This window comes from Manis javanica, chromosome 1 (genome assembly GCF_040802235.1).
Source record: "Manis javanica isolate MJ-LG chromosome 1, MJ_LKY, whole genome shotgun sequence".
Taxonomy (NCBI): Eukaryota; Metazoa; Chordata; class Mammalia; order Pholidota; family Manidae; genus Manis; species Manis javanica.
In genome coordinates, this window is record NC_133156.1 from 85,949,658 (window position 1) to 86,079,937 (window position 130,280).

At 38.1% G+C, this 130,280-nt stretch overlaps 1 protein-coding gene across 3 annotated transcripts; it reads left to right on the plus strand.

Annotated features, from left to right (window-relative positions):
• The first annotated feature begins 18,826 nt into the window (after positions 1 to 18,826).
• Positions 18,827 to 80,936, plus strand: HAPLN1 (hyaluronan and proteoglycan link protein 1). Of its 3 annotated transcripts, none has more exons than XM_017675796.3 (5): positions 18,827 to 19,635; positions 54,245 to 54,370; positions 71,022 to 71,393; positions 76,829 to 77,131; positions 79,130 to 80,936. In XM_017675796.3, exons 2-5 carry the CDS (start codon positions 54,271 to 54,273, stop codon positions 79,417 to 79,419), a joined length of 1,065 nt encoding a protein of 354 aa, XP_017531285.1. In that variant the 5' UTR covers positions 18,827 to 19,635; positions 54,245 to 54,270; the 3' UTR covers positions 79,420 to 80,936. The 3 variants fall into 3 exon arrangements, with proteins under 3 accessions (XP_017531285.1, XP_017531284.1, XP_073090520.1); XM_017675795.3 differs by lacking the exon at positions 18,827 to 19,635 and adding an exon at positions 53,469 to 53,665; XM_073234419.1 differs by lacking the exon at positions 18,827 to 19,635 and having other exon boundaries at positions 54,140 to 54,370.
• The last annotated feature ends 49,344 nt before the right edge of the window (positions 80,937 to 130,280 follow it).

Sequence of the window (130,280 nt, forward strand, 5' to 3'; positions counted from 1 at the left end):
AGAGACAACACCTGAGAAGGAGACAGACCTAACTAGTCCTCCTGAAAAAGAATTCAAAATAAAAATCATGAACATGCTGACAGAGATGCAGAAAAAAATGCAAGAGCAATGGGATGAGATGCAGAGAAAAATGCAAGAGCAGTGGGATGAGATGCAGAGAAAAATGCAAGAGCAGTGGGATGAAGTCCGGAAGGAGATCACAGATGTCAGGAAAGAGATCACAGAAGTGAAACAATCCCTGGAAGGATTTATAAGCAGAATGGATAAGATGCAAGAGGCCATTGAAGGAATAGAAGCCAGAGAACAGGAACGTATAGAAGCTGACATAGAGAGAGATAAAAGGATCTCCAGGAATGAAACAACACTAAGAGAAATATGTGACCAATACAAAAGGAAAAACATTCGTATTATAGGGATACCAGAAGAGGAAGAAAGAGGAAAAGGGATAGAAAGGGTCTTTGAAGAAATAATTGCTGAAAACTTCCCCAAACTGGGGGAGGAAATAATCGAACAGACCATGGAATTATACAGAACCCCCAACAGAAAGGATCCAAGGAGGACAACACCAAGACACATAATAATTAAAATGGCAAGGATCAAGGACAAGGAAAGAGTTTTAAAGGCAGCTAGAGAGAAAAAGGTCACCTATAAAGGAAAACCAATCAGGCTAACATCAGACTTCTCAACAGAAACCCTACAGGCCAGAAGAGAATGGCATGATATACTTAATGCAATGAAACAGAAGGGCCTTGAACCAAGGATACTGTATCCAGCACGACTATCATTTAAATATGATGGTGGGATCAAACAATTCCCAGACAAGCAAAAGCTGAGGGAATTTGCTTCCCACAAACCACCTCTACAGGGCATCCTACAGGGACTGCTCTAGATGGGAGCACCCCTAAAAAGAGCACAGAACAAAACACACAACATATGAAGAAGGGAGGGGGAGGAATAAGAAGGGAGAGAAGAAAAGACTCTCCAGACAGTGTATATAACAGCTCAATAAGCGAGCTAAGTTAGGCAGTAAGATACTAAAGAAGCTAACCTTGAACCTTTGGTAACCACGAATCTAAAGCCTGCAATGGCAATAAGTACATATCTTTCAATAGTCACCCTAAATGTAAATGGACTTAATGCACCAATCAAAAGACATAGAGTAATAGAATGGATAAAAAAGCAAGACCCATCTATATGCTGCTTACAAGAAACTCACCTTAAACCCAAAGATAAGCATAGACTAAAAGTCAAGGGATGGAAAAACATATTTCAGGCAAACAACAGTGAGAAGAAAGCAGGGGTTGCAGTACTAATATCAGACAAAATAGACTTCAAAACAAAGAAAGTAACAAGAGATAAAGAAGGCCACTACATAATGATAAAGGGCTTAGTCCAACAAGAGGATATAACCATTCTAAATATATATGCACCCAATACAGGAGCACCAGCATATGTGAAGCAAATACTAACAGAACTAAAGAGGGAAATAGACTGCAATGCATTCATTGTAGGAGACTTCAACACACCACTCACCCCAAAGGATAGATCCACCGGGCAGAAAATAAGTAAAGACACACAGGCACTGAACAACACACTAGAACAGATGGACCTAATAGACATCTATAGAACTTTACATCCAAAAGCAACAGGATATACATTCTTCTCAAGTGCACATGGAACATTCTCTAGAATAGACCACATACTAGCTCACAAAAAGAGCCTCAGTAAATTCCACAATATTGAAATTCTACCAACCAATTTTTCAGACCACAAAGGTATGAAAGTAGAAATAAATTCTACAAAGAAAACAAAAAGGCTCACAAACACATGGAGGCTTAACAACATGCTACTAAATAATCAATGGATCAATGAACAAATCAAAATAGAGATCAAGGAATATATAGAAACAAATGACAACAACAACACTAAGCCCCAACTTCTGTGGGATGCAGCGAAAGCAGTCTTAAGAGGAAAGTATATAGCAATCCAGGCACACTTGAAGAAGGAAGAACAATCCCAAATGAATAGTCTAACATCACAATTATTAAAACTGGAAAAAGAAGAACAAATGAGGCCTAAAGTCAGCAGAAGGAGGGACATAATAAAGATCAGAGAAGAAATAAACAAAATTGAGAAGAATAAAACAATAGCAAAAATCAACGAAACCAAGAGCTGGTTCTTTGAGAAAATAAACAAAATAGATAAGCCTCTAGCCCAACTTATTAAGAGAAAAAGAGAGTCAACACAAATCAACATAATCAGAAATGAGAATGGAAAAATCACGACAGACTCCACAGAAATACAAAGAATTATTAAAGACTACTATGAAAACCTATATGCCAACAAGCTGGAAAACCTAGAAGAAATGGACAACTTCCTAGAAAAATACAACCTCCCAAGACTGACCAAGGAAGAAACACAAAAGTTAAACAAACCAATTACAAGCAAAGAAATTGAAACAGTAATCAAAAAACTACCCAAGAACAAAACCCCGGGGCCGGACGGATTTACCTCGGAATTTTATCAGACACACAGAGAAGACATAATACCCATTCTCCTTAAAGTGTTCCACAAAATAGAAGAAGAGGGAATACTCCCAAACTCATTCTATGAAGCCAACATCACCCTAATACCAAAACCAGGCAAAGACCCCACCAAAAAAGAAAAATACAGACCAATATCCCTGATGAACGTAGATGCAAAAATACTCAATAAAATATTAGCAAACAGAATTCAACAGTATATCAAAAGGATCATACACCATGACCAAGTGGGGTTCATCCCAGGGATGCAAGGATGGTACAACATTCGAAAATCCATCAACATCATCCACCACATCAACAAAAAGAAAGACAAAAACCACATGATCATCTCCATAGATGCTGAAAAAGCATTTGACAAAATTCAACATCCATTCATGATAAAAACTCTCAGCAAAATGGGAATAGAGGGCAAGTACCTCAACATAATAAAGGCCATATATGATAAACCCACAGCCAGCATTATACTGAACAGCGAGAAGCTGAAAGCATTTCCACTGAGATCGGGAACCAGACAGGGATGCCCACTCTCCCCACTGTTATTTAACATAGTACTGGAGGTCCTAGCCACGGCAATCAGACAAAACAAAGAAATACAAGGAATCCAGATTGGTAAAGAAGAAGTTAAACTGTCACTATTTGCAGATGATATGATACTGTACATAAAAAACCCTAAAGACTCCACTCCAAAACTACTAGAACTGATATCGGAATACAGCAAAGTTGCAGGATACAAAATCAACACACAGAAATCTGTAGCTTTCCTATACACTAACAACGAATCAATAGAAAGAGAAATCAGGAAAACAATTCCATTCACCATTGCATCAAAAAGAATAAAATACCTAGGAATAAACCTAACCAAGGAAGTGAAAGACTTATACTCTGAAAACTACAAGTCACTCTTAAGAGAAATTAAAGGGGACACTAATAAATGGAAACTCATCCCATGCTCATGGCTAGGAAGAATTAATATCGTCAAAATGGCCATCCTGCCAAAAGCAATATACAAATTTGATGCAATCCCTCTCAAATTACCAGCAACATTCTTCAATGAATTGGAACAAATAATTCAAAAATTCATATGGAAACACCAAAGACCCCGAATAGCCAAAGCAATCCTGAAAAAGAAGAATAAAGTAGGGGGGATCTCACTCCCCAACTTCAAGCTCTACTACAAAGCCATAGTAATCAAGACAATTTGGTACTGGCACAAGAACAGAGCCACAGACCAGTGGAACAGATTAGAGACCCCAGAAATTAACCCAAACATATATGGTCAATTAATATTTGATAAAGGAGCCATGGACATACAATGGCAAAATGACAGTCTCTTCAACAGATGGTGCTGGCAAAACTGGACAGCTACATGTAGGAGAATGAAACTGGACCATTGTCTAACCCCATATACAAAGGTAAACTCAAAATGGATCAAAGACCTGAATGTAAGTCACGAAACCATTAAACTCTTGGAAAAAAACATAGGCAAAAACCTCTTAGACATAAACATGAGTGATCTCTTCTTGAACATATCTCCCCGGGCAAGGAAAACAACAGCAAAAATGAGCAAGTGGGACTACATTAAGCTGAAAAGCTTCTGTACAGCGAAAGACACCATCAATAGAACAAAAAGGAACCCTACAGTATGGGAGAATATATTTGAAAATGACAGATCTGATAAAGGCTTGACGTCCAGAATATATAAAGAGCTCACACGCCTCAACAAACAAAAAACAAATAACCCAATTAAAAAATGGGCAGAGGAACTGAACAGACAGTTCTCCAAAAAAGAAATACAGATGGCCAAGAGACACATGAAAAGATGCTCCACATCGCTAATTATCAGAGAAATGCAAATTAAAACTACAATGAGGTATCACCTCACACCAGTAAGGATAGCTGCCATCCAAAAGACAAACAACAACAAATGTTGGCGAGGCTGTGGAGAAAGGGGAACCCTCCTACACTGCTGGTGGGAATGTAAATTAGTTCAACCATTGTGGAAAGCAGTATGGAGGTGCATCAAAATGCTCAAAACAGACCTACCATTTGACCCAGGAATTCCACTCCTAGGAATTTACCCTAAGAACGCAGCAATCAAGTTTGAGAAAGACAGATGCACTCCTATGTTTATCGCAGCACTATTTACAATAGCCAAGAATTGGAAGCAACCTAAATGTCCATCTGTAGATGAATGGATAAAGAAGATGTGGTACATATACACAATGGAATACTACTCAGCCATAAGAAGTGGAAAAATCCAACCATTTGCAGCAACATGGATGGAGCTGGAGAGTATTATGCTCAGTGAAATAAGCCAAGCGGAGAAAGAGAAATACCAAATGATTTCACTCATCTGAGGAGTATAGGAACAAAGGAAAAACTGAAGGAACAAAACAGCAGCAGAATTACAGAACCCAAAAATGGACTAACAGGTACCAAAGGGAAAGGAACTGGGGAGGATGGGGGGGCAGGGAGGGATAAGGGGGGGGAAGAAGAAGGGGGGTATTAAGATTAGCATGCATGGGGGGGAGGGAGAAGGGGGAGGGTGGGCTGCACAACACAGAGAGGACAAGTAGTGACTCTACAACATTTTGCTAAGCTGATGGACAGTAACCGTAATGTGGTTGTTAGGGGGGACCTGATATAGGGGAGAGCATAGTAAACATAGTATTCTTCAGGTAAGTGTAGATTAAAAATTTAAAAAAAAAAAAAAAAAAGAAAGAAAGAAAGAAAAGGGGGATTACTCCTTAACAGGATAAAACTATTGGTAAATCAAAGATCAACGCATGCTTTAAATATCCTTAATGTTGATCACTTAAAGGGTGTCAGATGATCAGCTATGGAGGTACTCTTTTCTGATAATATTCCTTTCTCTTAATTAAAAAAAAAAAAAAAAAAAGCAGTTACTGTGTGCTGACCTCCAATGAGTTCTGCACAGTGGTATAGAGGGCATGTCAAAGTGTGGGCAAAGGGTCTGTTTGTTTCTACGCAGAAGATCAAGGCCTAGCTTGGATACCCAGAAAATGAACTAAGATACGATATGAGGAGGAGCTTCCGGCATCAGCACTCTCTGGAGGACTCGTGCCGGGGGATGATCATCAAAAAGCCTCCACAGGGATCCGGACGATGCTGCGGTTGTGGCTGCATCCAGCCCACCATCTCCTGGACTTGCCATGAGAAGGAGGAGGGAGATGTCTAGGCTGGCATGTGCATACAGTGAGACAACGAATTTGACTGGATCTGTACTGTTGGAACTCAACCAGGAGTTGGGAGGGGTGCAAGTTGTAGCACCCCAAAATCTCATGACTATAGACTATCTATGGTTAAAAGAACATATGGGATGTGAACAGATCCCAGAAATGGGCTGCTTTAATTTGTCTGATGGTTCAAGTACAGTTGGAAAATATCCATCATATCATAGATAAATTTTCACAAATGCCTAGGGTGCCTAAATGGTTTTCTTGGCTTCACTGGAGATGGTTGGTAATTATAGATTTGCTTTGTTTATGTCACCATATTCCTATTATGTCAATATGTGTGTGCAAATTAGTTAGTAGTTTAAAACCTATACATACTTAAGGTACTATACAAGAAGATATGTCAAAGAAATAATCAATCCTCCCAAGTTTCCTTCATATGCTACATCTATAGCTTTTCTTCTTCCTTCCTAATTACAAACTTTAAATAGAATTCGTGCCTCATATCGAATTTACCGAGTATCATAATTCCTCCAGGTGGTAAAGATACCTCGAGACAAGTGCTGGGCATAGAAGCCACAGGGCATAAATCTGCAAAGAAGTAAAAAGCTAACCTTTGCAAACAATATGGCTTCTCTCTCACTTACCAACTTTACATTTCCCTGTATGGCCCCGGAAGATGACTGGTTAGCCAGAGACGGGTAAGATTCCTCAAGGGAGGAACAACCTAAGACAGGCACAGTCGCAGGGGGGCCATCAGGTGAGAATTTGGGGATCAACAGAGGTGAGGCTCAGAACCTCACCCCCCCTGCTTTGAGAGAAATCTTCTGCATCCGTGGATGTTTTGCTGCCCTTGTCTAGCCTGGATTAATACTTAGTCCATAGGCACACACCTGATCATCTGATCATCTACATTTGCCTTCTTACAGCACTAAACTATGTTTTCTACCTTTATCTTGCATCTACCTACCACTTCAGCATTTTATTAAAAATAAAAATAATAATAATAATAGGAGAAATGTGGGATCAACATATAAATCAAGTACAAAAATCAAATGAATATTCATATTTGACCTGATGGTTTATAGGTCATATTGCATGATCAAAACCGAAAGTTTCTGTGATGACTGCCCTTGTACTGTTCACCATGTAAGAATTTATTCACTCTGTAAGAATTCGTTCACCATGTAAGAACTTGTTCGTTATGCTTCAGAAGATTGGAGACTGACGAGAATTAGGCTTGAGATGGATTAATGATTGTACATTGAGCATTGACCCCCCTATACTGAATTTTATTGTTGTTAACAACCATTTGATCAATAAATATGAGAGATGCCCTCTCAAAAAAAAAAAAAAAAAAAAAAAAAAAAAAAAAAAAAAAAAAAATGTCTAGGTCATCTTTAACTTGAAGGTCATTCCAGCCTGATCAGGCTTTGTGGGGTCTGTTCTCCTGAGGAAAAGCAGGGGACGTTTATCGAGCACTTTGTGAGCACAGCTTGGGTGTGCGCTCTTCACCCTTTAGCTCCTTTAACCCTCACATGACGCAGCAGTCAGAAGCCATTTTTTATCTTCGTTTTCTAGCAGATGAAATTTTGGTTTACAAAGGTTAATGTACTTAAATACAGTCACAGTCTATATCCCATGACAGGTTAATCCTTTGGCTTCTCCTCCACATATACAGCATTCATTTACTCAGAGGAGGAAAAGCTGGTTAAAAAAAACAAGTAGAAATTGACTCAAATTCTTAATAATTCAGGAGCTGAGCATTTATTATGGGAATAACTCATGTATTACTTTCCTTTCGTCTTTCCTGAGTTTGCCCTCTGGCCACTGCTGAACACGTCACCACCTGTACCAAAGAGGAGGAAGAAAATGGAAAAGGTAAACTCAGAGCAAGAACATCAGCAAACAGGAATAACTCAGTTCAGTCTCCCAGGGGAAGGTGGAGAAAACCCAGTCCTTCCTCCTGTGTTTCTCTTTTTACTCTCACATTATTTCCACACCCACACAGAACACTTCACTCCTGGTTACTAAATATGAGGAGGTTTTTCCCACACCAACAAACAGCTCCCAATGCCAAAATGTGTGTGGGCGGGATGAGGTTTGCCCCATAGCACTATGCAGTGCTGAGGACATCAACTGGGTGTCCTACAGTTTAACTGAATTCAACTTAGTTCTGACACTGTCTACCCAGAAAGAGCATCAGATTCCACAGGTTAAGGGTTCAGTCTTACAAGCTATCCCTCCTTGCCCCTACTTCTGATGCAAGTCACAAGCCCAGGCTGTTACCTGTGCTTCTGACCAACTGATTATAAATCAGAGGTTCTCATAACCCCCTCCCTGGTTTTTATTAATTTGCTAGAGTGGCTCACAGAACTCAGAGAAATGTTTTACTTACTAGATTATGGGTTTATTATGAAAGGATATCAGGAACAGCCACATGGAAGAGATGGATAAGACAAGGTACGGGAAAGGGCATGGAGCTACCATGCCCTCTCCAGGCTCACGTCACTCTGTTTATCTCCATGTGTTCACCAACCTGGAAACAACCCACCCTCTCTCCTGTTCAGTTTTTACAGAGGCTTCATTACATAATCATGACTGATTCAACTTCCAGCCTCCCTCCTCCCCCAGGAGGTCAGTAGGGGAGACTGAAAATTCTAACTTTCTAAATGACATGGTTGGTACTCCAGGCAAACAGCCCCCATCCTTAGCTGTGGTCCAAAAAATCACCGCATTAACATAGCCAAAGACACCTCTTAGGAAATTCCAGGTTTTAGGAGCTCTGTGCCAGAAATGAGGACAAGGACCAAATAGTTATTTCATATTATAAATCACAACATCAGTCAGTCTTAAGTAAAATAGGTAAAATTTGCACGACTCCCAACCCCACCTCTCTGCTTCCTCACTTAGATGAGTGAGCGATGGTGATTCCGTAAGCCAGCATGTCTCTTCTGACAAGGTCTTATAGCTTTGATGGCCTCTAAATTGTTAGGGAACTTCCCTTTTTCATCTCCATGTCTATCCCACCCATCGCTGCTCATCAGACTGGCCCTGTCATCTTACACATTCCAAAATTCAAATGCATAAATAATACATTGAACTTCTATGTTCCACAAGTTCTTCCATGATTTGGGAATATTTTATTTTTCTTAAATTTTGCACAAATAATCTTATAGCTGATAATGTTTAATTTCTTACTTGCTTATCCTCCTTAAAGGAGTACTTTCTATTTCTTAGTAGGTTTCTTTTTCTTTTCCTCTTTCTTAAATTTTTAGGTGGAAAATCTCTGTCTAGTCAACAAAATGATAGCATCTCATATGTTATTTTGCTGATCAAAAGGTTACCTTTCACATAGTAACTCCTAATTCCAAGCCTGCTCCATAAACACGGTAATATGTCATTTTGTTTGTTTAACAATCAGAATAAATAAGTTTAAAATGGGCCTCCCAGAGACACCTTAACAACAGCAAAACAATTCCAGCGATGGGGATTCCAAATACCGTGGAATACTGGCAGCCAGGTGGGAACTATTTTTGAGTAGACAGTCCTCTTGCTGCCCCTCAAATTATACCACTGACGTGGCCACTCACTGTTTATAAGTAGAATCACCCCAACTCAAATAAATTCAATACCATTTCTTATTAATAGATCTGGAAGACAGTTTGTGAGGAGGAATGTAAACTAGGGTAAGAAAGCATTTTTCCCTCAAGTGTCAATGTCATTCAAAAATTCAATTGAGGATACTCTGAACATGAAATCTAATTTTAGTTATGGAGTTTTTGCTTTTTTTATTTTTATTTTTCAAAATAAACCATTTTTCAAACATTTGTCAAATATTTTCAGTAACTACATGCCAGTCACTGAAGATAAAGCAGTAAACAAAATGCATTTAGTTGCTGCCTTAGGGTAGCTAAAAAGTCACAAAAATACAATGTGAAGAGGTTCAGTGTGAGAAGGAAGTATACAAGGAAACTGAAGCTATAATAATAGGAAAAGTTTAGGTTCCATTTACTTCTAAACCTATTTTTGTGTCCATAGTGTGTCATTCCTCATGTGAAATACACCCTAAAAAATAAATGAGCAAAAGAGTACTTAAATGACACCCTTTTCTGATTGTTGTTCATATATAACCGTTCATTTCTAAGAATGGTTAGCACTTGGTAAGTAGTAATCTTGTATATTATAGCTATAATAGCTTAACCCAGTTTAAAGTATAATTTTGTAGAAATTAAAATTCAAAGAGCAGAATCAGAACTAGAAGTCTTCCAGTATCTTGACAGATCAAGTGGGTGGTTTTCCCCAAAAACTATTCCTCCTGCTGTACAAACAAAATAGAAATGATCACAGTCCCTTTTACCAATAAGCTGGTAAACACTTCTTAGGAAGAGAAAATCATGTGATGTCTCTGAAGAAAAAACAAGAGAAATTTATCTGGCAAGGCAATTAGAGTTCTAAAATTATTTCCCTATTGTAACTTTTCCAGGCATCAGAGATTCACAGGTATAAGCCTCTTGTTAACAGAAAATGTGTTCTGTTGATTGAGAGAATGCAAAGACCTCTATATAGAAGTCCATCTAATCATGTGGTCTCAAAACTATATAGAAGTACTGTAATACATTCTTATCCAGTTTCTAATATATATATATGTGTGTGTGTGTGTGTGTGCTTTTAGTCTATGAATTATTATTTCCATTGTCTGCATTACAAGTGAATAATGAAAATAGCCTCAGTAATTGCTAGTGAATATTTTTATATAAGAATACAGAGTAGAGGACTCAAAACATTAAAAACAAAATATTGTTATTTTATTTCATTGATTAGTCAATCTATCATTGTGGGTGCTCAAGCCATGGTTCGAGGTAAAATTTGCTGCTGTGTTAGAGTGAAAACACCACAAATTTTAACTAAAATAATCATGGAGTCAAAACAATAAAGATGGATTACATCTAATTAATTTTGTTCTAGAGGTCAAGCAAAGAACAGAAATTACAGCCATGGGTTTATTATGTTTCTTATTCTTTGATAATATCAGCATACAGAAAGATTACAAGTATTAAAATTAAGTATTTTATTATTTAAGTCATTTTTTTCTTTAAGCCCTGAAGGAAAATGCTATCTTTTGACAGCCAGAACTTTGAAGAATCAGTGAGACAAAATATGCTTCAAGTTTAATTATGTTTAAAAAGTGGTAGAAAGATGTCATTTTAATAGTAAACTTTTAAAAGGGTAGTTACAAAATGACATACGTATTTTACATTGAAATGAAAATAATGCTATGAACCTTAATTCCACCTTAAATTATATAGTTGATTAAAAACTAATTTGTGATTTTTAATGGCAAAATTATAAAATAGAAAATAATAGCAACATTAATAAAGATTCAAAGGTTAATTATTAAAAATCAGTAGTAGTGAAACAGCATGCATGATAGTCCAATAGGCAGAAATCAAGCTTTACTCTTATTAAAGGGCCATGAATATATTCCCAATGCACTAATTTTATCTTAAAACTTTCATTTACCCCCTTCTGTATTGAAGCTAGACAATATTAGAACATATTCTGAAATAAACAGCAGGTATTTTAAGCTCCCAAATTTGTGCTTCTTTGTGTTTTCTAAGTGATTTCCAGGACTGTAAATTTTCATTCAGGATGGGATCTCACAGAAGCTCATCATTAGCTTCTTAAATTATCGAAAGTCAGTGTTTGCTAGAGGTCAAGTGGAAGGAGGGATGAATAAGTGGTGAACAGAGGATTTTTAGGGCAGTAAAATTATTTTATTTGACATTAAAATGGTGAATATATATCATTGTACATTTGTCCAAGCCCATAGAATGTATATCCACAGAGTGACTAGGGACTTTGAGTGATAAGGGTGTGTCAATGAAGGTTCATCATTTGTGGTAAATGTAACACTTTAGTGGGGATGCTAATAATGGGGGAGGGTATGCAGTGTACAGGGGGGACAGTATTTGGGAAATTTCTATACCTTCCTCTCAATTTTCCTCTGAACCTAAAACAGCTCTAAAAAATTAAGAATTTTCATCAAAATATAAATTCAGTAAGGCAATACACACAGTTTGTTTTGTTTTGCTTTTGTTTTGCTTTTGTTTTTATAGATATTCCAGTTGAGGGAGGGAGTTTCTGAACTCTCTGCACACTACTTTAATAGTAAAATTCAAATAAAAAGTAATACTCAAATAACACAAAGACTAGTACCCACAAGAAAATCCACAAAGTGATTAAACCACAGTACAAAATGATCAAGTATATTTTTTGCTCCACAAATATTTGTCAATTATTTTGTGTCTAGATACACAGAAATGGAGCATAGTGACTGTGTGATTGGAGTACAAAATTCCACTCAGCAGAGACCTGTTTGTTTGAGGAAGGTTCATGCATAGTAATTTAAGTAATCAAAAAATATATTTTAGGAGTTTGCCAGAGTCCAAGGAACAACTATATTCACTCAGCTTGATTCAACGAGAGTTTCTACTGTCTCCAAACAACTTAATTAACTCAAAGAGTAAAGAATGCCACACTCAGCCCAAGGATAGGAAAGCAATGTAGATTTTAACATCTAGGTCACAAAACAAATACACATCTCAGGTTTTTAGAGCTTAGCTATCCAGCAAGCCTTGTCCAAAAAGTTTTTGCTGAAGGAAGTGCAATGTTCAGAGCTACAATGCAAGGAAATAGTATTATGGGCATGTAGAAATGGAACCCTGTGAAGGAGATACCTGGAAGGCAATCAGGATGCTACTACTAAAGAGTGGGGTTCCCACAAGAAAAGGATATTCAAAATGGAAAAGATGTGGTTGGTGTAAGAAGCACTTCAGACTTCCTTCTAGAGTCTGCCATGGTCATTTCCAGCTTACAGGAAAGATCGGTCATTTACATGGAAAAGGCATTAAGATACTGAAGGGAAGAACTCAGAGGAAAAAGGAAAGGACCAAAGCCATAAAATTAGTCAAGTTGGGTCCCAGTCAAAATGTATTTCTATTTTTTTAATAAAAGATAAACCTGAAATGTGCAACTAGAAATCACTTTTCAATGTTTTCCTACTTACCTACTTCCTTTATGGTTTTGATGTGATTCAATTCAGGAAAATTTTCTCTACCCCTGTGTGTAGAAGGCGCTGTGCTTGTGGTGGGGAAAGAGGCAGCACTGGAAGATTTTAGACATGAACAAGCAATGTGCTCATTAGTATAATGAGAGAGAGGTTTATAGCCGACTAAGGAGTTGAACTGTGCAAAGTTCTATAATAGAGAGATAAGGCAATAAACAAGAACATATAATTAATTCCTAGCTATGACCCTGATGAAATGCATTAATTACCACCGCATCCTTAGGACTTGGATTTACAGATCTGGGTGGCTGGGAAATTTCCCAGGATACCAGCATGACTTTGGGACCATTCTTTAATCTCAGGAGACTCAGTCTACTTATCCAGAAAGTAAAGGATTGAGTAAGATCATTCTAGGGTACATCTATTCTAAGAACTTTCTACTTCTGTTTACGTGTTACTGGAAGGGGGTAAAGAGAGCTTAGAGTAGAGAACATTAATAGGAAAAAACTGCCTAAAGATCACCAGATTCTGAAGTACTGGTAATTCTTTCTGTACAAACTGAGACAGTCACTTCAACTTTGCAATTTACAAGTTTAACGTTCCCAAATTACCTACCTTTAAGCTCACAAGAGATCCACCACCAGGTATTTGCCCTCGCAAGCATTCTGTAGTTGACATTTAGGAGGACAGGATTACTGAAGAATTATGGTGCGTTCAGCAACAAGGCTTAGTAGCAATTAGACACAAAATAGAGAAATACTTCCTTTTTCTTTTCTCCATTTACCATAGTCCTCCTTTCAGTTTAACCTTTCATGCTTTAATTTAGCCAAATGTTGGAACAACTGGATTGTGGCCAAGGAAGAAGTGCAGATTTCCTATTTACAGTAGAATCAATTTACTGAGCTAGTCTTTGAAAGGAAGTATTCAAGATAAACGCATGTAAAGTTATTTCCACATCACAGTTCAAAGGCTCTTTCCAAAATTCTTTTACTTCCTCAGTGCTTAAAATAAACTACAAGTGAGATTTCTAATGACCTCAGTGCAAAAATAAAAGGTATATGTGTATTTATGTATATATAGATATAGATAGATACCTTATCTAATCTTTTAAATACTACCTAGTGCCTACCTAAACCTTAGCTGTATGAAGAGAATTAATTCTGAATTTCTGGTGATATTAGGGAAAAATTAGATTTTACCTACCAAGTTTAGCATAGACTTATGTATAAAATTTCAGGAACATCCAGATTTTCATTCCAAACCACGTAAATCAAAGTTTATCAGAGGAATATTGTTCTAAGCATTTATAGTAGTACTCTCTTCTAGCCTTCTATTAGAACTGTCCCTAAGCTTGATACTTGACTAATCTCTCCCTTTCGAAATTCTTCATAGGCTTCTGATATACTTATGTCTTTCTTCCATCCTTCTGACAACTCTAGACTGTTCTCCTTCACTTCCAAATAACCAAAGCCCTACACTTCAGTCTCTCTTGAGTACGTTGCCCTATGCCAACATTTATGCATTAGCTAATTCACCTGTTTTACCCTAAGAAGGATTATACATAAATCACTCTAGCCCAATTAAACTTGACATACTTTTCTCTGAAGGTCATAAGAAAAAAGGGCAAGAAGAAAATATAATAAGGACTACATTTACTGATAGCAATCACTGCTTTAAATTGAAAGTGACTATATAAATACAAGAGAAAAAATCAATATTCAAACAGTTAATATTGTAATTCTAAGATAAAAACCGTATTTTGTCACTAAACCTACTTTCACAAGAGTAAAATATTTTATCTTTGTTGATTATAATTTATACAATCACTTATCAGCCAAGCATGGATGAAGAATACGCATTATGTTTCTTTTAATTCTATGAGATCAATAACAATGATACAAATTATTAATCAATCTTTGATGATTTATTATTATGCCATTGGCTATTAGATGCAAAATACTTTGAACTGGTTTGTTCGATAACTAGCTTTCCTCATTTGTATTTATTTTCTCCCCCGAATATAAAGAATTCCATTATCTTCAACAGAAGCAATAAATATTTCTTGATCAGCTGCTATTAGCAAGGCATATGCTAGAATCTGAAGATACAGAAATACAATATCATCCTTCAGAAAGTTTATGGTACAGCTGATAAAAAAAACTAAATACATGAAATTACAAATATAATCCAAGTAAGTATAATAGTAGCAAGTGGGTGGTTTTAACAGTAATATGGGATCATGAGGGAGGAAGACATTTCCTAATATTGGGATAGTGAGAAGGAACACAACAAAGCAGATGGGATGCACTCTGGGTCTCACTGTAATGAGTAGAATATGGTTAATAATGAAATAGATATCAATTTACTGAAAAAACAAAGAAAGACTTCGGGCATTCTGGACAAAAGAAACACACTGAGAGAACAGTGGATGACAAAAAGGTGTTGTGAGGCGAAACCCAGTCCAACAGGTAAGTAAGAGCTCCTGCAGGCGCCTGTCTCAGGAGCTGCGGATATTCATCACTTGGTATGATATTCATATGGCCTCACTAGCTTCTGGAACAGCTCTGCTCTTAACATTTGAACAATTTATTGCCTAATTATTTCATTTGCCCTTTTGAAGAGTGTCTCTGCAGGACACGTTCTGGGAGAGAGAGTACAAAAAGTAAGCCCTTGGAAAGTCACCCCACCATTTGCATTAAAATCAAAATAACCTTTTAGCAAATGCTTTGTGACCATTTAGAATATTGAATTTGTATTTTAATCTTGGAGTTCATCAGGAATATAGCCAGTGGGAAGGACTTAATTACAAATGATGTCTTTCCCGTGGTTATGCCCACAGTCCTAAGGGATGCTTTAATGAAGTTCTGAGCCCTCAGACAAGGAAAGGTTAAACGGCTTTCCTTCCCCCAGGGTACCTCAAAGTGCATCTAGCTGCACCTTTATCCTAGCAGATGTTCAACCAGGTATACTATTAGCCTGAGGGGAAAATTCCAGGAAACACAAACTCACCAGGGGAAGAGTTCTCTGGAATTCAGGGGCTAATAAGAGCAGCCTCTTTCAGAGTTTGAAGAGATGAATTTAGATAATCTCTATTTGAATACAAATGTGTATTTCATTAGAAGTGTAATATGCTAGGAGGAATACCATTCTACTTGTAAATTCGTTATGTGTTAAATATTTATGATATTTTAGATCGATATTTTTTAAATGTTGGGAATGTTCCTGCTGTGTTTATACCGTTCACATGATTAAGTTTGTATTAGGTCAAGCCGGATGAAATTGCCTTTTTTTGGTAACTCAAAATGGTTGAATATTTCATTTTATCTGTTTGAACCCAATTACTCAAATTGTCTTAAAATCAGCAAAAGACTGCAAAGTTACACTTTGTAACATCATCCCAATATGATTTTCATTCTTAAAAAAATACTTTTGCATTATGCTAAACAAAATCTTTTCAAAATGTGCTGAGATCTCACTCTATAGACAGATATAGATATCTCTCAACAGATAGTTCTCTATTATCTCTAAATGCGTGTTTGTTTTTCTAGAACTGGCCTTGATTTTCAACTTTGATTTTTAGGTTTTGTATCTCTAGCAGTAGTCAGGGAATTTCAAAATGGAACCAGACCCAAATTTTAAGAACTTAACGTTATTTTTAAAATTAATATTGAAGAAAATACTTGTTTTTCTAAAAACTTAAAAAAGCTGGTCTCTCTGCCTTCTTCAAAACAAACCCGAAACTGAAACACCTCAATATGTATGTAATGAAAGACACAAGTTTCCACATGAATTACTAATGTTAATAATTGAGGGACTCTTCATATATGGAATACTCTTTTGATAAGGTTTACTTTTGAAAAGATATTTGGGTCTTCTGATGTTTTTTACAACTTACAGCTTTGTAAAATCATTTAGTCATTAAACTAGATTTCATATTTACTTACTCATTTGATTTTTTTTAACCAAAGCTGTGCCCTAATCCATAATTGAATGACTGATAAAAGTAATGGATACCTCTAAAAAACACTATTAAGCTGAATGTTAATTAACTCAACATAAAAGTCTTTTTAAAAGACTCATAAACTAATTCCAATGTACTTTTTAAATAACTAGTAAACCATGTGAACCCAAAAATTAGTGGAAATGTATATAAGGTCAATTCAAATAAGTCCGAGTAACATTGAAAACACACACTACTGACAGATTTGTGGTTAAAAATACTGTACATCTTTTAACAAAGACTAGTAACTAGGCAACTGGGAAGGGGAGGTAGGAAATAGGCAAGGGAAGGATTGACAAGATAACTCTTGTGAGGAACAGCAGAGGTAAGTAGCTGTCATTATTTCTGGAAGCCTAGCTCAACTGGTGGGGTTATACCTGAAACTGAAAAAATAAAATTCTAGTGTAACTAACTGTGGCCTGACCAAATTGCAAAACAGATGGTCTTGTGCGGCTGATCAATGCACAGCATTCTCTTAAGACTCTTCTGGAATTAGAGAATCAAAGTAGGTAAACAAATGCCATCCATGGGCCAGCAGATCTGATTTACACCCCCAGGCAACGCCCAGAAATTAAGTTTTTAAGCTGAGGGAACAGGATCAGTATTTAAACTATCTTTATATGATTTCACAGCCACACACCACCTTATGGAGCTTTAATGCAAAAATTGTCGAATATTTATTTTTAAATCTAATTATGTTTCTGAAAATACACCATCCTGAACATTTATAAGGAATAGCATAAAAACTCTTTTCATACTTGAAAAGCAGGGATGTATCTTATTTTTACTGGCAGTTGACGTGGGGCCAAACAGTATAACAGCTGTCTCAATCGCCACGAAATTACCGACATAAAATGGCAAGACCTTTAGCAGCCTGTTCCCTGTGGGAAATGAAAATAGGCGTCTTGTCCAGGTTCTGGAATTATTGTACAAGAAAGGTGTTGAATTAACTATCGGAGGACTCAGTTTCAATTATCTCATTTCAAATATAACTGTCTTTATTTAGTGAGGGTTTTGTAGGTGTTTGTTTTTGGAATAAAATCTTTACAAGAAACACGTGTTAATTTACCAAAAGCCCGAATGGCAAGGGCGATCCTGAGGGCGAGAACCAGTGAAATACGTCAGGGAAAAGCTGGGAGGAAGGTTTTTATTTTTTTTTTAAAGATCTTTTCCCGCGTCCCCAAAGAGGAAGCGGCCGCCGCGGTTCAGGCTTTATCTCTAGGACAATAGCGCCGCTCGCCGCCTTCCGCGCAGCCCAGGCCGCGTGCCCGGCCGTACCCGCGCCCCGGAGTCACCGGCTCAGCTGCCCCGCGGGCCGCCCGCCCCACCAGCGTCCCTGCCTCGCCGGCCCCCGGCGTCGCCTGCGTCCGCGCCCCACTGCCGCCCCCGCCCGCCCACCGGCCCCCTGCCCCCGGCGCCCCAGGAGGGCCGCGGCGGCGGTGAGCAGCCCGCAGTCCGGCCTGCGCTGCCTGCAGGCCGGCGGACGACAGCCGGGGGCGCGGCCGCGAAGCCCGGACGCCCACGGCCCGCGCCCCGGGGCCCTGCACCCTCGCCCCCCGGCGGGCCGGCCTGCGTCTCGCCTCCTCCCTGGCTCGGGGCCCCTCCAGCCTGTTTGCTCGTCCTCAGCCCCGGGCCAGCCCCGCTCCCTCCTCCGGCTGCTTCACAGCCGTTAGCTTCCTGCGGTGTGTTTCTTTTTTCCCCCTCCTAGGATCCATCAAAGGTGGCTCTGTTATTGAAATATGAAGCCATTTCCTCTCCAAAACCCTTGGTTACTCAAGGCGGGAATCAATGGACCTATATACTCTCCCAGGAGTTATAAATAAATGTCTATTTGTTCAGGAGGCGTTTTCCCGCGTGTCCCAGCATCTTCCCCAGTGGTTATTTCAGGGACGGGAGTGTGTGCGCGCGCGCGTATTCGCGCGCGGCCGTGCCCATCTGGTTCCAATCCCGGGTAGGGATCCGTAAACCAACCCCACCCATCCCGTCTACCCCTTGCATTCCTCACTCTATAAATAAATCCAGGTTCTCTGAGCTGTTATCCAAAAGCGATTGTTTGTTAACGGAGATTCAAACCCAGTATCGAAACTGAGTCCATTAAACCAGGAAATACACTTCTGGCAATTTGGGCGGACGGGAACCTCCGCTCTAGGAAGCCTATCTGCTGTTGTCATGACACCTCTTTACGTAGTTACCTTGGATCTACTTTGGAGAGAGGGAGGCGGAAAACCAGGACCTCTCCTAACCCTTGAGTTTTCCTTTTAGTTAAGCAGAGGCTAAAAATTAAGCAACAGTTCACAGTAGTGGCGTGTCTGCTCAACACCACGGCCCCTTGACCGTCCCCGCTAGAGACCCAGGAGTGGAGAGGGTGCAGGAGAGGCGGTGGGAGTGGGGGCTTGTGGGCGCAGTTGCCGCTTTCCCTGAACCCCGAGCGGAATGCTCAGAGATCCGAGTAGAGGGGAAAGTCCTCTAAGAAGCTGCTGTTTCACGAGGTCTGGGCACAGAGCTGCCCCTCCCTCCCTCCCTGAAGTTTGCATGAAGTGCACGTTAGGCTGTAATTAGGGGATCTGGGAGGAGACCTTTCCTGGTGACGCTTTGCTTTTCCTCTGCTCTTGGTGAGAAAGTGCCTCCTTCTTCTCAGGACCAGGACCTCTGCCATCCAGCGCCACAAAGAGACATTCTGCACACACACAATTTCACACACATGCACACACACACTTGCCCAGAGACAAACTTAAGGTGAGAGGGAAGAGCCCTAGCTTCACTTGATCTCCAGACTCCGACTTCATCAAGACTTGAAGCATCTCAACTTGTGGATTTCAGGACAAGGTAAAAGTTCCCTAAGTTTCTTACTCTTTTACTCCAACCTTGGTGCTTTAAAGATCTCAGAGAGCAATACATATCATGATATATGTATACATTAAAACGAGTTTTCTTTAATTTTTTTCTACTTTAACATGACATCTCAACTTTTTTTAAGTTTCATATTGTCAGATGAAATACTGTATTGCAATAAACAAGCTCAATCTAGACTCAGGGCAAAGATGATCTAGTATCCTGGCTTTTGCTAGTGCTGCTATAAATCTGGTAGGTGCATGGTTTCCAAGCGGTGGCTTTTCCGTTTGTATTTCAACAGTTTTATAGCACCTGAGATGGAAAGAGGATAGTCTAGGCTGAAGGAAATGCTGAGGAATGGGAATGTCCGTTCCAGATTTATAAGTTTGTTTTAGAGAGTATATAGCTTTACGTGAAAAAGAAAGTTCCTGTAACCATAAGTAATACCTATTAGATTGAGAATCTTTGAGATGTTACCAATTTTGGCTCAGCCTTCTTCAGTCAATTGTAAAATTAAGATCATATATAGAATGATGTTGATGGGTTTCATATATAAAATGTTGATGGATAATTTTAATGCGCTGAAAAATTTTAAAGGCATAGGTGTTAAGATTACTTATTAGAGTTGCATAAAGGAATTATTTATGCGTTGAGACTGCTCACCAAATCTGAATTAAGCAAATCTGAACCCGTTTGGTCTTAAATGAAGATGTTTTCTTCTATTGAATATGACCGTTATGTTCAAAATAAAATGGCTCATTATTTTCAAAATAACTTATTTTATTTTCATTTATCACTGGAAAAATACACAAAGTGGCCAGGACATTTGGGAATTTTTATGGTGGAAAGTGTTCCTGTACATGTTCCAGTGTGATGTCATAAAATCAAACAAACTGGCTGGCTTCTTGGAAGCTAATGGTTCTTAAGAAATAAAGCTTGTGAATTAATTTCTAAGTGAAATGTAATATTTATTTATTACAAATGTAGTTTCTGGTAACCATTTCTATTTGATTATTGCAGTGTACTGAATTTGCAGTAATTTTATACAAATTTCAGTGACCAATATTTTAATGGAATCATAAAGTGGGAATATTATTCTGTCAAAGATATATCATAGTAGTTCTCTTTGGATAACTTTTAGTGTGATATTTCTTAATCCTTACATCAGTTTTTAACTTCAGTTCTAGTTATTTCTACTAATAAAGAATTTTTCCTTTTATGCAGTAAAACAGAATGTATGCCAAAGGCTTATTGGCACTTAAGCTTTAGTCTTTAGTTTCTTTGGGGATGTTTTTTAATAATTTAATTGTTTAAGCTAAGAGAATGAGTTTACATTTTCTGCTAACATCTTCACAAGATTGGAAACAGCCTGAAAGTAGGAAAACTAGATAAGGAGAAGTAATTTTACTTAAACTTAATTCAGGGAACAAGAGAAAACCAACAGCCTCAGGAGACCACTGGCCCCAGGGAAAATGTACCCAGAAGCCAGTATTCAAAACAGGAGTGTCCAGTGGTCCTAGGCTTTCTGTGAGAAACAGAAAAAGAGGGGACATCATGTTCTTATAAAGTGAGCCATTTATTTTAACTAAGTCCCTGTCTCTCAGAGGAATGACTGACACTGTAGTTTAGAAGCACTGAGGAGACTTTCACAGAGAAGAATCAATTCATTATGTCCCTAGTGGTTTCACTTCCTTTGGGAGCAAGTAACACATCCAGTGTAAATACATCGGAGTATGCAGGAGGAGACCTCAGAAGTACACAGTCGACTAAAGAGTCCTGCTTCTTAACGTCTTGGATGTGGAATATTGATATTTTCTGAATCATTGAAGCCTTTGAATCTTAAGGTTGCACTGCATTTTGCCTTTGTAACGATGAACATGAGTCATATTCAGAAAATAACTCCCTTTTCCAGAAAATAACTCGTACTAGTTTTCATTTCCTTTAGCCCTGGTGCATGTTTTATTTTCCAGATTACATTTTTAAGATAATCGTACTCCCCCAATTAAAATTCCAGTGAAATACAAAGCAAATTTGCAAATAACTTTTACATTATAATCTTCTGTTGCCTTTAGTTAATATTCCCACATCCTGGATTCATTATTAGTAACTACAGTACTTAGTTCGTGTTATTTAAATGTACTTAGTCTCTAATTTAAAGGTAGCAAAATGCTGTTGGGGGAAAATGGGGAGGGATGGAAACCTGAATATATTTGAGATTTTAATCAATAGTGTTTAAGGAAGATTAGAGGAAACAACTGGTTAAACAAATATTAACCGTAGAGCTGACTCGGTATAAATTAATAATGCTGCTCTTTATTTACACTGTGAAAGTAGGGTCTGTGATGATTCGATGTTTGAAGCACGGTCCCTGGGTGCCACCTAGTGGGAGAGTCAAAGAAGGCTTTCTCACCAGCCTCTTAATAAAAATTTCTGGAACTTCGTTCTGGTGACTTTGAACACTAAATACACAACAGGCTTTGGGGTAGGTGCTCAGTGTAGAAAATACAGCAAGTCAATTTTATTTAAATTAAAAATGAAGGCACTATTTAACAGTTGATTAAATTGCATTTAAAATCAGTTTACACTTTAGTGGGTAATTTACCATCAACTTTCTGTCTCCATGGTTAATAACCGTAACTCGCTTCTAATACAAGATTTGTTTTTTATAGAGATGTCCTGACTTAGGTCAAGAAAGGGTGGGAAGAGTTTGAATCCTGAATCACTGCTTATCAAACAGAAATAAATTTCTGTAGTAGTTATTGTTATTGCGCTTCAATGAGTAAGTAAATACTAGCTTAAAAGGTTAGCACACACATTCTTGCACAGATTGTTACATACTCTTTATTTTTCCAATAAATGTAAAGGATAGTCAAAATTATTTTGGGAGAGTGAGGCATATTTTACAAAATATTGCTGTCAAATGCTAATAATTAGTGTGAAGAACCTCTTCTTCTATACCTGTTGCTTTTATGCAGTTTTGAAGAAGGACCATTACTTTCATTCAATTGACATAATAGAAAAAAATCCCAGACAAGAACAATTACAAGGAAAGGCACTGTTTGAAAGAAGCATCAGAATATCATAAAAGCATCAGAATATTGCACTGAGAATCTGGAAAAAAATGTTTCAAGGAAATTAATGAATTATTACTCCAATTGGCTCTTTGCAAGATATATTACTGAATGGCAGTAGTGTTCAGCACATGAACATTAATCAAGACAGAGTATGAAATTCAGATTGGAAGGTAAAATGCCTCAGTAGAAAAAAAAACATTTGTTTGTTACTTGCTGAACTCTAGAGGTCTAAGCCACAAATGGAGTTAGACCTGCTGGTGTGGATGGTGTGGAATGGAAGTTTCCTACTGTGAGGGGACTTTGGTTTTGTGAATAGCAGTGAGACCTCCACAGTAAAGTAAGTGAGGGGGTGGACTACCCATTAAATCCTTTTCATTAATACCACAAAATTATGGCCTGGATTGATGAAAGGTAATGGCTGGAAACACTATCAATCATATGAAATAAACTATATTATCTTAATTTTGATTTCTCAGAAGTCATTATCCACCAGAAAGAAACCATTCTGCTAATTTCAGCTGACCGTCCCTAAGATTTAGAATGAATCACATACTCATTCTAGTGGGTGCTAGTGTGAGATTGCCTGTAAGAAAAAGACTTTTTTCTGAAAGTAGAAATTTTAGTCATGGATTAGAAAGCTGCAACAAGACATTTTATGATTTCAGATGATTTAATGATACTAGACAAGAAGAAACTTTACAAGAGACAACCAGTCAAGCTCCCTCAAATGGTCTGATGCTGCTGTTTCTGATTATATTTTGGTAGTTCCACATGATGGCTTTGCCTGCCAGTGATAGTGACCTGTGTCAGGAGGGGCGGGGGGCTAGGGGGAGGGGCTTGCTGGTATTCCAGAATTCCTGGCTTTGTTCAGATAAAGCCAGGATTTGTTTAAAATACCAAATGTTGCTGGGCTATTTTTAGTTTCTACTCATTGTTTTATAGCTTAATAGGTGCCATTGTGGGGGGAGGATACCCTAGATGAAGGTGTTGCTAGAAGGCAGGAGGCTATTTGCTAAACGAAGCAAACCTAAAATGCTACAAGTGTTGCAAGATCCTGAGGTACACTTTGTATAGCAGAAATCACCCCCAAATTCTCACCTCATAGTCTTCATATTAAGAGAATTTGAGCCTAAGTCTTTAGAACCATTTTCCTTGTTTGCCACATCCTAGCTGAGTGGGTAAGAGCTCTTCCTTGGTTGTGTGAGCACAAATGGGCTTGGGAGGGCAGCTCTGACACTCCAGAACCCTGAACGGCTGGGGTTCCCTGTCTACTTGGATGGACAGGAAAGCAAAAATTCATCTGCACACAGGTGCTGTCCTCCAGTTTGCAACTAAAATTCAAATTGAGCACAAAATGATTGAATGCTAACCATTTGCACTGGGCACCATGCTAGGTGTTACAGAGTGATTGGCTCAAGGAGTTCACAAGCTAGGGGGGAAGACAGATGGATGCACATCATGAATCACTAGTAAAATTTGCCAAGTAAGTGAGGTTTGCCTTCCTAGTCTCCTGGTTTCTTTCTTTTGCACTTTCTCCGCCCCCCTCTACCTCGTAAACTGAGACCTCTGCTCTCCACCCCTAACCCCCTAGAGGGTCTAATACTTCTCTGGTTTGTTGAGTTCTTGACTGATTACACTTAAGTGTGAATGAGTTTCCCTCATGTATTTACATTTCAAGCCTTTTATCTCTCTTAAGTAAATGTTTTGCTTTCTATAAAAAGAATTTCAACCATCTGGAGTCCTTCTCATCCTTACACCAAAAGGTGTAATTAAGTTGATTTAGGCTTCATGGTCTTCAGTCTCTGTTATCTCCACTCCATGTGTGCAGCCAGAGGCATTCCCTCAAGGCCTGTTTCCAGAAACTTTAAGGACCTTCGGTCCTGTTACCCATCAACTCCTTTAGTTGAGCCTGATCAACCTGTCTGTCCACTGCTCCCCCTCTCTGCCCCTCCCACACCCCAAGGGATATCCAAAGCCCATCACTTTCAAGACTCTTGTTAACTGTGCCAAACCTGTGCTGAGGTCCTCCCAGCCCTTCGTTACACACTTAGGTTGCTGCCCCTGCACAGGTAGAACACTTAGAAAGCTTCTTATGTTCTACTGTGGGAATCCTTATGCCACCCCACATTTCCAGGTCTAGAGGGAGAGACCATCTAAGGATGACTTTAAATCAAGAGGTTGAAGGAAGAAGACAGGATATGCATAGAGCAAGCACAGGAATTAGCCATCGTGTTGAAAATCTGGATCAAAGACCACACTTAAAAAAATAGGTGCTCAGGTATTTAATACAATTGGTTACAGAGAAATTTCAACATCTATGCTGATGACAGATTCTGGAACACTAACGCTGAGAGCAGGGAACAGGGCTGGTAAGGGAGATGTTAAAATTTGCAGTGGCTTTATATGAGTAACACTAATCAGAGTCATTGGTTTAAATTCCTTCCTATTTTTATGTTTAACTAACATACGGCATGGTAGTCTTGCTTTATTAATTATTTCAGATTTATTTATGTTCTCTTTGATTGTACTCCTTTGATTACATCACTATAGTTGGATGCTCTTGGAAGATACTGATTTTTTCTTGTAAAGATGTGCTCCCCACTTTCTGAATTGCTAGGACTGACAACCCAGACTTAAAGAATTGGTTTCATTCTGTTTCTGTCCTGCAGCCCAGAGGAGAGGGATCATCGGCCTAGGTGCATTGCTCACCTAGCTTGGAGATACGAATAGGGGATGTTCAGTAGGTGACCTGCAAATGCTGTCTGCTGTTGTCAGTGCCCAGGACAGTGCTGAATGTGGGGTTTCAGGGAGCTCACAGCTTCTAACCCAAGCACCTGTATTTCAGAGTCTGAACACCTCTCAAACCCAGGCTGTTCCCTGGCTCCATCTGTTTCCTTACCAGTCTTCTTCCTATCTTACAGTGTTGTTAAATTCATAAACTCTTCTCAGATTTAAATAATAATTAGTATAAAATTAATAACTAAATAGAATATATTGATAATTCAATAAACCTCTACTTTTAAGGAAGTTCGGACTGGAATCAAGAAATGAGTTTAGCAAGGCCCTGGAGCAGTATAGGCATGATCTAGTAACAGGAGAGAAGTCGAGGATAGTGTGACTGGCCCAAGGGCAGGGGATAACGTGAAGAGGAATGCAGTTGACTAATATTGAAAATAAAGGGAGAATGAAAGTTTCTGAAAAAAATAGAGAATCTAATTTTGGAAGTATGCATGGGAAAGCTAGAAGCCCGTACAAGTTGAATGTACATGTTTTAAGCAAAGGAGAGAAGTCCTGGTTGGAAATGGAAATTTGAAAGTCTTTGGTATTAAAATGATTGAAAATTGTTTTGGAAGAGGGAAGGAGATCATCCCAGGGAAGAACAAAGGGAAAACCGGTTGACTAAGAACTGAAACACAGGAAAGAATTGGTAAGAATGAGTTTGGCCATTATTTATGCATGATTTTAACTTTTATTTTATCAACTATCAGTGTCCACCAATTGGATAATATCAGAGTTTTATTAATCGTACATCTCACAGTCTTAGTCAGTCCTCTGTATGTAGAAGGTACCAGACACATTTGTGGGATTAAATGACATTAAAATGGCATTTCAGAACCTTGATACTCTATTATAACAACCTTTCATAATGATAGCTCTAAACCTGGTTCAGACCCTAAAATGTCTGAATTGCACCTATCTACTCAATTTTGTTCAATACTGAGCTAGCTTTAAATATATGTTCTTGGATTTTGTTAAATCAGTAATCAATTGTGGTGTAGATGGTAATTTGTACTTGATTAACCTTAGCCCTTGTTGTTTGACTTAACATATAAATGAGTTGACCACAGAATGCAGCCTATTTCAAGTACATTTATATTCTTTTCCTAGTTCCTTGATCTTGAAAACCTCTGAATCTTAGGTCAGATTTGGAGCCCAGAATCCTGGATTTCTTTGGTTTTCCCAACAACTTGTTTTTTTTTTTTTTCCCTAGTTCTTCTCCCTCTTCTCCCCAAGCCTACCCCCATTAGAGTTGCCACACAAAATACAATAAATAATTGAATAATTTTAGTATAAGCATGTCCAAAATATTGCATAGTACACATTTAGACTAAAGAGATTATTTGTTGTTTATCTGAAGTTCAAATTTAAGTGGGTATTCTCTATTTTCGGTGACCAAATCTGACAACCTTACCCTGTACTTAAAGTTAGTGTAACTAGAATATGGCAGACAAGCATTTCTCCATGAGACTCCTGAATACTCTGCTTCCAAAGGTCAACAAATGAAGCTACTAGATTTATTTTCACTAATGAGAAAAATGTATTAAAAGATACTGTAAAAATTATCTAGCTACAATATACCAATCAAGATTTAAATTTCTAAAACATTTATAACTACCTATTATATACCATTATATACCCTATATACTAATAGCTACCTTAAGGATGCCATAAATGTATACCAGTGATCGTGGGTTTTAGCCTAACATGTTTTAAAATAATGTACATAAAAAATTAAACCTTTTAATTTTCACTTTTTCACATTGGCAATGATGACAAAATAAGTAATTGTTTCAATGAAAGAATGTACTTTCAGAAAATATATATAATGTCCAATAGGTATAAACTCTCAGATGTTTGAACTGCGAGTATCTGAAAGGGATCTTTTCCCATGTTAGTTATGTCATATTGTAGCTGTGCTGCCACCTTGTGATGTTTTGATGTATAACCCAGTTTAACTCAGTCCGTGAAGATGCTGTACCAGATTGATAATTTGGGCAATATTAAAATTATTCCTTGCATGATTAAATCAATATGTTTTCATTTTACCCAGAATTGCCATATATTTTAATCCTAAAAAAGGGAGGTCAAGTATTTAATGCAAATACTTTCTAGTTCAATGTATTGTTAGCAAATTAGTTCATCATTCTTGAGGTAATTACTTAATCATAAGTCACTTAGTACTATACTAATTTCTGTTTTATGTGTGAATTTAGATGTTCAGTTTACTTGACCTTTCAACCTGAATTTCCCATAAACAACCCATACTTAACATGTCTGAAATTGAAGTAGTTATCTTCCTTCTACCAAGCCTGGTCCACATCATCTCTATAGGTATCAAGACCATGTAATTTATTATCCAAGTCAGAACACTTTTGGAAGTGGAATGGGGTGCCTTACTAATTATTCCAGCAAAACGGGTATAAACCAAGACTGTCTCAAGCAAACTGGTCTCCTCAATGGAAGTTAAAAATCATCATAATCCCAATCACACAAACTAGAACATTTGGAGTTATAGACTCTTGGTTCACTGAATTGATCTGGAATCTCCACCCCAAACTTCCTATGTTCCTTCTACTTATTTGCTCCCTTTCATCTTCATTTTCTTCTCCGTTGCCCATCATGCTTATCAGCATTATTATGTCCTTGTCCTATTGACTGCAGAGGAATCTGCCAGCCAAAAATACTTTTCAGGATAAATTTAACTTTCTGCTTCCTTCACACTTGCTCCAAACTGGTGGGAACTGTTAGGAAAAGTTTGTATCACTCTGCCGGATGGGGCCACTGTACAGCTTCATGGTATCTGACTTCAGCTGGATCTCTAATGTTGGGTGGCAGTTCTACCATATTTCTTAAAATTTTTTTGCTACTCAAACTCTCTTTAGCAGATATCTAAGCTCCCCTAACTCATAGAAAATAAAGGCCATCTGTAAAGAACTCTCACGCTGACCTGCCTCCCATACTAGTCCCTGACTACAGGCACCTTACATGTAGTCTCTCTTCTTTCCCTCCTATTAAGAAGAAGTTATCCTTTACCTCTCATTGTCCACAGCAGACATTGCAACCTGAGCTCTAGATTCCATTTCCTCTAGTCTTCCAGAGGCATTCTATATTAATCAGGCTTTTCCTCTCTGTGTATTCAACCTCTACCTCTCCGGTTATTTCCTCTTTTGGCATTTAATCATGGTCAAATCCTTTTGTCTTAAAAATATAAAATTTTCCCTAATCTCATATTCATTCTATCTACCAATGATTCTACTCCCCAAAAGACCCAAACTTCATGAACTTCCTATGCTCTCTCTTCATGCCATCCCCTCCTAAACTCACCGCAGTGTGCTTTCTCCCTCAACTAGCCCCCTAAAAGGTGCCTCACTGGGTCACTGATGATTTCCTTTCAGTTGTTTTCTTAGTGACATTTAGTGCTGCTGACCGTGTTACCTTCACAACCACCTCTACTCTCCTAGTTTCCCATAGACAACTTTGATTACTGCATCTCAGCCTCCCATTCCAGGCCTCTAAGGGAAGCCTGCTGCCCTGGGCAGTCTGCCCTGGTCTCACTCTGTGCATTCTCCCTGGGCCCTTGCTGCAGCCACTTGCATCACATCCCTCTAACTCGTGTGCAGGTGATTCCCAGGCCCATATATCTGTCCCAGAGATTTCTCCTGAGCGTCCAAACCGCAGGCATCTCATAACTAGGAGGTCTCACAAACGTCTCAAACTGCACAGGTCCCAAATGAACAACTTTTGTTTCTCCTGAATTTGAATTTCCCCAATTGGATTAGGCACCATTTGTAAATGGCACCATTTTCTTTCAGCTCAGTTTCCAGAAACAGAAAGATGGGAGTCTTCATGTTGATTCTATCCCCTAAGTATCTGTTGAATATATACACCCTTTTCTATCCCCATTGGCATAAACCTTACCTTTCATCATCACCCTGTCTTGTCTGAGTCCCTGCAAACCTTGCCCACAGTCTCCAGTCTTCTTGCTTCCTAATGCATTCTCCCACACTGAAGCTGAAATGCTCTTTCCAAGTGTAAATCTGAAAATGTTTGCCTGCTTAAGCCCTTCAGTGCCTTTTTATAGCTGTGAAAATTAAGTCCAAATTATTTAATAACATTTGCATGGTTCTCAGTGACCAGCTCTAGCTTACCTTTCCAGCTCACCTCTCATCTAATTGCCCAGCCTATCAGTGGACAGGATCAAATGACAGAAAAACCAAGATAATAAAGCAAAAAGTAGAAACAGATCAAGAAGAGATTTAAATGTTAGAGTTATCAGATACAGATTTTATGTGAGTAGTATGTTTAAGAAATTAGATTTCAAGAGAATTTTACCAAACAACTGGAAATTACCAAAAAAAAAGGATTCAGATGAATATTCTATAACTGAGAAAATAGCATAATTAAAATTAAGAACTCAATACATGAATTTATGAAAAATTTAGAAAATTGAGGAGGTGATTCATAAGCTGGAAAAGGGTCTGAAAAGAAAACAAAACAAAACAAAACCCAGACTGAAACCTGAAAGAAAAGTAAGAGGGATACTGGGTGGGGAGAGGTGGGGATGAAAGACACATGGATATGACACTGGCCTCCCAGGAGAAACAACAAAGGGGCAGGAACCCTCTTTTAGAAATCATACTGTGACCATCCACGTCACAGATTCAAGAAGCACTGCAAGCACCAACAGGCAAAATACCCCAACACAAAAAGTAAAAAGTCCATGCCCAGTCATGGCATAGAAAAACTACTGACAGAAACATATCATGAGGCTATTAAAAGCTTCTAGGAACAATAGTCTAACAAGCAGCAAAATTAACAAGTTTAAATTTTGCTTTTCTTTCTACTGTAGGAAATGCCAAAATCAGCAGGTTGGCTTGGCTATGTTCTGGGTGGATCTCATCTGCTTGGCCCACTTTCTCTGAGAAAGCCAAGTCTTCCAGCCCAGATGGATTATCTGTGTGCCCCGTTCCCTGAAGAAGCTGGACTGAGATAAATTTTAGTAGCAGCTCAGTTCCTGCAATCTGTTTTCAGTTGTCGTGCCTTCTCTTTGCTATCTAAGAAAAATTCTGGAAGCCGTTTTGGAGGGTCATATCCATTTTTATCACTATGTTATTTATTTATTTATTATTAGCTGGGAGACCTCATTTTTCAAAAAGTGGAAAACGCAAGTGCCTATTACCCAAAAAAAAGTTCTAAAAAGGATCATTCAAAGATGGGACTAAATAAGTAAAGTAATGCTGAAAGTATAAAATGCCACATGCCTTTTACAGTTATTTGAACTGAAGCAGGGACCCAATGATCTTGCGAGCAGGCTTAAACTAAGTATATGACTTACTCTTTCTTTTCTTTGCGAGGAAAGAATCTTCCTAGCTTTGTGACTTCATCACTATCTAATGTTACTTTAAATTACAAAGAAGAAAGAAATAGAACGTTTGAGAAGTCTTTGGCTTATACTGGGTATTTTATAATTTTATGACTATTTGTTTAAGGCATAAAAAGCAGGTCTTAGAAGCTAAAGTAAATACAATTTGATCAGAGAGATTTTGATAATTAAAATCTCCAGAATATCTACTATCTCTTCCCAAACATCTGTGCAGTTCTTCTCTAACTCTTTGCACATGTACCACTTTATCTCTCCCAAGTGAAATATGCTGGAATCATCAATATAACACTTTTCCTCTAGGCAACATTACATTGTGCCACTAGCTGCAATTAGTCACTTTTCTCTCAATTCTTTCTTAATATTTGATTTGTATCATCATTACTTTATTTACCAAGCTTTTCGGTATATTTATACTGTAAATAATTGTTGAAATGTCTTTCTTTCATTAATTTATAGCATTCTTGTTAATAGATTTTTTTATTCATCTGATGTCCTTCAGAGTTCTGACCTGAAAGGTTGGATTTGAAATTAGAGTTCAAAGGACCTAATCTGTTCCAGAGTCCCACCCACTATAGGAATCCCTTGTGTAATATAATTTACAGATGTTTGTTGACATACCTCAACACCTGGAGTGACAGAAAGTACTATGTTTTTTGCAAAGCAATTCATTTCACTTTTAGAGGACTTGCCAGAAAGTTCTTCCTGACATTGTGCAAATGTGGCTTCTTTAACTTCCATCCATTTGTTCTAGTTTTGCCTTGTGACGCTACACTGTTTATTATCTTCCTTAGCTCATATTTGGGCAATGTATTCCTAAATGAAAAATATCATGTTTTGTTCTGTAAAATTTTGTTATTTTGGTCACATTATTCCAAACTCTGCAGATCATTTTATTTCTTCCAGCTTCTAAGCCACTCTGCAATTACTCTTAGTATTAGCTTTATGGCCTATGTACAAGCTTTGAGTCTTGAAACTAAGACTAAAAGGAAAAACAAATTTCACTTATATTAACATAACTTGAAAGCACACCTCATGATTGATAGTGCTCACATAATTATAGAAATGAATAAGTTACTGTCCTTGTCACTGGAAAGGTCTCCTTTTATTAAAGAAATAGCTGGTGCACCAAAGGAATGAAGATAAATTGCTGCAGAGTTGAAAAAACTTTATTTTGGAAAAAGAAGGCATTGATCATCTGTACTCTTACTGTGACTTTATTTCATTACATATGTTACTATTTCAAATTAATTCCCACACAGTGGAACGAAAAGAGCATTGTATCATCTTAAATATCTGCAGCCTTAAACTACTAGGTCATACCAAAAATTGAAACCTACCTTGTCTAATAGTTATTTTTATTGGTAATGCATTAATTGCCCAAAGGTAAAACAATAGTTTGAAGAATTTGAGATCTGAACACTAAAGGGAAAGTATCAATTTACTATAATTGGTTGCGTTACTATACAGTCTTTGAAAAAAATGCACCCTCGCTGCCCTCCCTGCCTCCTTGCCTGTACCAGCAGGACAATATCCATGCTAAGGATGAGAGGTTGAGCAATCTGGGACTCCCGAATAACAAATTATTCTAAATGCTGAATAGTATATGCTGTAGGTTGGTAACTGCCACTTCATAGTGATGGGAGGGAAAAGGGACATTCATGGATAAGGTATCTGCAATGCCTGGAGTGCCAGGCGTCCTGCTTTTTAGAAATCTTGGTTTCTATGCAGTATAGCAGTAGGTAAGTGTAATTTTAAATAAAGCATGTGTTTCAACCTACATAGAAGTATTTCCAGTCTTCTGTTCTTAATGTAGCTTGAATTATGCTCCTGTTACTACCAACATTTTAATTGATTGTTAATTAAGCCTATTATCCTAAACTCTGAAATAGGGTTGCTTTATTATTAAATATACCAGGAATTACTTCTTTGTTTATATATTTCATTTATGTAATATAATGTTCCTATGAATTGCAAATCTGAATTTTTGGTGCATGGGTGAACAATACAGAAAACTTAAGTTTGAATGGACTAAAAAAACATTTCCCTTCATCTGTGCCCTGATGTACAATTGAAAATTATCTAGGCATATACAAAATGCCTTACAGTGTATTCACTGCCTGTGAAGTTGAGATTTGATATAATTGCATTGTAATTATGTTACTTTAATTACTGTGTAATACTTATGATCCTCTGATTAAAGAATTTTGCTCAGGAGGAGAGCAACTCTTAACACAGCCCACAGGATTTCTTCTAGAAGTAAAACAAAGGCACCAATAGCCTTGAAATTTACAATGTGAATTGGAGATTAGCTCCTTAAGAACAACTAGAGAAGTTTCATTCAACATGAGCAGACTCTATGTAACTTACACCAATAATAGTAGTTACCATATAAAGTCACCAAAAAAATTATGGACACACTAGGTAATAAATAATCTCCTTCAAAGTTATCTGTCTTTGACAGTTTACTAACTGGTTAAAGAGCCAACTGAAATGTGGTAAGAGATAAAAACAAACTAGGCAGTCTTTACATTTGCATGCAAAAAGCCTTTGTTGTAGACTGACATACAAATTGTAAACAGAGATTGGAAACTTCTTCAAGGAAGAGTATGGAAGGACATGGAGGACAGAAGGAACATATTCCCTCAAAAAGAAAAAAAACTCTTTCAATAGTTTATTGGTGGTAAGCTACATTGCACTGAATATTTTACATTTGTTTGGTTTCATTAATTCATGGGTTCCAAAACCTCAACTTTATACTCTTAACAAAGTTCACTTTTTACTGACTTAACATTCTCTATTTTTTATCATTGGTTCATATTTACACATACCAGTGAATTTGATTTTTTCATACCTAGTACTTTACATGGGGATTGAAAATTTATTTAACATGCTTTAAAAATTTTGAAACAGCATATTCTATACTAAAAATCTTATATTTCCACTTAATCAAGAGATGCTAACCCTTAAATTGAATTGAGTATCATGTATAAAGTACTGTGTAAGAAAAGTTTGGGGGAAACTTTTTGTATCCATACTGATGAAATTCAAATTTAAGTTATTTCAATTATTTCGGAGCTTGCCCTGTGGAGTCAGGTGGGCCTGGATTTAAATCCCATTTCAGATTTTACTGTGTACCAGCTATGTATCTTGTGCAAATTACTTGAGCCTTAAGTTTCATTATCCATTTTAATATAGAATGATTGATACTATTTGCCTCATAGTGTTTGTTGTTCTGAGAATCTACCACTATAGTATATATAAAGCATCATTTAAAATAATGAAAAATTGGTATTTATTTTATCTTCATAAAATATTACTAGAGGAAAATATTGGTGAATAATAATAGCCCAAGAAATTGAGGAAAATACTAATATATTTAGTTACATAAATGTTCATAATTTCTATACATAAAAAACACTATAAATCAAAATATTGGGAAAATGTCTTCAACATACACTGAAGATAAAGAAACAGGATCCTTAGGAGTAAATAAACTATTTTCAACAATTGATGCAGGGACATCTAGAAAGCTATATAAAAAAGAACTAAGTTGTACTGACTACCCCAATTATTAATTCAGACACAAAAATTAATTCAGTATAGGTCAAAGACCAAATGTAAGGACTGAAACTATTAAAACCCTTAGAAGAAAAACATAGGTGTCAATATTCATAACCTTGGATTAGGCAGTGGTTTCGTAGATATGACACCAAAAGCAAAAGCAACCAAAGAAACAAATTGATGAATTGGACTTCATCAAAATGAAAACCTCTTGTGTTTTGAAGAACAATATTAATAAAATTAAATGACAACACAATATTTATCTAGACCTTAAGAATCTGGAATCTAGAATATATAAAGAACTCTTACAACTCAACAATAAAAATGTAACCCAATTTAAGAATAGGCAAAGGATTTGAATAAACATTTCTTCCAAGAAGATATACAAATGACCAAAAAGCACATGAAAATATGCTCAACAGCATTAGTCATTAGGGAAATGAAAATAAAAACCAAAATGAGATACCATTTCATACCTTCCAGCAAAACTAGAATTAAAAAGATAGACAATAACAAGTGCTGGTCAAAACATGGAGATTTGAACCCTCATGCATTTTAATCTTTTCATCTACAATATCTATCATCTGTATCTATTAATTCTATCATCAGTATAATATCTGAATTAGTCTATTGAATGATTTTTCTCTTCATTGTTTTTATTCCTGCTTATTTCACGCCTGCTAGCTTTTTATTGGATGCCATACATTTGAGTTTTGTCTTATTTAGTGCTGAATGTTTTTACTAACACAAATATTGTACTTTGTGGATGTGGTTAAGGTACTTAGAAACAGTTTAATTCTTTCAGATCATTCTTTTAAGCTTTTTTATGTGGTACCAGAGCTGCATTAGTTTAGTGTTCTTTTCCCCCACTACTGAACAGAGATGTTTTTTAAGACTCCAAACCAGTGCCCTATAAATTATGAGGTTTTCCATTCTAGCTGTTGGAAGCAAGTACTATTGCCAGTACTACACGAATGCTAACTCTTTGGGATGATTCTTTCCCTGGACTCAAGATTCGTCTTGAGTCCTGATCAGTCCTCAACTAATGTATCAGGAGCAAATTCTGTAAATCTCTGAAGTTCTCTCTTTGTGATACGCTCTCCTCCCCTCTGGATTATTCTGCCCTGTAACGTCTATCTCCCTTGGATTTCCAGAATACTCCAGGCTGGTCCTGTCAACTCACATTTTCCATCAGGCTTTGCAGTGGATCCATGTTCCTGCACTGCAGCCTGTAAACTTTCTTTAGGCAATAAGGTGAGACAATCATATGGCTCACCTCTCATTTCCTGGTTAGTCAGCAGTTACTCTCTTTCTTTGCTTGGTGTCCAGTTTCTTGAGTACTGTTTTTATATATTTTGTCCATTTGAGGGGGTGGTTATTTTAGACAGGAAGGTAAATCCCACCCCTCTTACTTTATCTTGATCAGAAGCAGAAGTTCTAGATAGTTTTATTTTCATATTTTTACTTTTATTTATTTTTATACTTTCTTTAAAATAGCACATACATCCAATACTAAACTTGTGATAATAAAAATATGTGAATTATTTTAATAAAATAAGCTGGATAGCATTAAAGGATTTATTTGTTGATTGATAGTATTAACATGCCTGAATATCTAATAAATAGTTATATGAATAGTTTTCAACTTCGTTCTGAACACCCAAATTATATCAGATATTTTTTCCCTAAGAGGAGAAAATCAAAGGCCCACAAATAACCTAATTTAGGGGAGAAAAATTAATTCAGGGATAGGTCAAAGACCTAAATCTTTGAAAATAAAAACATGTTAACTTTTTAGACATATAAAATGCATAGTAATAAACCCTAAAATGTTACAAGGGTACCTATGAAAATAGCATTACCTTGGCTCTAATTATAAATTACCCAACATTGTTCCTATTGTAGGTTGTAGTGTATTCCCCAAGTATTTTTTCATAAAACATTTTAGTCTCCATTTACAGATGTTTCTCCCATGATGGAATAGCTAATGAGAATTCCATGGCCTACATGCTCTACTTTGAATAACATATTACACTTTCCCCAAACTCACAAATTCATCACACTACTAAAAACCTGTTTCTGCATCTGTGGCTTTGGCTCTTATGATCTCCTTGGGTGGTTCATTTTTTCATGGTGTTGCTAAAACTCACATTATGAAACAATCTCTCTGAAGAAGGTATTGGAGATTCATAACTATTTTCTTCGGGTGTTTTAGGGGCAAAAGGAAAAGACTAAGTTATTTTCAAAATTTAAGATTTGTCCTTTGGCCCAAATAGATATGACAGAGTACTGGTGCCAGGAATGTGTCCTATGCAGCCTTTCTTTTAAGCTGGAGATTGCTTCCTCAATTAGTTGAAACTTCTGGGTGGTCTTTTAAAAAAATAGTTCTTTGAAGAAAGTAGTGAACTAATAATATTGTAAATGTAAAACAACTTTAGTCCTTTAACTTTGAAGCTGAGAAAGAATGAATAGCAATTCAGTGTTTTTTGTTTATTCATATAGAATTCTCTATCTCTGACTTTTAAGAGGGAAAAATTCTATGTAACTAGATGCCTACACACATACTACAGTCTATAGTAAAATTAGTGTATAATAAATTTAAAATATCTGGCCATATGTAGTAAAGAACTCCCAGTATTTCTGGAACAATTGGTCATTACCTAGCCTTAGTCTGCATATTTGGTTCCACTTTCAGGTCTGAAGTCCCCTCTTTGTGCTCTGTCAGGACTGTCCCCAGCATTACAGCTTGCCTTAGGCAAAATACTAAAGTAGCTGAAGTTGTTTTTGTGACTGACCACTCTGTTATTTTGCAAAGATTCCCTTTTCCTTTTTCCTCTTCATGGCCAGTCAGGGGGAAAAAACCATGTCTATTGTGAGGCCCTTTATTGCCCTGAAAAATATCCATTTAGGAGCTATCCCCTCCAGAGAAACACTGAACAGGCTGCCTATAGTAGTAATCTTCCCTACTCAAATGACCATAACTGCAATTTTCATTACATACTGGCTGTACCTACTAAATGGTTTGACAGTTAAAACCCTCACCATTAGGTGCCCAGAATGTTCAGTTTTCTTTGTGGTTAAATCCAGTGACTCCAAACTCTCCTGACCCACCCACCCATACCGAATAAGAAGGATGGTAAAATCAGTTCTGTCAAAAGAAAAGAAAACCTTCTACAGACAAGTGCCTAATAATTGGCGTGGTTGGCTAGTGGGCTGAGCATATTTAAAGAAAGTCTTCAGTATGCCTGTGGTGGACTTTGAGAATCTGCCAGGCAGGCTCATTCTAAATGGCATGTTTGGCTGTGTAAATATAATGTCTGTTCTGACAATTGTACGTAAGCCCGGACACAGAAAATTGAATTTAAGCTCCCCGTGATGCTTCTGAGCTTCATCAGCTATTGGCCAAGTGAGCACTGGCTGGCGAGTGAATGTTTTCATGGCCTTCAGCTTAGATTTTTTGGCTTAGGGATCTTGGTGGGTTATCAGTAGCTGTTTCTCACTGTACATAAGGAGAAGGTGATAGACGTTTTCTGCTTCTGCCCACCATTACCCTGAATGCATCATTTTCTAGTGTTATTGTCTCCTCAATCTATAGTAATGTCTTCCGTTCAAAAAAGCTTTCCTCAAATACCCATTATTCAAAGTAAAAAAAAAAGAAAGAAAGAAAAAAGACTCAAAGCTGCATTTGGCAAATACTGTCCCAGGAAATTATCCAAAATCATGGGTGCCCACAAAAGAGGTCAACAACCATTTGCTTTTCATGTGCATTTTATTATTGGAGAAAGTTTGATTTGCCAGTTATGCTAGCAGTTTGAAGCAGCTTCATTTTACAAATGAGCATGAGTACTTAAAGTGAAGACTGTGCCAGTGAACTCATGCCAGATCCATTGTGCTTATTGAAAAGTTTAACTTGTGAAGAGAACCAAATAAAGAATGGCAGGAACCATGCTGCTCTATGGAGATGAATTCAGCGTCTGCCTCAGAACAGCCTGCCGAGAGGGTTGGTGTGAATCACTGGGCCTTGGGATGACTTCTTGGGCAAAATATTTCTCCCATTGCCTCAAATGTTCACCTTAGAAGATAAACTTCTGACTCAAAAGCATTAGTAGAGGAGCAAAAGAGTATCAGAAGACTAAGACCAAGGAAGTGTTGGTTTCAAGGTAAGAAAAGGTCGATAGCAGGTCTGCGGGAGGAGCCTGGAAATGCAGATCCAGGAGCAGCTGAGATGCCCCAGATGCCAGGGTGCGCTAAAGAGAAAAGGAAGGAAGAATGGCAACAAAGGAAGGAATGGAGGGATATGAGAGAAAATGTGCTTTGTCCCATTTGGCCAATTCTGTGACTTAGAAATTCCTATTTAGTCAATGCTTGTACCTTAAAAACAAACAAGGGAGTAAAAACAGCCTTTTGCTGTTTCAATTGAAGAGCAGTAACTGGGAGTATTCTACATAAATACATTTCCAGAATTTAGATATTCTAACCCCAAAGAGCACAAATAAAAAGTTAATCAATCTTCCCAATGCTTTCTCTCTTGTTTACTTTCCATGATGTAGATTAAAGAATTGCATGTTACAAAACATTAAAGGACTAATAACATAATGTGGACATTGCTCTGATCAAGGTGACTGCATTCTAGTTCAGAAACTTGAGTGTCTAACACATTAGTATGACACCAAATGTAATCCAGTGGGATTTAAAGAGGTCATTCCTGGCTTAGATTATATAATAGTGAGAGATAATTGGAGATATGGATAATATTTTGTATACTTGCCTCTAAAATATTGTTCAGTAAATTCCTTGAATATGGTGCCAGTAAGCAGCTATTTTTTCTGCCTATGCATATGACTAAACAGATATTTATGCTTCTGCTGAAAGGGCTATTTTGCAAAGACCTTTCTAAACTATCACTATAAATGGTGGTCAAGGGTTTTCTAACTGAGGACTGTGCTATTCTTCTCAATGGAAGAAACAGAAGATGCATCCTTACAGCATATGTTACATACTGAGAGAATATTTGCCAGCCGTATAGTTGTTAAAAATTGATTTTGACTGAACCAAATCACTGAAGTTGATTCAATAAGATCATTGTCTTTCCTCTGTTCCTCTTTTTTTTTCTTTTTAATAACCAGTTGCCCTTTTTATACCAGTTTTGTTGTACACATTTCACTATTTTAAGTACATGTCCTCTTTTTTATATTCCAAATACCTGTCACCTTAACTACCTAACTTTCAAACAGCCAACTTATCCTATTAATTTCTTCTTTCGGCAATAGCTTCTTTACAGTGTGAAATTCTCTTGAAATTCAGGAATGAAAAAAAACAACACACCCTTCCAGATGTGGGGAAAGTCAACCTTATGCTGCTCCTGAACTTCTTGAAATTTAAATGACCTTCTTTTGTTTTGCTTCATTTTGCACCCCACCTGCTTTACTATCTTCTCCTGCCCAACCTATCTGACTATGTTTACATCTATATTTTTGTTTTAAGTTTGCCATTGATAGTAGAGTAATTTCAAATAATCTCCAGAGTATCAAGCTGAAGAAACAAAATAATAAAGTAGGAAATGCTGATGAAAAATCAACCCCATTCACATTAAACCTTCAGAGGCTTGAACTCTATTCTCCATCAGTGTGAGCATATCTTATGAATAAGATTGGCAATGGAGGTAGAAGGGGTGGACAGCTAGCAATGAGAGCCCATGTAAATGCCTTAAAAGCTTGTATGCTTTATGTTCTACAAATGGACTTCAAGAACTCATGTGCACATTCTTGCAGGAAGGTATAGAGAGTCTTATGCTCTTGCTAAAAATGGTCGTTTTATGTCAGAATAGATTATGCTTTTCAAATGAGGAGCAAACCTGAAAGGTTTACCTATGACAGGTTGAGTTTGAAGCAAGCCATAAAATGGTCATAGCAGTCAACACAAAAATGGAATAACTGACTTTAGTAACTACTTTAGTTAACTCTAGTTCACCTTCATTTCAGCTGTGTTTAGAACTACAGAAATGCTAGTCATCTTTATTTATTCAGTGAACACTCACTGAAAACTCCCTAAATGCCAGAGGTATAAAGACTAATAAAATATGGCTTTTGTCCTCAGGGGATTTAAAGGTTTGTAACATTAGCATGGAATCAAACACTTTTAGGCACTTCATTACTTGTTGGAAAACTCTATGATTGTTTTCCACATTTGTATGAAATGTAATCATTTGTTCTGTAGGTAAGTAATTAACCTGCATGCACAGTCTGTTTAATGTCTAGAGGGCTACAGGAAATGGTTGTGTAAGTTGTGTATGACACAGTAATGGGGCTGCCCTTCATCCTGCAGTGCACAGTACAAAATGAGCTCCACTGAACTCCTACTGTGTGCCATAGAGGAGTTTTTACCCTCTTGGAACTTGTATTCCAGCACAGGCATACCTCATTTCATTGTGCTCTGTTTTATTGCACTTCACAGATTTTGCATCTTGTACAAATTGAAGGTTTGTACCAACCCTGCCTCAAGCAATATGTCGGTGCCATTTTTCCAGAAACATTTGCTCACTTCATGTCTGTGTCACATTTTGGTAATTCTCACAATAGTTCAAACTTTTTCCATTATTATATTTGTTATGGTGATCTGTGATCAGTGATCTTTGATGTTACTATTATAATTGTTTTGGAATGCCACAAACTGCACCCATTTAAGGTGGTGAACTTAATCGATAAATGTTGTATGTGCTCTGACTGCTCCACCAGAGGATCATTCCATCTTTCTTCCTCTTCTCAGGCCTCTCTATTTCCTGAGAAACAACAATTATGAAATTAAGCCAATTAATAACCTCACAACGGCTTCTGAGTGTTCCAGGGAAAGGAAGAGTTGCACATCTCCTGCTTTGAATCAAAAGCTGGGCATGATTAAGCTCAGTGAGGAAGGTGTGGCCCAAGTCAGGACAGGTGAAGGCTAGGACCCTTGTACCAAATAGTTGGCCAAGCATTAATGCAAAGACAAGTTCTTGAAGGAAATGAAAAGTGCTACTCCAGCGAACACATTAATGATAAGAAAGTGAACAGCCTTATTACTGGAGAAAGTTTTAGGGATCTGGTTAGAAGATCACATCAGCCACAACATTCCCTTAAAACAAAGCCTAACGCAGAGCAAAGAAGGCCCTGCCCTGACACTCTTCAATTGTAAGAATTGTTGGTGAGGAAACTGCAGAAGACAAATTTGAAGTTAACAGATGTTGGTTCATGAGGTTTAAGGAAAGAAGCTGTCTCCGTAGTACAAAATAGCAAAATAAAGCAACAAGTGCTGATGGAGACGCTACAGTGAGCTATCCAGAAAATCTAGCAAAGATAATTAATGAAGGTGAGATTTTCAGTGTAGACAGAACAGCTTTGTATTGGAAGAAGATGCCCTCTAGGACTTTCCCTGCCAGAGGAGAGAAGTCAATGCTGGCTTCAAAGCCTCAAGAGACAGACTGACTCTCTTGTTAGGGGCTAATGCAGTTGGTGACTTTAAGTGGAAGCCAGTATTCATTGTCCATTCCAAAAATCCTAGAGCCCTTCAGAATTATGCTAAGTCTACTCTGCTTATGCTCTATGAATGAATGACAAAGCCTGGATGACAACACATCTGTTTACAACATGGTTTACTGAATATTTTAAGTCCACTGTTGAGACCTACTGTTCAGAAAAATTATTCTTGTCAAATATGACTGCTCAATGACAATGCACCTGGTCATCCAAGAGCTCTGAGGGAGATGGACAAGAGGATCAATGTGTCCTCCATACCTGCTAATACAATAGCCATTCTGAAGCCCATGGATCAAGGAGAAATTTCAACTTTCAAGTCTTACTATTTAAAAAATAAGTTCATAGCACTAGAGCTGCCATAGATAGTGATTCCTCTGATGTATCTGTAAAAAGTAAATGGAAACCATCTGGAAAGTGTTCACCATTCTATAAACCATCAAGGACATTCATGATTCATGGGAGGAGGTCAAAAAATCAACATTAATAGGAGTTTGAAAGAAGTTGATTCCAACTGTCATGGGTGACTGAGAGGGGTTCAAGATTTCAGTGGAGGAAGTCATGGCAGAAGTGGGAATAACAAGAGAACTAGAATCAGAAGTGGAGCCTGGAGGTGTGACTGAACTGCTGCAATCTCACAACAAAACAGATGGATGAGGGGCTGCTGCTTATGGATGCAAAAAGAACATGGTTTCTTAAGGTGGAATATACTCCTGGTGAAGATGCTGTCAAGACTGTTGACATGACAAAGGATTTAGAATATTCCATAAACCTAGTTGATAAAGCTGTGGCAGGGTGAGAGAGGATTGACTCCATTTTGAAGGATGTCCTACTGTGAGTAAAATGCTATCAAACGGCATCACATGTTACAGAGAAACTGTGAAAGAGTCAACTGATGTGACAAAGTTCATTGGTGTCTTAATTTAAGAAATTGCCACCACCACCCCAACCTTGAGCAGCCACCACACTGATCATTTAGCATCAGCATAGAAGCAAGACCCTCCACCAGCAAAAAGGATTATGACTCACTGGAAGCTTGGATGACGGTTAGCATTTTTCAGCAATCAAGTATTTTTAAATTAAGGCATGTACATTATTGGTTTAGATGTAACTGCTATTGCACACTTAATGGATCACAGTGGAGTATCAACATAACTTTTATATACACTGGGAAACCAAAAAAAAATTCATTTGACTCACTTTATTGCAATATTTGCTTTAGTTTGGTGGTCTGGAACTGAACTTGCAATATCCGTGAGGTATGCCTGTAGTCATGTATCCACACAATGGCCTAGATGCTGCTCTCGAATCCCATAAAATATTCCTAGAACCACTGGCTTAACAGTGTTTTGATCGACTCCAATATGAAAATAAATTATACAAATTTTTGATGCATTCCATGATTATACTGATCTTTGAATTTATAGTAATATCTATGTTAATCTGGCCTTCTTGAAAATTGAATGAGAATCCAATACTTTAAGTTAACCTGTTACATTTTGAAATTTTTACATTGTACTTTGTAGAAAAAATGGGAAACCATTTTAAAGTGTGTTATGCATTGCATCTTCCTTAGTAAACAAGTATACGTGGCATGGTTAAGACAATCCCTTTTTGCAGTGTGTTCTAACACACTTATATTTTTAAGGTATTATCAGATATGTAGTGATAAGGTAAATAACTCACTATGGTGATGGTACCTGGGTTAGTAGAAATGTAGAAAAATGCAAACAAGTGTGATGTGTGTTGTCCCTGGCCCTGCCTGCCTGTCTGGCCTTATCTCCAGCTTATCCTGATATCATACTGATTATCCTACCCTCCAGTCACATGGAACTGCATGTGGTCATATGAATAGCCTAGGGGTCATTTCCTTCACTCTTGTTTTTCTAATAAAGAGCAATATCCTTCCCTACTTCTCTATCTCCTTCTTGTCCAGCAGATCCATCTGAACAATTGCCTTCCTTGTGAAGCCATTTCTATCACCTCCCCTCCCGGCAGGGCTGGGTGCCTGCCAACGCAGCTGCATTGCACAGCTCCAGGGGGCGTCGTTCCCCTCAAATACTGGGGAGCCCATCCTTCTCCAGTAGTGTCTTGAGTATGCCTCTGTGCATTTAGCATCCTAAGTGCTACTGTTCACAGGCTCCCCAAAGGGTGACTGCTTTGGGATCTGAAACTGAGCCTTCTTTCTACTTGCCTGGCATAAAGTGGTGCACAGGGATAACTACTTGAATTGTAGTTACATAATTGGCACAGTACATACTTTAGGTGCCTTCGAGATATGTAAGGCTGGGCTTTCCCTCCCTGGTTCTGCTCATTTTGATCACTTAGCCTATCTGGTGGCCTTTCTGTGCTGTGGTATCTGTCTTTCAAGTCATGTCCCATTTCTAGTGGCTGTGCTGCTAACTGCCTTTTCAGGTGTCCGTCAGCTCCTCTTCCCCACTGCTGCACTGTTCTTCTCCTTCCTCTTCTCCCTCCTCCTTTCCCTCCTCCTCCTTCTGCTCCTCCTTCTTCTCCCTGCCTTTCCCCCCACCCCCGAATTCTCTCTTCCCTCTGGCCGCTCCTCCTCCTTGTTCTCTCGCCCTTCTCTCCTGCTTGCTTCTCAGTAGAGGGGGCTTTTGCCTTCTGACCAATCGTCAACAAAAGCACACCTCTTAAGAAGCCAGTCTCTGAATCCGCCAATGACATTCTCTTTCCCCTGAACCATCTTTAGGGCTTCCTCAGGATTTGCAGTATAGTGTACCCTAAAAAATCAATTCAGGCGTGCAGTTACTCCCAGCATCTGAGCGTGATGACTGACAGCTCTGTAGGTGACGGTTTTCTACAGCTTTTGAACTGCAGTTCCTTTTTCAGAGTTGGACAATATGACAATTTATCTTGCTTTCTAGCTAGTGTATTCTCAGGACTACATTTATCATCCAAATATTAACATATCTGAATACCTGCTAAAGTTAACAAGGTGAAAGAGATTATTCAAAGGTCATTAACACACAACAAATCCTCAGCTGTCATTTGCCCAGCATTGGTGAAAATTTAGGTCTTTTATGTAGTTGTTTATGGAAAAACCATTGCATTTTATGAAAATTTTGAAGAGAGAAGCTTAGTTTTTGTGCTTGCTCCTGTCCTTGTAACTTTGACAGTACCCACCCAGAACGCTATCACCTCTACACTGCTTTCGCCAGCTGGGACTTGAGACTGTCCATAATATTTTACAAAACCATGGTCTAGTTTGAAATGGAAAATACTTTGGGGAACTTTATATTGATAAGTCTAATGGCAATTAGGAACCAGGTTGAAAGGGAGAGTCTGCGAGGGGTGGGGTGATATTTTATGGTATTTAGAACATTGACAAATCTCTGAGATTTAGGTCTCCCTACTTTCCCTACTTCTCATGATGATACTTGCCTATATTTTTGTGTATTATCCTACAGATGATTATTTAGTTCTGAGCTAATGGCAGGCCAAATACTTCTATAACACAAAAAAACTTTTAAATTACATTGTTCTTTATAAAAGAAAGCTACAAACTATGTAGATGCTTTTTGGACTCTAGAGTAGTCAGTTCTGACTGACTGACTGAGCTTCCCTTCCATGCCTACAAGGAAGGTAGGTTAAGCAATTTTAGTTGTTTTCAGAATGAGCAATTTCCTCAGCTAAAGAAGATGTAAATGAGCATTATTTAGTTTTAAAAGCTTAAAAGACACTTTCAAAGATTAGTATAACTTAAAAACCTATTAAGATGAATTCTTGGGCTAGACCTTGCATCACAAAATCAGTTTGGAAACTCAATTTAGTATTTGTCAACTTAATTTGAGAATATTGTGTTCTCCCTTATCGTGCTGTGTAGACAGCCTTTGGGCTGGAACAGACTTTGTTACTCATAAGCCAATGAACTGAATTCTGATGAGATCATGCTTAGATGTAGGATGTCGACCAATAGCAAACCTGCTTCAGGGGCTTGGATGGTATCCTAAAAGTGATAGCCAAAAGAGGTGGGATGGCATCAAGCAGAGAGGAGAGAGAAGTTTCTGCTGCTAAAGATTATTAATGGAATTATTTTTGTTTTAATCCTGACTTAGTAAAATCAGATACCTCAGTAAATCATTGATCATTAAACTCTGCTGTATTTAGTAAAAAATCGGAATTGATGTATTTAAAAATCTTTCTACATCTTCTCAGAATCTGATCACCATTTAAAATATATGTGAGTTGCTGGATTCTTGTTGTTTGTTAATCAGTTTAGAATTACCTGTGGTGTGCTGTGGTGAAATTAGAGTTGGATTTTGCTTTATGGAGAAAACTGGTTACTGTCACATCTGTAATTCCTCCAAAACTGTCTTGTAGATAGCTAATTTGTAGTTATATTTTTAGATCCAGTGTTAATACAATGTTTAACTGACAGCTGTTGGAATTTCGAACTTTTATAAGAAATGAAAGAATTTTAAATGAAAGGGAGTCTTAAAATACTGTTTCACTAACTCAATTAGAAATACTTTAGCAAGTAATTTAATTGAAGGTGATGTGATGATCAGTTTTCTATCCATATAATCCTTACCCAGAAATATTTTATTTTAAAAACTTGTTTCAAATTATAAGGCCTGTAACTAAGGTTTGTATTCACTTATTTATATGCAATGAGATTCTAAGCTCATTTTAATGTAACCTACAGTCAAAAGCATTCATCAATGCTTGTCAAAATTTTATTCAGATTGCACATTAAAATATAAAGCCGAAAGGTATTTTCAATGGTTTTAAAATAATGTCAATGCTTGTCAAAATTTTATTCAGATTGCACATTAAAATATAAAGCCGAAAGGTATTTTCAATGGTTTTAAAATAATGTAAAAGAGTAATAAAAAATAGAAGTTATTTTATTTTAATTGCATTTGTGCTTTGGATTTGTTATTTGTTAGGAAACATTAAGATAGTGATCTAAGCTCTTAATGTTCTTTTATAATGTTTCATAAAAAAATTGTTCACTACACATTTTTGGTTAAAAGGGACCTTCCAATCTTTAAAATGCCTGTGTTTGATTTCTATTTGAATTGCAGTTCACTAGGGAATATGTCTACCTTTATAGAATTATTAATTTAGTGCCAAATTCCTTATCAGTGTTAAAAAATCATTTACTATTACTGATAATGAAAATCAGTCATTGTTTATTCTATACACTATGAAAAAATATTTTTAAAGTCTAATTTTATATTGTTCAATATCATGCTTTGCTATTGATGCTACTGAGATTTTTGATTATGGAATCAAGAATGAATTTCCTGTACATGTCTGCTTGTCAACTACACTCTACACTATGCTATTCACTCTTCAGGGAAAACTTTTCATTTTTCAGAACAATGTTAACATATGTACATGCTTTATTGTTTATTTTTTTAGGGAATTATTCTAGGCCAGAAGCAAAGAAAATTTTAGTAAATTTTTCACTTTAACCAAAAGTACCTCTAGCATGTGGACTCATTATTTGCATGATTTGACCATTTTTATAATGCCAATACATTTATGGCAACATTTAGCATATTACCCTATAAGGAAATTATGAGATAGCCTGAAAAGTGACAGCATTGCCTTTTATATTATGACAGAGTTAATCATCTTTTAAGAACTTTTCACAAGATGATTTGATTTTTGGTGATTTTTAATGATAGAAAAAGCATGTTTTCTTCTGCAGTCCATGAAGGATGCATTTTTAATAGAGTGGCAGTGGAATACGCATATCGGTTAGAGTCTAATTTTTAATGTTCATGGTAAGCATATGGTCTTCAGAGCAATGAAAGCAGGGTAAGTTCCCCAAAACTAAATAGAAGGGAAGAAAAGAGGTTTGTTTTCTTTTAACATCACTAACATCAAATTGTGTTGCTTAACATGTATTGACTGACTTACTCACAACTCTCTGGTTAAGAAACAGCCTATTGATCACAGAAAGCATGTTCCCTCTTATGGAACTGAAGATAGTTTGAGGGGACAGAACACCTGCGTGTGACATAGAAGCAGAGCCCTTGAAACATGCTGAAGCTACTGTAGTGATTCCTACCACACTCTAGGGCTCTGAGCCAATAAGTCTCCTTGTCCATCCATCACACCATGTTTCCTTCAACAAATTGCGGATTATTTACCAAAGTTAGAACTAGAATATTGAAATACATTGACAGCAAGTCTGGAATTTCCTCTTCATGTCCTGGGAAGAGAGTCTTATTGACTGCCTGTGTAAATGCTTAAGGAAAAAGATGTTTTTAAATAGGTAATGTCAGAACAAATTGGTGTTTCTGTGTACACATGCCATCCTACCTGTATAATGCAGTTACATGTGCAAGGCAGAAGGAACCCACCATAACAAGAAAGCCCATTTTTACTGTAGTTAACAATTTACATTCTGTCCTTCCTTTCATCTGAGCAGATTTTGACAACTACCTGTCCACTGGTATTATCCCATTTGAAGAGATTCCTGACTGAAAAGTACCTATCACAAGATTGGAGACTCTTTTCATAGTAGAAGATTGAGTCCAAGAAGATGTAAAATAAATATGCAGTACTACTTTTTTATATTTGTTAATCCATCCCCAATATCCATGTGAACTGGGATAGAGAACACAATTCAAATTGAGGGTATTGCATGCAAATAAATTTTGAATGAAATGTCTACAACTTTCAAGCATCACTTTCAGGTTAGGGTTTCTCATAAGGTTAGGGTTTACAACTTACAAGTGTCAAATGCTGCTATATGTACTTTATTCATGTATTTGTTCAGCAATGCCAGACTATTAGCCCAAAACTAGAAAAGTCCAAGTCCCTGTACTTATTGGGTACAGTACATGGACTGCTTTACCCCACACAGCCAAGGTATTTAATAAATGCATTTAATATTGAGCATTATAAATACCAAATACAATTTGAGTTTTTATTCATATATGCCTTTTATGTTTATTTTAGAAAACCTATAAACAAATAAACAAAACCACAGTAGAATCTTCTCATAAATCTTTCCATAAAGGTTTAGGGGAAAGGTCTAACCTCATGCATGCGCTGTATCAGGCTCAGATGAGGAGCCCGAGGAAATGCACTTCAGTTCAGTGAAGGTTCGTGGAGTTTGTCCCCAACTCTGTCAATACTCTCTGAGAGAGAGAGCTGGCCGTGAATAAACAGCCAAAAGCAGTAAGTGAATTGAATTCTACCTAAACAAGCATTGTTGATATCATCCCTTTAAAAATCCTTAATTTGTTTGCTGAAGATAACAGTCCTAAAATTCAATGAGTAGGATAGAGGTCTTGATATCACCAATAAGAAAAAATTAAATAACAACTAATGTGTGTAAGTCTTTGACATTTATCATCAATTATTCCAATTGCCAGATAAAAAACTTGACCCCTGAAGCAACTGAATGACTTCTCTCAGGATCACACAAGAAAATCGCAGAGCAAGGAATGAAACTAAATTCTGCCTTTCCTCCATTACATTCATACCAAATCTCCCCATCTCCCTAGGACAGACCCCATTTCCATGCTACTGTTTTCCCATATAGCTAGAGATAATTCTCCTTTCACTTTGTACCCTGGTTTGGATGACAAATCATATGATCATGTCAAATATCAAAAATGTCATAAATGTACTAAAATACAGAAAAAAAGGAGAAAAAATGAGTAGATGGATAAGGTTTATAGGCTATGAATCAAATAGAAGTATAAAAAAACAAATGATAAAATGATGATGGAAAATGTAGGGAAAGAAATGGAAAGAAAGGTGATTTCAAAATAGAGAGGAGAAAAAAAAGGAAACGACTCATAAATTTTTAAATGCATATATTTCTGAGAGCCATAAGGACCCCAGGAAGCAGCAGACTGACCATGGGCAGATCAGAAAGCCACCAAGACGAGACGGTCTGTGGCCAGATGTCTAACTCAGGGTGTCAAAAGTGCTCTGTCGTGCTTCAGTAGTTTACGCTTTCATAAAACAGTTCAAGACGCCAGGGAATGCCGTGTTCACTGGAAGTTTATACAGACTCATTTTTGAGGGGAGTTATTGTACAGTTGAACAAAGATTTTTTTCAGTCTTGGCTTCTCCCTTGAGCGTTGGTGTATTTCAAATGCTTCTGTATTCTGCCCCGTTGAGTGCACTAAATCCTGGAGCTTAGGTGAAGACTTAGCCATCCTGCACACACTGAACAATCCAAGGGCATGATTAGTCTGGGTTCCTTAGCCATGTCTTGGGTCTGGGGTCTGACAGCTGGATTTTAGGTACCTGGAACTCAAAACAGAAAACAGAGCCAATCAACAACAATAAAACACTTGAGAGGCCTGCATAAGGTTGCCATTACAAAAAGTAGCTAGGTATAAAAAAAAAATCTACAACTTAAAGTCTAAAATTTATAATTCCATGAAATCAATGTCATTCTAACAGCAAAAAAACAAGAAAAGTTACTTCAAAAAAGAACAATTTTTTCAATTGAATTAATTTAACCTAATGAAAAAGTACACTTTTGCAGTCCCCCCTTTTCTTTTTCTTTTTTTCATTTCCCTGTACCACTGACCAACTTCTAAGAAACTTTAATGGTGGATGACCCTTTTCTGCCTGTAACTAGAGCTGACTTACAAGATACTAAGGAGAAGGCTATTTCAAAGTAATTCTGTCAAATGAGATTCTATGGTGTCTTTGCTCATTCAATATTTAGCGATCTTTGTCTTAATTCTCATAATTTTTAAACTGGATTTCAAGTGCTAAATTGAAATCTGGTTCACTTCATTAGTCCTCAGTGGAGGAGCAGTCACCTCTCATGCTCCATCTCATGACATATGTAGCTCTTTAATCAGTGCTCAACTCCCCTAGGTCTGGGCTCTTTAGTCCTTCCAACTGTTTCTCCCAGGTCCAATTCTTCATTCATTCTTCCTCTGGGCACACAGGACACTTCTGGGTGCTAGGCACACAGGAAAGCTTTCAGACTTTGAATTCAAGTGTGTCTTTGCAAACAATGCTGTAATAAATAAGATCTATGCTTACAGTGTGGTGCAAGAGGGTCGAGGAGAAGCATTCCAGTTCGTGTGAAGCTTTGAAAGTGTAGTGAGAGCTGGCCAGGAGAGCTGGGGGCATTCCCCAGGCACACTAGGCACCAGGAATGGTGGTGGAGAGTGCAGGCTCTGAGGGCACCCTGCCCAGATCCCCAGCTCTGGGGATCTTACTTTACCTGCTGGGACTTCACCATTCTGATTCCACTTCCAGAAGGGTAAAATGTGTATACTCATGTACGCATAATTCAATGGAGTTTTCTCTGAGAAATAACAGTTAAGTGGGTGAAGCTTCAAGGACAGTGCTTAGCATGGAATAGTAGTTTAGGAAATATGTGAATCTGTGAATATTCTCAAAGCACAGAAAATAGCATGCATGCCTTCCACATTAACTAATACAAAAATTTTAACATAGTAGGAGTTCAAGAATCACAATTGACCACTTTGGTATTAGACTGTTTGTATTAGTATATATTTCTGTCTATCAAACTATTAGACTTTTATGTTGGGTAGAGTGTCCTGCTTCAATTATCACCAAAGTAGAACCATAAAATTAGGGGCAAATTATGGCTTTGACTATGAACATGGACATTTCGATTCAAACTCACCTTGGAGCTGGCTGTGGCATCATGCTGCAAGGCGTGGGAGGCTGTATAGTCCTTCCGTGAGAGTTGCAGGTGAACTAAGAGTGCCGATGGCTGATAGCTAGTTGTATAAAAGCCCCCTGAATTTCCTCATTTGTACTCATATCAAAAACCAATAAAGTTTACCTAACACACCTAGATACTCAGAGCAGACATCCTTACAAAATGCAAATAAACAGGATGAAGATTCTCTCACTCACATGTCCACCTACTATATCAGACACGTTCTTCTCCACTGAGGACCAAGGGTACAGACTACTGGCACAGCTCTTGTCCTCAAGGCCCCCAGTCTAGTATGCAGGATCTCATGCTCAGCTTACAGTTTGCTCAAACACCTGGAGATCACACCCTTAAAGTTTGCTTTTTCAGTGTCACATCTTTTGGTGAGCGAGTTGTTAGGCTGCCAGGCTAACAGGTAATTTCCACTCTCTTCTCCCTCGACTGCATTAATGTCAGTGTGGGGGTACCTCTGTTCTGGGCACAAATCGCTGAAAATGTGTGACATCTTTGACTTTTTAAAACTGAAGATGGTGTGTGCATGAGTGCCCGTGCACCTGCACACATGGGCCACCAAGGCAGTGTTCATGGAACCAGGGTGGTGGTCTAAACGAGACAGGGCACAGTCACGCTAGAAAAGTGCTCTCTCACTTCTCATGTGAAATTCTTGGGAAAAAAGTTGATATTCACATAATACAGAAGTCAGTTTTAAGCTTATAGTAGGTTCGAGTTAAAGAGCCTAAGTAAAAAAGTCAACATAACAAATTAAGTTTCTCTTTCAGAAAGATAAGTGCAACTCAGCATAGGGAGGGGTTTTGCTTTTGCTTGGAAGCAAATACAAATGATGTCACTTACTAGATGTGTCACCTTCAATAAGGTAACTGTCTGTGTCAGGAAAAATGGAAATATTTGCCTCATGGTATGTTTAGCATAGCACTTGCTTTGACTTTCAATGAACTTAAACCATTATTATTATTTATCCCTGCCAGGATGTTTGCAGTTTAAGATCTGGTTGCTTGAAAGTTAATACCTTAACTCAATGGAATAAGCATTCAGTGGTATAATTTTTAATACTGTTAAGTGGGATTAAAGAAGGTATATAAATATACGTAATATATTTAGGAAAAAATCAATAAAAAGCAGGGTGCAGTGGAAGGATGCACACCTCTGACCTTGTGGGAGGGGTACATGGCTCCCTATAAATTACACTGTGGATGGCCACACTGATGTGGAAATCAATGTAGCAAATTGTCTACCACCATCTTCTTTCTGTGACCTGATAAAAAAAAAAGAAAGGGGTTAAACTAACCATGAACGACTGAAGTCTTAGCCTGGCGACTCTGACGGGTTTTAGAGAGAGAGTGCAGGGAGGGGCTCGGTCCCTAGAGAGACTTGAGGACTTCTGTGAACAGCGCACAAGCTCTGGAATACAGGCTGGCCTGCAAGGACCTCCAGGAACAGACTCAGAGCGCTTTAATAAGTATTCCAGGGAGTTAGGCTTTCCTGGAAAAAACAAATTAGTGTGAGAAGCCAGTACTGTGCAATTTCAGTTTTAAAAATAGCCAAGTGTTGTTAGGCTGCTGTGCGCATGAGAGAAAAAGTCCTTGTTAATATTTGCCTTAGCTTCCACATTAAAACAGAGGAGCTACACTGAAATTTTTGCTTGGCAAATAATGCAAAGGTCATAAGGTTTGTATCACTTGCAATCACGGTTTGGTTCTTCCAATGACAAAGTTTGGGAGGAATGTGTCCTCTTTTATCAAACAGTCTCGCAATAAAGGACAGCCAAGTTGGCGGTTCTGCCTCTTTCACTAAGGACCAGAGCTACGCCTGCTCTTTCAGCTCTTCATTCGCCTAATTGCCCTGTGAGGCTGGCAGGGACATTCCCTGCAGCCGTGGCTCTGCTGACTGCAGAGACCCTACCTGGCACTCTAACTTGGTGCGTCAGCATTTCAGGTAGAAATGAATGAAAAATCAATCAGGATGACTGCAGTGATAGTGTGCCCAACTCTAACTTAGTTTGTCCATAATTCTCCACCATTCTCCATAGACCCAGGCAGTGTTTAAGATGGTAAGTGAATTTGTAACAAATGTGCTGCTTCTGCTTAATTGGGCTTTTTTTTTGGTCCTCTTTTCTATTTAGAACAGGCAAATCTAACCTGCTCAGGAAGCTACATGTAAAATGAATGATATCAAGTTGCATGCAAATATTCTTTATTTGCCATGGTTCAGTTCCTTATTAGACTGGGTGATAACTGTTCATTTACAGATACATGAAATTGTTGTTTTATAACTTATGCTTCAAATTCAGAGGTTTAAACATGTTTTTAAAAGTCTATATCCTTGTCCCATCTCTCTAACTTGCTATAACTCTCTATATTGAAACTATGCTTCTTTAGATTTCTAGATTTACAATTCTGCAAAGATAGAGTTAAATACTGATTGGACTCTGGCTACATAAGGGAAACTGGAGTTCTTCAAAGCTGCAGTCTTCAGCTCCCAAAGACAGCTACAGTAACTTTCTGAACAGATTGGGTTAAAAATTTTTACAGACCCATTCTGTGATGATAAGGCGGTAGTAAGTTGTGCAGTGCAACACTCCAAAGGGTTCCAAATCTCACAAGCCTCTTTGTATGTGATGCTCTCACAGTGAAGAAGATTCTTTGGGATATAAAGATGAAGAGTCTACTTCTTCTGGTGCTGATTTCAGTCTGCTGGGCTGATCATCGTTCAGACAACTATACTCTAGATCATGACAGAGTTATTCACATACAAGGTAAGAAAACACAGGTTCTCTTGTGAAAGTCAAGTTAATTTCAAGTTACTCAGAGTTGAGGTTAGTGTTTCTTAATCTCAGTTCTGCTGCATTAACTTTTCTTTCCTTTCTGCTAATTGGTGAACATGCTTTCTGACTTTTGAATGTTATTGCATCAGAGTAGAGTTAGGAATTGGGGACAATTAAAGTGGAATGGCTTAAGAATTTCCAACTGCAGGGAGTTAATGTAATTGTTCAAGGCTTTTTTAGTATAGTTGTCATCTTCTAAGTAGAATAGAGGGCATAAAGTTTATTTAAATGCAAGGTGAAAGAAGGAAGAAATAAGAAGCAAAACTAACAATGATGTAAGGTCATTCTGTTAGAGTAATCATTAAGAAAACCAATGTGAAAATGAAAGTCAGACAAGCTAAGGTTCTGGAAAAAATAACTTACCCTATTAACCATCTCCTTCAGTAAAGCTTTAATTCTCATAGACTGTATATTGCCCCTGCATATTTCTTTTCAACTCAGCTGAATCCCAAGCCTGAGAGCTGTAGCAAGATTGGAGGCTGCAGTACAATGCAGCTATTTCCTGAGTCCCAGCTTCAGATGAGGGACATTCTTCTTTAAGAAAGCTAAGAGGCTTAATGCAGTGAGAAAAAGATAGTTCTAAAAGAGCTGTAGCTTCTCTCTTTGCCCTTGTATGCTGAATAATTAAAATAAGAATTATAGAGCTTAACAGTTTAAACATATGATGATATAAATTTTAGATGACCTCAGTTTGGGGACCAGAGGCATTTATAAGTGTGCTAAGAGACATAAAACATCAATTTGTATCTTCAAGGTCAAAAGTATAGTCTCAGAAAATTGCATCCACTGTTGAAAAGTATGACTTGTGAAGGTCAAATGATAGTGTAAGTCTGGCTAGAAGTATTTTTTCTGTAGGTATTATGACTATCCAAATAGAATTCTGAATTGACAATGTCGAGCTATTTTAAACATATCTCTTTCAATTTTCTTTGCTTACAACAGCTTTATATTTTTCACTGTTGAACCGTGAAAAGGAATTATATAATCATAAATATTACTATGCAAGCTGCTGACTCGGCTGTTTCCTTTAACGTGTATAGTAGAATCAAAGCTGTTTTCCAAAAACTATACACATAGAGATTTACTGATGACGAATAACATCTTTTTAATGTCTAGTCACAGAATTCAGTTCAGCCAGAATAGTAATACCTTGTCATTATTAAAAATAACAGTTTTAAATATGATGTAAAATGAACTTTAGTTGTGGTTTCAAGCTATTATTAGACAGATTCCTGTTATATTATTAACCATGTATAAACTACTTTGTCTAAATTGTACCCCAAGAATGAAAATATTATTTTAAAAGTGTATTAACATTTTAAAAATTACTTGTGGGGAGCTTGTAAGAAAGTAAGACTCAAGTTTTCTCAGCAAGGAAAACTTTTGTAGCTCCAGCCCTTCCATGACCACATGCTCTGCCGAAATTTAGTGCACAGAAATTTCTGACATGAGGTACCAGATTTTTTTCAGACACTATCCAGTTGTTTTAAAAAATGCCTTGATAGTCCACTTCATTTTAATTGTAAATTCATATTCTTAGAAAGTTACTCAAAGCTTTCAAGTAATAAAACTCCAAGGCCTACATTTTGCTTGTGGATGTTAATACTGAAATGTGATTTGGGTCAGTATTATAATGCTATGTCCACAAATCAGAATTTATTTTAAAATTGCTCCAAATATCTGTTCTTGTTACTTTTTAATCCAATAAAAGTTTTCTTTTTCCTTTATGATAGCATTCAGATTAAAATTTCATATTCTTCAGTGCTTCAGACAAACACTTCCCAACTGCCTGCCATAATTTCAGTTGTCTTTTACAAAGCAAAAATAAACCATGTAACATAATAGATATCATTTAAATAGATAACTTCATTACTTAGAAATACTGAATTATTTTCTCATATTTAAAACTTTTATTTATCAAACATGGCCTAGAAGGAATTTCAGGATGTGGAAACCTTCATGACATTTTAAAATAATTTTGCAGTCAGACAATTAAATTAGTAGTCTGTATTTCAGGTTCCTGAATAGTACTGATAAGCAACAGGAGCAATGATAGAGAATTGCTTAAAATTCACGTTACTAAAAAAAAAAAACATTTTTTCTATCTTCCATTTTTCACCAAGTTCCTATTTTTGTACTCAAAGGTCCAAATAATATTGGGGGAATAACGCATATCATTCTTAAATTGTCTCTGCCTTGATAAAGATGTTCAACACTTTGATAATATGTTCTTGGGTCTCACGCATAAGAGTTAACATATTTTTTTTCTGAATGCTTCCTCCCAATTTTGTTACGGGGGATTCTGTAGAGATAATAGGCACAAAGAAATGTAATCTGGCGTTAAAAGAAATAAAGGAAAGAAAGAAAGAAAATGGCAAGTGTAGACTGTGTTTCTAGTGAAAAGCATATTTTTGGTTATAAAAAAGGAAATTTTCCCAGCTTCCAATGGAGAAAGACATAGCCTTTGATAAAATTGCACATGTTCTAATTCATTCCCTTTAATTTTTTTATTGAATCAATTTTGTTACACAAGAAAGCAAACCTCACTTGTCCAGAGCCTGATAAAAATGTGCCAATGAGATCCTAGTTTGTATGTCATATACTGTCCTCTATGCAGGGGATAGTAATTTCCTCAAATACGTACAAAGACATAGCTGCTGTGAAAACCTTCTCTGAAACACTCTCATCTACTGGGTTACATTCCTCATTTCCTGATGTGCCTAGTCAAGCAACTTGCAAGTTCATTGAAACCTGAGACTTTTATATGGAGTTTCCAGAATTCTGGAAAGAATTTTAGATGAAGTACCAAATCACACAAAAGCACAGATTTCAAAATACATGGATCAAGTCCAAAAAGTATTTGTGTAGACTTGCAATTACCAGTAGAAGTTCAAAGATGATGAATATTTAAGTTTTTAAAATACAATTTTTAAAAAGACTTATATAAACAGCAGAGAAACTTTCTGACCATTTATCCATTAACCAATGTAAAAAGCAAAAGAGTTATACTGAATTCATAGCTGCTTGACCTCATCAGGTCGGAGAGCCAGTGCTCCTGTCTCTGGTGTTCAAGTGCAGGTTTTCTTGGGAACAAGTTCAAAAGTTTTTCTCTCCATGCCACTTACTGGCTTAGACCTTGGACAATTTACTTAATATCTTCAGGTATCAGTTACCTAATCTATAACAGTGGGCATAATCACTGTTTATTTCATAGAGCTTTGTGAGAAATTAGATAATAAATCAAGTAATATGGAAAAGGGCTTAGTACTGAGCCTGACACACAGTAAACTCCCAGTAGATGGTAGTTGTTCTTGTCATGTTTTATTACTCGCTGTCATGGAAGACATGATTTTTAAATAAAAAAGGGAGCACAAATGGTGGCAAAGCTCATGCTTCTCAAGTTCCTTTGCTAGCAGAACCATATTTACCTTAGTTCTAATGAACTAATTAATAACTTGCCAGTAACAGTTAAGAAGTTTTCTCCTTTGCCCTCTTTAATTTTACAATCTAAAATTTCCTACATCGTATTAAATGTTATCTGATCACTTTCACTTTCCTTGTAGAAACCTAAGCTTTCCAAACTTTAGAAAAATTTTTCTTAATATACTTACTGGGTGAACACAGATAATCAACTTTAATTTTTTTAAAAGAATGATCAAAGGAAACCTCAGAATTGAAAACTGTTCCCTTCTATTTAATAAGTAAAATTTATTGTCACCTTTTTCAAAAGATAAAACAATTAGATTGGTTTATAAGAACAATATTCATTATGATAGTGCTAATTTGGAAGTTTCTCATTACACTCATTCATTTATTCGACAAACATATATCAAGCATCAACTCTGGGTCAGGCACTACTCTACAGCTGTAGTGTTACAAAGCTGACAAATAAGAATTGTCAGTTCTCTATGGGTAGAAAAAACAATGTGTATCTATAACCCCTGGAGAATTGGACACTCCCCACTTACTATGGTTGGTTCCTCTTCCCTTTTGCATCCCAAACGACTCCTCTGACTCACCTTAACATGCCTCCCTTTCCTTATCAGACAGCTATAGAGTAGTGTCTGGCACATTGTAGGTGTTTGATGTACGTTTGTTGAAAAAGTGAATAAGTATAATGAAATACTTCCAAATTAGCACTATCATAATGAGTATTTCTTAAATCCTGTGGCACTCATGATGCTTAGCAACTCGTGGCACATTGTGTGGGCTTGATGAACATTATCTGCTTTCATTCCTAATGTTTACATAAGCCACATCAAAGTTTACAGAATTTAAGACCTTGGAAGGATCCTAGTATAAATCATCTAGATCAATATCCCATGGTACAAGTGAGGAAATGAAGACCGTTATGTTGCTTGTCTCAGGTTGCATGGCTGATGAGGAACAGTATCTCTTGGCTAATCTCCCCTTTTCCAAATCTGGGCTCATGTCTCACCTTAGTGAGCTCACCCTGACTGCTGCACTGCCCCTTCTCTAGCACTTGATCTCTCTCCTATCTTCTTTCCCTTGTCTCTGTAGCACTGGTTATACCCTTATGCATTTTTACATGCACTGTTTGGTCCATTTCTGCCACAAGAACTTAAGAAGACTCCACACAGGCAGGGATCTGTGATGTATCTAATACCTAAACCAGTACCCAACACATAGTAGGTAATCAATACATGTTTGTTGAATAAATCCAGGACCCAAATACAGGTACTTTTCCTAATCAAGTCCTAGTCATCTTTTCAAATCTCAGGGAAATTTTTTCAGTTCATGGAATGAAAGGCAGGAGACGAGGAAGAGGATTACAAGTTTGGATAGCAAACATGCTTAGTTCCCACACTGCGCACAGCATCTTAGACTTGGTGAGAGTCCCTCAGAGGCAGGATGCAGCAGTCTTCCTAATGCGTGCATGCAGCTTTGAGGAGTATTCAGTTTACACTTGGTCACTGCAATGCTATCCTGCTCCTTATGTAAGATCTGCAGAGTCGGGATATGCTGGTGCAGAGTGGATCAGAAGGAGCGGAGTGAGTTTAATAATGTATGATCACAAACCATCTACAGAGCCAAAGTGTGATGGAGAATTAGATAAGTGTTATTCCAGCTTAATTTTCTCTCTTCCATTTAAAACTCATCTGGATTCTATTAATCTGTTATGAAAGTTAAATTAATTCATCTTTGTCTTTTTAAGGCCGAGGATGCAATTTGCAGCTACTAATGCAAACTCCACAAATATCAAGTACATTTTCCAAATTGCGTTCAGATAAATGTACACTGTTGGTAATTCTAACTAGAAAATATTGGCTATAAAGTATCAGAGAATTTCATCATGAGATTATAAAAATTAGCCACATCATGAGTTTTAGATGACCAATTCTAAAATATCTTATTACTTTACCATAGAACACAAAGCCAAATATAATAGGTACCTACTAAATTAGACAAACGCTTATCATTTAATCAACTAAGAATATCACCAAATGAATATAATAAATAAACCCCAAAGAGAAAGAAATATATATAAGAAAATATATACATATGTAAAAACTCATGCACTGCATACATACATGTATACACTTTCTTGGGCTGCTGAAACAGAATACTATAGACTGGATGGCATACAGACAACAGAATTTATTTCTTTCCATTTTGGAAGCTGGGAAAATCCAAGGTCATCGCATTGGTAGCCTCAGTGTCTGGCGAGAGCTGGCTTCCTAGTTCATTGATGGCTGTCTTTTCCCTGTGTTGCATATGGCAGAAGGAGATCAGAGACCTCTCCTGGGTTTATTTTATTTTATAAGGGCACTAAACTGTTCATGGGGCTCCACCCACTGACCTAACCACTCCCTATATATCACCATACTGGGATCAGGTTTCAACATATGAATTTTGAGGGGACTGAAACAGTCAGTCTACAGCATGCACTTACTGTAAGCAGGTGTTGGGGATAGAATGTGGAGCAAAACATCAGGTCTTTGTCTTAACCAAGCTTACAGTCTAGTGAGATACTAGAATTACTATGTGAGTAATGAACACACATTAGTATGTGTGTATCTCTAGTGAGATACATAGACATTACTATGAATATCAAACTATTAACTATTTTAACTGCTATGATTGAAAATTATGGAATGTTACAGAAAAAAGATAGCATTATGTGTTGCTAATTTTATGTATTCAAACAGAAACATTAAAAAATCAGTTTCTTTAAATTATAGGTGTAAGACAAACATGGCAAAATCTTTCTTCAACTCAATAGTTGCTCCACTAGATACACACTCACACACATAGTTACATATATATATGCATACATACACAATGGTTATAAAGAGAAAAGGCAAGGAATAAAATGATTATAGAATGGTATACAATTTCGATAAATGTCTTAATCTGTATTCAGAAATATAATTATTTCATACCAACTTTGCATCTGATAGCCCACGACCTAGGTGTCTTTGCATTTGTGTCCTTTTGAGAAAACCTGCTCATTCAGGCATGTGTTGAACATTGGTCTCTTTCATTCAAAACACTGGGTTATTCTCCAAGGGAGGACAGACCATCTCCTCAGTGAGCTTACTCACAATAGTATCAGAGGCACAAAGGTGACAAGAAAGAATAAAGTATGTGCTTAGCAGAGATGGAAGTATGGAGAAAAATGGAACTAGTTACCAAACAAAACGATCTTAGTATTTAGAACTTTGTATCCATAATCACTAAAGTTTTTATCTCTTAGATTAAAACCTACCAAATACATCTTAGGAACATTCTAAATTTGTTATTGAGTAACTCAGGATGCTGAAGTATATGTTATTTTATAAAGAATCTATTACAACAATAAATTTCAGATTGTTTCCAAGTATAAATCCTTTACTTAATCTGGTCAGGTAGCAACAACTTCACAAAAACAAGAGAAAGTCATTGCTTTCTCTGTCTCTCTTGGGTGTTTAAATCCGCAAATTTTGCAGAAAGCCAACGATCACTTGGAAACTTTCCCAAATAACCAGAAAAATTATCTAAATAGAGAAGACTTTCCCTCTGGTTGCAGCTTTGCAGGAACCAATGTTGACTCAGCTTTCAGCTGACCTATAGCTTAATGGCTTAATGTTAAAGTAATTTCAACATGCTATGTTTCTCTGATTTTATAAGAGATCACGAAAGAATAGCTTTCAATTTCCTTTTTGCTTTGGCTCTTTGTTTTTAAATGAAAAGTGGAAAATTACTGTTTTAGGAGAATCTTTTGGAATACAAAAAATCTACCAAAATGATAAGAAGCTAAAATATTGAAGTAAGAGGTATCAAATTGATAACATCCAGAAGAAGGAAATTTTTGTATAGAAATATTTTTATTTCAAAATAAAGAGTTGACATCACTAAGATATCTAAAAGTTCTCTAAAATTACTTAAAAAATATTTTACATATTTTGTAGTGTCATAATACAGTAGCACTAAGCATGGGTGCCCTCAAAGATGATTATCAAGTAGTCGGTACAAATAGTAACCATTTGTCTTGTTTTAATTAAACATATTGATCACTTGACTTGAGTGCTTACTCAGAGACTAAATACCACACACATAAGCTCTGAGTAGTGTGTTACTTGCTCAGATTATGCTCCAAGTGTATTGAGCAACGTAAGTTAAAGAATTCTTCCTACCTTTTCTAAACAGTGTCCACTCAAAAGTGACCAGGAATCTTAAGGATAAGAACACAGAAAGGCCATAGTCTGTCACATATACAATCACAAAACATGTTAGAACAGGGAGCATTGACTACTGTTGAGTGTGTCAATTCAGTGAAGGAGGTGGGAAAAAAGGAGAGTCCTGCTTCTAAGAATTGCTTGCAATTTTAAAATAAAAACACCACTGAAAACATATTCTAAAAGTGAGGAGATTTCCACCTTCAGATTATTCTGTTTGCAAATGGTACTTGCTTTGCTTTGTTCCTGGAGAGCACTAGAAATGACCTCTGACTGTTTGGCTCAGAGTTCCTGATGATAACACAGGTGAAATGAAAGACATGGAAGTCAAATCCAGACAGGTTTCTTAACAAATTGCAATATGCATTACATAAATTTCTTATTTTCTTCATTACATGACTTGGTTATATTTTCTTAGTTGTATGACTACATATTTTCTGTGTGACTGTAATGTTGCTAGAATAATGAACACTTTCACACAAGGCTGCCCCCCACCATTTTTTTCTTTTTTTCTCTTTTAAGAATAAAGAAATAAATTTTAAAGTTTTTCTCCATTAATATATTGTGAGTCATGAACAGTTACTAATTTCTCATATGTTGTATGTCATAAATTAGTGCTGGCAGGTTCTAAATCTCCAAAATCTGCATATGATCATTTTTGCTTTGTCTTTGTCATACAATCATTAACAAGGGGTCCTAATTAGCTTAAGATACTGAATGATGATTAGATGTTTAAAACTTCATTAAGATGTTTCCATGTGAACAGAATAACTTATTTTAAAAGATGAATAAAGGAACAATTTTTTATAGACTGCCCACAATATATTAAAATGAAAGTATGCTCCAGAACCAAGCTTCATGAACTCCAACCTCTTTTCTTATAACTATTTATTTGGCCTACATACAAAATTGAATAAACTTAGAAATGAGCATATGAAAAATAAAAAGTGTAAAAACACTTTTTAAAGGAAAAAATGTGAGAGAACCCCCAGGAGCCATGGGGTGAACCCCATTATTAGAGAGTCAGGGAGGGGTCTGCAAGCTGAGATCTGAATAGTGAGCAGGCGCATCAGCAACCAGGGCAGGGCATTCCAGGTAGGAAGCGTGGGAAGTGCCTATTCTCTGAGATGGGAATAAACACGGATTCAAACCAGGAAGAAGCCAGAGGAGATGCAGCCCAGCAGTGCAGAGGGTGTGGTCTAAAATGAGATTGGAAGGGTAGACAGGAGTGAGGCTGTAGAACTTTATCTTTGGCTCACATTTTATTCTAAAAGTACCTGAAAATGGTTAAAAGGTTTTGAATAAGGGGGTGACATAATATAAATTACAAAAGATCACAAGAATAGTGGATTATGGTGGGCCACGAGTAAAGGAGAGGAGAATTTAGGAGGATCTTGAGGTAGGTTAGGTGAGCAATTGTGGTGGTGCCAACAAGGATGGTAGTAGTGGAGATGGATGGAGATGAACCAGTTTGGAAAAGAAATGATGGAGGTAGAAATGGCAGCACTGGCTGATAGAGTGTATGTAGAGATTAAAGGAAAGGGGCACATCAAATACATCACCTAGAGTGTGGCTTGACAAATAGATGGATGATGGGGAGGCACAAACTAAATTGAGGGCGACTTGGAGAAGAAAAGGTTTGGGCAGGGGGTGGGGAAATTAGGCCATGTCTGGAGTTTCATGTATGACCAGCAGGTAGTTGGATGCTAAGGAAAAGAGTCCACTGCTGGAAAGTTGTGGAATCATCATTTCATTAGTGGTATTTATAGCCAGACTAGACACAATCTCTTGGGGAAGGAGGAAATACAGAGGCCAGGAGATGGTGCTGATGTGAGCTTTGGAAACTCCAATCTAGCAGGTGGGGTGAAGGAGGATGCAAAGTCACATATTTGCTTCCCAGAGCCCAAATCCTGATGTGCAGTAAATTTTTTCTCATATTATTTCCTAAAAATCCAAATTAATTGCAAACATTTAAAAACAGGACATAGTTACATAAAATCTGCATTCGTAGCATCACTTGAAAAATCCAGAGACTTGATGCTCTTCAGCCTGCACTCCCGTTGGAGAACATCAGTGGGCTCCTGCTCCGCTTCAGAATGGAGCATGTGTGCGTAGCAATGGGACGGTCCTTTCCACTCCCTGCTGTTCCCAGAACCATGGTGCTCCCTTCTCCTGCCTCAGCTTCACCCACTGGGCATTTGTGCTCAGTTTACCTTTCATTTTGTTTCAGCACTAACCTTAATACTTGACACAGTATAGGCATCAACTCATGATTGTTAATTAAGTAAAGAATCAAAAGATCCCTTTTTCCTCAAAGATTAACTCTGTAACAGTATTATCTTGATGTCTCCTACTTTAAGGGCAGACATTAACCATATCAGTGTGTAAAAACCAGTAGTGTCCTTTCTGAAAATTATGGATAACTTGACTTAACATTCACCACAAAATGGAAATGATCTGAGCAGAGACAAGTAGTTTTGAGCTCTACCCTTTTACCACATAAAGACATATTCCTAATTAAGGAGTGTGTGATTAATTACAGCCTAATGAAGAAAAATGACTCATACTAATGTTTCAGTTTCCCCATGCCCTTTGAAAGAAGCCTGCATTACAGTTAAAATCCTGGAAAATATGTTTAAATTAAGCATGTCATTCACCATGTTAATGACATGTTCAAATTTTACTTTCCATTTTACTTTCCTTAATCTCTCTATGACTCTGGCACCCCCATTTATTTTTCTGTAAGTCTAAAATAATAGGACAGGTGGTGTTCTTTATCCATAAATCTTTGATAATGTGGACCAACCAAAATTCTGAAGGTTATTAGCCAGAGCAGACAACTCTGAGTTGACAAAGATACTAAGATTTTCTCTGGTTCTGGGAGCAGTTATATTGGACTTTCTGATGGCAATAATATTATGAATTAATATTAACATTTAAAACCACTCCTATGTGCGATGCACAATAGGGCATGCATTACCTGGGCCATCGCATTCAGTCCTCACCACGACACTGTATACAAAGGTGGTGATCCTCACTGGAGCTGAGAGAGCTCCAGAAGCTTGCCTTGCTCTTACGGTTATTAAGTGGTAAAGCTGAGATTCAAGCTCAGGCAGGCTGATTCTTATGCCCCTAAACCCCACAGCCTCCTAAGCCTTTTCTTGAAAGCTTCTGAGTGAAGTAGTGGTTTAAAAAGGCCCCTGTTTTATTCCATTCAACTGATACAACTATGTGCCGGAAGAAAGCAAATCACAATGAAAAAAGAGTTTGGTCATGAGCTCTGGACACACTTTTCCTAGAGTTTTGGATGATGATTCTTAAAAAGAGTTAGAAGAGCAAGCAGGGGAGGCAGTTGCAAATGAATGCATTCTACTCCTCCCCCCCAGATGAGGAATGTATGGAATTCCCAAGAAAATTGAGGAGGGCACAGGAAGAAATTGGATTATAAAGATAATACCTTTTTTTTTTTGAAGGCTTTAATAAGGTAGAGTCTTGAAAAGCACCTCTGTTAAGAACCAGTAGATTAGAAGAATCATCATCAGAAGTTGACGAGATGTGAATTTCTCAGGAACCAATACTTTCTAGGAACTGTTTTCTGAAAGAGCACAGGAAAGAAGACAATGTAGATGATAGAAGCTGGTTTGCATACATAGCACACTTTGGACACTCAGTAAATGCTTGTTACGAAGAGCCAACATTTACTGGCCACTCAAGGTATGCAGACACAAGGCTGAATTCTCAACAGATCACCTCATTTAAACCTCACAAGAACCCTGGGAAGAAAGTAGCTTAACTTCATTTTACTTATGAGGAAATGAGGTACAGAAGGTTAGGTGACATCGAGTGTAAGAACAGTCCATATGCTCAACCATAAATAGTAACTGTTGTGAAGATAGATTAAATAATAATGAATTTGGAAAAACAAAAGTTCACAAAGAACTTAGCAGAACAGAGCTAAACATCCTCATCACACTTTACTTCTTCCTGGTGAAAAGAGATGGAGAAAAGGAAATAAGAAAAGGCAGAATATTTTCAGGATATTAACACAGTTGCAGGTTTATTTCTCAGAATAGTGATTTTTAACACTGTTCAATGGACCCTCTCGAGATACTTGGGGGTTCTTATTGCCCATTTCAAGTAGAAAAACTCACCTTTTATCAGGTTTATGTGACAAAGTTTTGTCTAAGACATCCTCTGTGGAAAAACAGCTCCACTGTCCCTAAAAAAAAAAATTAATATTCCCATAGATCAACATATAGGCTCTAAAATAGTGATAGTATTTACCCTTATTTTTTACCCTGAGACTTGGATATGGCAATAACATTCATGATCAATGTCACCAATGTGTTTTGGTGTTGGGTGGTTTCTGATTACAGAATCGATTTAGCTCTAAGGCAAAGAAGGAAGATAAATATGGTAAACACCTATAAGAATGCTCCATAACATGTCACATCAGATAATGCAGGTCTCGATGCAGAAAGGACACATGCCATTTAAGGAAATTGTGAAAATACAATTCTAAGCAATTTGTTTCAGCTGTAAATTGATAGGAAATAGCAAGAGACAAAGATTGTACAATGGTTAGAGAGAAGGTAGGCCCTGGCAGTGGGCTGGGGCAGGTGTGGGAAATGCTACGTTCTTGTAGCTTCTGCGACCAAAAGGCAGGGTCACACATAGTGAGAAACAACAGCAATCGCTTCACAGGAAAGAGCCTTACACATCCAAGCCCACCAAAGTGACAACAAATGTCAGAACACTAAGGAGCCATTTTTAAAACCTTGGGCAGTGTTTTCAGATGCTTTGACCTGGAGTTGACAATTGACCCTGCCTAGCAGTTAGGAATGTCAGGGCAGAATCGGCTTTCTGTTTGGAGGGATAAAAAACTTTGGAAAATAGATGCTGGTGGCTACACAACACTGAAAAGTCATTAATGCCACTGGTTAAAATGGCAAGTCTTATGTATATTGTACCACATTAAAAAAAAAAACTTCAAATGGTGGTAGTTTTTTTCTTAGGAGGAGATTGGTTTTTTTTAATGGCCTTATTTAGCACCTTCTTTAGTCATCTTAAATATACCCCAATTTTGTTTTGTTTTGCGTTTTTAACATTTTATTGGTCATTTTGCATCATCCACAATTTTAAAAAGTCATACTTTGATCCATAGCACCGTCTCCTTTTCCCTGTGATCTATATTTCTTTAGCAATGAACTGCCAAACAGAAGAAAAGATTACACTTTTAAAAGAACTCAGAACAATAGGTAATAATACTTCTGAATTGTTTTTCTGCAATAAAGTGGTTTTGTCCCATTGTTTAAAATACTTCATCTGAATTACAGAGCAATAAGGTCAGTCGTTCAGTCATACCATTGCTTTCATAATTTGGTGAAATTGAGTGATGTCCTCTGGATTTCACAGCAGAATTTGTAAAATAATAATGAGGCCTGCTGTTTTCCCTGGAGAAAACTGTGGTCTTTGAAGGGCATCAAATCTTTCAAGTCACTGTCATTGACACTCACTAGTAGACATGTGAAATTCCTATAACTTACAAATTGAGCTTTTGAAAAATACAGTCCTGCCAAAATGAACACATGTATGCCACGCAGTTTGATTTATTCTTTCATATTTCTTTTAAAAAGAGGAAAATAAGCAATACTCTCTGATAATCAAGGCTTATTTTTATCTTTTGCATTTTATTTGTTTTGCAATGGCCTATTGATCAGTTTTTATTTAAACATTCATTTCATACTGATCCAAGTTTTTCATCCAATGATCAGATTCAAGACATATTCTAGGCAAGATGGTGCAAAGTGTGTCACCAGCACTTTTGAAGATTCCCTTTTTGCTTTTTGTCCCTGACCTCTCTGCTCTCCAGCTTAGTGTGTTTCCTGGCTGACTGCTGTCATGACCAGCAGCCATTGCAGGCCTGACCAGAATCCTAAACTCCATGTTCTCATGGGGTAGACCTGTCAATCAAAAACCCAGAGCTCGTGGTTCACTGGCCAGGGCTCCTTCCTATGTCTTACTTGTTCTGCAACAGGCTGCTCCCACCAGCAATGCTCAATACTATATAATCTGCAGGGTCAACTTGTAAAAACAAGCAATCTAACAAAAAACATTGTTCTCAAGGCATGTTGGGGTTTAGGGTAATGGACATTAACAGCTCTCTGTCATGCAGTATGTTTGTTACACATCATACACCTTTCTTAAGGTTCTCTGAATTTTACTCAGGGACTTCCATGATCAATTACCTCAATGCTGCAGCTCCCCACCCCAAAAGAAACAACAATGGTAGAATTTTATACTTTCCTGCAGGCTTGTTAGAAAAACTATTTTGTGGGAAGCCAGTGAAGTTTTGGTGTCTGTTCAATTCTCATTATTATACTATCTAAATCATCATCCACTCACAGTGCTACAGTATAAGTAAATAAGACCTAAAAGAATCAGAATCCTATAGTTCTAAAATACTACAAGATGATAGTTAACCACAGTAAGTAGTTAGAAGTCTTAGTCCCCTGTACACAAGTTTTAATCTGTGCTTTAACTCTTTAATTGATAAAAACACTCAGACCTTGTACTCACTCTGGAACACCTTATGGTTATGCTAGACCACACAGTGGTTTCCAAGTCTCCTGTATAATACAGGTGGCATTTTATGTATTTTTCACCCCACATGATTGAAAACTTTCTAAGTAAGTGAAACCATGGAGAGTTACCCTATGCCAAAATAATACTCAATATCAGGTGATGTCATTTGAGAAATACTTTTGAAAATCTCTGCCATAAGAATAGCTAGCAGTGAGTGCACACTTACTTGTGATCAGACATTCTTCTAAGTGCTTTACATGTCTATTAGTCAGCTATGTATGGCTGATATTGTTATCCTGAATACACATAAAAGGAAAATGGAGCTTAGAGGCTGCACAACTTGCTCAAGGCCGCAGAGCTAGTAAATTGAGGAGGGGAAATGAGAACAAGGTCTCTATCACGTTAAAGCCCTAACTACTATGCCTATGCCAGGGCATTTGGGCATTAGTTTTAACTCTACAAAACTTGAAAGAATCATGAAACTTGAGCCTCTTGTAGTTCTGTGTCGTGTCTAAATTTAAACCCCAGCATGGGAAGGCCCAGCTCACTGGTGTCCCCCACCCCCAGGTACTGGGTGGGGCATGTTCCCTAGTACCCTAAAGCTTTATTGAGCAAACTTAATCATCAGCACCTTCTCTTCCTCCCACAAAGAAGACATTGGATGTAATCACTGGGGAGATATAAGGGGAAAGTTATATATTAGGTAGAGTTGGAGAGATTTACTTTTCATTTCTTACAATTCTGTGATTCTAAATAAGAAGATAAAGAATAGAATCTGAAGGAAATGCTAAATAAGCTAGGTTTTTGATTCATTTCAATTAAGCTGTTATCCCCTCATTTTATTATCATTGCAAGTGGGGGTACTAATGCTTTGCTAAACTTTTCCATTTCTGAGGATTGGGGCTAACTTATAAATGAAAGACATTCATTTTAAAATATTAATTTGTATTGGTCTATGACAAAAATAGAACCACTGTGTCTTTTTTTTTTTTGGACACTTTTTTGTTTTAAAATCTGAATCTTGTATATGCCATTAAGTGACTAAATTATGAAATCTGTCTTGAGGTGAGTGACTACTCTTCCTGGTTACTTGGGGTTCTTAAATGATTCACAGCCAAGGTTTCTTCAGTGCCCACTGGCTGAGGGCAGGACGGGCTGCAGAGCTCCATGACAGGCAGCTCTGGCAGTCTTTGAAAGCTGTGCACGGACGAGAAGGTGAGTTAGTCAAGGAGTTCTTATATTGCTTTCTCATTTTTAAAACTTGCACATCCTCAAGAGCCCTTGTCAAGGTCAAAAGCACAATGAGCTAACCAGGGAAACCCCAGAGAAAGCCAAGATCTGAAAATAACAGCGGGCTCTCTAGAGAGCGGCAGGCCTGCCGACTTGGCAGGCTTGGAACATCGCAGTGCTCTCTAGAAGGCAATGAAGGCCTGGGGGTAGGGAGAAGGCAAGCAAGAGGGCAAGGAGAGGAAAGGTGGAAGCGATCAGGTAACTGTAGAACAAAGACATAGCAGAAAGCAAAGAGTGAGGAGAGGAGATTCAAGGGAACAAGGAAACAGATAATTACTTGGTTAATCAGAAAATAAATATACCTTTGGATATACTTTTGACATTCAAGTTTTGAGGGGTATATTTCAAAATCTGGAACTCTTGTAAAAGCGTTTGCTAAAAACACCTTTCTGATAGCTACCCATTGTGCAAAAGTAAATTACATACATGTTGCTTGAAAATGCTCCAGAATTACATATCACAGGTGTAAATTTGAATAGAAGCCATAAATGTGTGGGATATTCTAAGTCCTTTGGCAAGAACCATACAATGAAAGTTCATCATTACTTTTCTTGTAATACAGACTCATTGTATTTGAAGGCTGAGCTTGAAAGAGATAAATTTACCTACCATGAATTATTTTCGGTTTATATTGATGAAATTAGTCATGGAACTCTGTCACTTCTCTTGGTCTTAGTTGTACATTTTTTATATTTAAGTGTAAAAGAAAAAAAGTAGAATTTATTATGAAATCATCACATTTGAGATGACTGGAGTCTTATATCTAATACTTCTCAATGATTATAATACACATCCTTTCTTCTTTCAGTGGTTTAAAAGACATGACTGCCTTGCAGAGATCCCCTGGGGGTTAGCAGTACACCTCCAGTGTAGTTCAAAGGAGATGACTATTCAACAGTACAGAGAAGCTCATCACTGTGGGCTACTCTTTGTCAGATACCCTGTATAGGTAGCAAACTTCATTTTATAAAACAGTCTAAAAACATATTAATGGTTCTTCTCTTTTTTTTTTCCTTTTTTAATTATAGCAGAAAATGGCCCCCGTCTACTTGTGGAAGCAGAACAAGCCAAGGTGTTCTCACACAGAGGTGGCAATGTTACACTGCCATGTAAATTTTTTCGAGACCCTACAGCATTTGGCTCAGGAACCCACAAAATCCGCATCAAGTGGACCAAGCTAACTTCAGATTACCTCAAGGAAGTGGATGTTTTTGTTTCCATGGGATACCACAAGAAAGCCTACGGACGCTACCAGGAGAGAGTGTTTCTCAAGGGAGGCAGTGAGAATGATGCTTCCCTGGTGATCACAGACCTCACCCTGGAGGATTATGGGAGATATAAGTGTGAGGTGATTGAAGGATTAGAAGATGATACCACTGTGGTAGCGTTAGATTTACAAGGTGGGTATCTATAAATCATATGAGACTTAGAAATGATAACTAATCATTGCTTTTTTTCATTCCGAGTAATGTCTAGTAGTTACCATAGTGGTGATGTGAGAAATCAAAAATCCATGCATACCATGTTTTTCTGGTCTTTTGTATTTTGAAGTCTTTCTTTGATTCCAGCTTTCATATTTGAAATGTACACACAATGGTTATATGCAAAATTGAAGCTGTTTTCAACTAGGAGAAACGTGCAGTGGAACTGAATTAACAACATTCAGAAACTGCCTTACCCTGTTCACCATTTAAATCTCACTGTATGGGTATTGAGAAATTCAGAGTGGATGCTTTTTTATTGTGCTTCTAAAATTATCTCAGTTTCAAAATAAAGCCAAGTTTTGTGAAGGACATCTGTTAACTAGAATACATGTAATTGTATGCTGTGAAGTAACTGGAACACTTTAACAAAAAATTAACCTCCAGATATATTTAAATATTCTTGTAAAGTAGTACATTTTTTAATGACCCAGAGTCTCTTAGATATTGAATATTAAATGGTCAAGGCATTTTGGGAGGAATTTTATTTATTAAATGTATAATATATTCAGTAGGCTCAAAAACCAAAATGTGTAGGAAACTAAACAATAAAAAATGTCCTTGCTGTCCTGTTTCCCCTCTGCCCAAAATTCTGTCTGACCCACATATAAAGAAATTCTTCTCCTTGGTTTCTCATGTACCTCAAAACATCTTACATTCATGAGTTTCAGTGTTTTTTTACACTGAAGGATGAATTTTGGCTGCATTGATAGAATTCATCCTTCCTTATGCACATGAACTGTAAGTATGTGCTTACTGGAAGCTCCTTTCACTTCCTAAGACAGACTTGTGCCTTTGGAAAAATATCTGTTGGTTAGCTCATCACTGAATATTTTACCTTCTAAATCCCATAGAATTCCATCATATGTATGGAGATTTCTTAGCTTTATGTACCTAATAAATTGCATGATGTCTTAAAGTGCATTTTTGTGACCTCTTGTCTCTCTTAGTTGTAGTTGTCAGCTCCTGATTGCATGCACCTGGTGCTTTCAGTTTTTATTGATTCATATTAATATCCATGAACATTGGCATTATTCAGGATGAGAGAAATAGCTGATTAGAGAAGACAGTCATTAGATATTACTTGAAAACCAGTTTCCTTTATCAAAAGGGCATCAGGCAATGGACAGAGCCTTGAGCTAATAGTATCAAGTGCTTAGGTTAGTCCCCGCTCTGGCAGTGTAAATTTTGTAACTGGGGCAAGTTACTTACCTTTATTGTACCATAGCTTCCTCATCAGTAAGTAACAGGTTGAAGTATATTATCTGTTCAGTTACTTTTTCTTCTAAGATTTTATGTTTATATGCCAAAATACTTCCTAAACTTTAATATTTCATATGCCTTATTTACTGTCTCCCTATATTTATTTTAAAATAATTTGTGGTTATCATTTATTAGCTCTAACTTCAGGTTCCAATGTTTTTCATTATCAATTACATTCTTACATGTGACCATCTACCATCAGGCCAGTTTCACTTAAGCTCCTGTCAATCTTCTAATGTGTGTAAGTAAACCAGGGAAGTGTATCATTTTAAATATCATGATTAAGTTCCATTTCCAATGGTAATTGCACAGTGTGTTTAATTATATTGCTCCTTTAATACAGATTAAGTACTGTGTTCTCCAGAAGAATTTTCCACGTAGAAAAATATCATTCTTCAGAATGCCCAAATTATATGGTTTTATATTTATATTACAAGATTTTATTCTGTCTTAGATTCAGATTTTTATATATATGGTGTATACATAAAGTCATAAACTCTTCACAGAAATAGGCTACACTTCAAACCTGTTGTTTCCTAGAGAACTGAGCACAGTGCCTTGCTCTTAGTTGTGACTTAAGAACTGTTTATTGACTCATACTAATAAAAAAAAATGCGTAAATCCTTTTGGAAGAGTGACCTACATGTGAGTTGGAAGTAGCTGTAGAATACAATTTTTTTGCACATAGATTCTTGGAATAGGGCCGTATGATTAGTACCTATTGCCCACACTGCTAGAAATAGCACCTAACCAGAGGCAAGCCTTGTACGAATGTAACAAGAGTATCACTAGAAATTCATGAGCAGCTTAGACTACATAATTCATCTCAGCAATCAACTAATATATAAATAATGATATGAAAAACGTGATATTTGTGCTTCCAGTCTTCCATTGTATTAGTGTTCCATTGGTGAAAATGAGGCCAAATACACAAAATATAGTCCAAAAACTTTCTGAAACAGAACAATAATTTCAGATATGTACCAGCACTGATAGGCACTGTAAAAGGCACTGGGAAGGTAAAATTATGCTGATAGTCTCTGCCTTTTTTTTTTTTTTTTTTACTAAAAACATTTACTTTATGGAGTTATTGAAATTTACTTTTAGCTGTTCAGCTATGGTCTAGGATGAACTAGACCATACAATTATAAATCACAGAATGTGTTTTTGAAACATATTTTGACTGACTAAACTACTCACATCATTTGGTATTATTCTTTTTCATATAATGTATCATCCTTATTAATCCCCTTTGTAGTGATGCATACCAACCTTTCATGGAAAAATAAAGAACTTTTGATTATACTTTGACCATATAAATAAAATAATTATACACTCTTTTTTCTCTCCCATGAAAGTTTAACTTTTCTTAGGTTTTTATAATGCTGAATGAAAGCAATCACTATTTACTCCGTAATTCAGTTGTAGGAATTTTGTTTTCTCCACAGAGCCAAGGCTTCTGCATTTATAGTCCTAGATGTTGAAAGTTTAACATCTTAGCTGAAAGTAAAGTAAGTAAATAAATAAAATAATAACAAACATGTAGTTCCAGAAATGTCTGTTTGTAAGAAACCTCTGATTGTTGAAAACATCTGAGTGTAAGAAACAACTGATTGTTGTACCAAATGTGCATAATACAATGAAACTTTTAAACCCTGACTAAGACATAGATACTGACTTGGATGTACTTGGAATGTGTTCTTTCCAGAATCACCAAAGATTAATGAAACTTTAAGTAAATCTTTTGAGTTAATAGAACAATAAATTAAATATTTACTTTTACAATAGAAAAACAGTGAAATGTTAATGTAGGGACTTGCTTTGACTTCAAGAAATTGTTGCCTGAAATTATGTTAAATTAGAAAGGAACTCAAGTAAAAAATCTATTGCACTGGATTTGGAATTGAATCAACAATGTTTCAGCAAAACTCAATGGCTTATTAAGGGCAAATTACTAGAGAAAAATTTCTCCTAATGCCCATGAGAGTCCATTAAATATACTACAGTGAATTTAAACATGGAAGGTTGCCTGGGTCTTTGAAATTGTTATAAATTATAATATCCTACGTTCTCCACGATTACCATCTTGAGCCATTTGGGAACAAGAATCCAACCCAAATGGTTTCTTTCTCTCTCCAGACTGAAATATTTTGAGATTTTCTCTCACTTGAGGTCGAGCTGCCAAGAAAATCTCTGCTGGATAAATTAAACATATTCCTTTTCATTGGCATTCCTGGGCTGCTGAGGAAAGAGGATGAGGGCCCGAGGGGACAGGGAGTGCACAGCACTTCCTCCGCAGCACAGGCTGGGACCTTAGCTGGGGGCCTGGACCATCTTGGACAGAGCCATCTCCAGCCCCACCTCCCCCATCGCTGCCGGGGGCAGTGGCAACCAAGAGAGTCTTTTCCTCCTTTCTTTGGCTCTGATTCAGCTTACAGATCCCTCAGCCAAAAACCTGAGAAGGCAGGATGAGATCAGGAAGCCTTCCTGGACCGCTGCCTCCAGGGGACAATGCCAGCTGGACTGCTCTGGAGGGACAAACGTGTCCTGCTGGGGCCTTCAGTAGACACAACTTGATTGAGGCCATTGAAAGTTCTTGCAGAGTCTTCAAGGACAACTTCTAAAACATTTCCTATCTATTGGTTACACTATTAGTGAATTATACATTCACCTTGAATAAATCTGCAGGCTCATAAAATAGCAACATGTATTATAATCGGCCGAATTACTGTGTCATTGGGACAATTTTTAATATTCCACATGCTAAAATATTAATTATTTTTAATTATGTTCATGTTCCACAAGTTCAAGGCAAGGCATTGAACAATCACCCCAAATTAATTGTCTTTTAGCAACTATGGAGGAGATGCTTGCTGCAGTAGTCTTTCAAGTCCAGCAAACGATATAACTTCGCTTTCTCATGATGTAATCCTTATCCAAAGAAACTGAGAAAGTTGTGAGACAGCTCAATCACTTCCCATGATTATTTGACTGAACTGAATGCATTTGGAAAGCCATAGTATCTGCCTAGGCAAAGTCAAGTGTCAAGTCATACTGACTACAAAACTAAGTGTTTTGCTCTCTAAAATATTTAAACTTACTTTTTTGCCATTAACTTAATGAACAGAGGTCTATTCTGAACCTTCCTTGCAAGACAAGCTTCAAGAAGATTTTTTTTCTACTTGCAATAAAAATGTTTTTAAAGGTTTAGTTTCAGTTTGCAATATATGAATATGGAAGCTAAAAAAATAGTAATGGAAATGTTTTGAAATGAAGGCTTACTTTGGTTGCACTGTTCAATGACAGAAAAAAAATAAGGGCTTCACTAAAAGTTGAAATAAGTATGAAACCCATGATTCTTTTTATGGGGATATGCCTCACTGTAAGGAAGTGTCTTATTAATATGAAATAAGACTGCTTAATTAGGTTTTTATTGCATATGCAAAGGAACACTTTCGAGTTTCTAATAAAAAAGCCCCATAAGTGAAAGTTACTTATCTGCAAGTACAGGATAAGTTTTAGGAGCACATGTGAAAAGAAGTGTATGTCTACATTTGTATCTATTTTTAACGTTTGTTTATACATTTAAAAGACTATATAAAACTAATTACTAATTATATAAAACTAGTGCCAAGAAAAAACATTGTGTATTTTGATAAATACTTCCTGAGCATTATTTCTGTGTCCCTTCCCACTCATAGTATTCAATGGTGAATTTTTCCAAGGTGAAAAGAACCCAGTAGTAAGACCCCACATTAGGGTCAGTAACTAGGGACAGAAGGTACATTCTCAAGGTGGGCTATTTAGAAAATAGAATCTGCAGATGGATCAATTTAGAAAGGAGAATTGTAAGGCTCTTAGCAAAAGAGTTAAACCACTGAGATGATCAGACCACATAGCTAATTTTGAGATGCTCACAGCTGACAGGCTGTTTCAAGGGGAACAGGACCCTGAGAAATTGTTATGAGGTGACTGAAAAGTTGGGCTTCGTCTGATGGAGATTCTATGATGTTTTTCACCTGTCAAGTGGATTTGCTCCTACTAGGTGCTTTTTGTGCCACAAATGATCCTTTGACTTCTCCTTTGGACAGGTGTGGTATTCCCTTATTTTCCACGACTGGGGCGCTACAATCTCAATTTCCATGAGGCCCAGCAGGCTTGTCTGGACCAGGATGCTGTGATTGCCTCCTTCGACCAGCTGTACGATGCCTGGCGGGGCGGGCTGGACTGGTGCAATGCCGGCTGGCTCAGCGATGGGTCTGTGCAGTACCCCATCACGAAGCCCAGAGAGCCCTGTGGAGGCCAGAACACAGTGCCTGGTGTCAGGAATTACGGGTTTTGGGATAAAGATAAAAGCAGATATGATGTTTTCTGTTTTACATCCAACTTCAATGGTAAGATATTAACAGTATTTCTTTCCTATTCCAGAAACTAATACATACTACAAACACTACACTTGACTTTTAATCTCACCTACTTTAAAAAAAAATAGGAAAAGAAGAAAGCTTTGATGTATTTCTTCAGTTTGAAAAGATGTAAAATTCATTAATATCATACTTGAAAAAAAAATCCAAATAAGCAAAGTGCATATTTCCACTATTCCTAGGTTTTATTACATCCAATCATTATTACAAAATAGTTTAAACTGTGATATTGTATGGGTTCTGTTTCTTATCACTGAAGATAATATGGCCCCTACATGGCATAGATATGTGTGCCCTGGGATGTAGGTCTCTCAGTTGAAGTACGGGTAGCTTCTGTGCCAGGCTCTCCACTAAATTACAGTGTCAGTATATCCATAGATGGAGAACAGAACTCAGGCTAAAGAGTAAACTTTATTTCTCTGGTAAAGAGAAAGCTCAGGGTAAAGAGAGCTTTGCTAGAAAAATAAGTAGCAATAACATAGGAGGTGAAAGCGAAGAGACCCAGGTTGCCTCAGTGTTCATGACTGATGTGGTGCATTCAATGTCGCTCCCAACCCTGTCTCACTCCATTGAGGGCAATTAAATAATTGTCCAATTATTAAGAATTTTAAGATGGTGACAGCAAAGCATTAAATCAAGCATCGGGCCCTGTGTAACTACCCAGGTTGCATACCCAAGAAGCAAACCTTGGCCCCATCATTTTATATCTTAGTTCCGTGGAGGCATGCTTTGGGGAAAAATAGCAATGGATCAGATATCAGCAAACTTCGTGTAAAGGGCCAGATAGTAAATACTTCTGGCTTTGTAGGCCACAGGGTCTCTGCTGCAGGTACTCAATGTAGCTTTGTATACTGTTAACACAGAAGCAGCCACAGACAGTATTTAACAGATGGTGTGGCTGTGCTCTAATAAAAGGCCATTTGACTCATGCCCTATAGCTTGCCAACTGCTGGTAGAGATGATAGAACTAACCCTCTAGCCAGTGATCCACTGGCCTCTACCCTTCTTCCAGATTACATCATCTTAGTATAGAAAGAACTGGCAAGCATTAATTTATACTTCAAAGATCAAAAATCTATGTCTAATGAGGGGCAGAGGGACATCACATTATATAATATATAATCAGATAAAAGTCTGACTCTGTTCTACCTGAAACTAATCTGAGAAAATCTTCTATCAGTGTGTATCACTTCACTCAGTTGCTGTTATATTTTATACACTTCATGCATATTTAATACATGTTGAAGGGATTCTAGTAATCAGCACCATTTGATAAGTGGTTGAGCCTAACTTGCTCTTTCATATGAAATCAAGAAACGGTTAGGTGTCAGGCTCCCACCGAAGGACACTGAAAAACATTCATCTTCTTTTCTGTGAGTGAACAGACTGAGTTCACATTCTGAGCCCGTATTATTTATGGCAAGTGACTTCCTGTATTTTTTGCATTTTCATACTGTAGTCTTTGAACAAGAATAATGTCTTATTGATACCTGTAATGAAAAGGACTTGAGGGCTTTTGATTTTTTTAAATGGACTTTTATGTCAGGAATGGTTTTTGATCCTTTCACATTCAAATTTGCCTCTCCAGAAACTTGTTCTGGGGTTCAGTCTTGCTTCAGCTAGAATTTAAATAGCTCTTGCTTTTAACGTGGAATTCCGTCTCCGCTAGCGCTACAGAGGGGCCCTTTTAGTCACTAATTAGCTAACAGAAACTGCATCTGTCATTTTCCTTTCTTTTATGAAGCCAGCAAAAGGCATGTCTGAACACATATTAAGGGGCAAGGAAAAAAACTAGTGGAGCACGACCTAGGGACACTACGTTTAATTGACAATCCTGTTCCCAAAGCTTGACTGACATCGCCGTATATCCCCCTTCATGAACTGAGAAGCTCTTCCGTTCGGGGCTCTTTCCCTCTCCGTTGCTCAGCGGCAGACAGGCACAGTAACTCTCTCTCTTTCTCTCCATAGGCCGTTTTTACTACCTGATCCACCCCACCAAGCTAACATATGACGAAGCGGTGCAGGCTTGTCTCAATGATGGTGCTCAGATTGCGAAAGTGGGCCAGATATTCGCTGCCTGGCAACTTCTGGGATATGACCGCTGCGACGCAGGCTGGTTGGCCGACGGCAGCGTCCGCTACCCTATCTCTAGGCCAAGAAGGCGCTGCAGTCCCACTGAGGCCGCAGTGCGCTTCGTGGGTTTCCCAGATAAAAAGCATAAGCTGTATGGTGTTTACTGCTTCAGAGCATACAACTGAGTGCGCCCCAAGAGCACATCAGTTTTAAAGTCAGTAAGAACATGTGAAAGGTTTTTTTTTTCAATATGAACTCATGCAAGTTACCAAAACTGTGATAACTCTTTTTTTTACTTACTGTAAAGAGTCATTTTCATAAAGACCAATTCATTAATTTGTTTTTGTAAAGCTATCATTCAATATATATTATAAATTAATATAATGTTAAAGGAAGCGCTACATAAGGAGGCTTTAAAGCGAAACTGTTTAGGTTACATCATCCCAACGAAATATCCTTTCATGAACGGGGCATGCAATAGCTTGAGGATTGCTGGGATTAAATTAAGGAGAGTAAAGCTACTCAGAGCAGCAGCTTCCACAAGCACAAATTTTAAACATTTGTACAATTTCAAAATGCACTGCAATAAGCAAATTAGAGCAACAGATTTGACATACGGGCTTCTTTACATAAACAGATTCTGAGAGGTTGTACGAAACTCAGTTTCACAAGGAAACAATCTACACTTTTCTAAAAGTTAGTATTTCAAGTCTCCAATAGACAGAATATTTTACTCTTTAAAATCCTGCCTTTTTGACAAAAATAATAATTTTTATGACTCCAATGCATGGTAACAAGCACAGCTAAAACTCCTTAATAATTCCATTTATATAAAGTACGAAACTTAAATAAGCAGACAATATTTAACCAATGAGAATCTCCTACCTTCTTCTAATTAAAATGACACATGCCTGAGAAGAATTGTTTAATCTTCTGAGTAGCTTTACTGAGTTATATTTTAATTCTAAGGGCCATTTGCTAAGCAGCATTTAGCGTCTACTCAGGGCAGTTATATAGATAAACTGCTGGACAGAAAAATTGTAAACTTTAGCAGCTTGATTTTATGTTAGCCTATGAAATGTTACTGTCCTACAAAAATAATCTTTAACTATTTAATATTTCCTTATTTACATTATATAAAAAAATTAAGTCCCAAAAGGTATGAATAACTATACACCTGCCTAACAAAGAAATCAGGACCCACCTTTCAAAATTCTTATTATTATTCCTATTTGTATGTACACTAGAAAGCCCAATTGGTGCCTGTGTTTGGGGAAAAACGTCAACAAAGTAGTTCTAAACCTTCCTCCATGTAGAAAATGTGGTCAATGATGTCATTTTCCTTGCTGGTCTTCATTAGGCTTCAATGAAAAGCTGAAGCTGTCATCAAAGAGTTTACATACTAAAATCTTCAGGGCTTTAATGAAAGGGAAGGCCAGCTTCAGAAAAACAGCTTTCTACATTAGCAGCTCTAATCTTAAATAAAGCTCTGCTTTCCTATATTTTTATGACTGTTGAGACCCCACAGGGACCAATATTTGTATTCAAATTACATTTTATGATTTTCCATTGTTTCACAATGAGTTCTAATAAATGGGATTTAGTATAATAATCCAAGTATGACATAGCTGGTATGCTTTCATGAATGTTTTTATGTAGATTTTCCTCCCATGAACATGAGTAAATAAATCTGTTTCCGGAATTCATTGTGGTTGCATTTAAAGCTCTGTAATAATTCTAATAAATTTATAAATGTAGAGTTACATGTATGGAAGGTATAGAACAACTGGAAATCCACGAAACCATAATTATAGTCATACATTATCTAGATAAAGTATTATAAATAAAAGTAGATCATTTCTTTTATCAAAGCATAACTGGAAATTTTCAGATGCTTTAATATTAAAGAATGACAATGTATGCATGCACATTTTTACATTAGGTTCAATATGGAAATTGTACAAAAATATAAATCCAAAGAGATTATAGGGTTTAACTCAAACACTGCTGATACAAAGAGAACTCAAACTTGTAAATTAAAAATACCTGCATGGTTTAGTTAAGATGAATATATTATTTCAGGAGGGGATGATCTCCAAAATAGTGACTCTGACACCTCAAATACGGGGGTTAACTCACTGGAGGAAGCCCATACTTGAACAATTATTAACTACATTACAAGAATTTTATTGGAAATGCAAATGGGAACAAATTTCTACTGAAGTTAGATATATAATTTTCAGCTATTGCTGCAGAACTCTACCTTTATAATAGTAAGCATAGTAGCATTTCTTAACTTTTGAATACTTACTAGTGTAGGAACTGGTGCTGAACAAAACCTCTAGAATGACTGTTAGCTGAATAAAATATATACCAATTGCACACCATTTTTCCATGTTTAAAAAAAAAAACTTGACATAATGAATACTACTGGGCAGAATTTTTATCTTCTGCTCTCCCCCAAAGAATCAAAATCCCCTTACTCCCCCCTTTGGACACCTACTTGAATAAATTTGTTTCTTTTTTTAATGTTCTCATTTTGCCATTTTTCCACCAAACATTATTTTCCTACTTCATTCCCCAAGATATCTTACTGAGAATGTGTGAAATTAAAAGGATATCCTAATGCCGTTCTTAGTAGAAAGTCAGTATAACATTGGCTAATACAGAAACTGCTCCTCAAATTTGGGTTCGAAGAGCATCAGAGTGAGGAGGTGGGAGACTGGATTAGGAAATCTTGTTTTGACCATTTTGTCCATTAACACTTGTGGCCCATATAAGGAACAAAGTTTATCCACAAATTTCACTGAGGTGTCTGTATTTGAAAATGCAAATAAAATGATGTGTATTAGAAGACAGGATCGGAATGAAAACAAGCTAGTCATATTAACACTGGAAGCCATCTTTTAATGACTGCTGCCACATTTTATCAAAGTAATTTTTAGTCAAATATGGTATTTGTAAATTTAAACTTTCTGTCATACATAGAAAGGGGGCAGGTACCTGTTAAAGTTTTATTTTATGCAATAATATAGTCGCTTCTTATTTTGGCAATTAGAAATAGACTCATAGGAGATTCCAATTTGGTTGCTGGCAGCCATGGGGTTTCTTGATTTCAGTGCTCCAAAGAATATGGTGGTTTCATGGTGTAGCTGACCACTAAAAAGGGGAAGATTAAATGGGAATTACCTATCAGTTTTCAGCATAGAATGCATCAAGAATATTCAATGGATAACGACAGAATTTTTTGAGAAGTCAATTGTATCATAGCTCACTACTGCCAGAGCAACAATGGTGTATGACAAAGAAATGAAAAATACAAGAGTCACTAAGCCACCTGATTAAAAGAAAATCAGTATTTCAAGGCATTCAACACCTACTGAATACATATCTGAGGAGAAGAACCGATCTGTATTACAAAAAAAAAAAATGTTTTCGTTTTCTGTAAGATACAATGAATGGTAAACATTAAAAGTCAATTTTGTGTTACCGTAGTATCTTTTGATTCTTCTGAGTTGTGGAAACTTAGGTATTATTCTTTCTGTCAAACTCTATAAATACATAATTTCAAGAAAAGACATTTAACTCATCCTTGTTCTGATACACTGGAGTTCAAATTGTATACACATAGCAATAGCCATTTTCTATTATTTTTGCAAAGCTAAGAAAAAAATATTTTCTGCACTGCTAAATCAGCAACAGTATGATCCCAAAATCTATTGTCTTTTCTCTCTGTATGATTCAAAGCACCAGATTAGCAAACCTGGAAATCTGTGATGTCATTGATCAGAATAATGTACTTGAGATACATTATGTTCAGTTAGCACTGAATTAAAAGAAAAATCTTTATTTTCACAGTAAAGTCCTTACACTCCAATAAAAATAACATATTTTCCAACTTATGCATCCCTTCTCTAAATTTACAATGTGGAAAATAGTGTCTGGATATTCCCGGTATACAGAAATGGATTCTTGGCTACTAGAGTCTATTACTGGTACAATGGCTTGAATGAAAATACACCTTGAACAGTTTGAGTCATTGACATTCAAAGAGAAAAATGCACTTAAAGTTTTTCCCATACTTAATTTGGAATATAATGAGCGACCTCAGAGAAGAATATCCAGGGTAACATGAAATTAAATCATCTTCTTTAAGTATTTAAGTTCTCACACAGATGCAGGACGTCATCTTCGACTTCTCCAACAAATTTCATATATGACTATATCCTGGTCATACAGAAAGCTTGGTTTGGGACTCAAGAAGGGTCTTACGGGTTGAAGGGTTTCATAGTACTTAAAAGCAAAAAGCGAAACTGTTGAGATGTGATGTCCTTGTTCCCTACTAAGTGATGAGACTTAATACTAAGACCGTTCTTGGGTTGAATGGCCTCTGTCCATGATGGTCAGATGTACAAGGAGAGTAAACGAAGCAAAGGATTTTTGGGTAACATGAGGGAGACAAGGATGTACTAAGAAGAACTTGACACCAAAACTGTAAGAAAAGGTTATTTCCTGTCTCACTTCCTTGGGCCCTCCATTTAGGAGTATTTAGAGGCATAGCTGAAGATGGTTCTAGTCTGTTTCTCTGCAGGTGATTTATTTAGGAAACTGACAGCAGGTTACATGACCCAATCTTAGGGAAGAAAGTCACTGAACACATTTTTTTCCCACTAAGAAGCAAACTAATCTCATTTATTTCCTCTGTACTTCTTTCAGGACAATAATGTTTTGTCAGCTCCATAGCCACTCATCATCTGAAACAACTTGGGTCAGTCCAGAGAGTGTTTCCATGTCTTTCTGGAAATCAGCCTCTGTCCATTGGGGCTGCTCAGTGTCATGTACCTCAGCTATTAAAAGATGGCTCTTTGTTGAGTTGGTACCTGACTGCAGCCAAAGATATATTTATTTCGTTCTCCCAAGGTGGAGAGAAAGCTCAGATTCTCCATTAACCAAAAATGAAGAACTATTGGCTTTAACAACAAATGTAAGATTCTTGAATGGTGAAAGAATTCTAAAAATGTTTTATTCCCTTATTTTTCTTTTCTGAAGAAGGAAACTAGGTGTCAGCTCTTCATGCAGCTTGAAGTATCTGAGGGTTTCTGTGGGTTTTGTTTTTTTAAAAATGTTTCTCCCTTTGATTTTGGTTAATGGAAATTCTGCCCGGCAAAACTCATATATATGTAGAAAGCAGAGAAAGATAGAAAGCAAGTCGGGTTGAGGTTTTAGAGTCTTTGAAAGGCCCTTCTTTGAAGATGCTAAGAATCTTGCAAGTGAATCTAAAACAAAGCTTGCAGAACCACTCATTTATTATTCTGATAAATTAGCATATTTGTATGTAATGATTGCTGTGAGTCCAGAGAAAAGAGAAATACAGTCCTTTGTGGTTCTTCCTGTGCTTGAGTTCTGCCAAATTGAGCATCCTTGTTCCATGAGAAGATTCTTAGCTCTGTAATGAGAGCCAAATTTCAAATGGCTGAGAAGCAAGTTCTGCCATTCTGTTACAAATCATGGTTTTTAAAAGCCAACCTTTCAGTTCAGTATACCTGAAAATTCAGTCATCTGTTAGGCAGGTGTACTCAACATACTGGAATCCCCTGCGGAGCTTGAGAAAGACACTGGGGCCTGGAGCTCTCTCCCCCAGAGTATGGTCAAGGTTGAAACCTGGACAGAATTTTTTAAGCCACCCCGCAACCCTGGTTAACTCTGACATGCACCAGTCTGAACAGATTTAGGAGGAAAAACCAAAGTCATTCAGTTGATATGTAATTAGATTGATATTTATAGCTCATATTAAAAGTAATTTTTAAAGTAATATAATTGGTTTGAATTTGATTGAACTTAGAATATCCTTCAAATATAAATATTTAAGTCATTTGATTTGCTCTTTTTCTTCTCAAAACAGTTCCCATTATATTAGCAAATAAGCTATTTATCTGCTGTCTGCACTATTATTGTCATTCCTTGTATAACTTTAAACCATTTTTATACTACCCTGACATCAAACTCTTCCCAACTAAAGTACTAAAGCCCAAGGGCTGTAACAGTAATTGTGTAAATATTTTGAGGTATGAATTTAAATTCCACATTGAAGTCAATGGTTTTTGAAATTTTAGTCTATACCTATGTGAGCTTTACGTTACAAACATGGTCCCTCAGACCAAGGTAAATACTGACAAGATAGAGAAGAGGACTGGATGTAGGGGTGGAAGGGAGACAAAGAGAAAGAGCTAGGAAAGACAAGAGAGAAGATAAATAATTCTACCCTTGTCTCAATAAAGATTTTTTGGGTTGATTAAATCAGTTTACCAAGTACCAGAGGCAACTGTCTAGTTTTTAAAAGTCTTAATGTACACCATATAAAAATACCGCTTCTTTCCAAAAACATATTCATTTCATGGCATCTACGTATTTGAAACATGCCTTCTTTGTTACCTATCACTAATTCACTCATCAAATGAAAGATACTGGGCTATTTATAATGTGAAGACACACACAGTTCAATATAGAGGTTATAAGCACAAACACTAGAGCCAGGATGCCGGAGCTCAGACCTAGCTCTGCCACATACTGACTCTGGGCAAATCATATCACGTTTCTTGGCCTTGGTTTCCCCATCTAAAAGTAGAGATTTTAGTATTAATGATATAATTAATGCCTGCCTGTAGTGTTATAAAATTTAAATGAGTTAATATATTTTGGTAATAGCTAATGCAATCTACCACACTGTGCTGAAAGTATTTTCCTTTCACAACTCACTAATCCCCTTAAACCTGTAGCATACATATTATTACCCACATTTTTACAATGACAAAATAAAAGCCCAGAGAGGTTAAATTACTTGCCAGAAGCCATAGAGCTTCTTATGAGTAGCAAAGTAAAGATTTAAACAGAGCATTTGGTTCAAGGAGCTGCGTTCTCAATCACTGCACCACACTTAACCTCATGGAAAACGATGGAGTATCTCCTGGCAGATAGTAAGCTCTCTGTAAGTATTATTAAGCTCTTACTGCATTAGAGTCTGTACATAGATTCACAAGCCAAATAGAAAAACAGCCCTTAGTTCCCTGGTCTGAAAAGAGGGGTCATAATACCAACATTAAAAGTTGTTTTTTTCTCATAATTAAATGAGTTGTTTTTGAAGGTATAAATTCCATTATAAATTGTCTGTACACACTACCTCAAAATATCCTTATTGTTAATTTTGTTACCATGTAAATCTTTGATATATAATTATTTAAATCTTCTTTTGCATTTACTCTTGGTCAATAATCTAAATTATGCCTCTAACAGCATATATTATTTTAATAATATAATACAATTTGATTTATATTTATAGACTATATCACATGATTTTAATAATCCTCCATCCTCACTAGAAAGGTTAGCATAGCACTACATATGTAGTTTGAAAGTGATCATGACCTAATATATATTTATAGTAAAAATACTGGAAAAAAACAGATAAGCACAAAAACAAAGTGAAAATTAGTCATAATCCAAATACCCAGGGGAAAAACAATCACTGTTAAATTTTTTTTATAATATTGTATTTTCCATGGTGTATGTAAATAGGTCATAATTTTTTATGCAAATTAGATCATTACTATACATTTTATTTAAATGCTTGCTAAATTACATAATTGATTAACCAAATCTGGAAAATATAAAATGTATAAACTACATCATTAATAAACTGTAAGTGATTTCCTAATTGGCCTCTTGGTCTGGGACAGCTACTTGAGTCTGCCACAACACACTCAGATGCACATGAAGGACATGGACAATCCAACCCAATAACAGATTAGCTGGAAATGTCCTTGAGCCATCCTTCAGCTTCCTTAATTCTCTACTCCTGCCCAGAGCACAGGGGCCTATGGCCTGCCATCTGTAGTGGGCAGGAAGGCTTGTCCCTTCCTTCCCTGGCTTTAGATCTCCACAAAGGAAGGACTAGTGGCTAACGACATGAAGGCTTCCTATCAGAAAACTTCCTGTGCAAAAGAAAGAATGAAGTTCTATTTTGATCTCCACTGGGAAGAAAAATTCTAGATTCTAAAGTGAAGAACAATAACCTGGATTATTATTTGATTGGATTAAAAAGAATGAACGTTAACTGAAAAGGTGCACTAGAAATATAGCAGCAGTTAGTTGTTACCATAGGTCAGTAGAGGAAGGTTCAGGCATCAGATTTAGGAGGGTTTGGTGAGAGAGTCTGTTCAGGATGTACTTTGGAAACTTAGAAACATAGAACCAGTATACAGCTCTAGCAGTATTTAGAGACTCCTACCTAATATTTTAGAGAGTCATGGAAGAAAGCTATCACAGGTCCGCTGGTCTGTAGAAATGCTCTTGTTAGCTTAAGCTTTACTTCACAAGTCAATTTGGAAGTGTAATGTAAAAAACTCCCTCTAATCTTATTTGAAATACTGCAAAGATAAATAAGACACTAAAAATACAATCTTTACTCTTATTTGGATGTAAAAAATTAATGACTCTTCTCATATAGAAGCCTTTAGAAAACTCCAAAATTTACAAGCTTACAGTATTAATCTGAGACTATGAAAGCTTTTCCCTTTTATGCAAATACACAAAAAATTTCAGTTTAAAAGAATTGTGCTATCTTTATTATCTCAACTATCTGCAATCAATTAATTAATATGTCTTGTAAACCCTGGAAGGAAATACACTAATATATCCATGGGGTTATCATTTTTCCTCCCACTTCTAAAGTTTCCACAGCAAAGATATATAAAAACTAAGAATCAAGAAGTGTCATGGGCATTTTGGATTAAATTATGGATCCAATGACTCTTTACTATGTGGATTATCTCACCTTTAAGGACACTTAACACTTCTCACTCTTGCAGACACTGTTTGCCATGACTACTCCCTTCCAATCATTGTAAGAACATACCACACATGTTTCTCTACATGCCCAAGATAGGCAAAAGTGCCTTTTTTTTTTTAGAATTGCCTGTATTTTCTATCACAAGATGGATGATAAGAGTAGAAAGGGAACTAGAGAAACTGGAATGCTCCCCACTGGAGCTTCATCGCATCTGCTAAAGATGAGCACTGCCAAGCTCCTGCCTCAATGTCCACCGGAGCTGGACGAGCATCTCTTCCCGAAATTCGCTGCCTCTCCAGAGCTCAGTCAAGTTTGACCTTCTCCAGGAAGACACCTTCCTGGATATTTTATCCAACCCTGATTTCTTATCTGCTGCAGTCCTTTTATAAATCCTTAAGATTAAGAAAGAAATAAGCTCATCTAAGCATTTCCCCCATTGGTTAAAATGGTTGATTAAATGAGTTAATGTGAGTAAGTGCTCCTATGAGTTGCTGGAACTAGTAACTGCCCAGTAAATGCCTCATTCAGCATCAGTCACCATCATCATTGTCAGCTGTGAGTTCCTTTGCAGACACAGTGTATCAAATAGCAATTTTGTCCACAGGCCCAATAATGGACGTTCATCCCTTTTACCCTTTAGCCTACTAGATGCCATGCTCTGTTGTCTTGCCAATGGGTTTCAGCCCTGGGTAAGTTTGCTATGGATTCAGTGTGACCAAAGGAATCGACAGCAAAACGTTCTTGCGGTGAAAGGGTTTATTACCCGGCTTGTTCTCCCGTCTGTAGGTCGAGCACTAGCATCTTTGCCTCCGCACAGAGCACTGGGCGGAGCTCTCTATATAGTGCAATAATAGCTTACTGCCTGCAGGTGTGGAAGCGGCAGCCCCGCAACAGGCCAGTTACATCAGGTGGTTTAAGTTCAGTGAGGATCCTGGCCATAGGAACCCCAGCTTCCCCACATCTGTACAAAGCAACTTATTCCTTTTTCAGTCTGAAAGATTGATGATCAACTTAAAACCTAATTTGTTCTTGTCTAAAGGTCACAATTTGAGCTCTGAAGTGTTACCCAGATTTCTAAGAGCCATGTGCTTGACAATGATTCTGTCCTTGACAATGCATTTTTCCAAAAAACTACAAAACTCTTCACAAATATGGTTTTACGAACATTTATAGAATTGTACAACCCAATACAATGTAAAATTTGTCACACATGTTTCTTTGGAAATTCTCAGTATGAGCTGAACCAGCTGAAGTTTCTTAAAATACAAGACTAGTGACACCTGAACCAGAAATACTGTTCCCTGGCTTAGCAAATCTTCTTGCAGCAAGCGAAGCTTTTTCTCATTGTTCGATCTCCTTCCTCTAGGATTAAAATTTAGAGTCAACTGTCTCACAGCTGTTCACAGTCAGTTACATGCTTGAAGGGCCTGAGATGTCATCAAATGGTATTCCTGGGACACTGTTGTCTGAGCTGCACTGATATAGACTGCAGTCCCTTTGAGGACGTATATGCAGTTTGGGTAAAGAGGGTAGGGGAGGGCAGTGGGGTCTGAGGTCTTACTAATGATTTTTTAAAAATATAAATTGTTGTTCGCCAGATAAACTACTATAAACTGAAAGCTGGCTGTGTTCTGATGTAGGACTTGGTCATCTATTCTGATGCATGACATCTCTGATGTAGAAACATCTCAAGTTTGCTGAGATCAGATATAGTCCACAGTTCTCCACCTCCCACATAGTTCCTATAGCACATACGCTCATATATAGCTCGCTGCTGTCCTCCACAAGTGAGGGGGGCATACCTGAAGAGGTGGGTGTGATGTGGTAAAGAAAGTAATTCCCCTATTAAAGTGAGGTTTGTTATTTCATGATCTGCAAGCTTATCTATAAAATACCTTGAGTTTCCTTTAGGTGAGAATTTAATTACTGGTAATGTGTTTTCCTGTAAACTGGCAAATGAGAAAGGTCGCAAAGTAAGAGACTTTCGGGAATAATTCAAACTATATTTTACAGGTATGATTATTTTTAGAGAAAAAGTTTTTAATTCAATTATTAACACGTGTCTGCATCCTTCTCAGTTCTCTTTGAAGAAAGAGAACATTGTGGAATACAAAGCTCAAAACAGATCTCTTCATTCGTCCTTGCTAAGTATCTGTGCCTAGCCTGGGTTTCCACATTTTAGGTCCCAATTTAAAAGTCATTCAAGTTCAAATTCTTGTCAGTTGCAAATATGTTCAGGATCCCTGGGGAGTTTGTGACTGAACCAGATGGCTGGCAAATATGCAGAGTTCCACCTAATCTAACATTTTATCTTAAAATAATTGAGTTTCTCCTCTTTATATAGGCTTTAATGAAAAGCAAATTGTGTAAGAGAAAAATACCATTGATGTTTGTTCAAATTTTCTTGGGTAATTTATTATGAGTCAGTCTTGGTAAATATGGGAAGAAATGGGGTCATAGATAAATGTCCAAAACCACAGGTGCTCCTCAGCTTGATAGATAAATGAGGGGAACTGCATGGAACTTGTCCCAGTGGAACTGGTAAGAGCCCACGAATGTTAAAAGCAGACCAACTTCCAGGTCTGATTGACATGCCTCCTGCTTGGGTTCGACAGATAATGCTGTGTATTCCAGCGGTCCTCAGACTATTTCCTGTCCCCTCACACACAACAAATGATAGGTTTTGGATGTATTGCAATAGTATTTTGGAGTATCCGTTTTCATCTTCTCTCCCAAACACTGACTTTGTTCATGTGCACCCTGAGGGCTTCCTTTCTCCCCAAAGTGCTGAGGGGCAGACACAAGTCACCACGTACAGAGTCTAAAACATAAAGCCAAACATGTCTTCTGACAGCACTCTGGCCTTACAGGAAGGTGAGAGATTCAGCTGTACCCTTGCAGAGAGGTTTTACTGCCCCCTGGATTAGAAAAACGAGTCAGTGGGTGACAGGAGAGAGAAGAGGGGACTGCCATGAAAAAAACAGAAAGACTGATTTAAGCCTGAGTCAGCCCAAAATTGATGCCCTGGAAGGCTACTAATGGCCAGCATTCATCTCACTGCCTGTCCATCAAACATCTGCCATAGTTTGCATCCCAGTTCTCTGCCCAGCCTCCTGTCTGGCCCATCCAGAACAGAGACCACTTCCACACCTTAAGGGGAGAAGGAAAGTCCCTTCCCAGGGCACAGATGGGAATGGGGCTGGAGCACACAGCCCTGACTTCCTCTCTCAGGAGACACACATAGTGAAAAACAAACCACCACCACCACCACCACCACCACAAACCCATTAACCATACCCCAGTAAGGGCAGCTCAGAAGGTGATGGATACACTTACTGGCTGCAGTTCATAGAATACAGTACATTCTGCTTTGTTTTTCTTTGCAAATTCAATCAAGCCAGTGTTTTCTACTCTTACATAATGTATCTATATAGCATTTCCACTTTAAGCCTTTATCTTGTCTTTTTCCACCTTTTTCAGCAGTTCTCGCACTTCTTTCATTTGCTCTAGGCCATTGCTTTCTCCAGCTTCTAAGAGCTGTCTTCGGAGAGGGTGGGCACCATCTTCCACGTCCTGCTCAGGGCATTAACTCCTGTGTCACGGAAGAGTGCTCCCATAGTAAAAACTCTCTCTTACCCACCTTTACGTTCCATTCCCCTGATCCAGCACCCTCAGAACCTAGTCAATGCCATGGTCTCCCAGCCGCTGTTGGTACCTGTTGACTGAGTTCTCCAGCTTCCAAGTACAGTGTCTTTTCTCCCTTAGTAAGCATGGCAGTTCCTGGCCAGGTTACGTTGTGACTCAGTGCTAGCAATTGATCTGGTTTCCAGGGACAGAGGTGGGGGCACATCCTAAGTGGGGTGCTTGTCCTCTTACAAGGCAGAGGCCTCTGCATCATCTTCAAAAATAGGGCAGAGCACTCACTGGCCTCTCATAGGGAGGAGTGAGTTACTTATGCAGACTCAGAGGGTTCAGAGACTTAAGGTTCTTCAGTGCATCAGATGCAAGTCTCAGGATCCTATGCTTTCCCTGTGGCAGCCCGGACCTTGATACATAGACTTGCTGGAGTGGGATTTCAACATTCCTTCTCTGCAGCTTTGCTACCCTTCTGATTAGGTCTGAGCCTGCTCCTTGGCTTTTTCGCCTTACAGTAACAGGTTAGAGTTGCTTCCAAGGACTCCTCTGGCTTTCACACTTTGCCTTTAATTGATGATAATCACCCTCAGCTTTTCTTTGTCTTCTCTGATGTATCAGTGGTCACTGGCAATAGCCATCCCATTCCACAGCCCTTATATTTACTATTTCTCCCTGACTCTCCAAAACTGCTGAGATATTGCACCCACTAGGGCATTTCTTTCACTAAAACGCATCACAATCCACCACCAATGAAAGTCTTCACAATTGTGATACTGCAGTGACCTGGGGCTCTCCATGCTCCACCTGTGAGCCACGGTGGGTCCTCAAGCCGGTGCACCGGATCCCGCTCCAGCAGTCCCTTTGAGAGTCTGTGTCTGTGAATTACTCCTAGCAGTGACTCTCTTGGATCTACTTCTCCTGGAAACAGACCCTGAGAAGCAGTTTAGTCTGCAGGAAGTGCACAATGCAGTGCTCACCAAAACGGCACTTGTGAGGGAGGAAAAAGCAGCAGAGCTGAGCAGAGGGAGAGGCTGAACTGTAAGGCACTTGTGACGCAGGCTTCAGCCTACCCCACAGGCCCTTGAGAGCTCAGGTGGATCTTCAGGTTGTTCTGAATTAAGGGAAGGAGATGGTCTTTCTGTCCCTGAACTGACCAGTCGCTGAATGCAGGCTGCTGCAAGAAGTCCTTTCAGCAGAGCTCAACTCCCAGTGAGGATCTCAGATGTGGTTTTTAGTGGCCAATGTACCCAGCAGCTGGGAGAATGAATCTCTCCTAAAATCAGGTTCTTTCCTCTCTGGTCTAGGCCCACTGGTATCAATTTCCACACTTACTAATCCCTTGGAGGTTTTTTGATTATATGGGTTGTCAAAGTCTTACAAATCTTTCTATGTCAGCACTGTCCTCTCAAATCACACTTGGTATTGGTTCCCATGGGGTGTGCTGAGATCTAACTATAGTTACAGGTTTGCAAGCAATGATAGAAAGGATAGGGCAGGAGGGGAGTCAGCATCACCTTGCAGCATACCTGTCTCAGGTGAGGTCATTTCAGGTTTCCAGGCAAGGCAGGACCAGCTAAGAAGCGTAACAGCCAAACTGACACAGTGCTCCCTTTCCGATCCTCATGACTTCCTCCTAACCAGCCACAAAAGAGATCCAGTGAGACTATAAATTCAACTTACCTAATCATCAGTAACTCACAGGCCTTTATTTAGCTATAACAATACTGTGGTTATGAGAGATAAAAGCTTATTTAAAGACAATCCTGATCCCCCAACCATGCCGTAAGCCAAAACTTAAAATTTCTAGTTCATAATTTTTTTCTCTGCAGCCCAGCAGAGCACGCTGAAGGAGCCAAGCACTATCACCATTCTTGCAGGAAGGAATTCTGTACCTGTACTGCAAAAGCATCCAAGGAGAGCGCCTGTACCATCACTGTCCATCAGAAATACAATGTCCAAAAGAGGGGTTTTGTAACTTCCACCAAGTTAATGTACCTTTGCAATTCATCTTAGAGGTCAAATGACTGATTTTCAGGATTCTGATGTACATTAGCTACGGCAATAAAATGCTTAAGTTTTTAAATGATCTTTTTTATTCATTCTGGTGAAACAAAAATCTAAAGCTTCGGAATGCACAAATAGCTTCATCAAACAATAATTACCTTAAAGAAATATGTACTGTAAATAAACAATATCCCTATAAGCACTGAAGAGGAACTTAATTTTTTCCCCACATATATACACTTTTTAAATGTTGAGAACAGGGACGCCTCCTAAAATTTCACAAGTAAATTCTAAACTTTCAGTGACAATCCCCATAATAATGCAGGACAACTGCTGAACAGAATGCTGGAGAAATAGGATTACGGTCAGCAGTCAGAGATACATGTTCAAATAACTCCCAGGTTAAGCTAAGAAAAAAGAGAGAATTTAGAAAATCAAAACTGGAAGCACCAAGATGCACTGATTTAATCACATTTTTAAAAGACTGGATAATTTTTATTTGTCATAGTCACACCATCTTTACATAACATGTTTGGCTATTTAGAAGCCACATGCCAACTGGCTAAGTGATGCTTTTGAGCTAACATTCTTTGTTTTTAGACACTGACATCGGCAATTGTCTTTGATTAGCATTGGTAGCATCTTTGTTTCTAGAGAAAAACTTTTCTAAACAAGCAAATGGGGGTTCTTCTAACATATAGGGTAACGGTATTGCTGTTAGTAAATTTAGATAGGAGAAGGTGATAATATTTTGAAGCATATAATGTCCTATAATTTTATGTGGCTGGGTTTATCCACAATTTAAAATAACTGTATTTCTTGATGAGTAGTCCCTGGATAAGTGTGAGTTGTGATTTCCTATTTAAATAAGAGATACCTTTGGAAAGAATTACATTGCTAACTGGTAAAGTTTCTGAACAAAATGTTTTTAGCAACAATGCATATGCAAAGATTATGTAAAGCTTTAGAAATCAAGGTAAAGTACTGGAATTCAAAGTTAATTGGTTATGACAAGTGTCAAATTAGACTAAAAAATGCTTTAAAAATAATTACATTGAAAATTTGCTGTATAAAAGGTAGGCTAAAAATACTTTAAATCATCATGTAAAATTACCTTTTCAATAGTCCAGACAGGATTTCAAGTAGATTACCAAAAAATGAAAATAAATACTAGAAAACCTTGGTTGTGAGCAACTTCTAAATATTTTTTAATTCTATTAAGGCCCTACACAGGATACCTAGATTAACATTCTGGTTAACATTTTAACATCTTAAAACTGTCCTGAGAGGGGTAAAGAGCAGATGTCAGATACTTACGCATACTTTTATTCTTGTATTATTTGCATATGGCTGATGGCCAAAGAAAGGGTTGTCTTAGCAATTACACAAAGCCTTGGGTTACCTAACTGACTGCTTAGACTGTCTTTGTGAGAGACAAGATGTGTAGACTGCAACATAAAACTTAGAAGTGAACATTAGGAATGCCTATTTTTAAATGTCTTTATTGTTCAACTATGCTTCGCTTCTGTTTCTCCTCTGCTTTTGGCTTTCTTCTCCCCAAATCCCTATCTATTCTTAACGTACAACTACTCCAGTATCTCTTTATCTGACTGCCTCCAAGCTCTAATCTTTCACCCTGATCTATTATACAAATAATTTCCCTAAATAAAGGCACTTTCCTGTAATAGAAATTCCACTGCCAGTGGTGAAGATCACTTCTTTAGCCCACTACCCAAGCACACATCCACTGCCCATAGACACACCTACCTAAGTGAGGTTCAAATCCTCCAGACTTGGATATGAAAGCATTCCTGATCCTCAAGAAAGACAAGCTTGGAGAAAGGTTACGTCCAGGGTGTCTTCATTTAGGACCTTATGGTCTCCTCTTCTGTGTCCCAGACTGGCCAGCCCTGAATTTAACAGATCTTTGAGTTAGGAATAATATACCAACAATGGAGAAATACCTCTCATCTATTATTAACACAGCTCAGCTTTTCTGAGAAAAGCCTGTATCCAGTAGGTCTGGAGCCCTGCAGGGCCAGAGTCGAAGAAGCTCATTGTCCACCAATCCCTACCTGCAGGTTCACCCTCTGGGAACAGCATGGAGCACGCGGACACAGGGGCTTGTCTCTCCGTGACTGTGTGGGTGTCGGGTCCGGGGGTTGCCGTTGAGGTCTTGGGGCGACGTGAAAAGCAAAGAAGGAGTCGTCATGGAGGGTGCTTAAAAGAAGCCACTTTATTCTACATAAAGCTGTGCTTTTCATACTCTGACAGAGCTGATTCATGGTTACATGAGTATTGAAGACGCACTTGCATGTGGCCTTCATGACCAGGTGTCCAGCCTTCAAGGACCTTGTCTAGCAGATTACTCATGGGTACAACACGCTGTGTTTTCAAGGTTTCTCAAGGCCAGTCATATCCAGTGTGAAGCAGCAGACAGCTATCCTTATAGAGCAGTAGGGAAAGTGAGGGGAGGCCTTCCCTGCGGTGGGTCATGATTTCCACAGACTGCTGCAGGTCTGGTAGGAGGGAAGCAACTTTTAGGTGGATGCTTCCTCGAAAACCTACTCTCACCTCCAACAGATCCTATACTCTCTGACTTCATCCTATAAATGTTACTTTTTTCTCTCTTTTTTTAAAAAGTATCACTGATATAAAATCTTATGATGGTTTTACATACACAAAACAGTGGTTCAATATTCACCCATGTTATCAAGACCTCACTTCCTCCATTGTGGTCACTATCAACGTGGTAAGATGTTATAGAGTCATTAATTGTCTTCTCCTGGCTATACTTCCATCCCAGTGACCTACCTGTGTTGTGACTGTAAATAATAGTGCCCTTTAATCCCCTTTTCCCTCCCTGCCCGCCCTCCCGAACCCCTCCCTCTTGGTAACCACTAGTCCCTTCTTGGTGTCTCTCAGTCTACTGCTTCTATAAATGTTATTAGGTATCATCTTGTTTGAAAGACCCTACAGTTTCTTGATTTAAGCCTATACATTAGCAACATGCTTAGACAAAATCATCAAGGGTGACAATGGAAGAAATAAGGTCTATGCCATCAAGAAAGACAGCTAGATAGTCTCTTCAACAGCTGGTATTGGCAAAACTGGATAGCTACATGCAAGAGAATGAAACTGGATTATTGTGTAACCCCATACACTAGAGTAAATTTGAAATGGATCAAAGACCTGAACATAAGTCATGAAACCATAAAACTCTTAGAAGACAACATAGGCAAAAATCTACTGAATATAAGCATGACCACTTCTTCCTGTATGCATCTCCTTGAGCAAAGGAAACAAAAGCAAAAATGAACTCACGGGACTACATCAAACTAAAAAGTTTCTGTACAGCAAAGGACACCATCAACAGAACAAAAAGGCTTCCTACAGTATGGGAGAATATATTTGTAAATGACATATCTGACAAGGGGTTAACATCCAAAATATATAAAGAACTCACATGCCTCAACACCCAAAAAGCAAATAACCTGATTAACAAATGGGCAGAGGATATGAAGAGACAGTTCTCCAAAGAAGAAATTCAGATGCCTAACAGACACAGGAAAATAATCACTAATCACATCACTAATCATCAGGGAAATGCAGATTAAAACCACAATGAGATATCACCTCACACCAGTAAGGATGGCCAGCATTGAAAAGACTAAGAACAACAAATGCTGGTGAGGATGCGGAGCAAGGGGAACCCTCCTACACTGCTCCTGGAAATGTAAGCTAGTTCAACCATTGTGGAAAGCAATATGGAGGTTCCTCAAAAAACTAAAATTAGAAATACCATTTGACCCAGGAATCCCACTCCTTGGAACTTACCCAAAGAATACAACTTTTCAGATTAAAAAAGACATATGCACCCCTATATTTATCACAGCACTTACTAAAATAGCCAAGATATGGAAGCAACCTAAGTGTCCATCAGTAGATGAATGGATAAAGAAGATGTGGTACATATACACAATGGAATATTATTCAGCTATAAGAAAGAAACAAATCCTACCATTTGCAACAACATGGATGGAGCTGGAGGACATTATGCTCAGTGAAATAAGCCAGGCAAAGAAAGACAAGTGCCAAATGATTTTCCTCATTTGTGGAGTATAACAACAAAGCAAAACTGAAGGCACAGAATAGCAGCAGACTCAGAGACTCCAAGAAGGGACTAGTAGTTACCAAAGGGGAGGGGTGTGGGAGGGTGGGTGGGAAGGGAGGGAGAAGGGGATTGAGTGGGTATTATGTTTAGTACAGATGTGGGGTGGCAGCTCATGGGGAAAACAGTGTAGCACAGAGAAGGCACATAGTGAATCTGTGGCATCTTACTACACTGATGGACAGTGACTGCACTGGGGTATGGGTGGGAACTTGATAATATGGGTAAATGCAGTAACCACATTGTTTTTTCATGTGAAACTTTCACAAGAGTGTATATCAGTAATACCTTAATAAGAAATTAGAAAAAAAAAAAAGAAAGATAGCTACTAGGTATGTCTTGCTGGAGAGAACAAAAACAAAGCAAATAAAACACCAGCCTGTAAATTTTCTAATTTTATCGTGGAAAGGGCTTAGATAAAAGCCATTTTCAGAGTGAAAATATATCCATAGTTATTCTGACCACTAAATTTAATTCAGATATATTATTTCAGCACCTCCTTAAAAATACCTAAGTTCTGCAAAGTAAAAGAGTAAACCAAATATGGCCCCTTTAACAGTGGTAACAGCCAACTTTAGCTCTTTCCACAAGCCAGTTCTCAGATACCTACAATACTATCCTCAGGTTCTGATATACAGTAAATTAAAAGCCCATTTAGTAACTTTATTTGACAGCTGCACTGTTTCTAAGCAGCCCTAGGCAAAGGATACAAAGGTGTGGTCTTTCACAGAGAGCCAGTAACTTACAAACAACTTTATAATGTTTAGTCTTGCATTCTTTGGTCTATAGGCTCTGCCATCCGTAATGTATTTAATCAGTAAAACTTTATATAGCCCTTTTTACCAAGGCTCTAAAGACATGCACAGAATAAAGTGTCCATGAACATGCAATTTATTAAAGTACAAAGGAATTATTTGAGAGTCACCTTTTAAAAAATAGTCATTTTCCATTTAACCTCTGCCAGTGAATAATAGGGTTTCATTTGGAACATAACTGCATGAACTAAACCATGTGCTCCCTTAACAATGCTTTTCACAAAACTCAAGATTCTTCTTGATAATATGAGAGGAAAGTTCCCAGTTTAAATAAGCATACTGAGAAGGGTTTAAGGCTGTATATGCATTGATGCCTTAAAGTGTTCATAGAATTGAAAAGTGTACATAGCAGCTGTGGCTTCTTCCACTTCTCACAGATTCAGCTCCTTTTACATGTCCAAGGAAGCTGACCTTGTGTTGCCACTTCAGACCTGGACCTGCATTTCTAGGGCATAGGTGCTGGACTCTGATCTCAAATGGTCTCTATTTGCTCAGCCTCCCATCTTCCACACCCTGGAAGTCCTTAGCAACTGGAGCAGCCTTCTACTAGAAGTACATTTTCTCTAGGCAGGCATATATGCACGGATACACACACACAATTTAATCTGAAATTCTAAGTCGTTCACTTAGTAAGATTCCCCTGACCTCAATGTCCCCACCAGTCACAGTTCCCACCACACCTATCCATTCACTTCAGGCCCCAGATGTACCCAAACTAACCATTGTCCCCAGTACTGCCAAGAATGCTTGTTCCCACCAGTTCTCCCTATAAAAATTTTCCAAGGCCTTTCAAGACACATTTGAGTATCATCTATTTCAACAGTTCTATGCTAACTCCCCCAAACAAATTTAGAAACTCTCCATCTATCCTTCCAGAAATTCCCCACACATATGACTGCATTGCTGTGATTGGCAGTGGGAGTGTTTCATTTTCCTTTTTTTGTTTTGTTTTTTTCTCCAAACATGTCTAACTTCCTGTTATATTATAAATTCCTGGACAGGAGGAGCCAAGCTTAAGTATCTTTTTTTAACACCATGCATCCATGCTGTTTGAAAACATCATTTTAATTGGAATGTCTATTCCATAGGCCCCAAAGTGGGAGCTAATCCTCTCAAATGATACTGATAAGGAAGAAATATTTCTGTTTTGAGATCTAAAATGGCAGTATGCAACTATTAGTGAATAAAGAAAATATAAGTGCAATGAGAGAAGCAGGAAAAAAAACAGAAATAAAAAATAAACAAAATTAAGTATTTGGAAGAAACATTGAAGTCCTATAGATTGTGACTAATTTTGGAGATATCTTGGGATTTTACTAATAGATATGATTCTTTTCCCAGAAACTATGTCTGTTTGTGCACATGTGCATGTATATACACACACACACATACACACACACACACACACACACACACACACACACACACACACACACACACACACACCCTTTGAGATTGTTTTAAAGGGTTTTTCTCCTGGAAATCCATTTATGGATTTCAGTGGAAAGCTTTTGTGTTGGTATCCTGAGAACGTAGGTTAAGAACACTGAGCCTTTGAAAATGGTGGGAGAGAAGAGAACCCTGTAAAACAAGTAAAGAGCAAGCTTTAGGAGAAAGTGAGAGAAAACCACGGGCAAGACAGACCATGTGCCTTTGGACCAGTCTGGCTCGCAAGAGCTTTTGCCCCAGTGTTTGTTTGAATTTTATTTGAAGTCACATTTGACTTAGGATTACAACTAGCTGTTCAGGCAGTGGTTTTGTTGTTATTATCATTGTTTCCTTATGAAACAGAAAGATACAACTCATTAAAGACCTCTATTCTTTTCACCCCTAAAGGAGAAAGAAGTGAAATCTCCAGGAGCAAGTTGTTCTTGGGGAAACGTCTAAGGTGTGGAGTGGGGAGTAGGAAGGCAGGGAGGCAGGAAGGCAGGTGGGCAAGAAGAGAGATATGTTAAACTTACTTGCAAGATTTAAATTCAAGTTTGGAGAAGCTTTGCAATCCTTAAATCTTTTTTATAGAAATAGGATTGAACAGGAGTAAGCAAACAAGATGGAATATGAAAGGAAAAAGGAAACAAACTTACACAAATGAGATGCAGAAAAATGTTAAAACTGTACAAAAGGCTTAACATAGGAAAATACTGCTTAGGGGTAATATGACATGTTAGTAGTTAGAAAAAGAAATATGCTGTGTCTACAGACTCAAGGAACACTGCAAGGAGTAGAATGCTTTGATTGTAGTCTCTGTAATTCAACAAGCCCCAGGGTTTCTTCTTGGTCCATCTAGCTTGCCAGGACATATCATTTCTTCCTGGAGACTTCCAAGGATTCTGCTTTATTTACACTATCTAACAACATAAACAATAACAGTAGGTTATCATTTATTTAGCATTCACACTATACCAAATGCTGAGCAGAAAGCTTTATATATACATGATTTTTTGATCAATCCTCACAACCATTCCAAGAAGCAGACACTGTACTACTCTGGTTTGTGGATGCAAAGTGGAAGTTAAGGAACGTGTTAACATTCTCAAGGTCAAGTGGCTGATGAGTACAAAGATGAAAGGATTTTTTTCTCCTAGTGCTCACTGACCTGAAAGACACTTGCAGACCTTAATTAACTAGTTAGCTAGTTAAACTCAGATATGAAGTATGGAGTGTAAAATGATTTTTCTAACACTATGGCAGACAAAACAGTTCAGCAACCAAAAGAAATTTCAGTTAACTCAGATACTTTATTTGAGCAATGCTTCTCAAAATCCCATTTCTCCCCCGTCCATTTCCCGACCAACATGCAGCTGCTCTGGTTCTTTCTCATGCCGACTCACTTAAAAACCCCCTTTGCCAGTCCTAGCCATCCTCTTTGGCCTCTTGCCTTCACTTCCCTTGCCCAGACTTCTTACCAAGAATGGTAAAAAATTTGAATCACAAAAGCCAACTATGCAAGACTATGTGTGAATAAGATAAACAGACACCTCTGGATGGACCACTGCCTTCTGGCAGCAGGCACAGCATCATAGGTTGAGGACACACTGAAGCCCAGGCCTCTGGGAGGTCTCAAACTGTGCCACAAACCAGCAACTGTGCGTAGGCCACTTCTTCCCCTTCAAAAGGGGGGAAAAATGAGCCAGACCACTCTTCAGTTGGTGAGGAGAAACAAAAACCTGAGAGGTCCCATATGTTAATCATTTTGGTTCTGGGACATTGATCTGTGCGGTTATTTTTCCTTCAACTAACCTTAAATATCTTGGGATTTGGAGTTTATTTCATAGTAATAGGAAACCACTGATGATATTACACAAAGGAAACTTATCCACATACATTCCAAGATGGTCTGGCCATTAGGTGAAGGGTAGATTGGAGAAATGAAGGCTGACAAATGACAACAGACTTTGCTTTCCTTTTAGCCCTCTTCTTCTCACCCTCGGAAGGAGTTTGCATTTGCAAAGACTCATGCACAGTCAGAGACACTGTTATGAAATCATGCACTGAAATTTCATTATGAGAGGAGGTCCATTTTAGCAAGAGAAGCGTGTGGTTTAGTTACATCTGTTTGTAATAATGGCTAAGACATCCACTTGGAACTGTCGGACATAATTGGATGAGATTTCAGGGGTGCCAGCCCAGTACCTGGCATGTGGTAGTCAATATTTATTCATTGCATGAACAGTGATCCATTACAGCATCGAATACACAAATAAATGGGGCTGGTGGTCCAGTGTAGGCAGGTAAGGACACAAGTAGTGACATCTAAGTTATTGGTGTCACATGACTTTGCTGTGGGTTAGGTTTGTTCTCGGTTCTTGTCCATGCACAACAAAAAACCGAAAGGCGAAGCAGAGGGAAAGTTTTATATGAATACACTCCAAGGGAAAAGTAGGCCAGAGTCAAGGTAGACAAAGGCCCTGAACTTTTAGGTGGGAGGCCTCTACATCGCATTCGGGCTCAGGGGTGCCTCTTTGACTGACAAGAGGGTGCTCATTGGATTCACAGGTCCATCTATGTAGCCATGCCTCTCAGTGAGCATGTCCTTTCCCACACTGAGGTGATGTGGCCTGATCCTAGGTCTGCCTGATTGTGCCCGTGCTGGGATCTCGTTGGGAGGGAAGTTATTTCCCTGCAAAATGTTTGTTGCCTCCACACGGCACCCCTACCTGGGCTGAGTTTGGGCAGCTTTCTCTCTGAGTCTTATCTTCCCCTTTTCTGGCTGCTCATGTCTATCTTTCTACTGACATTCCTAACAACTTCATCTACTCCAATTGGCTGGAGGTTCCAGGAAGTGGAGTTTTGATTTAATAACTGGAAAATTAAAAGAAAATCAAATTTGAGGAAAAGTTTGAGGGGATCATAATAACATGGATTTAGGATATTGATTGGGAGCTAGAACACATTATTATCTCTGTAATAACCTGCTACCTCAACACATAGATGAAGAACTGAATTACTATCCTTTACTTATCCAACTATATATTATCAGTAACTAGTCTTGACCAGGGATTATAACAGGGATCACCAGAGATGACAAAGAGGGAGCTAAGATCAGTTACACTTAAATTAGACTTAAAGAACTACTAGTCTGGGTAAACAATGTAATACAAGGTGATTGGTGCCATAATTAAGGCATATGCTAAGCTGTAATAGACCAAGGTGGAAAAGGGTGCATGAATTATGGGGGAGAACTCCTCATGCAAAGAAGGTATTTTGTTTCTGACATAATTGTCAGTTCATGATGATCATGAAAAGCAAGCTAATCTTTAATCAGTTTTATTATTGTCTTTAAATCCTCCACAGACAATGTACTCTTTTTTGCCTGGTCCCAGGGCAGATTGCTCTCCCCTCTTCCCCACCAGCCATCCCTTGATATGACACTGATATCAACTGCTCTTTGAGCAAAATGAAAGAAAAGAAGGAATTTTTTTCTGAGGAAGCTGTAGAAAGAATAACAGGGCAGTGACATTTAAACTGCATTTTAAAAATAATAATTCACCTAATTACCTAAAATTTTATAAAATATCAATTCCCTACTGGATTTCTGAGCCCATTGTTCTGTGTGGAACCTCCATCACCATCACCTCCACCATCACCACCACAACCTCCATCACCATCACCTCCACCTTCACAACCACCACCTCTATCACCATCACCACCATTACCATCACCACCATCACCAGTGTAGAGTAACACTATTCATTCACACTGTGGGTAAAATTACAGTATTTCCAGCATCTCTCACCTGGCCTTAGTGCATCTCCATATCAGTAGGTGTTTCCAAGGGGTGGATAGAAGTACTCCATCTCCATATCAATAGTTCATTACAAGAGTGGGGGAAGTAAGGGTATATCTGGGCCAGAGATGTCTGGTGGGGTCCCTTTTTGCAGCCTGATCACAAGAGACACAGGCAAGCAGAAGCGAATGACTGCTTGTAAGCAATAAACAAGTCTCTCCTACTTTATTTCTCCCTTTGACTTATTTCAGCTTCAAAGGTTATTTGCCCTGGGCTGGGAACATATTTTCCCCCAGAGTTACACACTTGTAACCAGTTACTACCTCCAACCATAATCAGCTAAGAGGTATCAATACTATTCTTCAATATAAGAATATTTTTGCTCATTTTGCTCACTCTGCCTTCTTACACCTAGTTTTGCTTCAAGAGGTGAAGCGAACCCTGAATGTGACTCATGAGCTTCTGTCTTTCCATGCACCCTGAACAAGTTACGTTTTCCAAGAAGCTGCGCCTGAGGCAGAGGTTAATGTGTAATATGTCCATTCATGAGACTCCTGCCTGTGGAGAGCAGGAGAAGGAAGCAGGATTAGCTGGGGAAGAAGTTAGGCTGTGATGCAGTCCTAGTAAGCTGCTTCAGCTGATCCTGTAGAAGTTCAGCAGTTAAAATTGCCCGTCAAAGTTGTCCCATATGGCACTGAAATGTACCACCTGGTCATTGAATGTGTTCCAGTCCCCCAGGAAGGTGTGCTCTTGGGCAAGGTAGCAATATCCAGCTGTAGCCAGGATTAGCCCTGAGAGTCTCAGTCCTTCCTCACCTGCTGCCCTGTCACCATACTAGAGAAAAGAGCCTTTTGTCCTCATTTAAACATATTCTTGACTTATTCAGCATTTGTTCCCAGTAAGAACCAAAGGACTAGATAAAGAGCTAGGCCACATTCTCCACTCCATGCCCCCTCCCCAGGCTTCTTCATTTTAGAGATCTTGACTGGTTTAGAGAAAACCTAGATGACCTTGGTTATGGTGATACCTTTTTAGATACAACATGAAAAACATGATCTGTTAAGGAAATAATTGCAAAGCTGGACTTCATTATAGTTTGAAATTTTTGCTCTGTGAAAAACCATGTCAAAGGAATGAGAAGATAAGCCACAGGCTGGAGAATATACTTATGAAAGACATCTGATAAAGGACTTTTATTCAAAGTATATAAAGGGCTCTTTAAAACTCAATAATGAAAAAACAAACAACTTGATTAAAAATGGGCCCAAATTTTTAATTCTCCTCACCAAAGACAATATATGGATACAAATAAGCATATAAAAAGATGCTGTACATCATATGGCATCAGGGAAATGCACATTAAAACAACCATGAGACAGCACTACACATGTATTAGAACAGCCAAAATTTGAAATAGTAACAAAATCAAATGCTAGCAAGGATGTGGAGCAACAGGAACTCTCATTCATTGCTGGTGGGGATGGAAAGTGGTAAAGCCACTTTGGAAGACAGTTTAGCAGATTCTTACAAAACTGAACATGCTCTTACCAATGATCTAGCAATCATGTTCTTCGGTATTTATGCAAATGTTTTGCAAACTACTGTCTACACAAAAACCTACACACAGATGTTTATAGCAGCTTTATTCATAATTGCCAAAATTTGGAAGTAATCAATATGTCCTTCAGTAAGTGAATAGATGAATAAACTTTGGCACATCCAGGCAGTGGAGTATTATTCAGTGCTAAAATAAAATGAGCTACTAAGCCATGAAAAGATATGGAGGAAACTTAGATACTATTACTAAGTGAAGACACCATAGGAACCAAGGGCAGGTCTCCCCAAAATGTGCTATTGTGACTTGCAGATTATTTTGAGCTAAAAGCCATAAGGCCCAAAAGACTCAGAAAGAAACTTCGACTTTCCCCACCCCCAAATGCATAGAAAAATTTAGATGGAGAAACTAGTCCAGGAGGTGAACTATCACCTTAGACAGCTATGTTATAATGTGAACTAGGGGTGGACAGAGAGGGATGTAGCTAAGTTTGTTAAAATTTCTCTCTGTGTGCCAGTGTTTCTGTGTGGCCCATCAAACATTTGTTTATCAAATTTTAACTCCTTTCATATTCCTGTGAATGACCTCCCTTTTCCTTTGGAGTCTCAGACTCCTACCCCCTTCTCTGCAGTGCAGGATGACATATAGTTCTCACTGACCCTGACCATGTTTGGAATCCATGTCTATGGCTTCCCCATACGTAGGTAATTAAACTTGGTTTTTTTCTCCTGCTAATCTCCCTTCTGAGGGACTGAATTCTCACTGTATGCTCACATGGCAGAAGAGGCCAGGGATCTCTCTGGAGTCTCTTTTATGTAAGCAGTAGTCCCGTTCATAAGGGCTCCAGCCTTATGATCTAACACCTCCCAGAGGCCCCACCTACCAACACCATCGCCTTTGGGAAGTAGGATTTCAACATATGAATTTGGGGGTCTCACAAACATTCAGGCCATCACAATGATATTGTAATGATGACTATATGTCATTACATATTTGTTCAAATCCATAGAACATACCACAGCAAGAGTGAACCGTTAGATAAACTATGAATTTTGGGTGATAATAATGTGTCAGTGTAGGTTCTTCCTGGCAAAAAGTTTGCAATTTTGGTGAGAGACATTGATAAAGGGGGAAGCTATGTATGTGTGGGGACAGGGGATATATGGGAAACTCTGTACTTTCTGTTTTGTTATAAACCTAAAACTGCTCTAAAAAATTGTCTTTTAAAACAAGTTTTTTATTTTTAAAGGAAGATCATAGTCACCACCCTCTCTTCTTGCAGGAAGAACCAGAGATCAGGACAGAACGCTTCCCCATTTGTGACATCTAGTGGCTCTGCACCTAAATGACACCCTCTTAGAGAAGGAATATCTGGAAAAAATCAACAGTGGCTCTACCCAGGTTCACCAATTCCTGAAAAAACACTAAAACATTTCTATTCCTCCAGAAGAGTTCAGCAGTGTTCCAGCTAAAAAGTCAAGAACATTAAAATATAAGGTGTTTGTCCATCCGCAGAGTATTTATCTGAATCCAGGAAAGCACAAAAACCAAAGTGCCCTGAAGCTAGAAAATAATGATGATAGGGGAGAACTGAAAACCCACTTCCCATCCTCAAGCTGTTCCTTAGAACAAGAGAGACAATCAAGGAGCCAGCCTTCTCCACAGTGGCTTCTTGCACGGTAATGGGAGGCCACATTCACAATGAACCTTCAGGCTAAATAGCTGGTGTCTTATGCTGGTTCCTTAGGAAAGAACTAGGGATCAACTCAGCCTTATATCATTTATGGGACAGTGTAGACTTGGTGTTTGGTGTCCTCTTTGTGCTTTGATAAATGGAGTTGGTATGGTGTTGCATATATTATCTCACTAAATTTAATCCTCATAGCAGCTCTAAAAGGTAGGTCTTCTAATTCCCTATTTTGATAAGTGAGAGTCCAAAAACTCAGAGAGACTAAATATAGCTTGCCCCAGTTACAGCTAGAAAGTAAAGTTGCTGGTATGTGATTCTATGTGTCTTTGGCTTCAGGAGTACATTTTTGTCCCATATTACATTCATTCAGATAACAGTTTTGATGAACTGACTAATATTCTTTATTTTCGGACCAGTATTGTCCACTTTCTCTGCCCCTTCCCCTGTAGCAAATATTCTGGGTTCTTTGCCCCAAGGCAGGACTGAAGCAAGAAGGGAGCTGCAAAAGCCAGCAAGTATTTGGAGGTTTGTATCCCAAAAGTCTAAGTTAGGAAGTTAGAGGACTCAGGGCATAAATAAAAAGAGTATAGAAAGAGTGCCAAGACATGGGATGGATGAAAATGGGTCTAATTTTTTTTCCATGACTGCAGCGGTGGAGGAAAAATGAAGAGGAGACAAAGTGGGTCTTGGAAAGAAAAGCCCTGAAGCTTCTCTCCTGGCAAAGCTGTCATGACAAAGCACCCGCAGGAGCAATGCTACAACCCGTCCACTGGGGGCGCGAGAGTGCACGCTGCGGTCTGCGGAGCTCGTGCCCTGAGGAGGCTGGAAGCCGGAGCCGTCAGATCTGCAGAGGTCATGGGCACAGGAGCAAGGCATGTCCCCAGACAACGGGGTTGGACAGATGCGCACACGTTGGAGCTTAGACACAGCCCTGTGGGGTGGGGGAGCCTAAATTCACTGGAATTAAGTGTTTACCCCCCCGGAAGAACCAAAGCACAAAACAAACGTCATGTTGAATTAAATAAAGTTATATTTAACAGCCTCCTTGCATTATTTTCCTAGGTCTGCTACAATGAATTACCGCAGAGTGGGTGGCTCAGAACAACAGAAATGTATTCTTTCTGTTCTGGAAGCTGCAAAGTACAAAATGCAGGTGACAGTGACGCTCTGCTCCCTTTGAAAATTGCAGGGAAAACTCTTTTCCTTGCCTCTTCTAGCTTCGGTTGGTTGCCAGTAGAGGAAAGGAAAATTAATTTCCCTCTACCCTTCTAGGTTCTTGGCTGTGAAACCTTGAAATAAAAAGACAGATTAACAGGGGAAAACCAAATAGAAGCTTAATAATATGTTAATAGAAGCTCTCCCATATGATGGGAGAGGCTCAGGCAAACTGAGTAACTTCCCCAAATGGTCCAAGCCCCCCCTTAAATACCATGTTCAGCTAAAAACAAAAGAGGATGTTATGTGGGAGAAGGGAGCCAGTTAGAGAGGTTCCCAGGCACAGGGCAGTAAACGAGGGTCAGCCTGTACTGCAGATTTAAATCAGTTGCCTTCTTCATTGGTAAATTTCTAGAGATTTAGTCCTCCTCTTCCTGGTACAGAGAGGGAGACATCTTTACAACTGGAAATTCCCCTTATAAACATAAATGTCTCTTACGAAAGGGTAACTTCCACCTGGTTTGCAGATCTGCTCCTATTTCTGTTGTTGCTTAAGAATAATCAGACTAAAATAACCCTTCTGCCAAAGAGCCCTATCTTGGGGTGGCGTATGCTGTTCCCCTTCCCCAGCAATCCTCAGCATCCCTGCACCACTGATGCCTCCACCTTCATCATCACATGGCCTTCTCGGCTCTGCTGTGTCCCTTTGTGCCCTCTCTTCTTGTAAGGACACCAGACACTGGCGTTAGGACCCAACCTAACCAATATGACCTTATTTTAACATGGTCACATCTGAAAAGACCCATTTCCAAACAAGTTCATCTTCATAGATACCAGGGGTTAGGACTTGCGCATCTATTTGAGGGGACACAATTCAACCCACTGCACACCTGAATCTGTGGTCTGGGATCCATACCTGCTACACACACGAGTTTGGTGTGGAAGCGATGACATCACGTAGAGTTAAGAGCACTGGTGTCAGGAGAACCAGTCCTGGTCAAATGATAAGGTGACATGGGACCTTGAACAAGACAATTAGCCTCCAGTGGTCTTAATTTCCTCATCTCTAAGGTGGCCAGAAGGTTGTCTATGATCCTTTCTAGCACTGACATTTAATGATTCCACTGGTCCTGAGTAGAGGGGTAGATGAGGTTTAAGAAGGTGGTGTTAAGTTTCACAAGATTCTACAGGTCTGAAAACACTCCACCCTGCCACCTTATGACCCTTCCTTCCTTCCTTCCTGGCCTACTTTTCTCACCATTAATGTCACAAAGACATTGAATGACATACAGACAAATATCTCTTGAGGGCCACTGAGAGGATCATCTGGATTCTGGATAGCAATTATATCAACAACAGGAATCAGTTCTGAAATACCAGAACTACAGAGAAACCTGCTTTGTGAGAGGTTGAGCCAGGGAAACAAGGACATGATTTAGAGCAGAAAATTCTAAGGAGGCAACACAGGTCTGCATGAATTCTTTGTTATAATTGCAAATGCATCCTAGAAAGAAAGCAATGACAGAGGACAGCCAGAAGCCAAAGAACAAAGGCTGCCCCAGGCTCCTACTGTTCATCCCCTGAGAGAACCAGTGAACCGCTCAAGAGGACTGGACCCTAGTCTGCACCAGGAGGCAACGGAGGTGTCTCGCTTCAACAGGGAGACAATCTCATGGACTCTCACAGATGTAACTGCAAGACAGGTTACACCAGCAGAGACCTGACTGAAGTCTGGGATGCTTTTCAGTGTCTAGAATCTCTTAAGTAAGGAACAAGCAGCAACTGGGGAAGATTTAGGAGCAAGGCTCTGAATCCAGAGCTTGAGCTCTGAAGACAGGCAGGCTGCCCAGATGCCACATTTACTAGCTGTGTGACTTTAGGTGAGTTACCATCTACTCTAAGCCTCAATTATAATGGAAATTATTATTTTACCACCTATCTGGAGGTGTAGTTGTGGGACTTAAATGAGATGATATAGGCCAGGTGCTTCACAGAAGCAGAGGGGAAGTACCCAACAAGTGTTTACTTTTAATTGTTAAAAAGAAGACCACAGGCACAAAGATGGAGTCTCTCATGCTAACAGCCCTATGTCAGCAATCCAGAATTTAACACCCAACCTAAGTGCACTTCCAGCCTTCCGCCCCCAACAGTATAATCTTTATCCAGTCGACATGGCATTTCCTGGTCAGCACTAGGAAATTCACTGACAGACCCCTTCCGTTCCCTTAAAAGGGCAACCTTGTCTTAAACAATAGACCTCTTGCTAATAATTTTCTTTTCTTTGCTCACTCTATACCTTTAAAACACCTTTCTGTTTCTGCAGTTCAAGTGAACATCTCCCTGCTTGCTAAATGGGATGCTGTCAGATTCACGAATCACTTAATAAAGCCAATTACATCTTTGCATATACTTGGTTGAATTTTGTTTTTTAATATTTTATTACAGTTGCAGAGCCAAAGCTAAGTAATACAAAAATTAAGTGGTACCAAGACCTCAGAGCTAAACAAGGACACCTCCGAGGTGAGATCCAGGGTTCCTGACTCCTTAGTTCTTTCACAGAGGAATAGAGAAATTCAAAAGGAAAAGCCAGGGATACTTAATTTATTTAACAAACAATTATCATATTTACCCTGTGCCAGGCACTATTCTAGGCACTTTATAAATACTGAGTCATTTAAGCCACAGAGCAACTGATGCGGCAGGTACTATTATCAGCACCATGCTATAAATGGGGAAAATAAAGACAGACAAGGTAGGTGACTTGCGCAAGGTCACCCAGGGTCAGAAGGTACTGTGCTGTGTCTAGGGGTTCTGAAGCAAGTTTACAAAAAATAAGAGTATCATTTTATTTAGACCATTTCTTTAGAAACTTATGAGCTAAAATATGTTTTTTTAAGTATTTTAATTTTTAAAAACACCTAATACATTAGATAGGATGCATAAATCTAAAATTCCATTATTCATGACTAGAGAAGGCCTAAAATTCAGCCTGTGTAACATAAATTGATAGTCCATCCAACTAATAGCAATTCCACAAATTGTAAAAGCAGTTCTTTGAGATGTTAATTATTTTTCATAAGACCAGCCTTACAAAATTTACCTTATATGCCACCTCTTTAGCCTCCTATGTTCCTAGAAATTATTTCAAAATTAACCACAGATGTTCTAAAAATCTAAAATGAAGCATGAAGAATATAAGTTAATCTTATTTGATGAATTTGGTCTTGCTTATGAATTTCTGTATTTCACCTATGCTGCAATACAGTGAGATTTCAGGGTTCGGTCCCAATGCTCTCAAACACCTTAACAAACAAGACTCTGATGAGCTCCAGAACTATGCACTTGGCCACACAAAGCAAAGTTCACCAATCAGCACAGAGATAGACACCCACAGGCTGAAAGTCTGACCAAAGCCTGATGGTGTATTAACATGAGTGGGAAGCATCAAGGTCACTCCCAAGTGTCTGGCAAGAGTTACATACAGGGTAGAGGGTGGGGGTTGGTGATTGATGTCCTTTGCCGAGATGAAGAATTTGGGAAAAGGGGGAAGGTCAGTGTATGGCACAAAGATAGTCCAATTTTAGACATACTAGATTTGCTAATCCTTGTGAGTCATCAAGTGACGATCCTAGGTAAGCCATTAGATGTAAGTTGTGAGGCTGAGAAATGGGGCCTGGACTGGAAATATAAATTCGGTGGTTCCCAGCATATTGTGGTAGTCATATTTGCCTGAGATCACTCACAGAGGGCTCACAGAGTGAAGAAAAAGGAGCGTCTGTGACTGCAGAGGGCCTGGGAGCGCCAGCATTGAGGCTGGGTGAAGTGGAATGAAGTCGACAAAGGACACTGAGAAAAAGTGGCCACAGAAGTAGAAGGAATTCCAGGAGTATATGGTCTGCCAGCCGAAGACAGAGAGGGGTCCTGTGCCACATTCTACTAAGAGATAAAGGAGGATAAGGAGTGAAAAGAAGTCACCACGGGAGGCATTGGTGACCCTAGAAAGAACTGGAAAGTCTCAACAGAGTTGTAAGATGGAAATTATATTACAGTAAATTTAAGAGTAAAGGGGAACCAGTTCCAGCCACGGCAAAGTATTTTATATTGGATTAATACTATGACTTCACTATTAGAGGAACCGGGTAAAATACACGAAACAACTGCTTGACACTGGAGAGTCGGCAATCCAGATGCTATAGTCCTTGAGAGAAGGAAACATAGATGACAAGCTCCACATTCCTCCTGGCTTTTTCTCAAAAGTAGTTTTCCACATTCAAGCATGAGGAAATAGGGCCCAAGTAGAAAGTGGCAGCCTTGCCAGGGTAAAGCACTCCAGGAGCAAATCTCTGCAGCACGACAGAAATACAAAAAAGGTGCCTAGAACCTGTGTACACATTTCCCAGATTGCTGAACAAAGCCCGAGCTGTGCTTGGGTCACGTGAGACTCAGTATAACCAGACGAAAACAGCGGCTGGAGAGCTAATAAGCTGATCACAGATTCCAGAAGTTTGCAGTACTGAGGAAACAGGAGTTAGAGTTTAAGCCCTGCCAGAAGAGGTGCGTCTGTAAACACTGCAAAATTTTAGTCAAGACCTCAGAAGGCACATGACCTAGGCAAGAGGGAAACCCTCAGGCAGTAAGGTCTGCAGAGTGAGGTCAATTAAGGTAAGAAATTTACTAGTCTAGCCTTAACAAAGGCCAAAATCACACCTCAGCAGGATATATCTGCCTGCCAAAAAAATAAACAAAAGAAGGCAACTAGACTTCTTTGAAAGAAATCAACAGAGCCTCTACAGTTCTTTTTTTTTTTTAATCCACAATATTCCAAACTTATGAGGCATGCCAATACACAGGACACACTAGGTTTACTAAGAACCCACAGAGAGAAAAATCCATCAGTGATTCAAGTCTAGCAGAAAAAATTGGTCAAAGGGAATTGAGAAATAAAGCAAAACATTGATTGAGAATTTAAGATTGAGGAAGATTGATAATTAAGCAAAACACTGGAATATATAAAAAAATCAAACAGATGTTTTGAAATGGAAAAATACTCTCTTTGAAATTAAGAAATCATTGGATGGGTTTTATAGCAGACTGAACACAGTACAAGACAGGACTGATGCACTGGTAGGCAGGTGAATAAGAATAGGCAAAAATGAAGCATCAAAAAAAATTGAAGAAACAAGTAGAAAGCAAAAGACATGTAAGGCATAATAAAAGGTATATATCTGTATAATTGGAGTGCTGGAAGGAGAGGTGTGAAGGAATGTGACCGGAACAATAGAGGGATAATAGCCTATTCTACAACGTTTTCTCCCTTATTTCTGAAGCCATCATTGTATCCTGAAGTGATGTTTTTGATCCAAATGGGCTGTCTAGTAAACATTCCCTTGTGTTTTCGAATGCCTGCTGTCTTAGTGAGCTTGGGCTGCTACAGCAAAATACCACAGGCGCAGCTTACACACAGACATTTCTCTCACATGGTTCTGGAGGCTGGCAAGTCTAAGCTCAACGTGCCTGCAGGTTCAGCTCTTGCTGGGGATCCTTTCCTGGCTCTCAGATGGCTGCCACCTTGCTGTGCCCTCATGGTGGAGAGAAAGAGAGAAAGTTCTGTTCTCTCCCTCTTCTTAGAAGGACACTAATCCCTTCATGGGGTCCACATTCATGACCAAATCTAAGTCTAAAATTACCTCCAGAAGGCCCCACCATCACACTGGGAGTTCGGGCTTCAGCACAGGATTTTGGTGGGGAGAGGGAGGGGCACAGACATTCAGCCCATAACACCTGCTGTGTGCACCAGGTAAGTAGAAAAGCTGGGCTTGAAGGGCAAGTGTGGTGACAGATTAATGACTGTTCTTCTGTCGTGCCTTGCTGCATGCCTGCTCATCTCCTGGCCCCTGATCCAAGCTAATATATTCTCTGAGTTCTATTAGAAGAGTAAGCAAACTACAGCCTGTGGTACAAATCTAGCCTGCCACTTGGTTTTGCAAATAAGCTTCTACTGAGATACAGCTGTGCATATTTGTCTACACATTATCTGTCACTGCTTTCACACCACTGTGGTGGAGTCAAGCATTTGTAGCAGACAGTACACGGCCCGCAAAGCCAAAAGTATTTACTTTCTGCCCTTTACAGAAAAAGTTTGCTGACTCACATATTAGCTCATTGCAAAAAGGAACTTGACTATGGCAACCAACTTATGAAACTGTCATTACTATTAACTTCATCAACTGGTTAAGTACCGTTAAGTTAATCAATCCTTAATAAACAGTGAGTGATGCTTATGTTCTGGGAGGAAAGAGAGCAGCCAGTGCTTGGAATCGGAAGTAGTATGGTTTCAGCTGTCACGACCAATGTGCGTAGTTAGTATTAGACCTGTAGAACAAAAAGGGTTTCTCAGGATAGAATCCTCTAAGAATGAGGAGTCCATTGAAGTGACACTGTGAATCCTCATGTCACTCAGAGTAAAACCCAAAGGTCTAGCTCCCTATTATCTCTCTGATCTAACTCGTAATCCCCCCACCATCCCACCCCGTTGCTCACTCATTGTACTCTGTGCACATTGGCCTTCGTGCTGTGGCCTACTGACTTCAAGGAATCTGCTCTTACGGCTCCCTTGCACTGACCACTCCCTAAGCTTGGAACTATTCCTTCGGATCTCACTTTAGCGAGGTACTTCATCTCCTTCAAGCTGTTGATCAAATCTTACTTTTTGCATGAGACCAACCCGGACATCACTGACAGTACATCCAGCTTGCCTGCCTGTGCTCTACTCCCTATTATTTTTACCAAAGTTATTACCACTTTTTCTATTTTGTAATATACTCTGTTATCATGTTTATTTTTATTGTGTGTCTACCCCTCAAAAGGACCTAAGTTCTATAATGGCTAAAGTTATGGGGATTTTTGTTTTTGTTCACTCATGTTTCCAAAATACCTGGAAGATTGACTGAAATATAATTCCTGCATATATTATATTTATATATTTCTTAAATGATTGAGAGTACATTCATATTTTGTTCTAGCATCCCAGAAATATTTTTAGTGCAATCTAGACCTATGATTTGGGGTTGGTCCATGTAAGATTGAATCATTTTTCCTTTCCTTCCTTGTCATGATTCTCCCTTTCTTTCCTACTTGGTGGATAGCAAGTCTCCCAGAGATTTCTGGGGAAAGAGTTTTTTCACAAGCAACTCATTAACCAAAAATACTGACACACAGTTTTTAATCCAATGTAGCTCCTAAAAGCTATACACTGATGTGAGACCATTAGGGTTAATGTGGTAGGGTGGAACAGTAACTTTTGATATTCTATTTTCATTTAAAACCCAAGTTATATTATAAAAAACTCAATGAGTAATATTTCTATTTGTATTAGAACAAGTTGTTCAGTCTAAATTAGTTTTTGTTCCTCCTTCCAGAACATATCATTTTGTTCTTCATGTCTTTTTTCTATAATAAAAATACATTAAAAGTATCCATACCCCGCTTCTTGGCTCCAGACCAGGTCTGATGCAGAAACTGGCACTACTCATGAGAACAATTACCAGCAGCAGTCTTTCTCAAAGTTCTGTATGTGTTTCCCTTTCATTACACAAAGGATTAAATAACAGAGATTTTCTATGCTATAATAAAATCATCCATTTTCAGCCTTTTAACTGATGTAGAAAATTTGTTTTGTTCTAAATGAAAATAGAAAGTGTAAATGCTTGTAGATGAATTTATATCCAATTATCCACTTGTCAATTTGTAGAAAAACCATTTCAAGCATGTAAGTTGGAATATTCTGCCTAGAAATCAATGTAATAGCCTGTTTTCTATAGAGAAAAATTTCTTATTGTTTTGAACCATATTCTAAGTTTCCAATTATAGATCTATTGCATAAATTTCCACATCTATTTAATTTTAGTATTTAAATATATTTCTGGATCGGAAGGGGGTTCTCTTCTTTTAACAAAAATCTTGTGTGGACTCTTACATTCTTATAGATATTAACTCAGTGTATTCCCAAAAAGGATTCAGTTCTGAAACAATGTATCTGGTCTAGTGAAAAGTAAGCAAGAATTGTTTAAAACACCATGCAGGGTCTGGTCACATTTTAGATTTTAATTCTCTGAGAAACATCTATTCTGGAATCTGCCCTGATTCCCCTACCAACAAGATCTGAAATAACAGAGATCAGCCCTAGGGAAGACTATGACGTTCTAAATTTGTATTCATACAACTTCCAGTATCCTGCCTAGCATCCCAAGAAGGCAGTGTACTGCTTAGGCATTAAGGACCTGGGATACACATGGAGAAAGAGCACACTAATCGGCATGAATTACCTTTATGTGAGATGTTCTCCATTTGTAAAGGTCCATACAAAGTAGAAACAATGATTTGGAGTCATAAAGAAATCATGTATGTGGAATTATTTAGTTCCCACCAAGTTAGAAAAATGGGGACCAGAATTGCTCTTTTGTTTTAAACAACCAAAAGAAAAAAAACAGATAAAATATATAAAACAGTGATTTTCAGATGCTGAACAACAGGCAGTACTAGACAACAATTCCTGAGAGAGAAAAAACAAATGAGGCAAATTAAAAGATGTCTTTCCATCTAAACAGCTGAGAAGTGGAAAAATTTCACAACCACCAGACAAATATCATCATTTTTCTTCCATTTTTCAGAATATATAAACTCATCTGCTTATACAACAAGTACATATTGAGTCCCTAATATGTTACAGGTACAGGCACTCAGTGCTAGTAAAAAAGACAAGGCAAGAAACAAGTAAATAATGAAATAGGTGATATAATTCCAGCAGATACAGAGTATAAAGTTAAAAAAAATCGCAGTAAATGATTCATAGAGTATAAAGGTAAAAAAAAATAGCAGTAAATGAATTCATAGGGACTAAAGACAAAGTATGTGTCTTTTTAGATGTGATAATCATGAAAGCGTGTTTAAAAGGACTTAGCAGTTAAGTAACTTGTCAAATATTGCAAGCTGTTAAGAGGTGACACCTGGCCTTGCTCTCGGGCATCTGGCTCTACAGCTCCACTCCAGCTCCTGGCCACAGTACAGCGCTTGACCTACGGGAGCAGCTGATCTCTCCTCTCCATCTCACTGGCCTTCTTTTCGTTTCGCACATACTCCATGCTGTGTACTCCTTCAGGGCCTTCAGATAGAGTTATTTTTTTTTCCCCTGAAATGCCCTCTCCCTTCCCAAGCTTTACAGGATGCTTGGCTTGCTCCTTCCCACCCTTCACATCTTACTTCAGCTTAAATGTCACCTCCCCTTACTGCTGTTACTTCTCACAGTACTGTTTCTGCCTTCATAATCTTTTACCACAATTTATAGTCTTGCATGTATTTGTGAAATTATTTATCCAATGTCTTTCTCTAATAACCATACGGCAAACTCCAGGACATCAGGGACAAAGTGTGTTTCATGACTGTGTTCAGCACCTAGCACAGGATCTGATACATGGCAGTCACTCAGTAAGTATTTATTGAATGACAGAAATAGAAACTGGAACTCTAGCTGTTTGAAGACACAGGCCATAAGGAACAGGGAGAAAGAGTATATTAAGAAAGAATTCTGTAAAAACAGGTCACCCATTGCTCAAATATTCAGAAGAATCATGTGGAGGGAGATAGTGTATTGCTGGGTGACTGCTAAGGGCCAGGGATTCTTGGGTCACTGGGGATGGCTGCAGTAGTAAGCAAAAAAGACAAAGATAGCTGCCCTCATGGAGCCTACAATTTAATGGAAGTATGTACATAATAAACAAAATCTCTCAATCAGTAATATGCTAAAAGATGGAAAATAAATTAACGAAGGATAAGAAGTGTTGAACAAAGGAGTTGGAGTGTTAAATAGATGTTCAGCAAAGACTCCACTGGAAAAATGACATTTTAGTTAAATCTGAAATAAGTGAGAGAACAAGCCAAGTGGATGTCTGGAGGATACATGGTCCACGCAGACAGGAAAGGAAGTGTGGAGCCTGGGGCTGGAGTGGGCCTGGCATGCTTAAGGAACAGCAGAGAGACCAGTGCGACTGGAGCCGAGTGAGCGTGGGGGAGAGCAGGACAAGGAATAGAGAGGTACAGAGGAACCAGGTTGTGCGAAGACCCTACACAAATATGGTCTATTTGTGGCTTTTAATCTGAGAGATATGGGAGGCCATCAGTAGATAGTCAATAGTGGAAAAACAACAGGCTCTGACGTACATTTAACAGAGCCATTCGAGTTGCTCTGATAAGATTAAACCGAAGTGGAGTGAGGATGGACCCATGAGTCCAGATAGTAGGCTGTTGCTAAATCCAGGCAGGAGATAATGGTGGCTTGGACCGGGGTGGTAGCCGTGGAGGTGCTGAGATAGGGAAGACAATAGATGGAGGAAGCAGGAGGGAAGAGCAGGAGTTAGTATTTGGACATGTTACGTCTGAGATGCCTATTAAGTTTCAAGTGGAGGTAGAGTAGGCAACTGGCTGTATAGTCTGGAGTTCAAGGGAGACATCCAGGCTAAGTCATAAACACATATATGGCATATGCAGTCTCAAAACTAGATGTGCTCAATAAGAGAGAGGGAATAAATAGAAAAGATGTAAAGGAACCAGCAAGGGAGAGGCCCAAGGAATGGAAGAAAACGTGATTCCTGGAAGTAATGTAGAAGAAAGTGTTTATGGGAAGAATTTAAACAAATGATCACCTAGATCAAATGCTTCCTGGCTTAAAATACAGCCTTTGTGTCTTCCTTGGCCACAGCACCTTTGGAAAATTTGTCTTTATCAGTTTTCTTGTTTTTAAATATTGAACTACATAGAAAATGCATTACTTTTTTTGAATAATCCACAAGAACATGGGGCAGGAAAGATCTGTGATTTCTAGCTATGTTTCCGGCTATAAATCTTTATGCCTTATGGTAAGTTTGTTTTCATTGCAAAGACAGCTAGCCTTATAGATTGTTGCTTTTATAGGAAATGAAACATTGGAGGTTACGACTCCAAAGCTCCACATGAATGCTAATGGGCTAGAACTGGATCTTGCTGCCAATGCCCCAAGTGGCAGATAGGTGGCAGAAAAATTTAGAGCTGTCATTTTCATGGCAGTATGGTATCTTTGTGTTAGAGAAATGCACACTGCAGAATTCTAGAGTCCTTTCCACATCTCACAGAACTATACTTACTAACAGCTATTACTTTGCTATACATTTAGAAAGCTGCGCAGTTTCTGGCCCTTGTATAAGATGCATCATTGTAAGTCTACTGAAGAATTGAAGGCTTCAGATGGACATTTTCAGAAGCAAAACCCAGGAAAGAAATTATATAGATTTAGATATAGATAGATAATTTATATTATATACGTATCGTATATTATTATGTTACGTATTTATTTTCTTCACTATAGTGTATACACATGTAAATTATTGGTGATATGTATTGTATTGTTCTAATGAGACTTTTTTCCATCTAGCAAAACATCAAGTGATCAGATTTTGTAAGATAATAATATTGCATTTGAAACTAAAATCCAATTTCATATTCTTTTAAGAGAGTCACCATTTCCACTGAGGTTTGTGTTGGCAACCTCAGTGTATTAATTCAGTAAAGAAAATTAAATATTAATTCAAGTTTGAGCTTAATCATTTTCTTTCCTTCTTGGATTTAAGAGCTTTGTTCTGCTTATTCTGGGTACCTGAGGTAAATGTAGATGAAATAAAATTAAACATAATTTTAAATGAAATTAATTTTAAATAAATAAAAACAGACATATTATCATGGCATAATTAATTCCAAATGGCAAAAAAATAATTTTTGCAGGCCAACTTTAAATGAGTTTTTTGTACCTATGTTAATTACTAGTTTCAATTTTATTATTAACCACCCGTTACTGGAGCTGACTTCAGTTGGCTTCATTTGTGTTTTAAATAATTAGTGTTTAATAATGTATTATGCATCACACAGATATTCATAGAGAACCCAAGTTTCAATTACCTGTCACTTCAAATTACAGATTCCCAGTAATTACTTTCTGCTACATAACCCATGATGAACAGACCCAAGTTAATGGAAAATGGGACCCAGACTATACAGCCAGTTTGGCATGAGCAGATTTCAAATTAACCAATTTGTGTACCTTTCGGTATATTCCTCTTCAGGAATTAGAGTGTGTGGTTAACCTCTCTAGTCTCCCTCATTAGTAATAAAAGATAATGAAGAAAGTATCTGCCTTCTAGGGGTTATTCATTCACCCAGATATGGTTCAGTTGTCAGAATTTCGTCAGTGATCTGCTTTAAAACACTTTTGTAACCAGTCACAAATCATTTCTAAAAATACGGACAATTAGTTCATAGTATGATGTTTAGAATAAAATCTGAAGTCTTCATCCATGTGATGGATGAAGCCTGCTATCTGTGGTTCTCAGACCTGACTGAACATTAGGATCACCCAGCGGGCTTTAGTTCGGATTCTGGGAGAGCACAGTATGGGAGATGGAGGGGGACAGGGAGGGCTGGAGGTGCCTGGCCTGAGTCATGCTTCATAAGACGCCAGGTGTGCCCAGGTGTGAGAATCACTGCCCTACCTGATCACATCCAGAGCTACATTGCCTGCAAACTTATTAGAAATATAAATAATCAAGCCCCACCCTTGACCTATTTAATAAGCACTCTGGCAGATTTTGAATCGCACTGAAGTATGAGAACCAGTGCTCCGAGATCTAGCTATTCAGTGTGTTTTACCTGCCAGCAGTGTCACCATCACCTGGAGAGCCTGTTAGACATGCAGAGCCCAGACCTGCCCCAGACATCCTGACGTAGAATCTGCATTTTAACAAAGTCCCTGGGTAACTGGTTGGCGCCCCACATTAAAGTGAGAAGCGCTACTCTAAGACAGCTGTTCTCAACCTTGTCTGCAAATTGGAAGCACTTGGAAGAGCTGTAAAAACTACAGATGCCTGGTGCACTGAGCAGGGAGTTCCTGGTACTCCCCATTTCAGCACAAAGAGCTCCACTGTTATCGTCTGGAATAAACTTTCATTTTAAGAAGTGCCCTGATGCTACTAAATACCTTTAGCCTTTCATGCCCTTTCCACGGCAACAGCCTCAGACGAAATCACAATGGCTGAAATTACCGAATTAGGCTGACTCTTGCCTCTGTGTACCCTCAGAGGGCCTCACCCCTGGCTCCCTAAGCAGCCCCTGGTCTCTCTGGGTGTCTGTCTACACTGCTGCACTGCCGCGGTGCGTTCCCTGCAGCCCTCACTGTGCCAGAAGCACTCGACCTTCCCAGCATTATCCCCCCACCGGCTGTGGCTCACGTTTGCCCTTTTCCCCCTAAAGCCCGGCACTGCATCCGCCTTGGTTTCAGAGTCTCTCACAAAAATAGTTCCTTTTAGAGTCTGCCTCAGGTGGTTCCTGTTCTCTCATTTCCTCGTTTCCTCACCAGTGGGGGAAAAAAAGAAAAAACCTTTAGTTTTTAGCTAAACAAAAAGTTCCCATAGAAATGTATTCATAAAAAAAATTCCTAAGAATCATCTCTTCACCAGATCTTGAATAACCATTTAGGTCCCATTAACGGCCAGTGAGCAGACCGTGTCCCACAGGGGCCAAGTCTCAAGAAGCCCCTTAAATCGTAGATGGAGATGTGGGGGTCTGATCCTCACGTTCTTTTCAGATTTTAGGCAGGGCTGCCTTCCATCACACCTAATGTGCCTCTGTTGCCTGAGGTCTGACAGTCACTCCTGCCCACATGCACCCTCTGCAGGGTTAACTCCGGATCTCTCTGGGGTGTAGGATCATCAGGGGGCTTTCCCGGCTACTTGGCGCATAAGCATGCAATTTCCAACTCCCAGACAAGAAGCTGGGAGGCTTTAGAATAGAAAGTTTGGCTGAAACATTGTTTGGCACCATGTCAGGACATTGTGAATCTATTTACAAAATGGTAGAACTGTGACTTTAAAAGAAATATTTAAGGCAATATGCTCAAGAAGGTCCTTCTTTACCACAGAATTATTACAATCTTCTTGCTGCTTGAATACCAATCTTCCTTCCTATCCCCAAACATTTACTTCTATTCAGAACACACAGGCTAGTTCTAGTTTCCCACAAAGCTTGCTTTGCTCTGAAATGTCTGCAGTCCTGTGGCAGAGGATATGTATTTTCAGTGTGTCAGGGTAGGTGCAGGATGTTTTCAGGTCATTTCTGGACAGCTGAAAACTTTCAAATTTTTCAGGAGCAACTACCAAACACCAGAAGGGACTTGTCTCTATTGTAACAAAGTAATGAAGTTTGAAATGAATCCGAGAAGCTGGGAAGAATAGCTCCTGGAATGTACTTCTCGCTCAAAAAATGTTTGTTCCACAAATGAAAAAAAATTTGAGTGCACAATGAATAAATTTGTGCTTTTACAGTTACAGCTAAACTGAAATAAATTCCTAAGGTTTAGGAGCACATGCTTGCCGTATTTTTTTTTCCGCTACATTTTCTTTGAAGGCAGAAAGTTGCGTATTTTATTTGATCTCTACATTGACTTCAAAGGTTCACACATTCTCATACTTAAACATTCTCAGGACACATGATAAAAGCATATCAGTGACTACTATGAATGCCATTGCATGAGCTGTTATTTGCAAATTTCATGCAGTAATTTCTTGATCTCTGTAATCAAGTTAAATAACTGCATGGGGATTTGTCCACATCTTGCTGGAAAGCAACTTCTGGCTCTGTTTTAATGGCAAGTATTTACTTTGGTTAAATAGGCAAGAAGGAAAGTGAGAAGGTATTGACAGCCAGCAGGAAATGACACTGCCAATCACTCTGACTCTGCAGGCTGAGAAAGACACAAATTGCATCTGTACTTTTCTGAACATTCTTTTCTGTGATATTCTAGAAGTCCCAACGGCCCATATAATTCTCATCTACTAACCATTCAGCCACTAACTCAGGTGGCAGACAACTGTGAATGGCATATTTCTGGAGCAGAATGGTGAGAGACAAACAACTTCACATTTCCATTTTTTTGTCCTCAGCTTCTGATGCTGCTGGTTAATAGAACTGTCCAAAGAATATAACATAACAGGTAAGGATTTCTGTCTTAGCTGCAGTATGCTGTTACTAACATCACCCCACTGATCTTAGTTTCAACAGGCTCCCCCACTACCTAGGGAGTAACAACCAAATGTGTTAGTGAGCCCCAGTTAGACTTTCTGGGGGTATATCTTATGCACTAAGTGACTTGGGGTTGTCCATGTAATCTCCCTGTGCCTCTGTTTCTCCATCAGTAAATAGGAATGAAAATAAATCAATGTGAATGTAAAGAGAGGTGATTTCCTCATTCATTTAACAAATATTTATTGAGTGCCCGCTGCATGCCAAGCACTACTGCAGGTGTTAGGAGCATGGTGATGGTCAAGACAGAGGGGCCCCTGTGCTCACAGAGCTTATGCTCTTGTGAGAAGAAACAGATGGCAATACGCTTATGAGAGTAACTGGCACCCAATAAATAGTACCTTCTCCACACAGCTATTGAACACTCTTTGAGCCCATGTAGGCTAAAAATAGTGATCTCAAGCAAATAGTCACTTGACCATTGACTTTCCTATTTGTGCTTTTCTGTATTTTCCAACTCATTTACAGTGAACAGGCATTGCTTCAGTAATACAAAGACCTGAGAGTGTTTTCTGGTGTCTAGGAGACAGAGTTATGATGCAAGTAATGATTCAGTAAACATCAATTGCCCACACAGTTTTCAGCCTAGATGCATATTTTCCAGCATTAGCACAGCGGCCCATTCGTTCTCAGCTATTTCAGCATCTGTCGTGCTTTGGTCTAGCCTCTACCCTGAACCTCCTCCTTTGAGGATAGACAGGCCCATTATTTTTGTGTTTTCAAAGCCTAATGTAATTAAAAGTCATTTTAAATATTTTTTGTTTTTTTATAACCAGAAACTCCCAAGCAACTGACATTTGCCTTATTGCTTAGTAAGTTTTAAATATTTCTTGGTTTTCCAGGTAAACTGTCTTCTCTTTTTAGCATGAATGCTTTGTAGTATTTCTATTTTCCCTAACTGTATGCAAATTGTTATAATTGATATTTTTCTTTCCTCCTTTCATAATCAGAGCTTTACTAAATCCCAATGTCTGCTTTTTAATGACATGTTTTTGCTCTACTTACAGCCTCTAAAATTCCAGCAAGCCTTCTTTCTTTCCTAAATCTATTTCCAAAATCATGAAATTGTTGTGCTACTATCATTCTTCTGGAATTATTTGGCTAATTTCCTTCTACTTATTTTGTTGAGCTACCTTTTCTTTTCTGACTTGTAATGTTCATCTTTAAACTCCCAAATTACTCTTTTTCACCTTACATAGCCTTATACACAATGAAAGTATTTGTTAATGTACTTTCTACTTTACGGAGAAGAAACTCAAATTGAGAAGTCAAAGTATTGCAACATATTAAGCATTGAACATATTACTTAGAAGAAAGCCAACATAATACAGATGTTCACATATTTAGTTTTAAGAAATTATGCTTGCTTTTAGTGCTAAAACAATATTCCCAAAACCACATGTTGCTTGACAAAAATAAATAAAAATCTTAGCAGACTCCTCTCCCCCAAAATTCCTGACACACTGCCCTGTTCCATAAATCTACCTTGCATGTCCCTCGGACCCCTGCAAGCCTTCTGGTATCAGCTATATGACTCCAGGCCACGTCTTGCCATCTGTACCTGGCTTACAAAGGCTGCTGCTTATCTCTACCTGTCCACCCTCCCCCGTGAGGACACCACCCATCTCTGAATCCCAACGAGTCCAGTTAAACCTCAACTTACCACAACCATCTTGAGGACTCGAAGAAACATTAAACAATTCTGAAATAGTCCAGCAACAGTAAGTGTTGCTTTCCTTGTGCACTTTTCTGGACAACTTCCAGAGCTTATAGGCCTCCCCACGCATTTCCACTAGAGGTTTCTCTTAGATGGTGGATTTCTGCCACCATCTTGCTGAAATCAAGTTCCCTGCTCAACAAAAGATGGCCCTTCTGCCAATAGTTTTTCACACCTTGACATCAAGAGCCCAGAGAAAACAAACAGAATATTTCTTAAAGTAAAAGTTTACTCTAAAAATACATCTTGTAAGAGAAGAGAATAACACCTATGCTTTAATGCAGAGCAACTCAGCTCCTCTTTGTACCAATTCATTCCAAGGCAGGTGCTTGGTATTAAACCTGAATGACTTCAAGACTTCCTGAAATGGCTTCTCCAAATTCAAAGAGGAAAAATCTTCCCTGAGAGATAAAGGTACACCTCTCTCCAGAGAAACGACATGAGCTGGTGGCTTTAACATTTCTCTCTCCCTTTCCTTCTCTTCCCACTTTACCCATAGATGGCCATAAAACTTCAAAAATATTCAGGTTTAGTTGCAGAGAAACTTGTTATGCATGTGTATAATTTGACTCCTACTTTTTTCCTTCACTCCTAATTATAAAACAAGCATTGAAAACTGAACCTGATGGTGATCTCACACTGGGGAGTATCATATTTTATTTTGGAAATTTAAGTCAGAGAGCACAGCTTCAGGACCATCCAGTCCACAATATGACTATGTTTATGCATAGCTGAGGCAGAAAAATGGCTGGTTTAGCGTTTAGTGTTTGTTAAGGAGGGTACAAAAGATACAACCTTTCAGAGAGCACAGCTTCAGGACCATCCAGTCCACAATATGACTATGTTTATGCATAGCTGAGGCAGAAAAATGGCTGGTTTAGCGTTTAGTGTTTGTTAAGGAGGGTACAAAAGATACAACCTTGTAAAAGCATGCAAGAAGATTCTAGAAAAGGAACCCAAGGGAACCAGTTCAAAGGCTTCCAAACTGTAATATAGCATGCCCACCCTATGACTCATATGAACTGGGTTATTTCCATGATTTCCCTAAAAAAAGCGTCTAAAAATACTTTGCCAGTCAGAAATCCAGGAGGAAACAGATGACACAAATAAATTGGATAAGTTGGAAAGTTTAATAAAGGGATCATTTACAAAGGTGTCAGCTTAAGGAAATCACAGTTTATCATGCAGTGCCTTGGGTCAGTAACAGTGGAGAGCTCTTACCACTGCAGCCCCGAAGGGTCAAGGTGAGAGAGCAGCAGGGAGCCAGCAGGCAGAGAGGGCTCTGTGGAGATGGGAGCCTAGTCAGAGCTAAGGACTTTGCTGCAGGGATGCAGGTAACCGTGGCAGGCCCACAGCGCTGGGGGAGCCAAGGGGACACCCACACTGATGTCACTCCCCTTGGCATTCTGATCTCCTCCATGGCTCCCCCTTGGCTGAAGACACTAGGAGCAGTCTATACAGTCAATCTCATGGGCCACAAACAGGAGAAGAAGGGTGGAGAGTGTATCTGGGGCAGCGAATGGATGTTCTTCTAAGGCAGACAGCATTTTTGTTTCTGTCTGCCTTGTACAAAACTGTCACAAGGGGAGTCTTAACATTTGATCCAAGTCTGAACAGGGAGCCAAATTGATCTAATTAAAAGGAGGAGGGGAACCCTAAAGCTTAAATTTAATGTTTTTTCTTACTTAAGATTTCTAAATCAATTCCTCTGTTCTTGAACACATAATACCTAGAACGGGGTGGTTTGTTTTTTCAAAGCATTTTGTTATGCTTATAAAATTAGATTTGATTTTATAGGCAATAGGTTCTGAAGAATTTTGGGTTTGAGAATGCCAAACTCTAATTTTCACATTTGAAAGAATACTCTACAATACTTTTAAAGATTAGTTTGAAAGTGATGTATCTAGAGATAGTAATACCATATGAGATACTGAGGAGAGCTTTGATAGAGAAAGTAATGGATATAAGAAAATTTGGAGGTAAAATTAGTAGAATTGGTGCTTGATTGAATATGGACATTAAACTAGGAGTCCAAAATGACGCTTAGGCTCCTAGTCTTAAAAGATGTGTAGATGGTTAGTGGAGGGGTAGCTTATAGTTCAATTTGGGACACGTAGGGCTTAATGTGCCTGTGAAATCCAATCAACTGGATACCTACCCATCAACAAAAGAGAGATATAAAAGTTATCATAATGTAGATCCCTTCAAAGTTTGGAAAGTAATGATAGCCAGACTGATAGAATGTATTTTCATAAGGATGGACAAATAATGTATAAGAACTTTTAAAGTACTTTGAGGACTGTGTCCCTTAAAGCAGCGGTCTCTAAACCAGGGCCATTTACCCTGGGAGTACTCCAAGACTCTCCGAGGGGCACACGGGTACACGCAGGGAAGCAGTTTCTAGAACATCAACTTTTATCTGGCCTCTTTCCCAAAAGTTACCTACCTAAGAAGGTGTCTGTCATGGAGACTGTTGGTTCTACTTTCTTTATAACTAGTTCTCATAAACTTTAGGATGCATCAAAATCATCCGGAGTGCTTGTGAAAACCCAGGTTGCCCTCCCCATCCCCCAAATCTCTAATTTAGTAGGGCAGGGCCTGAGGACTTGTACTTCTTACAAGTTTCTAGGTAATGCTAATGCTATTATTTCAGGGAATGAACTTTGAGAACCAAAGACTTTAGATAATTGCCTTTTTACCCTTTATAGAAAACCACTACCCCATCAAACACACCTCTCATCAATCCTGAGTCATAGGATGCATTGCCATGAAATGTTAAATCTATGAGCAAACAAAAGGATGAATTGAAACTAAACTTAGGTTCCATCAGTGTCAAATCAAGTAGTTTTTCAAGTCAGGTGTTTACAATAAAATTTTAAGAAGGCCTTCATTGAGATGTCAGCAGAAAGGTAATTGAAAATAACTTTTGATAGACTACTATGTGACTTTTAAAATATTATTCAGAAAGAGGTTAAAAAATATCGACTAGCATTGCTTAATAAAAGTATCTTTTCCCTCTACTTATTTATGTGAATGAATTTCCTCAGTGTTTAAATCGATAGGAACAAAATAGGAATAAAATTGATGCTAAATCATGACACATTCTAGTTTTAAGTAACATTTACTCATGGAAATATGATATGGGAAAAGGAGCCCTAATCACTATTTGAGACATATTTCTAATAAAATTTTACAATTTAATTATTTTTCAAATTTTGCAAGAGCACAATATTGTTTTGATCAGTTATATATGAGTAAATCACAATGAGAACTCAATCCGGGGGAAGCTTTTAATTTTTACACTTTCATGTTTACAAGAAAAAATTAATATTCAACTTTCAAGTAGAAATTTTGATGTATATGTTTGACAGCTTAATCAGTAGACTTTCAAGCATATAATTGTAATATTTAGGTAAAATTCCATGGGGGTGGGGACTGAAATTTCTAAAAAGTGCAAAAATATGAAAAGAAAAATACAAAATACCTGACTGACTGCTAAGAGTATATTTCTTCAAGTATTTTTTAAATTGATGATAGTAGGCATCAAAGTATTTATGGTAATTAGATTCCACTGAATATATTTAAGAGTGGGTTACATGTTTATTTCAGTATGGCACAATTTAAAATATGCCAAAAAGATATCCTTTATAACTGTTTAACTTTATGATGAAATACTATTTTGTTGACAACTTAAAATGTGATGGGTATATAGTTTTAAACTTTTATTTTAGAATGAAGATTATCAAAAATCAATTAAGACTTACTTCCTTAAGGCAATAAACTTTTAATCTTTAGCAGGGATCATTTGATAGACTCAGACAGAACTCTGAATTAAATTCCAATTAAAACCCAGGCTCTGGTTATTGTGTGAACACCTCAACAAAAACCATTCCTGTTCTCATTTGGCATTTGCTCTGTCTTGTCCAGCTGGGATCCAAACATACAGAAATGAGTAATAACTGGAAAAGATTATACAGTCTTGAACAACTCATTCAAAGACCTTCATAAACTTTCTACTTAGACTTATTTTAGAAAAGAAGCATTTGGCTGAATTCTGGCTTGGTTAGCAAATGGAACCCGCAGCACACAAAAAAGGATGCTCAAGAATCAGTACAAAAACATCACTGTAGGCCTTTTTCTTCAAAAATTATTTCACTGCATTTGTAATATTAGGAGACATAAAAAGAAACGCATGAAAAAATGTTGAAGTCATCAGTCAGTCACTAACCCCTTAATAATAACTTTTGCCTTTATCTAAAATATATTGGCTCCTGTAGATTCTTTTCTTGGGAGATACTCATGAAGAGGTCATGCACAAAATCAACTCTGAACCTTTTTGCAAACTATTATGTTTTTTCTGTCCATTTCTAAACTCCATAAATTTATTTTCCATGATATATAACTTCTGGACAATTAATGCAGGCTAATCCAGTTCCAACTTCCTGTGCTGTGTTGAAAATTCCCTTAAGATCAGGAAGGGCCTACTTTATAGCACATGAAAAAGATGTATCTCCCTACAATCTCTTCTCTCTTTTCCATTTCTGCTCTTCTGGTAGACTACCGAATCTTAAAGAGCCCCCAGTGATAGGGGCATATTCTTCCTCCAGATATACAATCCAGCCTTAAAAAATGAATAGAAAACCACTTCTGGCTGACTCTGAGTAGTGCACATCTCCTTAAAATTCTGTCCCAGGATTCTGGGTAATGAGACATCCCACAAACTCCATTATTTACACCTAGATCAATAAAAATTTACTTGATGGATTTACGAACATCTAATAAGGGTGTATGTGCACAAGTAATACAAATTCTTGGTAATTTTAATTTAAATTCCTCTGTAAGTTATGAGAGATTTCACATCAAAAGGACAAGACCAGCCAGGAAAAGGATCTCTTCTGTTCTGCCATCTGTTCATACCCAACTTCCCATATATATTTTTGATATCCAGAAAAGAAACCTCAAAATAATTTCAACTCACCTTTATTCTTTTATGATATCTTCTATATAATTGCAGAACATATAATAGATTTGTTCTTCCAGATCATCATAAAGATACTGAATAGAATGAGCTGTAT

Bases quoted from the DNA above. Each gene is read 5' to 3' on its own strand.
- HAPLN1 (XM_017675796.3), top strand. From the start codon at position 54,271: ATGAAGAGTCTACTTCTTCTGGTGCTGATTTCAGTCTGCTGGGCTGAT. The intron at 71,394-76,828 runs GTGGGTATCTAT...TCCTTTGGACAG, and splicing joins GGTAGCGTTAGATTTACAAG to GTGTGGTATTCCCTTATTTT. The intron at 77,132-79,129 runs GTAAGATATTAA...TTCTCTCCATAG, and splicing joins TTTTACATCCAACTTCAATG to GCCGTTTTTACTACCTGATC.